The sequence below is a fragment of the Carex rostrata genome, chromosome 23, assembly GCF_964058835.1.
Source record: "Carex rostrata chromosome 23, lpCarRost1.2, whole genome shotgun sequence".
Classification (NCBI taxonomy): Eukaryota; Viridiplantae; Streptophyta; class Magnoliopsida; order Poales; family Cyperaceae; genus Carex; species Carex rostrata.
Window position 1 is genome coordinate 2,787,881 of NC_135940.1, and position 144,179 is coordinate 2,932,059.

The window sequence follows — 144,179 nt, forward strand, 5'->3', positions numbered from 1 at the left end:
GCTTTTTAAGGTGGGGGAATTTCACATATACCCCTCAAAAATATCAAAATTATATATTACCCCTCTAAACTTTCAAAACCCACAAATTTGTCCATTTTATTTCTTTCATATTAAAACTCATTTTATATTTATAAAATACACATTTTATCATTTATTAGAAACTTGTTTTAAAAAAATGTCACTCTTATAAGATACTCATTATATTCTTTACCCTTTATAAAATATCCATTTTACTCTTGAAAACCAGATACCTGTTTTACACTTTACCCTTTATAACATACTCATTTTGCTCTAAAAAACGATCAAATATAAGACAGACATTTCTTAAACAAACTACATTTTCTATGCATTTAATAAAAGATAAAATGGATATTTTATAAATTTAAATGAGCTTTAATATAAGAGATAATAAAATGGGTAAATTTATGAGTTTTAAAATTTTAGAGGAAAAGTAAGTAATTTTAAAGCTTAGAGAAGAAAATACGTAATTTTAAAGCTTTTGAGCGGTATATATAAATTTTCTCTCTTGAGGTAAAAGGTTGATGGCTACAATAAACTTTTATTGAATTAAGGATGAAGAATTTTATGGCTCATATTATATGAGAGAAAATATTAGTTATTTACAATTTAGTATTTGTATGTCTTTAAATAAGATTCAGATGAAGATCCGAATTTTTTTATGGAGCTTTAACATGCCAGATAACAATTGTTAATTTGTCTATAAATTATTGTATGATTAAGAACTCATGCACGAAAGAGGGGAAAAAAAAAGAGTTTGATGAAGAGGATAACAAGGATGATATTGCAATTTTCACTTTTAATTAATTACAGATAGAAATGGAAAATGATTTCATAATAATAAAGTAGAGAGGAGGGTTCAAATGGCTCATGTCTTTCATATCTCATCATGTATCCTATCTTATATATCTTGCAGTGTTCTAAATAGCGCGCTATAGCGCGGCTATAGCATTTTTAGACCCTAAACGCGCTATTTGAGCTATGAATGCTATAGCGGTAATAGCGGTCCGCTATAGCGCATAACGTGTAGCGCAAATAGCGCGCGCTATGCAATATGAGTTGTTTTTTTCTTTTTCTTTTCAATTTATATGGGCTTTAAATAAATGCTTAGATTGGATTTTAACCGTGATTTTTTTTTTGCAATTGACGTACTAAGCTTTATATTAAACTATTAATTATTAAATGAGAGATCCATCAAACAAAACCAAATAAGGAAGCTACAACGCGCTACGCAACATGAGTTTTTTTTTCTTTTCAATTTATATGGGCTTTAAATAAAGGTTCAGATTGAATTTTAACCGTGATTTTTTTTTTGCAATTGACATACTAAGCTTTATATTAAACTATTCATTATTAGATGAGATATCCATCAAACAAAATCAAATAAGGAAGCTACAGTGCGCTATGCAACATGAGCTGTTTTTTCTTTTATTTTCAATTTATATGGGTTTTAAATAAAGGCTCAGATTAAATATATTAAGATATTTCTTGAAGTAACAAAATGATACTTACTATATTTTGAATAGATTAAGATAGTTAATTATGCGACGATGTCTAGGTTATTTTGAAATTTAAATAGAAAAAAAGATATATTATGTCATAATGCTGAATATATTTTGAATAGAAAAAGATCGATAGTTTATGATATTAGTATTACTATGGATATTTTGAGTCGCAATTTGGACTTTATATTGGTTCAATATGAATATTATAATTTTTTAATCAATTTGATGTTATTTATTGTTCTATGAGACTTACATAATGTTGATATTTAGTACAAATATATGATATAATTTTTATAAAAATAAAAAAATACTATGTAGCATAGCTTTCGCTATAGCGACGCTATTAGTTATAGTTTTTTTTGTAGGCTTCCTGCTATGACGTGATAAACGCTATTTAGAACCTTGATATCTTTTTTTAAAATCTAAAGAGCTGATTGAAACTACTCAACATGATCTCCATATTAAAAATGAGATTGGAGACCAAATTCTATATTAAAAAAAACATTTCGATACTCGAATCACGAACTAAATTATTTTTTAGCAGCCCTAGTTATACCGGTAGTTTATACATTATTTTTTTCTTGCGGGACAAAATTCACATGGCTTCCTTTTACCGGTATGAAATAAGTGTTTTTAAGTTGAAAAATTGTTCATGAAAAAATACATCACAACAAATAATCATAAAAAGAGGATTAAGTACAAAAACTGAAATATGCAGTAAAAACAAGTAATCGTACCTCGAGTGCTCACTCGATCAAACCCTCAATCGGACCATCTAATGAAGTGAGAATCCGAAAGGTAGAGAAGGCGGAGGAGAGACGGCCGAAGAGAGAGGAGAGACAGCCGTTTAGGCTGGAGAGAGGAGTGACGGACGGAGAGACAGCTAGTCGCCGAGAGCGTCGGCTAGGTTTTAGAGCGAGAGAGAAAGTGAGTTAGGAAGAGGCGGAGAGAGAACTAGATTATTGAGATTTGAGAGCGAGAGAGCGTCGGCTAAGTTAAATTATGACTCTCTATCTTGGGTTTTAATTTCATCAGGTAAATGAACGGCCAATGTTATTATGAGATTCGAACCATAAAAGTTCGCGAACCAGGCTAAGTTTGAGTTTGGTTTGAATTAATTTTGAACCGAACCTGATTCGGTTCGTTTCAATTCGAACCCATTTCGAATTGAATTAAACTCGAATCAAACCCGAATCAAACCTGGATCGAATCACGAACTACGAATTTTTTTCCAATCCTACAACTCTATTATTTTTAATGAAATGGTAACCTAAAAAAAGCGATAATAAGGTATCAATAATTATTTGAAGAGATAATCAATATTTGATCCAGTAGTTAAAAGTAATGTTTTTCATGTGAGAATCACATGTTTCAAATTTCAATGAGAACTCATGTGGATATTAATAGTTGAATGACTTGACTCCTAATCTCTTAATAAAAATAATAATTAGAAAAACATATGAGGGTCACAATATTTCAATTAAATTTGATACTAATAGATTAAAAATATGTATTTGTAATCGGGATGTGATAACAGCCCCCATACTCAATCCCTTGTCATATTATCTCAACTAGCAACTTTTAACCGGGATCACCTTTTAGAAGATCGCTAGCATTTACACATGACGCTAGTTGGCATGTACAAGTCGTTATACCTAACATATCAAGTCATTATAAAGACTAGACAGCTAGCACCAATTGGGCTTTAATTTAAATTGGAATCTTCCATAAATGCTCAGTATCAAAAATCTTGAACACCTTTTTGAACCAGCTAAATGAAAAAATAATAATAAAGTAGGACTAGCTAGTATAAAATATTAAAAACAAAATCATTGATTTTAAACTTGTCACCATGTCCAGTCAAAATTCATTGATTTTAAACTATTATTAATAGTAATAAGATTTTATACCTAACATGTCAAGTCTTTAAAAGGTTTAAAATACAAGTCCTTGTATCTCAGTTAACAACACTAAAGAGTACTCGTCCCAAGTCCTTATACTTAGTATATCAAGTCTTTATAGCTAGTATATTAAGTTTTTAAAGACACAAAGTGCAAGTCCTCAAAGCATATGGTTTGAGATTGGAATTGGAATCGGGGATTTGACATTGGAATGAAAGGGAGGAAATAGAGTTGAGGAGACGAGAGGCGGATGAGAGATCAGAGAGAAGAGCAGAGATGTCTTTAATGATGAAGGAGGTGGAGGAGAGATAAAACAATAGTAGAAGAGATCACAGTGGAGGCAAATATAGAGGGTTGGAAATTATATTTTCATGACAACTTAAGATGTGTGAGAGAGAGAGAAAAGAAAGAGTTAAAAAAATAACGAGAGGAAGAAAAAAAATAAAAAAAATAGAGAAATTATCCATGAAATTGAGGTCACAAAACCAAATATTTTCTCTTTTTAACCATGACTTGGAAATAATAATATTTATATTATCAATTCCTAACAAACTCCTCTACTTATAATGATTAAATTAATTCTCATTTGGGCGGGTTGTGTTTGGAATTTTACGGCCCTGTCCGGTCTCCAATTGGGAATGGACATTGACACGGGAATTGAACTGAAAAGTACTGTTTCCGTGGGAAAAAAAAAAATTTCAGTTCAACTAAATTTTTTTTTCCAAGGGAACAGTACCAAACAGGGCCTACATGTGGAGTATAAACTTATCCAAGCATCCAATGATAAAATCATGAATTTGTGAGAATGAAGTGTGTGACTTTACATGTTGGTACAACAAATATAACGTGGAATTAAACGAAAATGGTTGCATTTAAAAATACACTGTTCATGACAAACCACATAGGCCAAGTGGGATTAGACAATATTACTTGAATAGTACTGTTTGTTTATTTGCAATAGGAAATTTTCTTCGAACCATCAAGTGTTGTCAAATAAATTAGCAAAATTAATCTCCAGTTATTTTATTACGTTTCTCTTTTGGAAAAAAAAAAAATCTACTTAACTCCCTACTTTTCTTAATAACAATAATCACTTGATCAATACAGAATTACAGAATTTCCAACAAATTTTAAAACAAACACACAAGGAGTGTATTAATCTTCACATAGTCAAAAAAAAAAAAAAAGGAAAAAAATTGTAGGAGGCGTATGAATCGTCCGAGTCGAAAGTACATAAATCTTGATGAATTTCAAGTTTTCAACAGCTGAGATGCAAACTGGGTCCGGTTCCCTAAAGTAACCCAATTTTTTTATTTTTTTATTTGAAACCGTAGACATATATTATAAAAACATACAAAGCGTTTGTTATAAACTGGTAGCAAATAGTAGAGGTTTTGGGAAAAAATGGATACAATGGATTCACGAATGGCTAACTAGTTCCTAATCGTGTATAAATATAAATGGTGACCTTACTAATTATTTCTTTTGCAAGCGGGGGGTTCGACAGGGTGATCCCCTGTCTCCCTACCTTTACATCCTTGCAGCTGATACTTTAAGTAAAATTTTCATGAAAGGGCACAATGCCAATACTATTATAGGATTAGGTCCTCTAGTTCTAGATAATCATACACATACCAATTGTCATTATGCGGACGATACTATCATTTTTCTTAAAGCTGATGAAGCTAACATAGAGAATGCTTGGTGGGCTCTCATAGCCTTTGAAGCAATTTCAGGCATCAAAGTCAATTATTCCAAGACTTTTATGTTTCCTATCAATATACCTGATGTCTCTACATATGCCTCCTATTTTAGATGTACACCTGCATCTTTTCCAATGCAGTACTTAGGATTACCGTTACATACTCACAAATTGTCCTCGATGGAATGGACTTTTCTTATTGATAAAATAGAAAAGAAATTACAGAATTAGAAGGGTAACTTATTATCAATAGGAGGACGTTTAACTGTACTTAATTCCGTACTATCTTCCGTTCCACTTTATTTCTTATCTGTCTATAAAATTCCTGATGGTGTGATAAACAAAATTGATCAAATTCGTCGTAGATTCTTATGGCAAGGAAGTAGTACCGGGAAAAAGAAATATGCACTAGTCAATTGGCAAAGAGCATGTATTGCCAAAGAGTTTGGGGGATTCAGAATTTTAGATCTTAAACAAATGAATATTGCGCTTCTCTTGAAATGGTGGTGGAAAACTAGAGATCCTTCCTATGTTAGCCCTTGGAAGGATCTGATACGGTTCAAATATACAACACCTTCTACACCTAAATCTGAATTTTGGAACAATATATTAAAGTTACAAGCTTTAGGAAGCATTAGTGTTTCATATGAACCGGGTCTCAACTCCAATGTCTTGTTTTGGACTGATATCTGGTACCAAAATTGCCCTCTGGCTTCTAGGTTCTCTTTTATATTTAATATATGCTCTAACCCAACCATCTCCTTGCAATCTGTCATTAATTCTCAAGGAGAGGCCCTTCAATTTCGTAGATCTTTCAATGAGGTCCAATATACAGAATGGTTGAACATGCTAGATATTATTAGTCATTTTTCTTATACTCATTTACAGGATAAGCTCAGCTGGAGATGGGAGACCAATGGACAATTTTCTGTTCGATCCCTTTATAAGATTCTCAATTTTAGAGGAGTAATCCCCAAAAATGCCATGTTATGGTGGCACATCCCAATTCCACTTAAGATTAAGATCTTCATGTGGCTTACCCACAAAAACAAAATTTTGACAACAGAAAACCTCAAAAAGAAAGGATGGGTAGGAACTGATAGATGTCAGTTTTGCCAACAACCAGAATCTGTTGACCACTTATTTGTGTCATGTACATTTACCAAACAAATATGGTTCTACTTAGGGTCTTGCCAAAATATTAGTATTGTTTGGCATAGATTTTCAGATGTCGTTAAATATGCTAATCAACTCCCTAAAAAACACAAAATAGCTTTCTTACTAGTTATAAGTGCATTTTGTTGGACTATGTGGAAATATCGAAATGATCTTTGTTTTGCTCAAGGGCATAAAAAAACAGTTCGACAAGTAATTTTACTTATTATCTCTCTTGTCCATTATTGGTTAGGTAAGGTGAAACCCCACATTGCTGAAGCAACTGCACTGTGGCTTCCAGAGGATTTGAATGTGCTACCCCTTGCGGTTTTGTCACACCCCAGATTTTTACCATCCGGAGCGTGATTATATAAGCATCTTCACACCTTTCCTTGGCCCGTCAACCTACGTCGCCAACAGAAATGAAAATAAAACAACAAAATGGAGTCAGCTACAAAGCTCAGTAACCGGTTATTTAACGACGCGCTTCTCTATAATTGGCTTAATTTAACAACCATTCAAATAGACCGGATTAATCTACACAAATTCACATCAAATTATGCACGCATATTTAACTAGCAATAGTACGTCGGTCTAGGTTATCCATAAAACCAGTCACATCATATTCACACATGTGTAATCCCTATCACAGGCGATTCCCACATTCTCATAACACAATTCATTTAAACCGCCAATCCAATGGGAAATCCATCCAACATTGGAAGGCCGCCAACCCACTGGGAAATCCATCCAACAGTGAGAGGCTACAATCACATATCAAATTCCAACATCGGACCCGCTATCCCATTAAATATGCCATCATAATTCAATATGCAATACCAATATTCAAATCAACCATACAAAACGAAAACACAGTTATAGAGAAGTCCGGTTACCTGATAGCGAGATGTTCATAATTTCAAATGGAATTGCAACAACAGTCTTGAACCACTGCGACGTAGTCGGAATTTGAACCGAGCATACAACCAAAAGATAATCGATATCGTAATGCTTATTATAATATCCCTCTTTTTATTCTCATGTTTTTCTTTACTTTCTCGGAAGAGATTACGAGAGAGACAGAGACGGAATTAATTAAGAGAGAGAGAGAGACGGTTTTTGTTTGAGTAAAACAGAAGGACGGTTAAAACAGGTTATAAGGGTGAGGCCGCGCCTCTTGATTTTATTTATTTATTTTTATTTATTTATTTTTATTTAAATTCAAATTAAACTAGATGCGGATCAAATGCTTATTTTACGATTTCTGTGATATTCTAATTTAACATGATGTGATATTTCGTATATTTATATATTTTTATTTGACAATAATACAAAAATGGAAATACAGTTATCTAAATTTATGGAACATGGAATAAAATAAGAAAAGTAATTTTACAATTATATATATTATATAAAATTATATTATTCAGAATAATAATAATTCAATTTTTCGAGATGTTACAGGTTTGGAGTCTCGATGATGAAGCAACTGCGACTCAAGGAGCTGATGGAGGAGGGCTACAAATGGTGATTTATGAAGAATGAAGCAAGCAGCAGGTCCTGGGCTTTTCAGCCATCTTTTGTGTTTACTTTTGATTCACTCAGCCCCATTGTGAGGCTTAGTTATACTCTTGGTTGGTTTTGTGTTTAGTTTCTATGGTTGTTTTATGTGACTATCGTTTGGATTTTATTTTTTGTGGTATGCATCTTTATGGGAGTTTTCAGCTTGCACGCTGAATTTTTGGTTTACAGTATCTGTCTCATGGGCTTTTCGGTTTTAGATGGGTTATCTTTGCAAAAGGTGATATAGACTATTGACAGTTTTGGTGTAAGTTAACGTTTTTCTTTTCTTCAATGAAGATGGGTCTTTTTGACCTTTTTAATCAAAAATAAACTAGTAGCAAAGATAAAATACTGAGAAAAAATTCGGATCATCAGATAAAAATCCCGATCAATCCGGTTAGAATAAAATACACCAACTTCTTTAATATTTTTTGCGAAAATAGATCCAACTGTTCGGAGAATCCAAATCCTCTGCATTAACGTACCGATTTGAGTTAATTTATGAACCGTACAATTAGAATTCGGATCAATACGACCACACCTATAATGCACGGGCCCTCTAATATCAGTGTGAATATTAATCGAACGGTTCAGATCTTAATTCAAAATTTGAGTTAATGCAATACAAATTCCCGTCCGGATCCCAACTCAAAATTGAATCTATATCTTTCCCGGTACCGTAAAAAGGAATCTTTTACAATTACTATAACACGGTCCAGATTACCCCTCAGCCAGTGCTTATTCGGATGGCACAGGAAAAGATAAAAGAACGGTCCGGATCAAATAATTGTAAAAGATTCCTTTGCGGTACCGGGGAGGATCTGAATTCCTCAAAATTTGGGTTAGTTCTATCTGGGGATTCGAATTCCGGAGACTCGAGCTTGCTATTTTTATAGAGTATATAATAAAAAAATCAATCAAATTTTGCTGTACTCGGGGTTAATTCGCAACCTTTCATCTTCTCCCACAAGTGCTCGCTAAAACCCTAATCCTCCATTTCTGAACCCTGAACGAAAGCGAGAGAGCGAAAGAGCGACAATGGAGGAAGAGAACACAGGCCCGTTCCGACGAACCTCGTCCCGTACGAAAAAGATGGCCACAAAGATGTCGGCTGCTCTCGCCAGCACTGACAATCGCACTCAGGTCCAAATCTTTTCTTTGGTTTTTCAATTAATTTTTCTCTTCCCTTTTTGCTTGTGAAAGGTTAGAGCATTAAATTGAGATAATTTGTTTGGTTCATTATTTGCTCCATATTATAAAAAGTGTTTATTACTTCTACAAGAACTAGTCAATTAATCTCAGATTTTGGTACTTTTCGGTACCTTCAGTATTACATTTTGCTTTGTCATTATTTTGTTTACCTGAATTTGAGTGATTGAGCTGGAACTTAATTTAAGTTCAACACTGAGGTTAATTTAATATTTCCGTTATAAAGGACCAACATTTAATTCAATGAGAAGATTTTTCATCAAATTGATCACACAAGTTAAGCAAAGATTGGTTCAATTATTTTTTCTAAGCTTGATTGAAGCTCAACACTAAGGTTCGTTTAGCATTTCACTATATTTAATTCAATTCTGTGCTTAATTTAGAATAAAGGTCTAGTTATCAATTCTAGTCATAGTCATAAAAAACATGAAGATTTTTTATCTGTGACATTCATGGTTTCTTTCAATAATGGCATAATTTATTGTAACATTCATAATTTTGTTTGTGAAAAGGAGGGAGATTGAATTGAACCAATTTGTATGGTTCATTATTTGATCAATATTATAAAGCGTGTTTATTACTTCTACAAAGAACAAGTCGATTAATCTTGAATTTTGGTACTTTTGGTACCTTTAGTATTATATTTTGTTTGAGTGAGTCTATGGTACTATGCATATTACGATTTGTTACCGTGCTACGGCTCTATATTCGAGTTTTCAAATCCTAACGGTCGATCCGAACCGTTCATATTGTTCTCCATATTAATATGTATTTGGAGACCAAATTTTACATTTTTTGAAATTTTATTACTATTTTTTTAGATTTATTGAAAATCACTGTTTTTGGATGGTCCAGAATTTTCAGATCAAGTGATTTTCTAAATATCTAAAAAAATAGTAAAAAAATTTCAAAAAATGTAAAATTTGGTCTCCAAACACATATTAATATGGAGAACAAGATGAACGGTTCGGATCGACCGTTAGGATTTGAAAACTCGAATATAGAGCCGTAGCACGGTAACAACCCGTGATATGCATAGTACCATAGACTCACTCATTTTGTTTTGTCATTCTTTGGTTCACCAGAATTTGAGAGACCAAGCTGGGACTTAATTCAAGCTCAACACTGAGGATAATTTTAATATTTCCGTTATAAGAAAAACCAGCATTTAATTCAATCATATCTTATATGATTAAATGAGAAGATTTTTCATCTAATGGATCACACAAGTTAAGCAAATATTTGTTCAATATATTTAGTTCAATTCAGTGCTTAGTTCTGAAAAGGGTCTAGCTATCAATTCTAGTCATAGTTATCAAAAACATTAAACTTTTTTTAGGGACGGTCATAGTTTCTTATTCTCTTTAATATATGCAACTCTGTCCATTTTCACATTCACGTCATTGTAGTACTTTTGGATGTTTATTATTATTATTTCCCTTTTCTATATTGACATGAAATACAGGCTGCACTGGCACGACTGGAGGCATTAGAGAGTGACAATGCGGGACCTGAGATCGTAGAGGTTAATGACGATGAGTATGATTCTTTGGATGATGATGATCAAGGTACTCAAATTAATATTTTCATTTATTAATAGTATGTTTCAATACTAAGCAACTTGTACTAGGACCAGCTGATATACTATGCAATTATTATGGCACTGAGATGAAAATTGGATTTTTTTTGTGATAGTTTTAATTTGTAGACATATGAGATATAGTTTGCATGTTGGTGGTTAGGGGTGTCAATGGTGCCCTTTTTTTTGTTTATCTGACCCGTATCTTATTCCACAAGATGGGTACGGGTAAGTTTTGTTTTTCGTTAGCTTGTCAGGTACAGGTAATGGTGAGGTAAATTTTTTTTTTTCGTTAACATAACAGTGAATGGTACGGGTAAGGACTATTTTGTATCTGTTACCCTATACGTTAATTATTAAAAATAAAATTATATATATATAAATATATATTTATATGGAGATGATGCATGATATGATCTAGTTTTATTCATGGCCCATATATATCTATTCAATGACACCCTTTTAACTATTTACCCGACCCGTACCATATTTGATGAGATGGGTATGAGTAATATATTTTTTCATTAGCTTATTGGGTATGGGTATGGGTAAAGTTTTTTCCATTATCTTAATGGGTAACGGTATGAAAATGCTTCCACCTGACCCTTTTCGTACCCGTTGATGCCCCTATCAGTGGTTCTGACAGTAAGATCCGACATAAAGCTAAATTTCTGCTTACTTTATATGCTTGGTATGAGCCTTGTTGTACTGGTATCATCCTGTATAGTACTTTCGCCTTGCATAAAACCTAAGTCTTTAATCCTATTCCTTCATTGTAGTGCATGTAGTAGTTTTTCTATTTGTATTGCGGTTGATGTACTGATATCATCCTGTACTGTAGTTGTCTGTGTTTTTATTTTCATCTCTTTTTTTATTTTTTTTTCTGTGAAACAGTGTATGCTCAAAGGAAGCAAGCAAAGGGTACAAAAAGAAAAACTCGACAAGCTAAAGCATTGGAAAATGCAAAAAGGGCTCCTAGATCTTTCATAGAAGTATTACATGAGGTAAATCATTTTCATGTTTTGGTTCGAATAACAAAATATCATTTTTCGGTTGATTCAGGAATCAGACACAGTATAGTCCTAAGTTGGTGCTGACTTGGCTTAACTCCCCAGATTTCTTAATTTTTCTCATGTTTTATATTTTACCAGGCATAGTTCTTAAACACTTAAATTTCAATTTTTGCAATCTTTTTGTAAACCACAATAGGCGAATTTAGAGTCATTACCACCACACGTCCCCACATATTTGCGAGCTGCAGTGGGCCCACCTAGCACTGCATCTCGCCGTTACTTTTGCACTGTATGCGGAAATGCTGCAAACTACACTTGTGCGAGGTGCGGTGTTAGATTTTGTTCATGTAGGTGTCAGGTGATACATAATGATACTCGTTGTCTGAAGTTTGTAGCTTGACTAGGTATATTAGAACCTGTTGTTCTTTGTTGCCGCTTGTAAATTTTAACATGGTATTGAGTATAAAAGATTCATCTTTTGTGCTCGTAGTATCTGTTTTCTCTTGTTGCCTTTTCTTTTATATATTTGCACGTATATTTGAATTTCTTTTGGGTGGTTGGTTTTGAAAATGGCATGGTGGTATTCAATTCATTTAAAAAGGCATGGGGATACATTATATTGTTTTAGTATTGTTTTTTCCTCTCGTTAACTAAATAAGTGCTGACTAAACTATAACCAAGATCCCAGATTTTGGTTGTTTATTTCCTTTATATAATGGAAAGCAATGCGGTTTAAATCCGATTTGTCGAAATCCTTTTACCTTTTTCACACTGGAAAGATTGCAATTTCATGGAATTATGATTTAACCAAGGCTATTTGTTCGGAAATTCTAAGCAATTGTATAGATAATATTTTCACCTTATCACACTGGTAAAAATGCGGTTTAAATACAATGCTTGTACAAATCTTTTTACCTTTTTTCACACTGGAAAGATTGCAATTTCATAGAATTGCAGTTTAACTCGTGCAGAAATTACACATGTATTAGATAACCCCTTTTGCAATAACAAAATGATTTAAAATCTTATTACATCAAAACCAATATCCAATGAAAAATAATGTATCAATCGCCAACCTCTACACTTGTCTATGTATCCAAAACCAAATGCAAAATGTATCAAGAAAATCCAATATTTTAACTGGCACATTTCAAGTACAAGACTCTCTATGTACCTTCTTAATAATATTCTACATCATGATTAATTATCATGTATAAATCAACAAATGGGGAGATCATTCGGTGGCTGTTCCAAAGTTTCAAGCCAACCGATTCCATCTGGCACTAAGAATGCCATGGCAAGGCCCCAGTTGATGTGCACATCCAAATGGCAATGCATAAGCCACACACCCGGGTTATCCGCCACGAATCGAATAACCGCCCAACCGCTTACCGGCACACTAACCGTATTCCTCAAAGGAGGATCAACTAGGTTAAATTTCGACGTGTCATTTTTTGGGTTGAAGTTACCAAACCCTTGTGCCAAGATGTAAAAATCATTTCCGTGTAAGTGTACTGGATGGCTTTCGCCGGCGAATACGTTAGTCCCTTGCAACACCACTTGCACTACCGACCCGTATTTCAACTTGTAGACTTTTGTACCAGGAACCGGCTGCCATAGTCTTTGGGACACATTTTGTGCAGTATAATCAAACTGCACCGGTGGAACGGCAGGAAAGTCTGTGGTAAAGACACCTGGCACACCATGGTAGTGTGCTTGGAGTATAGAGAAATTGGAAGGTAGAACAAAGGAAACATTGTTCATGCTTGCTGTGAAACGGGTTCCATTGGGTCCACCACACTTCTTGCCAGGTTGACAGTTGAGCAGCCCCAGGTTCATAGTGAAAAAGAGATTTTCATTAACTGGCTGCGGCAACTTGACAGTTTCTAGACTCCTAAAATTCTCAGCAAATTTTGTGGCAGTGTTGGTATCATTATAAGCTGGCAGCGTCGGAAATGCTGGCTTAGAGTTTTTGCCTTGTTTAGTGGTTTTACCATAATCTATGACAGCGGTGGTGGTAGTGTTGTCGAAAGGGACGCCTTGGGCGCTGACGTAGGCCCGTGCTGCCAGATAATAGCGGCCTGGTGCCTGGTCAAGGGTGACCAACACGTCAGTGGTCTGGCCGGGTCCCACCATGAGAACAGAAGTGTCGAAAGGTCTATCATAGGATGCATCCGACCCCACCACCGTCATTTTGTGACCGGCAATAGCAATGAATAGTTCGTTGTTTAAGGCCGCATTGATAAATCGAAAGAGGTTGGTTTCACCTGCCTTCACGGAAAATATTGTTGTGCCTGTCAAAATGCACAGACAACCAAAGTATAAATTGGATTAATAAATTAATTATATGAAAATTAGGTTTGTTCAAATAGTTATGATGCTAGAATGAACTTGAAAGCGACTAGCGGTTAAGTAAATAACATGTCTTTCTTTGTATTGCAGTTTACATTTCATATTAAAGCCTATATCTAGTATATTTCGTTGTGTGAAAATTATCTAATATTCTATCATGGATTACCTTGCTTGAAACAAAACTACCATATTTCTTTCTTTTTCTTTACAAAATTAGAATTTCAAGCAATATTTTTAATTTATAGAAATAATATTGAAATAAAATAGAATTCTAGACTGATTATATGAGTATCTTGATTATAGAACGAAGATAAAATTTTCAGTAAATTTTTTTTATACTAAAAAAATTAATAAAAGATTGCTTCGTCATGAACAAATCTCTAAAAAGTACTTTAAAAGAAGTCGTTTCTTCTAGGGACTGAAAAAGAATTTGGTTCTTTCTCCGAATCAAAATACATATATAATCTATCTAGAACCCTATATTATTTTAATATTATTTCTATAAATACTGGTAACAAGACAGTCTACATAAATTACCTTTGCTAGAGCATTTATAAAGATCCCCAGGTTGTCCATTAATCGTGTATGCATCAGAAATATCTGGAGCTGATCCGTACCGGGTTGCATTTCTGACTATATCAATAGGATTACGGTCCCACCACTCTCCTGCAATAATTAATGGTGAAAGAATATAGTGTTATATGAGTCATCACTTCACTTCACATAATTGAACTCCTGTTTTACATTAAATGTTTTCTTGATAGAACATAATTTACTACTAGCAAATTTATTTGTAGTATGAAAGTTGGTTGTAAATAAGATATAATGGGCATGTCATGGAAATTGTATCTATGTAAATAAATGAATGCAACAATTAGAAATGATACTATATTTTTAATTTAGGTGTAGATGAGTGGTCTGATTGTACAGGCAACTTTTAGAATATGGTGTTAATTATATTAAAGCTCTTACTTTAGTAATTGTTACCGTTTATCATGTTAGTATATAATCAAAACCTAATAAGAGCAATTGACTTTTTTGTGCTTAATTAGTACGTACATTATCATGATTCCCCACATTCATGCATCAGGAGGGTATTTTAGTAATTCAATTTAACTGGTGTAAGTTGAAAAACAGGAAATTACTCTTTTACTCATACATTCAAATTATCTGGTGGTTAGGTCTCATATTGTTTTCTCATTTTTTCCTGTTCACTTTTTCTCTTTTCTTTTAGTACAAAGGACATCTTTCTTTTGGTCCATTAACAAAATAAAATTGTCCTTTTCTTTCTTTCTTTCTTTCATAGCTCTGTCTTTTTACAAAATAGTATGTACCCCCAAAAATCTAAAAACGAGCAACCCCTTTGACGCCCCAACAAATTTTGCTAGAAATAAGACAGACACTAAATAATTCTTTCAAAATATCATGGATTCCCTAAGCTAACATAGTGACCGACATATTTTCATTTGTTTTCCTGTCATTGTCATTTAACTACTTAAGACCCGCATTAATGACGCATGCACTCATTTGCTTCATCTAATCATTTAGAGTATATATATCTAAGTCAAGAGTAAAACTAGGTGCTCTTAAGCTCATCAAAATTTTGGTGAACTTAACTCTAAAACTCATCAAATTGATTCCAAATGACGAATCCGAACCGTTGAAACCCGTCTACCTTACGTGTGATGCATCTACATGTGAAATTTTTAAACATTCGAATTAATTTAGTATAAAGTCAAGCGGTCAAAAACGTTCAAAAAAATGAATGCACTAAAATTAATTTATTAACCTTCTAATTTTGACCACTTGACTTTATACTAAATTAATTCGAATATTTAAAAATTTCACATGTAGATGCATCACACGTAAGGTAGGCGGGTTTCAACGGTTCGGATTCGTCATTTGAAATTGATTTGATAAGTTTTAGAGTTAAGCTCACCAAAACTTTGGTGAGCTTAAGAGCACCCTAGTTCAACTCCTAAGTCAATCTTATATATATATTCTTTGACAGAAAATGCATGAACTTTATAAATATTTGAAGTTTATTTTTCATAAATCAAAAGGTTTAAAGATGGACCACATCAACTTCGTTGTACTGAAACTATATATTAATGGTCTCTTATTGGTCTTGTATATATCAATCAAACTCTTTAACATTTGTATATGCATGGAGAAAGGGGAGGTAGTACAGTTGGTTAGGAAAAAGTTCTAAAATTGTTGTATCTAAAAGTCGAGAGTTCAATTCTCCCTCACGACTTCGCAGCTTCTGCGAAGATTTTAAAAAAAAAAAATTTGTATATGTATGCTTAAATGCATTAATTGCTTGAGTTGTTGGCATGCATGCCTTATTTGACATTTGAAATTATGATTGTGATCAAATAAGCAACAAAGGTGGGTTCACAGAATCTCTTAGAACATGCATGATTTAGTAACCAAGCTTATTATTAATGTACATGAAATTATATTCCTTTGAAAACTCAGAGAGTTAAATAATTTTCAAAATCATGCATGTGCGAATAAAATTAAATTACACGAGATCTATATGATAAAGAAGTACGCACTAATTTGGAAGTAGGGCCAGAAAGAAAGAATCTAATTAAGAAATTAAGTATTTTTCTAGGATCAATTTCTTGCATTTTGGGCAAAAATTTCAAGAAACAATGTGAAGAAAAAAATATATATTACTTTCTTCCATTTTTCTTTATTTCCGAACAAATCAAACAACATTAATCCTATAAAGTTTGTTATTTTCTCAAGTATTCTTTGTTTTCTACCATATCAAATAACCCTAAATAGAACTCTATATTGTTTTTCAATTTTTCTTTATTTTCTAACAAATCAAACAATATTGATACTAGAAAATTAGCTACTTCCTCAATTTTTCTTTATTTCTACCATATCAAATGGTCCCAAATATATAACTCTATATATATGTTTTTCATTGTCGTAGTTGAACAAACCTTTTTGTGCTAATTCAGTCATTAGCTTTAATTTGAAAAGAGTTTAGGTTTGAACAGACAAAATCATGAAAAAACAGTCATGTGATGCTTCCATGTTATTCAGCTTAATTATTTGTAAAGAAAAAAAGTTGTTGCAAGAAAGAAAGGCAGATTTGAAATAGTCAACATATATAATCACCTTTTATCATTTTGTTGCATGAATTTTCTTTTGCTTGAATATTGTGAAAATAGTATTAACTAACAATTCATGAATACTTTTAGGAAAAGTAAATTGATATCTACTTTATCAAGCCATGCTCCAAAAGTATTTCAGATTGTATAATCATTTTGCAACCCATGCACACACTAGTGGTAAATTATTCAAAGTTCCAAACTTCATTAAATAAATATGGAACTAAAAGAATATATCATATTGTAATTCATATATGTCATATGTGGATAAGCATTGATTCGCCTCAAGCTTTAACTTAATACAGTAATTGAAAAGCTAATGATGTTTACGAGATTAATTAATAACAAGACTTAGGTACATAGATGGTTAAGTAATTGAGCTTAATTAATTACTAGCTTGATTTGTGTGGATATATTTTCAAGTGGTGCAATCCAACTTGTGTGCTATGATATATGGGTCCAATCTAACCACTAATAAACTAATCAAATAATTGCGGGGTCACAGATGCCTAGCTTAGCATGATACCTGTGTCAATGCGCTAATCGAACCTATATACCTTATAATATATAGATTAGATAGATAAATTAAAACAAAAAGTGCCCCAGATAAAGTTTACTAACAAATATTATATTATGTCCTTTAAATGTAGAGCTAATCATTGATAAGGCATCTTCACATGCTTGCTACCACCAGTCCATTACCATTGGTCGATCACGTACTAAGTAATAATGATTTCATGTTCTCTTTTTCAAATAATATAACCTTGTTAATCAACCCACAAATCAAATTTGAGTTGCATCATGTTTTTTGTTATTTTTTCTGGAAACATTATACCAAAGAGAAATATCATTTTGAAAAAAAATGAAGTGACAGAGAGAGATGTATACCTAGAATAACTGGGATTTCTCTATCTGGTTTTTTGAAAGGATAATCTCCATTAGGATGTATTATTAGTGCACCATACACGGTTGCGCGAAGCCATGAGCTATGTGCATGCCACCAGAGAGTACCCATCTGACCAAGTATCGTGAACCGATATGTGTAGCTCTCACCTGGCCGGATCGGACACTGTGTCACAAACTCTGGTCCATCTGCCCATGCAGTTCTAAACTGCCTAACGCCATGCCTGTAAAGTGAAATGATTATATAAATATTTTTTAAACTTTTCTGAAAGGAAATTCAAAACTATGAATTAATAGGTTGGCCATGAGTACATAATAATAGGTTGTTTTTATGTGTCATATATTTACATGCATACATACCAAGGTACATTTCAGTATTTCACTAAATGAAATGAGCAAGAACCTTATTAGTATGCTTTTGTTCTATATCTAACTCTAATTGACCAAGTAGATTTTAAAGTCCAGTGTCCTATACATACACATTCCTAAATTTATGTTTGTAGTCAACAGTTATTGTTTTGCATATGCATGTAAGATGAAACATTAAACAAGTATTACTTGCCAATGCATGTATATAGAATATGGCAATGTATATATACGAGTTAGGTAAAAGATTTGGCTTTACAAATGATATTGGCACTAATGCTATATCATTGACTTGTGTTCTCCATTACCCCCATAATTATTATTAACACCTATATCAAACAAATTTGGTATATGCTTTCACATTTGAGGAGAATTTTACTTGCATTTATAAATACATGAAGAAGGATGACTAATCATAAAGTATGTTGTACCAGTGCATTGTAACATTGTATATTGCTTTGTTGATAACCGTGACCTCTAGGGTATCTCCATCAGTGACCTCTAATGTGGGCCCAGGAAATTGACCATTCACAAATATTCTATTGTGTGCCTTGCACAGCCTCTTCACTGGCGATTCTTGCACCTGGTCCATTTGAAAAATACAAAATCGGTTACTAATGTATACATTTTATGTAAACATGAATAAACAATCAAAGCTAACTAAGTACTAAACGGTTTGAGACATTCTCATAATTAAAAAGACAAGTTTTCTTGGTTAATGCAAATGCTTGTTAGCTCTCAACATAGAAAGATAAGAAACTTAACATGTCATTCCATGAAAACTAATTAACAAGAAATAATAAATGTTTTGAAAAATATGCTTTGCTAGCAAGGAGAGAAACACATACAACAAACTCATGGTAATGGTACTCTGCATGGCTGCGTGCAAAGAGGTGCGCCAACCAAAGGATGAAAAAGAGGCAAGAAGGTTTCATGACGATGCTTGAGTAAGCCTCCATTATATCCTAATTTGGAGTGTGTATAATATATTATGTTGTGCAATGGGTAGACTGATTCATGGCCCCTGGCCCCCTTTATATATGTGTTTGGGAGGATTGGGTTTTGGTTTGTGGTGAATGGTTCAATATTATTTAATTGTTTCTTTACCAAAATAATATGGCCAAGTCAATGTGGTCTCACATGTACGATTAAAAAATTGATTGGTGCAACTACTAGCTAGGCATCTAACTTATTAGAGACTAGTGATAGCTAGTGTCACTTTTCATAATGCGTTTTAAACAAGGCTTGTTATGAAACGAAGCTACAAAGGATACCAGAACTTTATTAACTTTTGTGGATCTCAGCTCATGCCAAGCTTTCATTCAAAAAGACTATGATTTTATGTTACAAATTAAATCTTTTTGTACTAATTGTGAGGAATATTAGGAGACATGCTCTACACTTTAACAAAAACAGTGCCTTGCTTTTCATTTTAGTTATTTATTTATTTATTAGGGAACAAAGCACCAATTGTTTTATCAAGTTAACAATAGATTATGCACAATGTATTCCTCAGAAAGTGAGAGTTAATTGAGAAAAAAATAGTAGTATTAATATTACTCTTAAGTAGATGCAAACTATATATTTATATATAGTACTAGTCATGTAAAGTTCAGGGAGAAAGAGACCTCATGGGAAATTTGATTTCAACCTTTTAATTGGTATTAGGAAATAACCTAATTATACAAATATTCTAAAATGTTTTTAGCATGAGATGAGGATTAAAAATCTCAAATTATCTCCATTGACGTACAAGCACTGATTTTCGATCCGCAACCTTTTTACATTGAAGACAATACCTAGCCAAACAACAACAAAGTATACACTATTCGCGAGAAAAAAAACGCATTTATGACGGTACTCTCTCGTGAAAAATATCATTGTGAATAAAAAAAAAAACATATTTATGACAATACTCCATCGCAAAAAGTCACTTTTTACCCTCACGACTAGCTGCAATTATATAAATACTCTGATACATAATTGAAAGTAAGTGGCAAATTTTGGTAATACAAGAAAATAAATATTACCATTCATCATTTATAATCTTGCCCTTTTTTTTTGTAATGAGAAGCCAGCTTTCTATTTCATTCAAAATTATTTTTGTCAAATTGAAATAATTGCACTACAAATAAATTAAATTGTTTGTTGTTCCTGCGATTATAAATTAATAAAATAGGCCATACAAAGAATTATATTTTTTTTTTGAAGGTCACGAAACTGATATTTTCATTGATTAAGAAAAAAAATATTTACAAAAGTTTTAGCTAATTATTTACAAGGTATATGTAATAAAGATTTTCTCATCTATTCTAGTGTCATATATACCCTTTTTAGTCAGGTTCGCCTATATGTTTACGTGGTAATTTAAAATATCTAATGCGGTGTGATTGACAAGATCCATCACCGTCTTGCTCTGTCACGTAAATAGTCTCCTGTTATGCTCTCGGCCTCTTGCTATACAAAGAATTATATTAAAATTAAATACACCAAATAATTAACACTTCCATAAACATATGTCAAGTATTTTCACTGAAATTTTTTGGATCACAAGATGTCTTTAAGAGAAGATATATTAGAGAGTTAAAAATAAAAAGGTACAAGAATGGGAGAGTATCTGCAAGGGATACTATCGATATACCCTCGTGAATGCTATCACCGCTAATATAAAAAATACCTTTATGTCGGTATACTCTCGCGGATAGTCACTTTTATCCCCACAGATACTCGAATAGTGTCTGTATTATTCTTTTTTTAACATCTTTTAGAATTATTTCTGAATTCGATAAATTGTACAAACAACATGTTATTAATTAGCTCATATTATTCATAAAAATCACAAACATTTTTTTTTATCTATCAATATTATTTTAGTTTATTATTATTATAAGATAATTCTTTTAAAATTATACTTGTATTATTTCAAATATAATATTTCGAATTAGTTTCGAATTACAAACTTATTACTAAGTAAACATATTTCGAATTTCCTTCATAATGGTTAACTTAGTTAATGGTCAGAAAAGATCAGGAAATACTTTAGTGTAAAGTTCTGTGCAGAATAGATTATATGGAGTCCATATTGCATGAAATGTTTTAAAATCCATGGGCCCATAAGAAAATAAATGGGGAAAAAGATTTTTGCTACATGCCTTTTTTGACTATTTTGAAACCCTACAGGTCAATAACCTTTTTAGCACCAATCAATTTCCCTCTACCAATGCTAGCTAGCTTATTCTACCATTTTAATTAGAGTTGTTGGATTTTGGTGCAAAACTTTTATCTATATTTTACATTTCCTACAGTAAAATATACACATATATAGTCAACTTTAGCCGAAAAAAGTATAATTGCTCCACCTACTGTTTGTTGTTCATGCATGGTTTCTAGAGAAATTAAGAAAACTAAGTATACAAAGAAAGCAATAACCCAATTTATATACTTTTCACATATATAGTAAACTTATATAAATACATAGTCAACAGTAATTAAAAAAGTCAAGTGTACCTTTTACAATATATATATACTTTTAGTTAAGAGTTGTTGGATTAATTTTGGTGTAAAACAATTTTCTATGTTTTACTTTTCCAGCAGTAAAATATATATAAATAGATATAGTAAAGTGTATATTTGTTGCAAATTAGACTATTAGAAAGTCAAGTGTAGGAAAAAAATACAGTCGAATGCATGGTTTCTAAGAGAAAGAAAAGTAAGTATAAAGAAGCAACCCAAATTATATACTTTTTATATATCTTAATATATAGTTATAACTTAATTATAAGCTTATGTTCTTTTGAAGTACTTTGCTTAACATGATCAGTATTTCCTGCAAAGGATAAATGTTATATATATATATATATTTTTTTTTTCACTGTTTTTCACTGTTCACATCAAAGTAGCAATTTTCAAAATTGCTTAATAAATAGTAAAAAAATTCCAAAAAAATTAAAATTTAGTTTCCAAGCACATTTCAATATAGAGAACATGCTGGAAGGTTTGAATTGGTTGTTTGCATTTTCAAAATGAAAATATGGTGTGGAGTACAAATGTGTTTTACTCCATAGCTCACCGTAGTCAACCCCTCTCTCTCTCTATATATATACACATACATATATCAGTTATTTTCAAAATCTGTGTGTGATTCCTTCAATTGCAAACCAATCTATATACATCAAGTACAGCCCACATCATCATTGCAAATTTGCAATTAACGTAAATATGTTCAGTTACTTGATTAGGAGAAAGTTGTAATTTGTTCCTATCCTTTTGAGAAGTTTTCTTGCATATAAAGAAATTGGGTAGCCTTGAATTTACTAATTAGTCAATGCTTGTAGCAAGTAAGATGTCACCTCAATTATAACCTATGAAAAGATCTTACATGCATGGAGTAAGATGAGAAAATCATATTGAAGGCCCAAAATTTCATATACTTCCATTTTCATCCCTAATTAAACCTTATTGTTTTAATAGGTGTACACATTAAGTTGTTGATCTTATCCTTTCAATAAACAAATTTTGTGAAGGTGGCGCATGCAATCCCATGCATAACTAATGTATCTCAGATACTTCCAAGATATATATTTTTTTTCTCTTACACTTTAATTAATAATTATTTATTTCTACCATACAAATTGGAAAGTTGATCAGTTTTTTCTGTTCATTTTCATTGACTCTCATCTATATATATCTTGTTTAGGGTGTCAATGGCACTCTTTTATCTGTTTATCCGATTGATCCGTACCGTATTCAATAAGATGGGTACGGATAAGATATTTTTTCATAAATTTTTCGGATACATGTATAGATAATTTTCTTTTGTTATCAAAACGGAGAAGGGTATGAGTAAAATTTATTCTATACTCGTTACTCGATCGAGTAATTATATATGTGTGTGTGTGAGGAGGGATCCAATTAATTACACCTTTTTTGGTGACACCGAATTACACTCTCGATTTTGAAAGTTTTCAAAGTTCAAATAGTCAATTCAGACCGTTCAATATAATGGATATATGAAAATGTGTTTGGAGATCAAATTATACATTTTTTTGGAATTTTTTTACTATTTATTAAGTATTTAACAAAATTGCTATATTTAGACCATTGAATTTTTGTACCCATCTTAATAAATAGTAAAAAAAAATTAAAAAAAATGTAAAATTTAATCTGCAAGCACATTTTAACATATCCATCATGTTGAATAGTTTGGATCGATTGTTTGAACTATGAAAATATAGAGTGTAATTCGGTATCACCAAAAAGGGTGTAATTGGATCCCTCCTCTCTCTCTCTCTCTCTCTATATATATATATAAATAAATATATATATATATATATATATTAATGAACAATGAATATTAATTCTCCAACTATTTTGGATAATTGTGTTACGCTTAATAAACTATTAAAACACGTAAATAAATTTCAGAAAATTCCAATAAAGTTTAGACCTTTAAAACACACACATTATACAAAACTACTCTTTTTAGATAATTCTGGACCACTAGAAAACAACAGTTTTGTAAAATACTTAATAAATAGTAAAAAAAAATTCAAAAAAAATATAAAATTTGATCTCCAAGCGCATTTTAATACAAAAATATCATGTTGAACAGTTTGGATCAACTATTTGCACTTTGAAAATGGCAAAACCGAATTATTGTAAGATGTTGTAACTTTCAAGTGTTCTAAGTGATCCCTTCTCATATATAGATACATACATATATATACATGTTTATCTCTCTCTCTCTCTCTCTCTATATATATATATAGAGAGAGAGAGAGAGAGAAAGAGAGTGACTAATGTGCATTCGAATGTATATGGGCCGAAATACATACGGTCCAAATTTGACTTTTCAAAATCTAAACGGTCAATCCGAACCGTCCATCTTGTTCTCCATATTAATATGTGCTTGGAGACCAAATTTTATATTTTTCTGAATTTTTTTTACTATTTATTAAGTATTTTACAAAATTATTGATCCAATGGTGGCTTAAAAAAACAGTAAAATCAGCAGCCACCGTTGGATCAATAATTTTGTAAAATACTTAATAAATAGTAAAAAAATTCATAAAAATGTAAAATTTGGTCTCCAAGCACATATTAATATGGAGAACAAGATGAATGGTTTGGATCAACCGTTTGGATTTCGAAAAGTCGAATTTGGACCGTATGTATTTTGGCCCATATACAAAAATGCTTATGCCTATGCATTGTAATGTATGGTGGACTTTATCTATCTATCTATCTATCTATCTATCTATCTATCTATCTATCTATCTATCTATATATATATATATATATATATATATATAGAGGAGGGTTCAAATGCACCCAAATGCACCCTATCCTTTTTCTCCGTTTTCAAAGTCCAAATAGTCAATCCGAACCGTTAGATGCAATCTATATATTAAGATGTGCTTGGAGACCAAATTTTTCATTTTTTGGAATTTCTTTACTATTCATTAAGCCACTTTGAAAAATCGCTGATCCAATGGTCTAGAAAATGTAAAATCAACGATTTTCAAAGTGGCTTAATAAATAATGAAAAAATTCTAAAAAATGTAAAATTTGGTCTCCAAGCACATCTTAATATATAGATCGCATCTAACGGTTTCGATTGACTATTCAGACTTTGGAAACAGAGAAAAATGATTTGAAAGATAGGGTGCATTTAGGTGCACACAAATTTGGGTGCATTTGAACCCTCCTCTCTCTCTCTCTCTCTCTCTCTATATATATATATATATAGAGAGAGAGAGAGAGAGAGATGGGCTATGGTGCATTGCAATGCATAGGTCATGGTGTGCATTGGACCATAAATCACCGATTCAAAGTCCAAATGACCGATCCAAACCGTTCATCTTGTTCTCCATATTAATATGTGCTTGGAGACCAAATTTTATATTTTTTGGAATTTTTTTACTATTTATTAAGCCACTTTGAAAATCGCTGATCCAACGGTGACTGTTTGGAACAGTAAAATCAGAAGCCACCGTTGGATCAGCGATTTTCAAAGTGGCTTAATAAATAGTAAAAAAATTCCAAAAAATATAAAATTTGGTCTCCAAGCACATATTAATATGGAGAACAAGATGAACGGTTTGGATCGGTCATTTGGACTTTGAATCGGTGATTTATGGTCCAATGCACACCATAGCCCATCTCTCTCTCTCTCTCTCTCTCTCTATATATATATATAGGCTAATGTGCTTTCGGTAGCATATGGGCCAAAATACACACGGTCCAAATTTAAAATTTCAAAATTCAGGAAGTCAATCTAAACCGTTCATCTTGTTCTCCATATTAATATGTGCTTGGAGACCAAATTTTACATTTTTCTAATTTTTTTTACTATTTATTAAGCCACTTTGAAAATCATTGATCCAACGGTTTTACTGTTTTGTTAAGCCACCGTTGGATCAGCAATTTTCAAAGTGACTTAATAAATAGTAAAAAAATTCAGAAAAATGTAAAATTTGGTCTCCAAGCACATATTAATATGGACAACAAGATGAACGGTTCAGATTGACTTTTTGAATTTTAAAATTTCAAATTTGGACTGTGTGTATTTCGGCCCATATGTTACCAAAAGCATATTAGCCTCTCTCTCTCTCTCTCTCTCTCTATATATATATATATATATAGAGAGAGAGAGAGAGAGAGATGGGCTATGGTGCATTGCAATGCATGGGCACCCTTGTGCATTGGACTATAAATCACTGATTCAAAGTCCAAATGACCGATCCAAACCGTTCATCTTGTTCTCCATATTAATATGTGCTTGGAGACCAAATTTTATATTTTTTGAATTTTTTTACTATTTATTAAGTCACTTTGAAAATCTGGGTGAACAGTAAAACAGTAAAAATTTCTGGACCATCGGATTGGCGATTTTCAAAGTGGCTTAATAAATAGTAAAACAATTCCAAAAAATGTAAAATTTGGTCTCCAAGCACATATTAATATGAAGAACAAGATGAACGGTTTGGATCGGTCATTTGGACTTTGAATAGGTGATTTATAGTCCAATGCACAAGGGTGTCCATGCATTGCAATGCACCATAGCCCATCTCTCTCTCTCTCTCTCTCTCTCTCTCTCTCTCTATATATATATATATAGAGTAAAGCTAGGGTGTGATGTGCTCACTAAGAAAGTTTGGTGAACATAACTCCAAAAGTATATCGGATCGATGTCAAATACTGAATCCAAACCGTTGAAATCCATGTACTTCATGAGTGATGCTTATACATGCAAAATTTTGAAAGTTTCGAGTTTATTTGCTACACGATCAAGTGGTCAAAGAAATAATAAAAATTAAATATATAAAATAACTTATACATTAACTTATAAAATGTTCATTTCTTTGACCACTTGACCGTGTAGTAAATAAACTAGAAACTTTCAAAATTTTGCATGTATATGCATCACTCATGAAGTACATGGATTTCAACGGTTTGGATTCGGCATTTGACGTCGATCCGATATACTTTTGGAGTTATGCTCACCAAATTTTCTTGGTGAGCACGTCACACCTTAGCTTTACTATATATATATAGTAAGGCTACGCTACTTTGCGAATTAAACGAGCTGTTTTAATTCGCGCTCATATCTCTAGTTTCGAAGTCCAAATAGCCGATCCAAACCGTTAGATGTTTAATCTAACTTAAAATGTGCTTGGAGATCAAATTTTATATATTTTGTAATTTTTTTACTATTTATTAAGATGGTTTGAAAATTGCTGTTTTTTAATGGTGCAGAATTTTAATAAAAACAACGATTTTCAAACCATCGTAATAAATAGTAAAAAAATTCCAAAAAATGTAAAATTTGGTCTCCAAGCACATTTTAATATAGATTAAACATTTAATAGTTTAGATCGGCTATTTGGAGTTCGAAACTAGAGATATGAGCGCGAATTAAAACAACATGTTTAATTCACGAAGTAGCGCAGCCTTACTCTCTCTATATATATACATACTTCCACCCGACTCTTACCGTATCCGTTGACACCTCTAATCTTGTACAAAAAAAATTTAACAGTAATATTATGACTGCTATATAAACTATGATTTACACTAAGGCTTACAAATTATGTTAATGGAGATCCAGCTAAGTTCAGCAAATTGAATATTAAGTCACACAAAATCTAGGTTAAACCATCAAATAAATAGTGGAATGAATAACTTAAATGTGAATATTAATTAAACTACATAAAATAATTAGATAGTCTAACACAAAAGGTCTGTTAAGCCACAAATGTGGCTTACAAGCCATAAAAAGCCGATTTTTTTATTTATATCCAAAAAATAAATTAAATTTAAAAAAATAACCGAACCGGTTGTGGAATTTGAAATCTACCCAAACCGGTTAACCGTTAACCGGACCAAATTTCCGGTTAATGGTTAACCGGACCCTTTAAAAGAGTCCGGTTAACCATTAACCGGAAATTTGGTTTGGGTCCGGTTAATGGTAAACCGGTTCCTAGGTCCGGTTAGCCGTGTACCGGAAAGTTTGTTTTTTTTTTTTTTTTTTTTTATAAACTCATTTTTTTAATAATATATGTATATGTAATATATAATATAATATAATGTATGGAGAGTGTCCGGTTATTCCCATGGACGGTCCGCTTTTTTTTTTTTTTTAGAGATCTTAGTATTTTAATTTTAATTGCAAAACATGTCATGAATTATTAAGACTATCATTTGATATCAGAGCAATTGTAAATTCATATAATATGCAATAATTTTTTTTACGAAATTGATTTTGAGTGGTTAGTATAAATATTTTCTTACAATTAATTTTTTTTTACGAAATTGATTTTGAGTGGTTAGTATAAATATTTTCTTATAATTAATTTTTTTTTACGAAATTGATTTTGAGTGTACAAAAGGCTTTGTATATATATATGTTGCATGAATTGTAATCTTCTACTTTTTCTTGTAAATATGTATATGTATATGTATATGTAATATATGTATATGTATATGTAATATGTATATGTAGATGTATATGTATATGTAATATATAATATATGTATATATAATACAATATATGTATATGTATATATAATATAATATAATACATGTATAATATATGATAACTGATTTTTTTTATTTTTTTATAAACTAATATAACTAATATATGTATATGTATATGTATATATAATATATCTATATGTACAAATATTGTACATATACATATATATACATATAAATATACATATACATATATATACATATACATACATATACATACATATACATACATATACATATCTATACATACATTTACATATCTATACATATATATACATATATATACATATACATATACATATACATATACATATACATATATATACATATACATATACATATACATATACATATACATATACATATACATATACATATATTACATATACATATACATATACATATATTATATAAAAAAAAAAGTTTATAAAAAAAAAAAAATAAACTTTCCGGTACACGGCTAACCGGACCTAGGAACCGGTTAACCATTAACCAGACCCAAACCAAATTTCCGGTTAATGGTTAACCGGATTATTTCAAAGGGTCCGGTTAACCGTTAACCGGAAATTTGGTTTGGGTCCGGTTAACGGTTAACCGGTTTGGGTAGTTTTCAAATTTAGTGACCGGCTCGGTTATTTTTTAAAATTTAATTTATTTTTTGGATATAAATAAAAAAATCGGCATAAAAAGTGAACTGTGAGATTTACAAGGTGAGTTATGCATAAAAGAGATATGACAAATAACCAAATATATACTGACCAGGCCAGGTGATCGATCGAAACCTAAAATTGACAAGTTGAATACTAGAGAGCACAAAAATACAAAAGAAACAAAAAGAGCCAACCTCAACCCCTTTACTTTTTATCCAAGTCTTCACCCAATTATGTGTTAACAATATTTAATTATTTGTTAATGGAAATCATTTTATATAATTGTTAAACAACTACTTATTTATATATAATATTCTGATTTTATAACATCCTTATCGTTAATAATAATTATGTATTTATGAATAAGGCTTAGGTGCTACGAATAATATAAAGCCTTCTGTGTTACGGCATAAAAAACTTATCGTATAAATTTCAAATTTCAATCTAAGAAACTCAGTAAATTTGTTATATAATGAACTTGTAAAATACCAATTTTTACTAGTTTTTGAAACTTTTTAATATTTTCTATGATTTATGAAAGATGAAAAAAATAGCCTAAAATATTGACAATTTTCTTTTATTTTTAAACCAATTTTTTTTTGCCATCTTTCATAAATCATAAAAATTAAAAAAAAAATAGTAAAAATTAGTATTCTACAAGTTCATTATATAATCAATTTACTTAGCTACTAAGATCGAAGTTTGAAATTTATACAATAGATTTTTGAGGTTGTAGCACGGAAGACCTTATTCTATCCATAGCACCTAAGCCTTATTCTTTACTATAAATCACCAGATTCAAAGTCCAAATGACTGATCCAAACCGTTCATCTTGTTCTCCATATTAATATGTGTTTGGAGACGAAATTTTATATTTTTTGGAATTTTTTACTATTTATTAAGCCACATTGGAAATCGCTAATCCAACGGTAACAATAAAATTTGGTCTCCAAGCACATTTTAATATAGATTGAACATATAACGGTTTGTATTTGTTGTTTGAACATCAAATACTAAGATATGATCCCGTAAGCACTTAGGTCAAAGTGCTACAGGTAGCAATTTAGCCATACTATATATATATATATATATATATATATATAGGTAAATGTTATTAATTAATTAATTAATTAACTGAGTGCATATAAGGATGTGGAATTGTGGACACAAGCAATTTTCCAATACTATAATTACTAACACACCCAAGTAAACTATGAGGAAGACATCAATTATTACCTAATTAATTAACTAAACAATGACCAGTCATTTAATATTTTATTTGTGTGGCTTAAGTTCACTTTGTGTGAATTACTTTTCAGTACTTTATGTGCCTTGTATTCAATTTATATGGCTTATTATTTTTACTGGCTTCATTAAACCTAAATTTGAAATCTTCAAACTTAATATCAATTGGTGGCTTAAAATTCACTTTGAGTGTCTTAAATATTTTCTTTCTGTCACTTTATATTTGTCTTAAAAATCACTTTCTTTGGCCCAGCATGCACTTTATATGACATAATATTCAACTGATCATAAGTGCTCCTTCAACTGAATGCAATCAGTAACTTTTAAATTCGCTTTCTGTAGCCTGATTTTTAATTTGCAAGAACCCTTATAACTTAATTCTAACCAATGACTTAAAATTATCTTTATGTGTCTCCTAAATAATAATAATAATAATAACAACAACAAATAATGATGATGATGATGATATTGATAATTAAGGAGGGTTCCAATGTCTTCATTTTTTGTGCATCCATCATGCCTCCATTTTTTAAATATTAGTAATTAAGATTTAAAACTCAAATGTCAAAATAAAACTGTTAGATTTGATCTATATTATTTTCTCTATCTATGTATCAAAGATCACGACATTTCAACTTTGTTTGATTGGTAACAAGAACCTGCAAAAATTAATACATCGTTCTGGACGTTGATTTTTCAACTTATTAATCCCCCAAAAAAAGTGATAAAACGTTTATGTATACGTAGAAAAATAATATAAATCACATTTATTGGATTTATTTTGACATAAAATTTTTACAAATTTTGTTATTAGAAAATTAAAAAGTGGAGACATGATGGAGGCACAAAAAAATGAAGTTATTTGATCCTTCCACTCTATAATTATTATTATGATAATAATAAAAGTTGATATTATTATTACTTTTATACTATTATATTATCTTTATTATGGTTATATTATTATTACTACTACTTTTACTATAACTTTAATTGTTGTTATCATCTTTATTTACTGTTGTTATTATTTAAATTTTATTATTGTTGACAATAGTTTTATTATTATTTATTACTAATTACTATTGTTACTACTTTTATAATAATTATAATTATTTTATTTATTATTGATAATATTACCATTTTATAATTTGATTAGCATGATCATGTGATCATCATTACCACTATAATAATAATAAAAACAACAACAATAGTAAATTATTGCTGTTGTTATTGTTATTGCTTTATGCCTTGTTTAGTAGGTTTCAATTTAAAGATTGGTCTTTTTTAATTCTAAACAGGTGGTTACGTGGCCAAGAAACTGGCCCCAAAAACATTGTCTATGACTCAAGGAACAGCACCCTTGATTATTGCTAGAATTTGATCAATCAAAATTAACTGGAACCCATTTGATGCTGAATGCTGATCCAATAAATATCTTTTTCATTATTTATGTAACAAAGCAGATTTGTCTTTTTTTCTACATTGACATTCTCCCACTACCCATTCTCGTTTAATATTTAACAAAAAAGAAAAAAAAATTATGGGTCAATTTTTTTTTAATAAAGGCTGGAAGAAAAGTACGAGATACCATATATCGTCTATAATTTAAATTATTAAATTAATATTTTCTGTTTGAGAGGTCTAATGTTTTAAATTTGATTAAATAGTTTTAGAAGAGTCCAATTTATTCCACCGAAAAAATAAATTATTGGTCATTTTATAACTACCTATATTGATTATATTGAGAATTTGTCTTTAATTTATTGATTAAAATAATATTTTCTGTGTGAAAAGCCGTATGTTTGAAACTCAATTAGAATACTTCAAAAAAAAAACATACTTTAAAATTAACTTGATCTATCTAAGAAAAATATATGGTTATCTTATTATTTGGATGATCGTTTCAAACATCAAATGAGTTAATGGTTTTGCAGAAGCATATATATACATATAGAGAGAGAGATGGGCTATGGTGCATTGCAATGTATGGAGGGGTTTGTGCATTGGATCAAAAATCTAAAATTTAAAATTCAAATGACCGATCCAAACCGTTCATTTTGTTCTCCATATTAATATGTGCTTGGAGACCAAATTTTACATTTTTATGAATTTGTTTACTATTTATTATGTATTTTACAAAATTGTTGATCCAACGGTGGCTTAACAAAACAGTAAAATCAGCAGCCACCGTTGGATCAACAATTTTGTAAAATACTTAATAAATAGTAAAAAAATTCATAAAAATGTAAAATTTGGTCTCCAAGCACATATTAATATAGAGAACAAGATGAACGGTTTGGATCGACCATTTGGATTTTAAATTTTAGATTTATGGTCCAATGCACAAACCCCTCCATGCATTGCAATGCACCATAGCCCATCTCTCTCTCTATATATTCAAATCGATTTCCTGTTTTTCAGCAGTCTCTTTAATTTTGGCATGTAAAGTTATGAACCAATCATATAACCTCAGGTCTCATGGGGAATCAGATTTCCTGCTCCCTGGGATGCAGGAAATTCTTGCCTCCAAAGTCACTGCGGAGTGGGCCCGGTTATTGTTAAAGGATTTTAGATTAAAATGATTTTGGGTTTAGGGTTAAATGGGGACCCACTCTGCAGTGACTCTGGAGGCAGGAATTTCCTACCCCCAGAGGAGCAGACGATTCGGTTCCGTCTCATGGGATGATAAATTTGAGTACAATTGCATGTTCGAGATCTTTGGAGCACACAATATATTGTTTATTAATTAGCTTTTCGTTTTCAATAGCCTTTTGATTTAATTAATTAATGGAGGGCCCAATTAAATCATGCTTCGTCATGACCAAATCAAATTCAATCTTCCTAGCTATATCTTTCACCTTTTGGTTTTTGTACATTCTCTTAAACTTTAAATTGCATAACAGTCATTAATTAGGTTTGAATAAACTTTTTTTTGGTCCTTAGAATTAATTAAGAAATTAATTTGAAAATAGATATGCCATTTGAAGGACTTAATTAACACAAAAATTCTTAAAAATAGATATGCCATTTGAGAATTTTTCAAAATAGACTCTGTTTTGAAAAATTCTGAAAAAATAGTAAAAAAAAATTCTAAAAAATATAAAATTTGGTCTCCAAGCACATTCTAGTATGGAGAACATATTAAGTTCTTCAGATCAACTATTTGGACATCAAAAATGCAAAAATGACTTATAAGCATATGCTTTCATATGTTTATCGAAGTAGAATAACCAACCTCTACACACATATATATATTAAAATACTTAAAAAAATATTCATTCAGAGTTCAAATATGCACTCTTTTAAAGCACGACTTTCATTATTTGTAACAATTCTATATATTTTTCTTTTATTCTATATATGTATAATTTTTGTGTATCTCAAATTTTGAGTGGTCACTTTCCCATATCTGCTTCTCAATTGTGTTGTTTAGATGCTTGATGCAGTACATTCATTGATGGAATTTATTGAAAATTGTTGTTTTTCAGACAAATTTGGACCATAAAAAACAGGGATATTCAATAAATCTAAAAATATAGTAAAAAATTCCAAAAAATGTAAAATTTGGTCTCCAAACACATATTAATATGGAGAATAAGATGAACGGTTCGGATCGACCGTTAGGATTATATATATATATATATAGAGAGAGAGAGAGAGAGATGGGCTATGGTGCATTGCAATGCATGAACCCCCTTATGCATTGCACTATAATCACGGATTTAAAGTCCAAACGACCGATCTGAACCGTTAGATGTTTAATTCATATTGAAATGTGCTTGGAGACCAAATTTTATATTTTTTGGAATTGTTTTACTATTTATTAAGCATTTTTGAAAATTGCTGTTTTGCTGTGAACAGTAAAAAAAACAGTAAAATTTTCTGGACCATCAGATCAGCGACTTTAAAAATTGCTTAATAAATAGTAAAAAAATTCCAAAAAATGTAAAATTTGGTCCCCAAGCACATATTAATATGAAGAACAAGATGAACGGTTCGGATTGGTCGTTTGGACTTTAAATCCATAATTTATAGTGCAATGCACAAAAGGGTTCATGCATTGCAATGCACCATAGCCCATCTCTCTCTCTCTCTCTCTCTCTATATATATATATATATATATATATATAGAGTACGGCTAATGCGCTTCCTCTAGCATATGGGCCGAAATACTTCCGGTGGAAATTTGAAATTTCAAAATCTAAAAAGTCGATCTGAACCGTTCATCTCCTTCTCCATATTAATATCTGCTTGGAGACCAAATTTTACATTTTTCTGAAATTTTTTACTATTTATTAAGGCACTTTGAAAATTGCTGATCCAACGGTGGCTTAACAAAACAGTAAAACCATTGGATCAGCGATTTTCAAAGTGGCTTAATAAATAGTAAAAAATTTCAGAAAAATGTAAAATTTGGTCTCCAAGCAGATATTAATATGGAGAAGAAGATGAACGGTTCATATCAACTTTTTGGATTTTGAAATTTCAAATTTCCACCGGAAGTATTTCGGCCCATATGCTAGAGGAAGCGCGTTAGCCGTACTCTATATATATATATATATATATATATATATATATATATATACATAGAGATAGGCTAATATGCTTTCGGTAGCATATGGGCCGAAATACTTCCGGTGGAAATTTGAAATTTCAAAATCCAAAAAGTTGATATGAACCGTTCATCTTCTTCTCCATATTAATATGTGCTTGGAGACCAAATTTTATATTTTTCTGAATTTTTTTACTATTTATTAAGTCACTTTGAAAATTGCTGATCCAATGGTGGCTTAATAAAACAATAAAATCGTTGGATCACCGATTTTCAAAGTTACTTAATAAATAGTAAAAAAAAATCAGAAAAATGTAAAATTTGGTCTCCAAGCACATATTAATATGGGGAACAAGATGAACGGTTCAGATCGACTTTTTAGATTTTGAAATTTCAAATTTTGACCGTGTGTATTTCGGCCCATATGCTTCCGAAAGCACATTAGCCTATCTCTTTCTCTCTCTGTATATATATATATATATATATATATATATAGAGTACGGCTAACGCGCTTCCTCTAGCATATGGGCCGAAATGCTTCCGGTGGAAAGTTGAAATTTCAAAATCCAAAAAGTCGATCTGAACCGTTCATCTTCTTCTCCATATTAATATCTGCTTGGAGACCAAATTTTACATTTTTCTGAAATTTTTTACTATTTATTAAGCCATTTTGAAAATCGCTGATCCAACGGTAGCTTCTGATTTTTATTGTTTGGTAAGCCACTGTTGGATCAGCAATTTTCAAAGTGGCTTAATAAATAGTAAAAAATTTCAGAAAAATGTAAAATTTGGTCTCCAAGCAGATATTAATATGGAGAAGAAGATGAACGGTTCAGATCGACTTTTTGGATTTTGAAATTTCAACTTTCCATCGGAAGCATTTCGGCCCATATGCTAGAGGAAGCGCGTTAGCCGTACTCTATATATATATATATATATATAGGGTCTGTCTAAATTGCTGCTGGCAGCATTTCGGCAGAGGTGCTGCCGGGGCTATATTTAGCCGTGTGATGTCCAAACAACAAATCCAAACCATTAGATGTTTAATCTATATTATAATCTACTTGGAGACCAAATTTTACATTTTTTTGAATTTTTTTACTATATATTAAGCTGGTTTGAAAACCGCTGATTTCAGTAAATTTCTGCAGCATTGAAATCAGCGGTTTTCAAACCAGCTTAATATATAGTAAAAAAATTCCAAAAAATGTAAAATTTGGTCTCCAAGTAGATTATAATATAGATTAAACATCTAACGGTTTAGATTTGTCGTTTGAACATCAAAAAATAGAAAAAACAGTGGCAGCACCGCCGGCAGAAATGCTGCCGGCAGCAAATTAGCCACAGCCTATATATATATATATATATAGAGTAAGGCTTGGGTGCTATGGATAGCATAGAGGCCTCTATGCTACGGCTCAATATTCGAGTTTTCAAAATCCAAACGGTCGATCCGAACCGCTCATCTTATTCTCCATATTAATATCTGCTTGGAGACCAAATTTTATAATTTTCTGAATTTTTTTACTATTTATTAAGCCACTTTGAAAATCGCTGATCCAACGGTTTTACTGTTTTGTTAAGCCACCGTTGGATCAGCGATTTTCAAAGTGGCTTAATAAATAGTAAAAAAATTCAGAAAAATGTAAAATTTGGTCTCCAAGCACATATTAATATGTAGAACAAGATGAACGGTTCAGATCGACTTTTTGGATTTTGAAATTTCAAATTTGAACCGGTAGCACTTCGGCCCATATGCTATCAGAAGCACATTAGCCTATCTATATATATATATATATATTTTTTTTTCCTTATCAGATGTAGCATAGAAATGAACTTTGCTTGCTATGTATGCATGGATATTTTAAAATAATGTTTAGAGGTTTATGGTTTTTTTTTTATTTGTTTGGATTATGATGAATAGTATTGCTTTTTCCCTTATCAGATGTAGCATAGGAATGAACTTTGCTTGCTATGTATCAATGTATGCATGGGTTTTTTTTTTTTTTAAATAATGTTTAGAGGTTGATGTTGCTTTCATTTAAGTGTTTTTTAGTTGGTGAATGTTTTGTCGTTAAATCATGCCAATTGTTCACGCCAATTGTTTGTTATACCTTCACATCAATCAGTTCCATTTTGCACAGTGGTGGGTGGTTGCATAAATGTCTGTTGGCTTATAGACTATAGTAGTGGTACATTAGTACTAACTTAATACTATAATAATTAAAAAGGTAAAATATATTTATATGTACTTCTTCAAAAGTAAATACTATCATGCATTACCCTACCAAACATAAAAGAAATATGTGGTGGATCCCTACAATAATTTTTTTGTGGACCATGTCATGAATTTAATGTTTGAAAGCCTGATATATAACATGAGGAGCGATCAAGTTATAACAATTTTTGAGTTACAACAAGTTACAATAACTATTTTTTACATTTTTAAAGTTCAAATCATCAATTCAAACCGTTAGATGTGATCTCCATAATAAAATGTGTTTCCAGATCAAATTTTACATTTTTTGAAATTTTTTTACTATTTATTAAGATGGGTACAAAATTCAATGGTCTGAATTTGACTAGTTTTTGTACCAATCTTAATAAATAGTAAAAAAATTCCAAAAAATGTAAAATTTGATCTGGAAGCACATTTTATTATGGAGATCACATCTAACGGTTTGAATCGACGATTTAAACTTTGAAAATATAAAAAATAGTTGTTGTAACTTGTTATAACTCAAAAATTATTGTAACTTAATCCCTCATGTAACATATCAGTTTGCAATACAGCACCAAGCCACCAACCATGTTTTTAGGGGGAATAAGATTTGTGTACCCAATATGTAAACAATAAGACACAGCACTTTGTCAATCGAATTGAAGCCTACGGGCATGTTTCCTTAAAAAAAAAATAATAATACAACATAATTATCAAACAAAATAACTTAATTGTGCAGGTTTTGTATTCTTGTATGCTGCCCCTCCACGGTCACCTTTTCTAAAAGAGAAAATAAAGGAATCATCCTTTTGATTTTTTATGTACGGATACATTAACAATTCTACAGAAAATATATAGCAAATGCTCATAGAGACACCTTGCTAAAATAAGCATTTGTATCAGCATGGTTTAATTGGTACGTAGGTGATAATATATAGGGATAAATTAATATTTGGACCCAAACCTGGAATAGCGTTCGATTCATATTAAACGAGTTTGATCTAGGACCTCGCTCGCTCACCAGCTCACGAACTAGCATGATTAGGTATGAATTTGTATGCATTTTATGCTATATAGCTCAGTTTAGTTCTCAAAAGGTCCGTAAAATTTATTTTCTTATTAAAACAAAGTCTAGTCAGACCTAACTCGATCGCCAGCTCAATCTAGATCGTGAGCTAGCTCATGAGGATTATGATCTGAGATTTTAGTTCGATCTAGCTTACTCGGTTACCAAATGAGTCAATTACGGGCTAAATCCAGCTCGTTGTCACCGGACCCCTAACTGTAAGAGATTCGTTATACAAAAAAGTGTGTTGCTACACTAATTATACCGCATGGTAATAAAAAAGGTAGTGGATGAAGGCAATGGATGACATCCGTTACGGCAACAAATGTATCTGCATAATTATTATCTGTTAATTAAACTAATTTTTAATTTATATTTATACATATACAGAGTAAATATTAATAAATAAGGTAAAATAATATGAATATGGATATAATTAATTAGTAGGATGGGAATCAAATTTTTAAGACAAGATCACATGATTTTATAATTAAATATTAAATTACTTTTACGATTGTCTCTGTCTAGCACTACGTTAACGTTGCTCTGTCACTGAAAAGAATACAATTAACATGAAATTAAATAAGAGAAGAAAGACGTACACTAATTAATTAAGAATGTATATATAGTGCACAATTAATCAAGGTGATCATCAGGTCGTTGATAATTACTAGTACGTGATGAGTCTGTCGGTATTAATCGACAAAAGTACTATTAAGACAGTGGACATGCATGTCATGCCAATGATCCATCTAATTAATAATAGAAATTAATCCTGACACTACGTTACAACTTACAACTAGTGATCAGACGTACATATATACTACTGAACTATCAAGAGATCACATATAGAAGTTTCTGCGTGCATGGAAAGTTGCATGTTTAATTTTATATGAATATTAAATAGTTGAATGAATATTTGATGTTCAACCTCTTCAAAATATATGCTTAATTAACTTACTATACTAACACACTTTATCATTATTTTTTATGTTTATATCACTTTATAATTTTTTTTATAAAATTTGTTTTTTATCACTTATTAGCTATTCCAACATTTATCATTTTGAATTTTTGATGGTTTTATTCTTAACAGAAACTCAAACCTTGTTTTTTTTTTCTCACTTCATCATTTTGATATTTAATTTTCTTCTTCACAGAAAATCAAATCTTTCTTTTTATCACCTTAATCATTTTGATGTTTTCTTCTTAACAGAAACTCAAATCTTGCTTTTTATCACTTAATCATTTTGATGTTTCATTTTCTTCTTAACAGTGACTCAAATCTTGCTTTTTTATCACTTCATCATTTTGATGTTATTCTTTTTAACAGAAACTCAAATCTTGTTTTTTATCACTTCATAATTTTGATGTTTTTCTTCTTAACAGAGACTCGAATATTTTTTTTTTATCACTTCATAACTTTGGTGTTTTTCTTCTTAACAGAGACTTAAATCTTGCTTTTTATTACTTCATCATTTTGATGTTTTTCTTTTTTAAAGAGACTCAAATCTTGTTTTTTTTTTATCACCTATCATTTTGATGTTTTTCTTATTAACAGAGACTCAAAAAAATTGATTTTTCTGTGAAGGTTTTGGTTTGATATCCTATCTGTAAGAAACATTTCTTATAATATTTATATATATATATATATATATATATATATATAGGAGATAGGCTAATGTGCTTCCATAAGCACTTGGCCCGAAGTGCTGCCACCCCGTTTTCGATTTTTCAAAATCCAAACAGTCGATCCGAACCGTTCATCTTGTTCTCCATATTAATATCTGCTTGGAGACCAAATTTTACATTTTTTGGAATTTTTTTGCTATTTATTAAGCCACTTTGAAAATCGCTGATCCAACGGTGAACCCCTGATTTTACTGTTTGGCAAGCCACCGTTGGATCAGTGATTTTCAAAGTGGCTTAATAAATAGCAAAAAAATTCCAAAAAATATAAAATTTGGTCTCCAAGCAGATATTAATATGGAGAACAAGATGAACGGTTCGGATCGACTGTTTGGATTTTGAAAAATCAAAAACGGGGTGGCAGCACTTCGAGCCAAGTGCTTATGGAAGCACATTAGCCTATCTCTATATATAGTATGACTAATATGCTTTCAGTAGCACTTCGACCAAAGTGCTACCGGTTCAAATTTCAAATTTCAAAATCCAAATAGCTGATCCAAACCGTTTATCTTGTTCTCCATATTAATATGTGCTTGGAGACCAATTTTTACATTTTTCTGAATTTTTTTACTATTTATTAAGCCACTTTGAAAATTGCTGATCCAACGGTGGCTTAACAAAACAGTAAAATCAGAAGCCACCGTTGGATCAGCGATTTTCAAAGTGGCTTAATAAATAGTAAACAAATTCAGAAAAATATAAAATTTTGTCTCCAAGCACATATTAATACGGAGAACAAGATGAACGGTTTGGATCGGCTATTTAGATTTTGAAATTTAAAATTTGGACCGGTAGCACTTCGGCCGAAGTGCTACCAAAAGCATATTAGTCACACTCTATCTCTCTCTCTCTCTCTGTATAGGGTGGTTAATATCAAAACATTTGTTCCGGAGTCATGGAACAAACACTTCAGTTTTACATTTTCAAAATTCAAACAGTCGATCTAAACCGTTGAACATTCAATCTATAATAAAATGTGCTTGGAGTTCAAATTTTACATTTTTTTAAAACTTTTTTATGATTTATTAAGCTAGTTTTAAAATAGCTATTTTCAATGATCCATAAATTTTTCACTGTTAGTAATATCAATGATTTTAAAATTGCCTTAGTAAATAGTAAAAAGATTTCAAAAAATGAAAATTTTGTTCTCCAAGCACATTTTAATATAGGGATCACATCTAACGGTTTGGATCGCCTGTTTGAACTTTAAAAATAAAAATAAAAACCAATTGGTTGCACATGACTTGGGAACAAACGTTTTGATATTGGCCAACCTCTGTATATATTTGAGTAAGGCTACGGTGCTATGGGTTGCATAGAGGACTATGGTGCTACGGCTCAATATTTGAGTTTTCAAAATCCTAACGGTCGATCCAAACTGTTCATCTTGTTCTCCATATTAATATGTGTTTGGAGACCAAAATTTATATTTTTTGGAAATTTTTTACTATTTTTTATATAGGTAGAAAATCAAATATCTGAATGGTGCAGAATTTTTTAGATCAAGTGATTTTCTACCTAACTAAAAAAATAGTAAAAAATTTTCAAAAAATGTAAAATCTGGTCTCCAAACACATATTAATATGGAGAACAACAACAACAAGGTAGACACTTTTTGCTAGAGAAAGAACGCATTTATGACGGTACTCCATCGAGAATAAAAAAAACACGTTTATGACGGTACTCCGTCGCGAAAAGTCACTTTTTACTCTCGCGAAAAGTGTCAGTCTTTTGTAGCAAGATGAACTGTTCGGATCGACCATTAGAATTTTGAAAACTCGAATATTGAGCCGTAGCACCGTAGCCCTCTATGCAACCCATAGCACCATAGCCTTACTCTCTCTACACACACACACACACACACATAGAGAGAGAGAGTTGAGCATGTTTATAAAACACATAGACACACCAAGTTCACCAAGTTCACTCATTAGATGTGATCCATATATTATAAAATGTGCTTGGAGACCAAATTTTACACTTTTTTGTTTGTTATTTTTTTAGAATTTTTAAAAATCACTATTTTTCTATAGTCCAAAAATTTCTGAAAAACAACACTTTTCAAAAATTCTAAAAAAGTAGTAAAAAAATTTCAAAAAAAATATAAAATTTGGTCTTCAAGTATATTTTAATATAGAGAACATGTTAAGCCCTTTAGATCGACTGTTTAAATTTAGAATCTAACGATTTATAGTCCAATGTACAAAAAGATATATACGTTACAATGCACCATAGCCCAACACTATCTATCTATCGATATATCTATCTATACATAGTTGATAGTACCTTTGGATTTGGATTTGATTATCAATATATAATAGAGTTGGACCTAATTAAGATTCAATGGGTTAAGAGTTCAAATTACATTAGAACGGACTTGTGTAATTTCGTTCATGATTTGATTAGAGTTTGTTTGGTTGAATTTAATTTAAGGTACATTTAAGACAACAACAGATTGTTAGAATTTATTTTATCAACAATCACAGATCTTGGGCTTGATTTTCACTGTAAGTGATAGTTGGGCCTAATTAAGATTCAATAAAATATACAGTTACACCTCAATTTTTTTACTTAACAAGAATTAGACCATCAAAAGTTACCCTAAAATTTGTCAAAAAGGAAAAAGTAACCAATGTCGATCACATTTTGAAATATTCTGAAAATATCATTACTAAAAAGAATATTTCATAAATAATAAAAGAATGGAAAGATAAAGCCATTCACATCTCTGTAATAGAACTAACATATACATAATTATTAATATTAAAAAAATATGCTATCATATTTTAAAAGAATAATAAAATAGGAAAAAATAATATAATCCTACATTCTCTCACTGGACTTCTCCATTTCTCCCCCAATTCAGCCTCTCTTGTCACTGGACATCACCATTCAACACCACCTCACTTTACACATTACTAGTAGAAGCTTCACCGGCCTCGCCGGCCTCTCCGACCCCACCGCCACCCCCTTCCGGTCTTATTTCCTCCAGTTGCCTCAACACATCCTGCGCCTCTGGCCTAGCCACCGGTGCGGGGTCCACACAATGCAAAGCCAACTTCAGAGTATTCAACAACTCGTCTCCTGTCAAGTCGGCATCGGCCTCCCTCATGAGCTCTGAATCAAACACCTCATTCGTCCACTCTTCTTTCACTATGGAAGCAACCCATTTCGGCAAATCAACACCATTGTTTGTAACTGAGTCGGCTGGTGACTTGCCAGTAAGGAGCTCTAGTATAACGACCCCAAGGCTATACACATCAGACTTCGTGTTGGCTTTCTTGTGCTTGGAGAGCTCAGGTGCCCGGTAGCCCAAAGCACCCACTGCAGCAAGGGCCGCAGAATTGGCAGCTGCAGACATGAGACGAGGGAGGCCGAAATCAGCGATTTTGGGGGAGAGGGACTCATCAAGGAGGATGTTGGTGCTTGTCAGGTTGCCATGGACGGAGTTCACGGAGTCGTGGAGGTAAACCAGCCCGCGTGCTGTTCCCTTCGCTATGTTCATGCGTGTCGGCCAATCGATTGATGTTTCGGGTGTTCGTGCTGAGATATAAAAATAAATAAAAATAAATAACAAGTTCATAAACCCTATATAACTTCACATGCTTGAATCAAACTTTGTATAATAAAATCAATCAAAGGATTACAAAATTTTAGGTGACCATGTTCTAAATCAAATATAAACAATCAGATTTTGGAAATTTCAATTGCAAATATGGTACCATTTTACCTATATAAATTTCAATTGCAAATATGGTTCTAAATCAAATATAAACAATCAGATTTTGGAAATTTCAATTGCAAATATGGTACCATTTACCTATATAAACTTATCAATAATCGTGCTAAACTAAATTGGGTATTATTAACCAAATCATAGTAACCAATTAATAAACTATGTTAAAGAAAAGATGTTCCCATCAGACATTTGATTTGATTTAGAAAAGGCACATTTTGTAATCAAAGGATTACAAACAAAGGGTATTTTGGAAATTCAATTAAAAACATGGTACCATTTTACCTATCTAAACTTATCAGTAATCCAGGTAAACTCAATTGCATATTATTAACCAAATCATAGTAACCAACAACCAATAAACTATGTTAAAAGAAAGATATGTATATCAAAATCAGATCAAGAAATTAAGAGAAAAAATTAACAAAACTAACCATGTAGAAAAGCAGCCAGGCTCCCCTTAGGCAAATAATCAAAGACCAACAATTTCTCGCCTTTCGGCCCGAGATAATACGCCCTCAAGGCCAACAAATTCTCATGCCGTATTTTCCCGAGTGCAGCAACCTCTGCCTCGAATTCCTTCGGCCCCTTTGTTATCTTTTCCCGCAACCGTTTTACTGCAACCTGAGTTCCATCCTCTAGAGTTGCTCTGTATACTGTGCCATAAGTGCTCTTCCCCATAATCTCAGCAGTTGCACACAACAAGTCATCGGCTGTAAATGCTAATGGCCCGTCAAAATGCACCAATTTACCGCCCAAATCGCCCCCACCAGACTCGGTTTCGGGCACTGGGCTGGGTTTCTCCCCCCGACCCAACCCGGTTGCCGCCGCCTGTTTACTCTTGGGACTCACACTGTTGCTACTTCTCTTCCTTATTAAACAACAAAGAAGAATGCAACAAAAGAGAAGTAACAATCCGATAGCGCAACCCGTTATGATTAGAATTAAGTCTCTTGTGCTTAGCTTTTTCTTATTGGTTTGAGAGGGAACTGGAGAAAATGGAGACGGAACTGGAGAAGGGGAGAGAGCAGGGCAAGGAACCGAAGGCGTGTAACCGCAAAGTTGTATGTTGCCTCTAAAAGAACTCGAATTGAATTTCTGGGCTAGTAAAACCGGCACTTGACCCGATAAATTGTTGTTTGATACATTGAAGGAAACGAGATTTGTTAGGTTAACAAGAGAAATTGGAATCGACCCATTGAGGCTATTCTCTGATAAATCCAGCCGGGTCAAGGTGGGTATGTTACCAATAGAATCTGGTATACCACCGTAAAATTTGTTTCCTTTTAGTGAGAGAATGGAGAGATTTTTTAGGCCATCTATGGATTCAGGGATTTGGGTTTCAATTTTGTTTCTTTCGAAGTTAAGTACTACCAAAGAGGAGAGATTTGATAAAGAAGAGGGAAGATCTCCTGTTAAGGAGTTACCAGAAAAATCAAGGGTTTCAATTACATGAAGTGATCCGATTGCTGTCGGTATATTTCCATTTAACCGATTATTTGCAAGAGTTACTTCTTTAAGGCTACTAGAAGCTGCTACACTATCAGGTATGGAACCAGAGAGGCTGTTATTTGGTAGAAAGAGGAAAACAATTGATCGGGACATGAACACCGAACCGGGTATCTCATCTGACAAGTTATTAAACCCGAGATTGAGCCGATATAATCGGGTAGAATTAGCAATTGAAGAGGGAATAGAACCAATTAGAGAATTATTACTCAAATCAAGAGCTTGGAGATTGACACAGTTACCGATTGATGGCGGGATGGAACCCGAGAACCGGTTGTTGAACAGGTACAGGCCTCGCAAGTCGGGGAGAAACCCGATAGAGGAAGGAATGGCACCCGTTATGAAGTTGTCGTGCAGACTAAGCCGGCGCAAGTTGGTAAGCTGACCGATCTTCTCTGTGAGACTGCCACCTAGGCCTCGCCACGGCAGGCTGATGGAAATGACCTTCCCTTTCACGCATTTAATGCCGTACCATTCACCAGAACATGCACCGAGACCGGTACCATTCCAGCTACGGAGCACGCCGTGTGTGTCGGTAAGTTCATGCTTGAGTGCTTCCAGGCCTTGGTAGTCGGCTTGAGAGATTATTACACCATCCGGCGGCTGCGCTAGCGCTGACGTGGCGAGGTAGAGAAAAACAATGAATGTGTACAAGAAAGGCTGGATGCATTGGGTTCGTTTGGGTTTTTGGGGTTCATTCATGCTGAAGAAATACAAGCAGAGGGGGGGTTTTAGAAACCTATATAAGCAAGAGAGAAACAGATGTTTTTAGAGGTAGAAAAGGGGAAAGGAAAGGTGAGCTGAGAGAAATAAAGTGCTTCGAGGGAGAAAGAGATGATGATGTGTGTTTTGAGAAAGGACAGAAAGAGCTTTGAAAGGGTTTATGTTGGGTTTAGAGAGAGAGAGAGAGAACAGAGAGTATAGTAACGGCTAGTGACTAGCTAGAGCAGAGAAGCAGGTAGTACTGGGTGAGAGACACGAGGGACGGAGCGCAGCGCAGTGTTGCTTAACGGCTACTTTTGAACGGGAAGATGTATTTGTTATTCCTTTACACCCTATTTTTATACGACTATCTACGGAGTATTCAGTGGTGGCTGTGGCGCTCAGTTATAGACTTATAGTGAATGGTCAATTTGTACAAGGCCGTTTGGTATAGTGAGTTGGTAATAAGTAGGAAGTTGTGGATAAAATAATGTAGATGTGAAGAAATGGTCTGTATTCGTCTTTTAGCCGAGGGTTCATTGACCACTGATTCTCTCCAGTTCTGAAAGAAAAAAAAAGAGAACAATAGTACCTCTGTCTTGTCCAGTATTGACATTCCAGTACAGATCCTCTGCGGCACCTCGCCAAGCTGTGCTGTACAGATCACGGAATAAAAGCAGTTGATGGTACAGATCAGCTGCACACAGCCATACAGGGGCGGATTTAATTGGCAATGGTAATTTGATAAAAGCAGTGTTGTAAAAAAGGGTTTTAACGGCCGTTTAATTGTTAATGATGGCCAAATCGTTATGAATACACTTAACGGATGCCTATTTGCTGATGAAAACGATTAATTGGCATTTTTTTTCCGATTAATCAGTCATTTTACCGTTTAATCATCTGTTTATTTTCGTTTATTCGGATTATTTCAGTGAATACTTATTTTCACATTGATTTTTTTTTTCTGTGATAGTATGTGATAATAACTTTTATAAATCATATATTGTAATTTTATTTGTGCTTGGACGTACATCCAATATTTTTTATATATGTTTTTTCTTCTTAATTATTCTGAACTAAGTTTGATATAGTGTGTGATAATAACTTTGAAATTGATTAATTATTCTGTTATTTATATACTATATATTTTTCTTACTACTGATATAGTTTTTTTTTCAATTAGTACGACAAATTCATTATGAAACTAAGTTGTTATCATAAACTAAATTTAGTAATTTTATGTTAGAATGTTTCATTTCTCTCAAATAATATGTTTTTAGTATTTTAAAAAGCTTAATTCTTAAATTTATTTTTTCATAAAATAAATGTATTACTTATACATATAAAGTGCTTATGCGTAAAAAATAAGTATAGTGTCATGTTATAATAATAAAATTAAGTTAAATTAAGTTTATTTCATTAATCTAATGAGTTAAATAAATTATTTTTAATAAATCATGATATACATACATAAAGTTAATAAAAACGTCAAATTGTCCGCATAATTCTGATTAATCGTCTGCATACCGATTAATTGCTTGACGGTACTCTGTCCGTCCGACGACCGCATACTATTATTTACAACACTAGATAAAAGTTGGATGATTTGCATTCATTTTTTACTGTAATTTGATACAAATTTCTATAAATAACTAACTAATTTGATCCCTATATTTCATCAAAGTTCTCCATTTTGATCTCCATGCTTATAAATTGATAAACCGTATTATATTGATTACCATATATTTTTTTTATTATTAAATACTTGACTCCTATTAAAAAAAAAATACTACATCTACCCCTAATTGCAAATAAAGCATTATTATGACTATTGCAACCAGTGACGTTAATCTAACGGTGTCAATTAAAAAATAGTAAAAATATTTCTGAAAGGAGTTTAATTTTTTTTTTTTTAATTCAATGGCACTACTTTAAATAGTTTTGCCACTGATTGTAAAAAGTAGGATTTATTCGCAAAATATAATAAGAATATTTAAACCTGTTACACTTAATGCACCTCTAAATGAACAAAAACTGAAAATAAATTGCAATTGAAAGTAAAAGAGATGAGTTTAGAGAAATTGACACGCGGGATGATAACGGAGTTCGGCAAAACAATGGCCTACGTCTCCGGGGCGTCGCAACCTTTTTCTAGGTGCGCCTTTCTATTACCCAATATGAAAGGATTACAATTGTGAACCGTGAGCCCTTACAAAACGGGAAGTCACGGCCAACGAGAGATGAGCGCCGGCGAGCACTTACAACCAAGGGAAGTCACACGAGCAACTCGAGAACAAGAGAAACACTCAATAGATCACTCTAACCTAATCTAACTAGAGATTAGTGAAGTGGATTTGAGGTTGTTTGAGATTGATTGAGAGATATTGAAGTTTTAAACTCAATCAACAATGGTGGAACCAAGCTCTCAGAAAATCGCCTCTTTTGAAGTTTAGGGACGGCTAGGTTAGATTTGAAAGTGATCCCTTCGGTCTATTTATAGTGGCAGCTCAAAAATGAGCTGATTGAGCTAAAACGTTACAACGTTTTCCAGAAACGTTGGTAACGTTTTATGAGCCTTCAAAAGTCCGAGAGCTGCACCAAAACGTTACACAAACGTTTCAAAAACGTTACAACGTTTATAAAACGTTACAACGTTTATAAAACGTTACAACGTTTATAAAACGTTACAACGTTTATAAAACGTTACATAACGTTTTGCACTGTAAAAAACTTGATCAAAATCAGGAATTTCTGAAGTTTGGAAATTAATTAAAACGTTACCAACGTTTTAAAACGCTCAGAAAACGTTACCAACGTTTTAAAACGTTCAGAAAACGTTACAGCACCGTTTTTTGACTTTTTTTGACTTTGATCGAGTTGTTTCACAGCGTTTTCTTAAGGTATAATCGTTATAACGTTTTACAAACGTTACCAACGTTTTTATCCTGTTGAAACAACATCAAAAACACTTTACCAAGTTTAGATTTTACAATTTACATTCTTGATAAGTCTTCATGATTTCTTCAGTTCAAGTATTTCATATTGCAATTCCATTTGACTTGAACCTGCATAATTCTAAAATAGAAGAAATCGTAAAATTCAATAATTGTATGTTTTTGCAAATTAGTCAAATAGACTAAAAGGATTATTGCTAGAACAACAAAACCAACTAAGGAAGAAATAATTCTTTAGTAGAATGTTGGATTGAACAATTGTAAATTTGTAATTAAGAACATAATTTGGGAGATTAACTCAAACATTTGTATTGAAAATGTCTCTCTCTATAGAGAGAAAGAATGACTAAGCTCAAAACGTTTTTTTTCTAGCCCCTGGAATAAACAGCCAATCCAAACCGTTAGATGTTCAATCTATATTAAAATATTTTTGGAGACCAGATTTTATATTTTTTTGAAATTTTTTTACCATTTATTAAAATAGTTTTAAAATCGTTGTTTTTCAATGCCGTATAATTTTAATAAAAACAGCGATTATCAAACCATCTTAATAAATAGTAAACAAATTCCAATAAATATAAAATTTGGTCTCCAAGCACATTTTCATATAGATTGAATATCTAACGGTTTGGATCAAGTGTTTAGACTTTGAAAATCGAAAAACTAAGTCGTTTGTTCCGAGAGCTAGAAAAAAAACGTTTTGAACTTAGTCATTCTCTCTCTGTATATAATGACTTAATCAACTAATTTGAATTTAGAAATGCTAAATCACAACTTTTCTTATTTATTATACTAGATTAGGCGAAAGTTCCAATAAAATAACCCAATCTTTAAACTTGTGATATTGGATTCTAAAAAAAAAAGAAAAAAAAAGAAAGAAAGAAAGAACCATCTTACTTTTGATTACAAATTATGTAGCACTTTTAACAAGTTAAAAGTTAAAACAAAATGTTTTATGTCTCATATTGAATTCTCGTGTAGTAGTTAAATGCTGTTATTTCAAATGAATAACAAAAAAAATATTATTTCATTAAGATTCGCACATGAAAAACTCTTTTGCTTGAGATTCACGCATGGAAAAAGTTGAAAGGTTGTGATCGGAATGAATCTCTTATTCATTTCTGTTTTTTATTGTCCGCACGAATCTTAAAGCGGTCCCGTAGTTTTAAACGGGTCTGTTTCTCTTTACGGATCAAAAGCTGCAGAGGATACGAACGCTTGATTGTTCTGTTGTTTTTAATCCTAGAATCATACTTTATTTACCTCTCATGTGATTGCTATAAAGAATCATCAGTTATTGCTTATTGGAGATAAGTTTGATTGACACGAACAGGAGTTGTGCAGAAAATAACCGAACTGGACTTGATTTATTATTAGCATTGTTTCAGTTTTTTTATGACAATTTTTTATAACTTCTTTATGACATCTTTAATGTGTGCACATGTTCCAACATGTAACAGGACCTTACATTGGATGCTGCTAAAAGTCTAAAATAGCCTTTTGTCGATTAGATGATCTCATACAATAAACTGTTTTGAATTCATTTTTTTTTAATAATTAGAATATTAAATTATAAATAAAGAATGAAATTACTGTATTAAAATTAATTTGTAAATAAATTAATTCGAATATTAATTTAGAATAATTATTGAATATTGATATGGTTATTTTTTTTCACAAATCTCCAAAGAAAATATAGCGGCTACGATTCTTTAATTTTCATTCATTGTTATAAACTTGTATCTACCCGACATTTTTATTTTTATCTAATTTTAAAAATATTTTAATAAAAATAATCAGGGTCTGATCAAAATTTTAAAAATGTGAAAAATGTGAAAAAAAAATCCACGGTACCGAATTTTAATTCGAAACCGTGAAATAAATACACGGCCCCGAATAAAAATTTGAAACGGCGAAAAAAATCCAAGGCCCGAATAAAAATTCGGAACTGCGTCGGTGACGTAGAATATGAGATATCTCAGGGGATACATAGTTAGGCCCTGTTCGGCGCACCAATGGAAATGGATGTGGGCATAGAAAAAGTGAAAATTTGAACTGCTTTTTACTGTTGCCATGAGAAAAAAAAAATTCAGTTTACTGGATTTTTTTTTCCTCACGAAACAGTAACGCGGACGAACAGGGCCTTACACACTCCTCCAGTCCGGGATGCTGACACGTGGACGCATGCTCAGGGACTGTTCTTTGTGAAAAACTCTGTTACATTTTCTGTGTAGCCTTCGGTGAAGCATGCAGTGTCTGCCATGATATTTTAAATTAATTGGCCCCACTGTATTTTGTAGTAACAGCGATTGTCTCCATGTTAGAAACTAGGGATGAACCTAAGCACAGACAAGTTTAGGTGCAAGATTTAAATTTCAGCAAGTATTATAATTCGTTTTAACTTTTAATTATAGATCTAACAAATATTATTAATAATTTTTTAATTAATAAATGTCTAGCTTACATCAATCACGACTTAATATATTTAGCATTATAGGCTTTTTTTTAAGGAAGCAGCTAACAGTCCCCCAACTCCAGTCCCCCAAAAATCCCCGGACTAATTCTGTAAACATCAATACTAAATCCTGTAAACATCAATACTAAATCCTGTAAACTAATTCAACAAATCATGTCAACATAAAACTTTTAATTCTGTGTGGTCCCTAATAACTTCCACTTTAACTTCCACTTTAACTACCACTTTAACCACCACTTTAACCACTTTAACTACTTTGATTGGGACCAATTTTAGACCTTTAACCATGACCACATTTAGAAGATCTCTAAGAGCTTTTCAAAACTAAAAACTAACCATGACTACATTAAAACTTTGTAAACAAAAATATGTAAAAAATATTCGAGTTTTTTTTTTCAAAACTTTATTTTCGAACTTTTTATTCATAATTTTTATTTTCCAAAATTTTTATTTGGAATTGTTTTTTCATTCAAAATTTTTTTTCAAATTTTTTTTTCAAATTTTTTTTTTCAAATTTTTTTTTTCAAACTTTTTTTTTCAAACTTTTTTTTCAAAATTTTTTTTAAAACTTTTTTCAAAATTCTTTTTTCAAATTTTTCTTCAAATTTTTTTTGTCTCCTTCTAGATACTACTTTTAATTATTTTGAATTATGTAAACCTTACTACATAACTCTGTAAATAGTTTCGTTTAATCCTATAAACCGGTAAAAAAAATTCAATTTTTAAATTTTTTCAACATTTTTTTTTAAAATGTAAAAAAGAATTCGAATTTTTTTTTCAAATCTCCTTCTAGATACACATATTATCCTGTGAACATACACATAATATCCTGTAAACATACACATATTATCATGTAAACATACACATATTATCCTGTAAACATACACATATTATCATGTAAACATAAACATAATATCCTGTAAACATATACATATTATCCTGTGAACATACACATAATATTTTGTAAACATTCACTTATAATCCTGTGAACATTCACATATAATCCTGTGAACATTCACATATAATGATGTGAAAATGAACAAATAATACTATGAACATTCACATATAATTATGTGAACATTCACATATTGTCCTGTGAACATTCACTTATAATCCTGTAAACATTCACATATAATCCTGTGAACATTCACATATAATCCTGTGAACATACATACTGTAATTGAAATTATATTTTTTTTTATTTGGTTCATTCTTGTTGAAAAGTACTAATTTTATAAAAAATTTCTTTACATAGAATTTCACATATAATCCAGATATAGATGGTCATAGGATCTACATCGTCAATTTGGAATAGTTGAAATTCACATATAAAAAACTATAATAACATGTGTTAAATTCTATAAACATATTGTTACTACATCTGGATGCTGCTTTCAATTGTTTTGAATTCTTTAAAATTTTCAAATTTTGTAAACAGATATATGTAAAAAAAATTCAATTTTTTTTGTAAACTTTTTTTGCAATTTTTTTTTTCAAATCTCTTTCTAAGTGCTACTTCCAATTATTTTGAATTTTGTAAACCTTATCACATAACTCTATAGATAGTTTCGTTTAATCTTGTAAACCTATAAAAAAAATTCAAATTTTATTTTATTTTTCAAATTTTATTTTTTTTAAAATTTGCATCTCAATACTACTTTCAATTGTTTTGAATTTTGTAAACTTGATCACATTACTCTGTAGACAATTTCGTTGAATACTGTAAAAACAAAGTTTCAAATTTTATTTTATTTTAAGTTTGCATCTAGATGCTACTTTCAATTATTTTGAATAATGTAAACCTTATCACATGACTGATCTGTAGACAGTTTCATAGATCTAAATACTCAAACAGAAACAAGTACATTCACTGAAACTAGAAAAGACATATGAAATACAACACTATATGGAAAGTCAATTAAAGATGAAAGGCACAATTGGACTTCAGGCCGTCTTCACCGGTTCCAGTGCTTCAATCATGACCACACTGTTTCCTCTGATCACCTGGTGAAGAATTAAGTTATATAGATTTATATCAAATCAGTGCAGTAACTTGCGATAATGATTGAAATCTAGATACTACTTTACTACTTTACTACTTTACTACTAATTGTTTTGAATTCTATAATGTGATACTCTATATACGGTAAACATAACAGCTAACCTCATAACAATATAAACAAAATGAATTGCAAATAAAAAATATACATATTTTCCACCAAACATAACATTTATTACAAATCAAAGCAAACATAAAAAAGTCTAACATAACACTACTTATCATTTAGCATTGCTTCCACTAACAACCGGCAATCCGAAAACACCGTATACTTTTTCTCTTGCCCCGTTGATTTTATAAAATCCCATGATTCCCATAATGCATCTCATTTCAGCACTCTAAAAAAGGAGAAGAGAAAAATATAGTACATGAAAACCTGAATCTCTAAACCTAAATTTCAATGCATCTCATTTCAGCACTCTAAAAAGGAGAAAAGAAAAATATAGTACATGAAAACCTAAATCTCTAAACCTAAATTTCTATGGAACCATGATGCGCACACACTAAAAATTAAAGGAAAACTAGTTATGTGAAACAAATAATTGAAAACCTGAATCTCTAAACCTAATACAAGAATTTTATAAATCTATTGCATGAATTCAAGTACAAATACAAATTTGGATGGAACCATACCAAGAATCCAAAACCATGTGGTGAATTGAAAGAAAAGAAACATGGTTTAATGGATACTAAAAAAGTTTACCAATTGCTATGCCAGTAACATTTTGAAAAAAAAATTCGAAAAAAATGTGTGTGTGTGTGTGTGTTAGTTTTGGGCTGATTGAATGGTCAGAATCCAAACTCAAAATGTGTGTGTGTGTGTGTTATGGGCTCAAGTCAGGATATCCTTCCACACTCTTTTCTTGAAAAATCAAGATTCGAAGTTTCGTTTCTTTCAAAATTAATTGTTAAGTTCAAATTACCAGAAACCAAAACCGAAAACTGTAGGGTGCAAAGTGTAATCTCATAACTAATAGTAACTAGCTAGTGGGTGACAATAGTTTCAACCGCCAAGCTAAGAATGTTACTGGCATAGAAAATATACTTTTTGAGTATCAATTTCAAGATAATTATCAGTCTTGCAAAATACCATAATCTTGGCAGTCAACTGGCATCAATGGAAACAATCAAATGTAAAAATCAGTACATGTAAAATCTTGGAATAGTGCATGGCAAAATTACATCACTCAAAGCAATTTGGTATTAAGAATGCAGTAGTTTTAGCACCTGAGAAATGTAAGACTCATTTATTAATGTAGGAAATGCCCATCCCCTGCCGACCTTCACTAACATGTCTTGACAAGTAACCAATGCCAGTAAGTGCCTTACTAAAAAGAAATTTACCACAATACCCCTGTGCTTTTAAAGGCAGCTACAACACAACCCATCATACTACGTACTCCTACAGCACCTAACTTATAAGTTCCCATTTACCAGTAGAAAAACACAATAACAGTAATTTACCAACATAATACAAAATAACAGTAAAAAACCACCTAGCTTATATGCTCCAATTGATCAACATAATTTCCTCCATAACTTTGCTTCTCTGATGGATTGGTGTGCAATCCAGTGTGGACTTGTTTCAATGCCATCAAAGATCTTCTTGTTTCTGCCTCGCCAGATAAACCAACAAACAACATAGAACACAGACCCCCATTGCATTCTCGAAATTATTCGTCAACAAAGCCTACTCGAGTTGAATGCCACTCCTTGAACTGTGTCTCCATTTGCTAGAATGTTGAATCCTAGCAATGTGTTAACTCTTGCCCAGATTCTCCTCGCATGGTTGCACTGAAAAAATAAGTGCTTTGCTGTTTCAAAAGTACACTGCTGGTATACCTCACACTGTGTATTACATTGGATACCCCTGTGCATCAAAACATCATGTGTAAGAAGCCTCCTTTGCAAAAGCAGGTATGCAAACACCTGGACTGTGGGTGGAATCTTGAGGCGCCATATGAATTTGAAATCCCATTTTGTTTTTCCTTCAGCTATGACTAGCTTATAAAACGAATTAGCAGTGTACTCATTATCCTTAGTCCATAACCATTGTACCCGGTCCTCAGTTTGATCTGATAAGTGATTTATCTGACAAATACCCCTAGTAATTGCCATTTGAAGGGAAATTTTTCTGGTTGAGCTGTCAGGTGTGATTTGAGATGCTTGTATTGGGTAAGACCATGAATCAAACCAATAGGAAATCAAAGCACCATTCACTATATTCCATTTTACCGACCTATCAAAATATGTTCTGATTTTTAGAAGCTGTGTCCAAAAAAAGGACCCTTGCCGCATCCATAAATGATACCAATTTCATTTTCAAAATTGAAATGGGAAGATCGCGCTTACCTGAATTACTAAATGGCAACAAGCGAGGCGTGATTGGGCGGAGGAGAAGAGGTGCTGGACGGAGAGAGCAAGGCGTGATCGGAAGCGGCAACGGAGGGGAGAAAGGCAGCGGCAGCATCCTCTCGTTTCACTGGCGATGAAATCGTCTTTAGCCATTCGATCTCCGATGAAATTGTAATGCTTCACTAGTGAGACGAGATCGGCCGTTGGAGGTTCAAAGACTTGTCGGAGCGGTGGCCGTCGGAGGCGAGGCCATGGGAGGGGAGGTCAGGTCGGAGCTCTCTGATCAGAAATTTTGAAGAGATAGCAAAGAGAACGGGAAGTAGATCAGAGAGATCGGATTTAAGATAAAAGTAATTTGGAGTTTGAAGTTGGACCGTTAAAAATCAGTTAAAATCTTATCCAAAACAGGTCCGGGGATTATCGGGGGATTTGATATGGGGGGACGTTACCTTTTCTCTTTTTTTAAAAAGAAACTACAAAATAAAATAGAGTATGACAAAATTTTCAGAACAGAGCAGAATTCTATAGTTATTTTAAACACAGACATATATTTTTAATTTGTTTTGACTTTTGAATAAAAGTATAATAATAGAACTATCTGATGAGGATAGACTTTCAAATTATAAAAATTGAATACACATTGAGATCAATTATTTTGAGAAATATTTTCAATGTTTTTATACTTCAGCCCCCGTAAAGTTTTCTTATTGGCATTGTAAGACTTACGTGCTATAAATAGCATAAATCCTTCCGTGCTATGGTCTCAAAAATCTATTGTATATATTTTAAATTTCAATCTAATTAGCTCATTAAATTAGTTATATAATGAAATTCCGGATCAATCTCGTCCCCCCCCCCCTTTCCGAAAAGTGGTCATACGTGCAAATCCGACTTTCCGAGCCAAAGTTATAGTTGTTTAAAGTTTTTCGAAAGCTGAATTTTGAAAATTCATAACTAATTGTAGAAAAATCCAAATAAATTGAAATTTGTGTCAATTATGTGTATTTTTGAATGCTCTACATGCTGATGTAATCATTTTTTTTTCAATTTGGCCCTTGTATCAGTCCAAACTTGTTGATTTACCAGAAGAGGTCAAATTTGATGTTTTTAGTGCATTGCACTATACCAGTGGCCTTTGGTTACTGCTTGGCTGCTGAGTTTGGACTTGGTACCATACCAGAGGTCAGTCTATGGTGCTTTGTGCATAGACAGAGATCTAATTTGAGGTTTGTTCATATTTTAGTAGCTCTAAACTATTGTTTTAATACCAGAAATAAAGAAAAGAAGATCAACAAACTGTCAGAGCTTGGAAATTTTTGAATTAAGGCCAAGTCCTTAATTAGTGTTATCTTTAAACTTGTGATATCCAACTAACAAACCAAATCAAAGTTATAAAGAGTTACGACATCACTGCATAAATATATCAAATGTCTTATTTTTTTTGACATACACTCTAAACAAGAAAAAATTTTCTACATAAAATTATTTAAATTAAAATATTAAGATCTCTCTAAAAAAAAATTAGAGGACCACCCGGCCCCTAGGCGGTCTGGTCCCTAGTGGACCGCTCCTGGCCTGGCCCGGGCGGTCTGCTAGAGAGGGTGAGCCGCCCGTAGGCCCAGCGGTCGGAGCAGTTTTAAAAGAAAACCAATGCTGGAGCAGATTTAAAATTTTCTTCTTTTTTTTAGAGTATTAATAAAAATGGTTTCTTAGATATTCTATCATTCCACGTGTAAACCCAAATATCCGTTTTACCAATAGCCCCTACAAAGTGAAGTAATTATCAAACTCATCCAATATGTGTTTTAAACAAATGTGCTTCATTAGGAATAATTATCAGACATACCTGGAATAATTGTCAATGTTTTAGGCTATTTTTTGTTATCTTTCATCAACATAAATTGGTTAAAATTTTGATCAGATCCTGGTTATTTTTATTAAAATATTTTAAAAATTGGATAAAAATAAAAATGTCGGTGTATCTACGGTTCTTTTTAAAATAAAAGTGACTTAATGAAGGGGACTGCAATGCTATGGTTTTTTAAAAAAAATTTCAATTTAATGTGAAATTAAAAAGAACAAATGAATATTAAAGAAACCATACCATTGTCGCAATTTCTTCTATACAGTACTACAGTTCGTCCTAGTGCATTCAGTTAACTTAAAACATACATTCACATACATCTTATAAATTTTTTTTTTAAATTACCAAAAATGAAAATAATAATGTTCAAATGACTCGTGTGTTTTGTGCCTTATTCGTACCTCGCATCCTTATTTGCATTTTGAAAGTTCAAGTCAATTCAAACTGCCACTGTTATCAAAACCGGACAGGACCGGCCGGTTCAGCCGGAATAAACCAGAACCGGATAGGTTTACGGTTTGATTCGCTATTTGGACCGGACATGCAATAGAACTGGATATATTTAATTAAACCGGCCAGTTTTATATAAAAACCCAGAGTAAAAACAAACAAAAAACAAAAAAAAAAACGGTTTTGTATTGGTTTTGTGTCCACTGTCATCTATTTCCAATTTTGAAAAGAAATGAGCAACTTTTGAGGAAAAAATGTAGCAATTTTTTAAGAGAAAAAGTGGAATATAATATGTATTATTATGTGGCTAACTCTGTGTAGTTATTTATGTTTTGTAACCAAGGTTCTAAATAGCGTTTATCGCGTCATAGCGGGGAGCCTCCAAAAAAAGCTATAGCGAATAGCGACGCTATAGCGAAAGCTATGCCACATAGCGTTTTTTTATTTTTATAAAAATTATATTATATATTTGTACTAAATATCAACATTATTTAGTCTCATAGAACAATAAATAATACCAAAATGATTAAAAAATTATAATATTCATATTGAACCAATACAAAGTCCAAATTGCGACTCAAAATATCCATAGTAATACTAATATCATAAACTATCGATCTTTTTCTATTCAAAATATCTTCAACATCATAATATAATTTATCTTTTTTTCTATTTAAATTTCAAAATAACCTAGAAATTGAAAAGAAAAAAAAATTTCATACTTCTAGTAAAATAAACAGATGATACTTGAAGAAATTCTTGTTAGTCCCTAAAATTTCCATAATTTAGCAATTATTTATTTGATTTATCATCAGTTAAAAAAAACCCAAGAACAAAATGAAAAAAATATTATAGCGGACCTGAATTTAATATAATGTAATATTCATCAAAATTAAACAATATCTTCACCATTTATTTATTTTAAAGCCCATATAAATTGAAAAAAAAAAAAGCTCATGTTGCATAGCGCACGCTATTTGCGCTATACGCTATGCGCTATAGCGGACCGCTATTACCGCTATAGCGTCCGTAGCTCAAATAGCGTGTGTTAATGCTATAGCTTAGCGTTTATAATCCAAAAACACTATAGCGCGCTATTTAGAACACTGTTTGTAACATACTTTTGTAAACAATTATGTGTTTGAGAATAATTCAACATTTATTGCAATATTATTTTTTTAAAAACAAAATATTAATTCTAATATGGATCACTAGAGGTTCACTTGATCACAAAAATTAAAGAATTTCTATGTAGTTATTCAATTTTAATATGAAGTATAAAACGTGGTTGGAGATCAAATTTTATATTTTTTGACAATGTTTTACTATTTTTAGATAGGAAGAATTTTTTTATTTTGGAATGATTTAGAATCTTTTGATAAATATATTTTAATATGAAGATCATATTGTTGTCCTGGCCGATCTAGTTGGAGAAAAAATTGAAGAAGATGCAAAGAAACTAGTCGAGTTGCTAATCACAGTTGCAGCTGAAGAGCACAGAAATATCCCAGTTGTTGCATGCGGTTGTGGGAATGGGAGGTATAGGGAAGACCACTTTGGCAAAAATGGTCTATAATGATCCGAAAATAAAAGCGGAGTTCGAGCTATTGATTTGGGTTTGCGTTTCAAAAGAAATTAAGCCAGTAGATTTGCTTAAAAACGTGATTAGGGAGGTAATTGATGAAGGTAATAATTGTGGTGCGGCAGAAGAAATATCAGAGTTAATGCCCAAGCTTGAGAAATTGATCCAGCTGGGAAAGAAGTTTTTAATTGCTTGTCCTAGATGATATATTTGGTATGACCTGCTGCGTGACCCAATGATAAAAGGAGCCTCGGGAGCAGAGTTCTAATTACTACACGAGATCGCAGGGTTGCTAAGCAGATGAGTGCAATTCAACACAAGGTCAAGAAGTTATCAGATGAGGATGGCTGGTCCTTGCTCATAAAAAAGGTTAGCTTTATTATAACTAGGTGTGTACAACGGGCGGGTCGATAATATTTTATTAAAATTTGAATTCAACTCGGTTACATCGGGTTGGAAAAATTCTTTATTTGACCTACTCATAACCCAACCCAACCCATCTATTTTTTTATATACGGGTTATTACTGATTAAGCGGGTTAGACGGGTTATTAATTCAAGCTATCATTATGGTATGTTCTCTAGGGGTGTCAATGGGTACGATACGGGGAGGGTGGAACCATTTTCATACCCATACCCACTAAGAATTGACATTACCCATACCCGTTAAGAATTTGTCTTACCCTATCCTACCCATACCCGTTATGATTAACGGGTAACGAAACGGTAGTGAGCGAATAACGAAAATACTAATATAATGGTTCGGACAGCATAGGGTCAATTTTGTCACTTGTTACATTCTTTCTTCTAACATTTCATTCTATCTCATTCAATTATTAAATATATATATTCATAGTATAACCTTGAGAAAGCTGACATGTGATACAAAATTCAGACGCTAACACCTGAGCTGACATTAATGGATTACTTATTTGGACCAAACAATACATTATTGCCAGAAAATAAGGTGAAGATATATTTTCTTTGAAACATGGAATATTTTCATTTGTAGAATTGAGAAAAAAACAATAACGATGAATAAGAAAGAAAACAAGGAAATAAATTCGTTGATATATATGTCTCTAGTGTTGATACATGCATACAACAATATGAAAAAAAGAAAAATAAATAAATTGGATATAATATATTGATATATTTATATATAATATATTTCATATAATTACCCATTACCCAATGGGTACGAAATAACCTTTACCCGTATCCATATCCGTTTATCTAACGAAAAAAAATCTTTACCCATACCCATACCCAATAAACTAACGAAAAAAAACCTTACCCATACCCGTCTTATCGAATACGAAACGGATAGGGTAAACGGGTAAACGGGTGTCATTGACACCCCTAATGTTCTCTCTTGCACAAGTCCCTTTAATACCACTTATTGCTATTAGAATAGAGTGAACAAAGTTATTCCAAAAATTATTCTTCTACTTTATTCTAAAATTTTGACCCAATTTAGTTTACAAAAAAGCAAGAATGTGTAAATTACAAAGAACACAATTTCATTCTTTTGAAATTTCAAATTTGACCAATCGAAGTCAGCTCTAATTTCAGGGTCCTGACATATACTGGTACGACTCTTCAGTTAAATACCTTAAAAATGTACCAAAATGACAACATTAAGCAAACCATAATCAGCTCTACTTTAATAAATACCACATTTTTTAAAATGCAAGAATGTGTTAATTACAAATAACACGAATTTATCTCTAAATATTTCAATTTTCTTTCTTATTCAAGTGATAAATTGACAGATACTGGTATGGCCTTTCCTGAAAAAAAGATCCATTCCAGCAATCAAAGTCAATAGTACTCAAATATTGAAACAATCAAACAAACCATACCTAGCTCACCTTCTTTGGATGCCAAATATTCACATCAAAATGATCTAAATTCTCAACTCTAACAAATCAGAAAAAAAAAATTGAAAGATCGATAACAGAAAAAATTAGGAGGAAAGGGTAATTACGGTAACCAGCTTTTCTCTTTTTCCGACCAAAGTAACCTGTTTGGAATCTGAGTAGAAATAAAGAGGGCTTGCCGCTGGTATGTTTGGATGCAGCGAGAATAGCGAGAACAGCGAGAACAGCGTTATTCTCATCCATCCAAACGTACTCAGGAACAGCAAGAATAGCGCTGTTCTCGCTATTCCTACAAAAACATGGAATAGCAAATGAACTCTCTCAAAGCCTCAATCTCTACAGTAGCTATTCTAATTGTTCAATCCAAACAACTTCCGAATAGCTTTGAGTTAGCGCTATTCTTAAATAGTAGCTGTTCTCGCTATTTTTAATTTACTATTCTCAACAGTAGCTATTCTTGCTATTCTCTAGTGCATCCAAACGCACCAAAATGTTTCCGGAGGCACATCGGGTAAATTTGAGAATATACGGCTGGGTCCGGATATAAACGGATTATTAAGAGCAAATTCATGACCCGATCCAGAGTAATGGGTTTGTCAAAATCTAACCCGTACCCGACCCAGTAACATCTCAACTCGGTAAAATACGGGTCAGGTCGGACGGGTCAGACGGATCGGGTGGGTTGACAATATTTTTGTACACCCCTAATTATAACCACTTAAAAGAAAGAATTAAATCAAAATTAATGGTTATTAGACATATACGTTGTTTTTCCCGTTTAATATACAGTCGATAACAATTTCACTTTTGTCGTTTCTGCTTTACTATTTTAAACTCTTTTTAGTTTATCACTAAAAGTTTACGAGTCATGTGCACTCTGCATTAGGGGTGATTAATGAGCGAGCATGAGCGAGTTAGGGTATGCTCATGCTCGCTCATTAAGTAAATGAGCGAGTTTAAATGAGCGGATAAATGAGCGAGTTGTAAATGAGCGAGCTTTTAATGAGCGAGTTATGAGCGGCTCACGAGTTATGACTTATGACTCAAAACAAAATTATATAGTATGCCCACGCATAACAAAATGTGTTAAAAGTCATCATAACAAAATCCAACAAATTGTCATAATTCATTTAAATGAGTTGTTATGACTATTACTTGTTTTGGGCTTTAGGTGGAGGTTTTGGTTCTGCTGATTTACAAAAAAAAATGAATATGAAACTATGAATATTAGTATATTACACAGGATTAAATATGAAACTATGCTCACTATCTATCAATCTTAATGAGACAAGGTTGATGTTACACATAATTACATAGGATTAAATGTGGCAGGGATTAGATGTGGCAAATTCTTAATGAGCGAGTTATGAGCGAGTTGGGTCATGCTCATGCTCGCTCATTAAGTAAATGAGCGAGTTGTTAATGAGCGAGTTTAAATGAGCGGATAAATGAGCGAGTTTAGGCGAGCTTTTAATGAGCGAGTTATGAGCGGCTCACGAGTTATGAGCGATTTACTCACCCCTACTCTGCATTAATGTACCGTTTGGATTTAGCTGCGGACCGTTTAATCAGAATACGAGCTAATTGGGACCACGCCTGTAATGCACAGCACGGGCCCTTAAATAATATTCGTGCGGATTTACATTGGATGGTTCAAATCTGAACTTAAAATTTCAGTTAACTCAGAGGATACGAATTCTCAGTTTCACTAAATCACATGTTTGAATTTCATGAACCAAACCTTCCCATTTTATTTCTTGAAGTATCTAAAGTATTTATTTATTTTTGTTTCCACAAAGATCTCATCAGAAACAAGAACTACTATACATAGTAGTACAGGTGAGACAGTATGGATAATATCCGATCCGTATTTGAAAATTTTGATGTGGATATTCGATATCCGAATATCTGTGTGGATATAAATACTGATATTATTTAATAGAGAGATAATGAGAATCACTAATCAGGGAGTTGGAAATGTTTGGGTGTAATTTTTTTTTTTTAAATAAAAGGCAATTTTAATTGTCCATCTTCATTGAAGAAAATAAAGTTACATCACAGTCATACCAAAAGAGAGTGTCTCAAAAGTAAACTTAAATCACCCAAATAAACATGAGCAACCATGCAACTGACATCAAATTAAATCCCAACAGTAAAAGCAAATGCTAGAAACTAAGGTAGACATAAGCCACACTCTGGGGCTGAGGTAATAGCTAGCTAAATCAAAATTTGGCTGAAAAGCCAATAGTGCATCAGTTCGATCTCTTGTGCAGCATATGAAACTAGCTGATTCCCTATGTTGACATTCTCATCTTCAAGCTCATCTTTTGGAGGTCAGGGAGATGACATCCAAATCAGCAGGAAGCCACAGTGCTGTAGAGATTTTGATATCCTGTTTCACCAAACCTATCCAATAATGTACAAGGGAGATGATTAGCATAATGATTTGTCTAGGTGATTTTTTTCTTACCATTATTGAAGCATAGTTCATTCCTGTGCTTCCACAACGTCCAACAAATTGCACTATACACAATCAGTAAAGCATTTTTGGGTCCATATGGTAGCTGTTTTTGCAAAATGGAGTATATCTATCTGATCATTTGTGCCATTGAGGGCTAACCTCCTGACATGCTCCCATATAGAACCAAATGCACCTTGCATAGGAGCATGTTAGGAATAGATGGTGTATGGTTTCAGATTGACCACAAAATTGACATTTGTCTACTCTCTGCCAACCTCTTTTGAGAAGGTTATCAGTAGTTTGGATTCTAGTTTTGTAAGTCATTCATATGAAAATTCGAATTTTTATACGAATAGAAAGTTTATGGGCCGTCTACTCCCACCACAGAAATGTATTTATGGGCCGGGCCTAATATTTTAAAAAGAGAGAAACTAGGCCACCTTCTAGGAGAGCAAGAACAAGGATATATATATTGACAGAGTTAAATTGGCTTAATACAACGCACCATTAACGGATACAAAATGAAAAAATATATAAACAATGCGCTGCATGAAGTTAAATCAGCTTTGTCAATATATTTATCCAGAGATAGATGGTGTATGGTTTCATATTTGTTCCTGGTTGCGGTTTCAAGTTCAAGTTCAAAAACCACCGCTCCAAATGTTTGGGTGTAATAATAAAAGCTGGTAAAGTATGGGCTACAGTGAAAGTACGTACGAGTCAAGGTCCGTTATTGTATGTTGAATATAAACAATTTTTCATATAGAAACATAAACTAAGTACTTGCAAGATTAAATGTATTAAAATGCAATGACAAATAATATCAAATTTGAGCTCCTTGTTACTCTGTTTTCATTATTAAGCAACAATAGACGAATATGAGACGAAAGTAGAAAATTTAGATTGGGGGAGGGGGCTAAAAAATGAAATGCATAATATGTAATAGTTGAAATTTGAACTCAAACTTTTATAAGTAAAAAGTTAAATTCTAACTACTAAGCTACATACATGCATATATACATATAGCATTTTATGAGGAATCGACCATGTAAATTCTTTTTATAAAAAATTAATTAAGTTTCAATGTACATGATTAAAAATTTTAAAATAATGAGGCGGCTAACCACCCCTTGAATTTTAGGTTTGTGTTTTTAATTTTTTTATTAAAAAATATTTTTTAAAATCCTAAAAAATAGTAAAAGATTTCTAGAAAATGTAAAATTTGTTCTCCAAGGACATTTAATATGGAGAAACACTTCAAATCGACTACTTGAACTTTGAGAACTGCCAAAACTGAATTGCCTTGGTACTACCAAGTCAATTTTGCATTTTTTTTTTTTTATGGTTGGCGGCGAAATGCCACCAACAGATATATTGATACTAAAAGAAGAGTTTATTTATATAAATTTTAAAGTAAAAAATATAAAACCATAGGAAGGGAAAGAAAGAAAGAAAAAGTCTGTTTTACATTTTTAAAGTTTAAAAAGTTAATCTGAAGTGATCAACGTGTTCTCCATATTAAATGTGATTGGAGACCAAATTTTATATTTTTTGGAAATCTTTTACTATTTTTAAGAATTGTTTAAAACTATTTTTTTAACAATAAAAAGTAATTAAAATAAAAATCTGAAAAAAATATTTTTCAAGAATCCTAAAAGAAAAGTAAAATAAAAAATATATAAAATTTGGTCTCCAAATACATTTTAATATGGAGAATATTTGAGCATTTGACTATTTAAAGTTTTGAAATCGCAAAAAATCTGTACAAAAGCTGAATACACTGTCAAATGGTTGATTCTCAACCACACGGTCATGCATTTAATCTATCTTTTTGTAGAAGTCCAAAAATATCATACTCTCATACCAAAGGCTTATTTTAGGTGCTCAAATCATATTAGGTTTTCGTCTTGGTAGGTTAGAAAGTTTTAAACAATGTTACCAGAAGTAACACTCTAATTCACTTGAAATAAAAAGATTATACGTTATTTGATTAAATTTGGACACGTACAAAAATTTGGTTAATACATTTGGCAGCATTAATTGTTTAGTTCCTCAGCTTTTTTTTTTCTTTCTAATATTTTTAAAACAATAGATTGAACAATTGTCCTTTTGTCCCAGCCATATGGGCCAAATAATTTTAAAAGTAAATTTTGGCCAAAATTATAATGTCTATTATGATACAATCTTTAAAAAGTAAATTTACTAAACACTAGGTATTAATTTTGGAAGAATTGAATTAAACATTGAAGTTCCTAACTTCATGTGTATAATTATTTGATAGGTAGCCCCAAATAGGGTCGAGAGTGAGTTTGAAGATCTCAAGGATATTGGGATGCAAATTGTTAAAAAATGCGATGGTTTGCCTCTTGCTATTAAAAGCATAGGTGGTGTGCTTTGCACGAGGGGTCAAACGAGAGTCGAATGGCAAGCAATATTAGAAAGTAGTAATTTCAATTAGGCTTTGCATGATGGTTTGCCTCTTGCTATGGATGGACTGTCTGGAGATGTCAATTAGGCCTTCTACTTGAGCTACGAGGACCTTCCATTCCCTCTAAAGCAGTGCTTTATCTTTTGCTCTCTCTTTTATGAAGATTATTTGTTTCTTAAATCCAAACTAATCTATCTCTGGCGAGCAGAAGGGTTTTTGCAAAATAAGAGAAATTTCAGGGAGTTAGGGAATGAGTACTATAGGAAATTACTGATGTGAAATTTTTTGGAAGTTACTGGCAACAACTATGAGCAAGAAAAATGCAAAATGCATGACATTTTGTGGGTTTTTGCCTATCAATTAGGAAAAGATGAAAATTATATAATACAGGGGGGACAAACTTTATCCAGGAGTAAGGATTTACCAAAATTACGAAGATTAGTGATAGAAGGAAATGCGATGAATACTGAAGTAATTAAAAAACAAAAAGGGTTGAGAACATTGTTGCTACATTTTAAACCTGAAATTTCACTTGATAATCTATGCAAAACCTTTTCGATCCTCCGCATCTTAGACCTCAGTTGCTTCAATTTCTCAAACCTACCAGATTCACTGTGTGACCTCGTGCATCTGAGATACTTAGATGTCCGTACATCAAAGATAACAAATCTTCCGAATTTCATTGAAAATCTCAAATATCTTGTATATTTGAATCTTGAAAATTGCAAAGATTTGTCATATGTCCCTCGTAGTATCATGAATCTACAAGAATTGAACTATCTCAATACTTACAACTCAGAAGTTGATGGACTCCCAACAGGCTTGAATAAACTAGAGCAGCTCGTTGAACTATACGGATTGAAGCCATACCATAACAATTTGGAGGGATTTAGTAGTCTAGATGAATTAGAAACTCTATCAAAGCTACTTATTCTTAATTTATGCAACTTAGAGAGAGTATCTGATGGGAACATAGCAAAAAGAGTAAACCTTCAAATTAAACAAAGATCGCTTACAAAAATTAAAATTATTATACACATCATTAAGCTATAATGATCAAGTTTTGCAAACAACTGAGAAGAAGAGAACAACTGAGAGTGTTTTAAATGAGCATCATCCTCCACATTCCCTAGAATTTCTTCATATTGTAAACCTAGTTATCTTCCTAATTTTATTCTTTACGTTTTACAAATTAATCCCCTTAAAATTTATCATAAATTATTGCTTGAGCTCATTCTTCATTATGCCAACTTCTTCTATTGTTGGGGAAGTTCTTGGGCTTGGTACATCCCACATATTCCACGTACTTTAAATTCTTAAATGAGCTCCTGAGCTCTTCGTGGCTACTATCATATTCCTTAAGGCTGTGCTCCACAACCTTAGTATGGAGAGGAAGGGGAAAGAAGAGAAAGGGAAGGAGTACCGCGCCGCTACCCTCGCTATAGTGAAATATACACTCCAATTTGGAGGGTACAAATTTCGTAACTTTACAAAGCTTATTCCCCCGCGTTCCCCTCGGTACAGTGCTCGCGTTCCTTCCTTTCTCTCTCCGATTACGCTCTTCTAGAGCAGGTGAAGACCATGGGCTGACCGTGATTGTGCAGATTTCCTCTTCCTTCCCTTTAATGAATGACTTGTCCCTCTCCATGGAGCATGGCCTAAAAGTATGCGTTGTTTTGTCTCAATCTAAAAGCATGCTCTGTGAACATGGGTATTTGTAATTAAACTTGATGATTTCATACAAATGGAATGGGCATATACTAGCTTTTATAAAATAATAATAATAATAATAATTTGACACTTGAAATTGTAAACATATATTATTGGAAAATGATAAAATATACAAAATAGTGATATATCAAGACGAAATTGGTAATGATTGAGATAATTGACAATTGATTAAGTTCATACAAAAAATCGTAAGAAAAAAATTTATAATTTCGTATGATCCATAAATCTTATTATCCTCTAATTTATATATTTGATATATATTTTTATTAATATTATTAAATTAAATTGTGTCAGTAAATCTCAACCAATATAAATTATAAAAAAAATATTACAAGATGAAAACATAGAAATGGAGAGTACAAGTGTACCACGTTTAAAACTGTACTTCCAGTACTTTTGGGTCGGAGAAATAAATATCTTTTAATGAAGCCGCAACACACCACACAAAAAACCAATGGCAAACCTTCGCTTTACAAACGACCATCTCCATGTTTCACAAAATCACTTAATTCATCTATAACGAGTCAATGATGCTGGACAATTAACCCGTTATGGATATTGTTACATTAAATATAATACAATGAATTTAAAAACCTCCCGGAAAGTTGGACGAGTTCGCATCGTCTGCATTAACTCAAAAAGAGCATCTTTCGAGTCAATACATATCGACCGTCCGATTGTAAACGGAGCCCATCCGGCTCCAGCCTAAAACATAGGAGTCTTTAATATTAGTGTAGATTTAATTCACACGAATCTTAAAGTTAATTGGACGGTAAATATTCTATAACTCAGAAGATTCCTTTTTGAGTTATTGCAGAGGATACGCATTCAGGTCGGACCGGGTCTATTTCACCTCTTGTATCTTGTACGCTCAATGGAATGTGGACCCCACAAATTTCTAATCAAATTTAACTCCGCTAGACTGTCTATCAACGGATCGGAATCGGATTATACTATAATTCAAATGTGAATCTATTAAAATTGGGAGAATTTCATATATATATACCTCTCAAAAATAGTAAAATTACGTATTTATCATCTAAAAATTTAATAACTCTCATATTTACCCAATATAACTTTAGTATATATAAAATATATTCAAAACTAAAATTAATTATGTTTAATATTTTTAAAACAATAATTAATCAATGATTAACTTAGCTCCATCTCTTTCTCTTCTTACACCCTTTGAGTTCTCATCAGCTAAAAGACCCACACTATTTTTAACTGAGCTAGTAACAAAACGCATATTCTCAAACTGCTTTGATAACAGGTTGCAATATCAACGTCGACTTCAGTACAAGTTGTTTTGTTGGAAAAAGTGAAGTGTTTAAAACAAATTTTTAGACAATCAAGCTGGAGGTGGAATTCTAATCTCCGAATTTGCTATCCTTCTCTCCGAATTTCAGCTGGAGATATGAGATGACAGTATGAAGGAGAAAGTTACATAAAAAAAGCGAGAAGAAAAATATGAGACCTCCTCATATGTAGATCATATCTAACGGTTTTATTTTAACTTTTAAGTTTTAAATTTTGAATTATTAAAGTTTTTAAAAATGGAGACATGGTGGAGACATAAAAAATGGAGGCATTTGAACCCTCCTCTTATTATATATTATCAATGTATAAACTAAGAATAATAGTTTTAATTAAATTAATTTATATGACTAGTTACGATTTAATTTTCTTAAACATATCTGATAAATATAGCTTTAAAATGTCTCAAATGATATTTAAATTTAAATATCATTATTTATCGGACTCTCAACAAACATTTAATCGGATCGTGTAAAACATAAATATGGACCTAATAATTCAGGTGAGTCTTTTTTCAAAATTTATATGTTTATCTAATGAACTATTGGATAATTTTTTTATTTATATGAATTTATCCATACAGTATCGGATCTGGTTATCGGATTCGATTCGGTTTTACCGATATGGATTGACAGCCCCAAACCCGCAGCTCAGAGCAGAGGTCTTCTACGAGGGAAAAGATTTTTTTTTTTCCTAGAGAAATATCGACAAGGATTTCCCTCTCTCATTCCCAGAATCCCAGCCAGCCATGGCGGGAACCTCACTCTCTTCTCTTTCCTCACCGATCCAAACCTACGCATTTTCACGACGACCAATTAGGAGATACCATCGCCATCGCAATCGAAATCGACGACCAATTAGAACCAAAACCTTTCCCTGTTACACCGCTCCTCCGAGGTCAGAACAACCAATCGGAGAAACACAGAAGGAGAAACCTGAGAAAGACAAATCGGGGAAACCATTGAGGGTTCTTGATTGGTTAAAGTTAGATGAGATTGGATTGGAGATAGTTAGCATAGCGTTGCCTGCTGTGCTGGCGCTCGCAGCTGATCCACTTGCTTCTCTTGTTGATACCGCATTTGTCGGACATCTCGGTGTGTAAATTTGTTTCAATTGTAGAAAATTATAATTGTTAGGTGTAAAATTAGAAATTTGTACCAGTAAGATATCTAACTGTAACTTGATGAAGCAGGTTCTGCTGATCTGGCAGCCGTTGGTGTGTCAGTGTCGGTTTTCAATTTGGTTTCAAAGTTACTTAATGTTCCATTGCTGAATGTCACCACATCTTTTGTAGCAGAGCAACAAGCATTGGATGCTAGCCAAGGTATCCATGAAACTAATCTTGGTTGAATTTACATAAATGCGAGGGACTAATATGAAAAAAAGTCACTTCATTAGTGTTTGCAGAAAAATCTGTACTCCAGCATTAACTGTATATTTGGACCTTGGAAATAAATAAAATTAATCAAATGATTGCAGTCTCAGTCTGTAATACCTACAAACTTTATTTTTAAGTATTTTAACACGAAAATGACCTCATATTGGAGGAATATAATCCCAGTAGATCAGATTGCACTCACTCCAATTATTTCTTTCTTACTTATTCTGCCTTCTTCTCTGAAAATCATATGCTGTATTGCAATGAGTAGAAGACTAGAATATATAATTGTTTATGAATTAGTAGGAATGGGTTTAAAAAATCAGAAATCACAAATAGGAGTCTTTGTCATGTAATGAAAAGAAGTTACTGATACAATATGAAGAACATTTTTCTTGGATTACTCACTTCCCATTTGCAATTGCCAATAGTCATTGGATTTATTTTGCATAAAAATACAGATAATGGGTGCAATTTGCCAAAAAATCCTTAATTTACATTGTTGCTTTCACTGAATATATAATTTTTGCTTTATTAGAAGAAGTTTCCGAGGCTAAAAAGAGAAGGAAGTATCTGCCAGCTGTATCAACATCCCTTGCTTTAGCAGCCGGTATCGGGTTATTGGAGGCAGTTGCATTGTTGTTTGGATCTGGATTTTTGATGAATGCAATGGGCATACCTATAGTACGTCCTAATTGTAAATCAACCTAATTATTTATACTTATATTTTTCTCATTTTTTTTTTCTTTTTCTTCTGCTTCTCTTTATGAATTTTAGTTTACATTTCTGCACAGGATTCACCGATGCGAGCACCGGCCGAGCAATTTCTTACATTAAGGGCTTATGGGGCCCCACCAATTGTAATTGCACTTGCAGCACAAGGCACATTTCGTGGGTTTAAAGATACCAAAACACCATTATTTGCTGTTGGTATGTTCAATTTTACAGGCTAATGTTTAAAGTGTGGTACACAAAAATATTTTCATGGTTTATGTTTTTCCTAGTACTTATCTTCAAATACAATAAGTATATGTATATATGCACCATCTTGTAGGTTTGGGGAACCTTGTAAATGCAATTTTGGATGTGATTCTGATACTTGTAGTGGGCCTAGGTGTCAGGGGTGCAGCGATAGCCACAGTGACCTCTGAGTATGTTAAAGACACCACCATAAAATGCAATGTATAATATATCCTTCCATTTCAAGTACAACTGTGTCTACTTGTTTCTCTCTGATTATTATCTTTTAAATTTTGCCTCTGATTTTATTTAAATTTAATTAATAGGTATCTGATTGCCTTTATCTTGCTATCGAAATTGAATGAACAAGTTGTTCTTGTTTCCCCAAGTGTTATTGGTGATGGCGTAACAAGATACTTAAAATCAGGTTTGTTTTCTTTTTATTCTATGGTAATATGATCTACCTTTTTTTTCCCCTTGGATCTTTAAAAGATGTATGGTATTTGGACATTATTAGAAATTTAGTACTTTATTTTATTTTGAGGGACATGCTTCTATTTTCTCATTTTTCAGGATACTTATTCATACTTGGGGGAATTTCATGTATACCCCTCAAAAACCTCAAAATTACGTATTCCCCTTCTAGAATTCAAAATATCATATTTATCCTTCTAAATATAAAAGGGGTACTTTATAAATTTATTTTTAATTTTTAATAAAGGGTAAAATGGGCACTTTATAAATTTAAAATGAGTTATAATAGAAAAGTCAATAAATTGGGTAAATTTGTGAGTACTAGAAATATAGAAGGGTAAATATGAATATGATATTATGAATTTTAGAGGGCGAAGTACGTAATTTCAAGTTTTTTGAGGGGTATACATGAACTTTACCCTTCATACTTAATTTAAGGAACCAAATGTAAACTTTAACTTAAGTCTTAAGCCCAACCAAGGAAACCAGTTGAGCAAATAGTCTAACTGCTTCTGAAGGAATTAGCAACAATAAATAAATGATATTTCTCTTGTCCATTGCTCTTGTATTTCATGGCATGCACAAGTAATTAAATTCGCATCCCCTAAGATATCTCAAATTTTGAGTTGATTCTGTGCAAAATCTGAACCATTTAGCACGATTCTTAAACCAACCCAGATTATATTAATACTGCCCAGTGCATCTAAATAGGCACTGAAAAATCTTTTGGCCCGGTTTTAAGATAAAGTGAAAAGTTTAGATAACTCAGAGGATACAAACGCCAAGTAATTGAGGTTTTTTTAGGGGTCGATGATAGCGGAAAATATTTCAGACATGAAAACTGAAAACTGAAAAAACTAAAAAAAAAAAAAAAAAAAAAAAAAAAAAAAAAGAAGAAGAAGAAGAAGAAGAAGAAATTGTAACGATACAAAATTTTTGTTGGGGCTTATCAACCAAAAGAGGACTCACTCAATCCTTAAGGGACTCACTCACCCAATAGGGATCCAATGGGGGACTCGCTCACCCACAGGAGACCCGAAGGGGACTCACTCACCCTAAACTTAGCATCACTAGCATCACACTAAGACAAAAATAAATAACTCTAATCTAATCTTCCCTCTCCTCTAACATATGAGCTTATTTATAATAAAAGGAAAACAAAAATGAGCTGTTACAAAATCTTGCAATATATGCTTTTAAAGCAGTAGGATTTTCTCTTTAATGAGCCACGATATTATACTTTTAATGAGCCGTTAATTGGTAGCACCATATTTCCTTTTGTTTCTCGCATTAATTGGCTGCATCAGTAGATATGAATTGTTCTTCTCTTCTGCATTTATTATAACTCCCAAGGGCTAACGATCACAACATCTGTTATAGGTGGGTTACTAATAGGAAGAACAATAGCAGTTTTATTAACTACAACTCTTGCAACTTCACTTGCTGCAAGAGAAGGGCCAGTTCCCATGGCCGGGTACCAGATTTGCTTGCAAGTCTGGTTGGCTGTATCACTACTCAATGACGCTCTTGCCCTTGCTGGTCAGGTTTGTAAATTATTCCAAAAGCACCCTGTTAATTCAAAAATACCCTCTTTTGAATTCATTACAGTGGAACTAATCTTAGTAGTGATGAAATCCTTGGTAGGCCCTGCTTGCAGGTGAATACACAAAAGGGAATTACAAACAAGCCCGGGTTATTATTTACAGAGTGCTACAGGTACAAGGTTTTAACTCTTTTAGCCTATGTTATGTTTAGTTTATTAATGAGTGAGGCCATGGTATTATGCATAGCGCAAATTGGTCCATGGATCAATATTTTTGCTTTCAAAGTTCAAATAGTCAATCTGGAACTGTTCAACATGATGTCCATATGAAAATGCACTTGCGGACAAACTCTTGAATGGTCTAGAATTTTTAGATCAAGTGACTTTCTACCTATCTAAAAAGATAGTAAAAAAATTGTAAAAAATGTAATATTTGATCTACAAGTACATTTTCATATGAAGGTCATGTTGAACGGTTCAGATTGACTGTTTGGACCTTGAAATCGAAGATTCTGATTACATAGTACAGACCAATTCCCGTTATGCATAGTACTATAGCCTCACTCCTAATTATTTATATTTCTAATGTCATTTAATGCAGTGAATTTTTTGAAATTTAGTAGATTGGTGGAATAACCGGAGCTGGATTGGCGGTTGTGCTCTTCTTTGGATTTGGGACATTCTCATTAGTCTTTACTTCTGATTCTCAAGTTTTAGAAATTGCAAGATCCGGACTTTGGGTAAAATTACTTTTCTCGATTAGCTTTTCATGTTGATGCAATGAGATTTCTCCATTCATTCAAAATGTCGTTTATTATTCAATGCAGTTTGTTACCGTTTCTCAACCGATCAATGCTATAGCTTTTGTGATAGATGGGCTCTACTATGGTGTCTCTGATTTTGCCTATGCTGCATACTCGATGGTTTGTAATTTCATTCTATTTGTAGCCTTGATTCATTCATGATTTTTTTTTGTCCTTTTTCATAACTTTTATAAATTTTGTAAGCCTGAAGAAGTCAATTGACTAATTAATGTTTTCTAAATAAAAAGGTGATGGCCAATTACACAGTTATGAATATTTTCAGAAATAGACTTCTAACTGATGTGTTTTCCTTGACAAGAATGAGCTAATTAATTTTTATATTGTCTTTATATGTGCAGTTTTTTGTAGGATTGGTATCATGTGGATATCTTTTACTGGTAACTCCAGGATTGGGTCTTACTGGTGTCTGGACCGGCCTAGTTCTTTTCATGACCTTAAGAGTACTAGCTGGATTTCTCAGGTAAAATATTATTGTTATTATGAGTGAGGTTGTGGTGCTATGCATAGCACATATTGGTCTGTACTATGGATCAATTTCTCTATTTTTAAAACCAAACAATCGACCTGACCGTTCAATATGATCTCCATATGAAATTCTACTTCTAGATCAAAATTTATACTGATAATTTAGAAAAAAATTTACAATTTTTTTAGATTAGGTAGAAAATAACTTGATCTAAAGATTCTAGACCATTCAAAAGTAGTGATTTTCTAACTATCTAAAAAAAATAGTAAAATATTCTGAAAAGTGTAAAATTTAGTCTTCAATTACGTATTCATATGGAAATCATGTTGAACAGTTCAACATTATTATAATCTCTTCTAAATGGGGCATAATCAGAAGCAAACACTGTTGTCAAATTTCAGGCTAAGAACCAGAAGCGGACCCTGGAAGATGATTTTGTCCAATTTAGATTCAGATGAGGAATTCCGAAATGATAAATTTTAATTTAAGCATCGAAATTGGGAAGAGAAACAAAGTAGGCCATGAATATTGAAGAAAGAGTCAGCACATTATATCTCAATGCCAAATTCGGATGCTTACCCAAGTAATGAAGCTAACACAATAAGAGTTTGCTGGAGCTTAGAACATGTTGTATAGTTCATAGGAGTATTAACTTTTAGTACATGCATAGTTTTGTACATTCATGCTAACATATTTTATTAGATAAAATCAATCGTTTGATACGAGATCAAGAACTGGAATTGTGCCTCATTATGTTATGCAAATTAGTTCAGTTACACCACTTCGCGTGACATGTTATGAGATCAAATTTTTTAACATTATTTCTTAATTATAATTTATTTTGTAAAGTTTTTATTTTTTTATATATTTTGTTACTATTATATATTTTGAACTAATTATTTAAAACTTGAAAACAATAATTAAATATCGATTACGTAAAAGTAAATTTTAATCATGTATTATTATGTTACATGATTAAATTACAATGCATTAATTACATCACGTTACGTTTTTTCTTCAATAGATTCTGTTGCAAATTCTCTAGGACAATCCTGTTACCCCTTATAATCAACTCGTGATGCACGTGTCAGTGGCTTGCGACAAAGGAAGGATATATCACAGAGTTTGTTAAAGTGAATTTTGACGACATATTTGTTATCGTACAAAATTATTTTTCTAATTATAGTTTGTACTTTTTATTGTATAAAAAGAATATTTTTTTTTATGAGATAACAGCTTTATGACATGGTCTCAAATTATAAAATAAAAAAATATTTAATGCACGATATTTTTCTACTATTTTTTTCTGAGTCAACTGTCCGATTTAATACATTTTATTTTGAACAACAGGAAATAAATAAAAAAATAGGGACAAAAGTTAAATCCTCAAACCGTAAAAAAAAAATCCGGTTTTCTAGGGCCTGGTCCACTGGCTTTATAGCAAAACGGCCGGATTTTTTTTTCACAAGTCATATATGCAGATTTGGTCTTCGGCTGGACCAAACGGGTTTGTTAACCCGTTTCTACGGTTCCAATTCCGTCCAACCCGGTTTAGTACTAATGGGTTATACCATTGTCAGGGTTTAGGCAAGAGGGTTTTTCACTTCACCTCTCAGTCTCTGTCTCTGACACACCAAACAGCACACACACATCCCCGCACAATTTGAGAGGGAAGAAAGGACTGGAGAGATGCCGTGTCTGAACCTATCCACCAACGTCAGTCTGGAGGGGGTGGACACGTCACCACTTCTGGCGGAGGCATGTAGGGTCGTCGCTGACGTTATCCAGAAACCTTTGAACGTCTGTTCCCTTCTCCCTCTTTTTTAACGATTGATTTCCTTTTATTTTTTTAAATTATATGTCTATGATAGTATATAGTTTCGGTAACTGGAATTTCATCAAACCTTATTCTCAATTTTTGTTGTAATTACATTTATGTAGAACAGTACAAGTTGTGCTCAAATCATCTCGACCTTGTTGATTGGATCAATTGATTTCATCCTTTAACTATTAATTGCCGCAATTTTGCAACTGTGTACTGGTATGGTCTAATTTTTGTTTCCAGCAAGTGTTTTAGTTTGGGGGGGGAAGGGGTTCTGGAGGAGGGAGGTGGTAGTGAGTTCCCTGAGATTTAGTTGATTCAACTTCAATTATGACAACAACAAAAGAAAAGTTATAATCACAATCAGGCCTCAGTTACCCCTGTTGTGCAAAAGTAGGCTAATCCTTCTCTTATAAGCAGAATGTGCTCAACTGGTACATGGTGGTACTGAGTTTCTGGGATGGTCAAATTGACCCCAACTTTAGCTGACTCAACCTCAATTATACTCTGAAGATTTTCAATTAAGCTCCAATTAATCCTCTTATTGATCATTTCTCCAATCAGTGTTTAAAATGCATCCAAATTGACTACATATGTGGCCGCCTATACATATGCAGTACAAGGAGCACGTGCAAGAGCATGCACCTTATAGTTAATAACAGACTTTTTTTTTATTATACTTTAATAACAGACCATGGTCAACAGGCTGCATTTTATGAAATTATCCCAATTTATGTGCCTTAACACCTCTCTCTGTCTATCTCTCTATGTGTGTGCACAGTATGTGATGGTTGTCTTAAAGGGGTCAGTGCCGATTTGCTTTGGTGGCACCCAGCAGCCAGCGGCTTATGGTGAGCTGATCTCAGTTGGAGGTATTGATCCAGTTACAAACAACAAAATTAGTGCAGCAGTAGCAACTATTCTTTCTGAAAAGCTATCCATTCCCAAATCGCGCTTCTTTCTCTTGTTTTACGACTCCAAGGCAAGTTCTTCTTTTATACATTTTTTATCTCGTTACTGTGGAATAAAATACATTTGGCTTAGTTTTTAAGTATTTAGGTTTTAGTGTCATCTACCTTGTGTGCCCAATGAGTAAAAATGAAAAGGGGCAAAATACATACACTGATACACTAGTAAATATACAATTGATATCAATAGTGTCTTATTTTTTGTGATACCTATTATCATATACCACTGAACATTTTGTTCCATTTCTTAATTTCTTGATTTGTTTGCTAATTCAAAATTTCATTTGGTAGGCAAATCCTGCACAAGAACTTGCTCACTGTTTGCATGCTTTACATCAGGAGTAGATTCAATGTAATTATGTACGTTTTTACCTTTCGAATCCTTGTTTTATTAATGACCAGTTTATTATCACTTCTCTATTGTTTCCAGATACATTTTTGCCCATTCTTTTGTAGCAGCTTAAATTTTCCATTCCTATCTTTCTGGTTATTTGTATAATTTATTAATTTTTAATATTCTTTGAAATATATGTAGCCTCAGAACTTTGGATGTTATGGGAATTCGTTCTAAGCCGACACTTTGTAAAGGCTTAGATTCAATTCCCTAAAGGAGAAGAATGATTACCTGATAGCCTCTATCGGGATTTCAAAAAAATAAAAAATAAAGGAGAAGAATGATTTGGTTTGCTTTTCTTTTTTGTTCGTCTTTTGTGTTGTTGCTATCACAGCTTTCATGTTTAAACTTTTAAGTAAAGAAAGAAAAAATTGCTCGAGTGTGCTGGTTTTGATTAATTGCTGAGTGTTATACATTGTAAATGAATCATTTTGATCCGCAAAGACATTTTATGTCATTTTGTAGTTGAAATTGTTAAGAGCAGAAGTTCATAGATTGCTTCAATACTTTTGGTGATTTTGGGAGCACTGGTTTTTAAATATCATGTCCTATGAAGCATAGAAATAATGAAAATAACAAATTCCAGTATTCCCTGGTAATGTACAGGCTTTACATCTGGCTTACGGTCAAATTGGTTTTGGATTGCTCGCGTTTGAATAAGATCAGGGATGAAAATCTGGATTGTTGTTTAGTCGCTTTGCATTAGTCAAGTACTGGTGAAGAGGAAAAATAACAAATCAGATCGTTCGGATTCAGGTTTAATATTGAACAAATATGTGGATTTCTGGTTTGGATCAGATTTAATTTTTACCAGCATGTATCGTATTTGATAGATCAACATCTAGAACTTACACACTGGGTTTTTTAGCACAATCGGCATCTAGATTCATTCCAGGTATTGATCAGGTCAACACATAATCTACAGAAGAAGGAAAACGCAAAAAAAAAATGAAAATTACTCTGACAGACCAATAAGTACCTTCATTTCAATATTTCATAAACACGTCACCTACGACCCTGATATACAGTACCAGTAGCCTACAAGAATTGATATCAAACTGGTACCTGTTTAAGTTACTATCTCTAATAAGTTCTTAACATTTTAAGAGAATAATTCAATTGTATACCTTTTATTTAGCCATATCTTCTGAATTTTTATCTTAAAAATTTCCTTGTTATATTGGGACAGTCATATTTATCAATTTATGCAACCACTTAACTATTGTTATCTAAACATTCTCCCTGTATAATATATGTTGAATGTCGATCTCACCATCCAGCGTGGATAAAAAATTCCCGGGTAACTATTCATGATACTCTTGTTTAATTTATAATTACCTTATTGGAATATTCAGTCATATTATTATATTTAGGATAAAACTCGTTCATTTTACTAAGATTTTGGTGCTACCAAATTATAAAGAACTTTAACACATTATGAGCAGAGGTTAAACAACATGTTGTATATATGTTCAAAAAATATACAATGGTTGGCATGCAAATAATTATATACACAAACAATAACATAATAGAAATTACTGTCACATACAACATATTGATAAATCACCGCCGATACAACATTTGAAGGTCATAATTTAGATATATAAAACATAAATAAGTACCTACTAACTATAAATTTTGGGGGCATTTCATGCATGTATACCCTTCAAAACTTTGAAATTATGTATTTCCTCCTATAAAATTAAAAATATCATATTTACCTTTGTAAACTTCAAAAACTTCAAAAACTCCAAAATTTACCAATTTTATTGTCTGTTCTATAAACAACAGAAAATAAATTGCTTATTACACTCATTGCGGATAACAGAAAAATAGTTTATATTCCAAAAGTTAATTCATAATATCTGAAATTAATTTATAAAATATTAATTATTTTCTTACTCAAGAGAGAATAAAGTGGAAAAATATATCGATAAAAATCAGAAACTCAGGTGGGTTAAGTTTAATCCGCCTCTAGACCTAACTTAACGGCCTATCGTTAACCTTATGCCTGGATTGTGGTGAAGCTAGTCACTCAGAGCCACCTTCTTGGTCTGTGAGTAGATTTGCACTGTGGGTATGTGATTGCATTTGTGCCACTCAGAGCCACCTTCTTGGTCTGTTATCTCCAACAGTAACTTATCACTACAATGGATTATTAGCTTCTGTGGTATTGTTGTCATCAAGTATTCTGGGAGAGTTTCCATTTTATAATCAATTAATGTCATCTTCTGCAAAGTTTGAAGGTTCTCCACAACTTCTAGATTTGGGCAGTTGTTGATTTCAATATACAAGGTGCTTGGTAGATTAGAAATCCTCTTCAAGTTTGGGTTTTCATAAACACAAATATTTTTTATTGATGGGAGGTTCTCTATGGTGATCAGCCTATCATCAGCACGGCCAACTTTTAGGTACTCCAAAGAAGTAGCATAGTGTGAAAGCCCGTCTGGAAGTGACATCAACTGGGGACAATCTCTAACAGATAATTGCTTCAGCTTGGGCATGGCTGGCTCCCTGTTGTTCCACTGCCACTCTTTCCAATTGGACATCCCATCAAATTGTAGTCGACTCAATTTGGGAAATGCCAGTATGGCAGGACCGCTTGTTACATAATGTTCTGATGAAACTATCCTCGTATCTCCCTGCATGAATTCGTTTCCCACGATTACAAGTGAATATGCACCATTTATTCAAAGAGTATCCAAATTGCGCAGTTGGCCTAACGGGGCAAGCTTCTCAAAACACGCACAATCAGAAATTTCAACAAATCTCAAGTTTGGAAGGTCTGCTGCCCAATTTAACCAATTAGGAAGGTGATTACCAAAATAATTTACAATTTGAATAAATTCTAGGGAACATGGAGGACAAAGCTCATTTAATATGCCCAGAGCTGTTATCTTCTTCTCATCCGTTAGTAAAAGTTGATCTTCCCAGATCAGTGACGTGTATTCAAGGTATAGATTATGCAACCGAGACTTGCTCCTAAGGTGTGCTCTTTTTGCAATATTGATATTAGAAATTTTCTCCAAACACACTAAATGAAGAGTAACAAGTTGAGAAAGATCTTCTAATGCTTCTAGGCTACTGAATCCCTCAACACAGTTCTGGTATGGTTTGAATCCTATAGTTCAACGAGCTTGTCTAGTTTATACAAGCCTGATGGAATTGCCTTGACTCCTGAATAGTAAGTATTGAGCAATTTAAGTTCCCGTAGATTGATAATACTACAGGGGACATGTGACAAATCATAGCAAAATTCAATATTCAAATATACTAGATATTTGAGATTTCTGATGGAATTCGGAAGATTTGTTATATTTGAACCACTAACATCTAAATATCTCAAATGCACAAGGTCACAAAAAGAATCAGGTAAACTTGAGAAATTGGACCAATTGAGATCTAAGATGCGAAGGTTGGAAAAGACTTTACACAAATCACCAAGTGCAACTTCAACTTTATCACGAAGCAATATTGTTCTCAACTCTTTTTCATTTTTAATTACTTTAGTGTTAACCTTACTTCCTTCTATTGATAACCGTCGCACTTTTAGTGAGCCTTCATACCTGGATAAAACATGTCCTTCCCATAATACACAGTTCTCATCTTTTCCCAAATGACGGGCAAATGACCACAAAAGGTCATGCATTTTGCATTGTACCTGATCAACAGTTGAACCAGTTACTTCTAGAAGATTTCGCCAAAGTAACTCTGTGTAGTACTCATTTCCCAACTCCCAAAAATTATCCTTATCTTGTAAAAATCCTTCTGCTAGCCACATAAAGATTAAATCTTTTTTCGAAAGCTCAAAATCTTCAGGAAAGAGGAAACAAAAGATGAAGCATTGCTTCAAAGGTGGAGAAAGGTCCTCGTAGCTCAAATAAAATACATGATGGACATCTCCTGGTAGCCCATCCATTGACCACACATTGCTTCTAAGAACTGTTAGCCAATCGCCTTTTGTGCAAAGTACACCGCCAATGCTTTTAATGGCAAGAGGCAAACCATTGCATTTTTTAACAATTTGCATCCCAATATCCTTGAGATCTTGAAACTCATTCTCAACTCCGTTTGAAGCCACCTGTCAAATAATTATATACACGTGAAGTGATGAACTTCAATGTTTCAATTTATGTCTAATGTTTTAGTAAATTTAGTTTGGTAAAGATTATATCATACTAGACATTATAACTTTACCTAGGGCTATGACAAAAGAGCAATTGTACTCCATAATTGTTGTTAAAAATTAAAGAAAAAGCCAAGGAAAAAAATGCCACCAATGTATTAACCAAATTTATGTACATGTCACAATTAGAAGAAAGTACGTGTAATCTTTATTTATGGTGACTTGGAGTGTTACTTTTTTGAGAAAAGAATTAGAGTGTTACTTTGGATAATCAAATCCTAAATTGATTTGAATACCTGAGAAAAACTTGTTTTTCAGCCGTCTCACCAGCTTATGCTGATGGAAGAGGCATGAAAGGTGGTCGTCAGGGTATAAGTCAGAAACCATACATCCCAACTCTTGCAGTTCCATCTAACCAAATGGTCTAGGTTTGAATCAGGCTCATAGAAGTTAAAGATGTATGAATTGATCTGAACCAATTGTTGAAACTGATGATTATGTTTTGCCACATTCGAAGCAGAGCAAACCAGTTAAAAAATGGTTTAAGCCCAGTCCTTTGAAGTATTCTGACATAGTTCATGTTGGTTTTTAAATTGCTGGTTTGGGTCTTGAATGAGATTGACAAAACACGTTGGAAGTTCTTATGTGAAGGGTTTGCAAATGAAGATTGTAGATACTTATTCACTGATTGTTAGATGATGATGAGACTGAAATGGTGAGTATCAAGTTCTCTTTACGGATCCAGGATTGGGGCGCGCGCTACTTTGCAAGAGGAAGGAGCTCACAGGTGGGTAGCAGGAAAGGAAGGATATAAGAGATGCAAAGAAATTCTATTAATCACAATGTTTATTTGTTGAAAAGAAAGGTGTGCAATTATTTGTGGACAGTCTTCATCAATTAGAAGAAGTATACTCTCAATGGAAATACCTAAATTGATCCCCCATTAACTGACTCGGAAGAGTGTTATTTTAGCAGTTTCCTTTTATTTTATTTTTGCTTTGTTTTATTTCAAGGTTCAATTATCTTGAATTAATTTTTCTTTGTTTTCTGTAAAACAACGTTTCATTTTGAAACTTCCAAATGTAGCATATCTCCAATCAATAAAACAAATTAATTTAATCCTAATTGTTACTCAATATAACATGTAAATATGTGAAATTAAGGACCATATGTGTAATTCGAAGAATTAATCAAGTAGTTTACAAGTGCAACTGAATGGACAGCAAATCGAGTGGTTATTATGGCTAACCTGTTTGATCAGCAAAGACCAGCCATCCTCGTCTGTTAACCCGTTGACCTTGTGAGTATGAATAGCTCTCATCCGCATAGCAACCTCGCCATCTCGTCTAGTAATAAGCACTCTGCTCCCGGGGGCACCACTACTCATCGGGACTCGCAAATGATCATGCCACACTTGCTCACTCTCCGCCCAAATATCGTCTAGAACAAGGAAAAACTTCTTTCCCTGGATAAGTTGCTGAAGCATGGGCACCAACTCCGATTTTTTCTCTGCCGCGCCACAATCACCTCCAACCACCCTAATCACATTTTTCACCAAATCTACTTGCTTAATTTCTTTTGAAACACAAACCCAAATCAGATGCTCAAAATTCTGTTGAATTGTCGGATCATTGTACACCTTTTTTGCTAGAGTGGTCTTTCCTATTCCTCCCATCCCCTCAATCGCAACAATTGGAATATTCGCGTGCCCTTCAGTTACATCAAGGGTTAATAGCTTGACAAGTTGCTCTGTATCTTCTTCAATTTTTTCTCCAACTAAATCGGACAAAGCAATAAGTGGATCGGTTTCACGGCTTATATTGGAGGCCATTTGTCGAGCTTCACTGGAGGCACCTCTATTTTCAATAAGACCCAAGAAGCCTATTTGTACTACAATTCAATTCATTCTTGAATTGAGCTCTTTGATTTTGCCAGCAATTTCACGAGCAAAAATCGGATTCCGGAAACAAGATAGGAAATGGATGCCGCAACTAGTCTTTGAAGATGAGGATGAACCAGACTGGGCACGTCCTTCATCAGTCTTGATGCAGCAGAGATCAATTACATCATCAGCATCATACATGACATCCTTGAGTTTCTTGACCCAGCGGTTGATGGCTTCGCTTTCATTCTCTGCCTCCTCTCAGCATCAACGAGGACGCCTTGAATCTGGTGAACCATGCGGGTGAGTTTGACAACCTCACCAGGAACGCCCAACAGCTGCCCCACTTCATCCTGTGCCATCTGGGAGAGAATGCGTGTCAAGCTAGACACAAAGGGACCAAGTATCCTTGAGTTGCTCGTTTGCTCGTTCTGGTTCGGTCCGAAAATGAGTGAGTTTGAACTTGGTCCGGCTCGCTCGATCTGGCTCAATCTAGTAACCAGCTGATCTAGTCTGAATCCATCCCGCATGTACTGGTGTACAACCCTCTTTTCTCTCTCCTGATCCCTCCATTTTTTTTTCTTCTTTCATAATTCCTATTTCTTCCCCTCTCCCTTCGCCTTCCCTTCCGCTCTTGACCTTGTCTCTTCCTATTCACGTCCGCTTCCTCAATCTCTCTCATCGTAGTCTTCTCTCTCTCTCTCTCTCACCCGTGAGTTCGGGATCAAGAAAAGTAACAAGTTTCACGAGCCAGATCGGTCCAGCTTAGCGAGCTAATTAATTAGCACATCACGTGCCACTTTTTTTTTTTAAACTCAAACCTAATGCTAGCTCACTTTTTTTTAAAACAAGCAAGACAAGCCACGTCCAACTCAGTTTGTTGCAGCTCGATGCACACTTAAAATTATGCTGATCCAGCACCTCACAGACCTTGGAGTGAATCCTTTTACTTCATATAGTAAATGATTATTATATATAATAAGAGGAGTTCAAATGGAGGCATGATAAAGGCACAAAAAATGAAAGCATTTGAATCCTCCTCATATAATAATAGGGGAGTGCTATATTGAGGGCATTTATTCTAATTTTGAGAGCTAAGAGAATTTTTTTCACTCTAATACCTAATTTGTCCTTGTTCTTTAAATTCTATATATGCCTAAGAATCATTAATACCTGCACACTTTAACATAAAAGGAAATAACTAAATGAGTAAATCTAGCTAGCGTGTTGATTTGCGGATCTATGATTGAAATTGTGGCTGAAATTAGACGGAAACGAAAAACAATCAAACTGCACCTCCATTATTTCTCCTTTGTCCCCTAAAATTCTCTGAACGTCCCTTGTTTGGATATACTCTCTGGTTTTGTATTAGAGAGCTTAGTACGCGCTCTTCTGCTTATAAGAATATCTATCTATCTTTATGTGTAATTGCTGGGAATGACACATGTTCGAACAATTATCATTTATATCCAAGTGAATTGTGAATTATCTTGGAAGTACCCCTATAAGTTATGACCATGTGAATTATCTTTTCTCATACATTATATTCATCATATTGGGAAAATCACACAGATTTTGTTCTTCAATTATTATTTTTTTAGATATAATTAATACTTCTCATGTCCTTCTAATAACATCTGTTTTAGAGAGAAATATTACCAATATATACTTTTGTTTCATCAATCCGACATATACCGAAATAATATTGACCCATTTACCACTTCTATCTGTGTAAAATAAGAGACGACCAATAGAATTCTGAAAGGCTGACCTAGGCGCATTGCTAAAACCAAAAAAATATTATAGATACCTTCCAACAAATGCATGCAGAGATTTTAGAAAATGCATCTCCATTGATACAATTTCACCTAAATAGGCAAATCAACCTTCTCAGTTCCAACACTGGCACTAGTTTTTTCCTCATACCTTTTGCATAGTTTAAATTCAACTTGAGTAGGTACAAATTTGATTCAACTAGACGGAACATGCCATCATGTGACGCCCATAACAAAACAGGTACGGGGGTACTGTGCTACAATCAGACAGGAAGGCTAATGCATGCACTTTACCACTCAACTACAACCTCAACATTGGTACAAACTGAAGCAATGGCCTTGCTCGAGGCACTAAATATATGCACTCACCGACCATAGTTCACACTGCTCTCAGATTGCCAAGTACTGGTACGAGCGGTGATACAAGATAGCATTGATGGCAGCAAACACAGTGGCGGAGTGCATTGCATTGTTCTCAACCTCACGACAACGACTAATAAAACACGTAAGGAAGGGAGCACTACAAGGCGCACAGAAACTTGCCAACTGGGCAAGGACAACAAGACAGAACTTTAAAGGCCAATTCTTTGACAGCTTCATCACTGAACTGGATATTGCACCAACTACCAAGCATACTGCCAGCATATTATCGCACCTCAGCCATTGCTTGAACGGATTACACAATGAATAGCCAAAGTACACAACAACAACAGAGCGCGCACAACTTGATTTTTTATTTTTTTTTTCCTTTACTGCATTATGGAACTTTTTTAGGGCATATTTCTTTTATTTTTCTCTCATTTCGGTAAGTAATATAGGAGGTTTGTAGGCACTATGGTACTGACTGGGACAGAGGCTACGTTATTTTCAGTTGTTTTATGGTTTGGTAGGAGATTTTTTTCTCTTGATAGGAAGTAATTGATGTATGTTACTCATTCAATGAAATATATCTATGGCGATAAAAAAAGAAAATAAAACTTGAGCTGTAGCACCTTTTTTTTATTTGAGTGAAAGCCCGTAGGCAGAGCAGCAACACCTACAGGGCATCTATCTCAGAAAAAGAGAAGAAAAAAAAATGAACTGTTGAGCAGCAACACATGTCTCAGCACTCACCAGTCACCATCCATCTTTGGCGGTTTACCACGGGAAACTTTCCTTTTATTTGGGTTAGAGAGAAAAGTGGGTCAGAAGGAACTTTCCTTTATTTGTGAGAGAACCTTCCTTTAGTTCTTGTATTAAATGGGTTAGAGAGGAAAGTGGAAGGATAAAATTGGTATTTAGAGAAAAAAATTCTCTTAGCTCTCAAAATTAGAATATATGCCCTCAATATAGCACTCCCCTAATAATATTGATTATTAATTATAATGGTAATGATATTGTTAATAACATTAATGGTGATGGTTATAATAACACAGTAATGACAGTAAGTTATATATGGTCATTTAAATAATGATGATAGTGATGATGTAATAGAAATAATAAAAATAACAATAGTAATAAATTGTTATGAATCTTTCTCTTATATTAAGCACATGAGTGTCCTGATCCACCAATGGTTGTGATTTAAATCGTTGTGATTTATGAATGTTGTCATAAAAACAATTAATTGATAATATTTCTTTCTTTTTATGTTATTGATGACATAAAATAAGAAAGTAATTACCATATTTGCTCACTAAAATATTGATTACCTTTTATTACTTTCCTATTTAACGGAGAGGTAAAGACAAAATAGTTTATTTTATTGCACAGAAACAAAAAATATAAAAAGATAATAAATATTGTTAAAGATGCAAATATTTGACCTAATTTGCTTCTATTTGTTGTATTTTTTGTTTGAATTTTGAACTCGTAGCAAATCACGAGACAAGATACTAGTAAATAGTAATGAATATTCAATTTGAGCAGAGTCACCAATCATCTGGAAACAAGATCTTATTATTGATCGGGTGTGGCATTAGTTATGCACTGCTTCAGTGAGCTATGCATTTTACAATTCCAGAGAAAATTGGCACTACAAATTATAAAATGTAAAAGTAACCTTAATGTTTAGTGATGACTAATTTAATCATAGGAAACCTTTTTGCTTTTTCTAAATTTCTTGTGCAATTAATGGCTCACTGATAAGCATTTATTTGAGAAGAGATTTTTTTCATAATGCAAGGTCTGTGTTGAAAACTAGATATGGTTAGGCTCAATATATAATTAGGTAATACCATAAATTAGAGCTGGTCAAGGTCATGCCATAAATTAGGCTCAATAATTAGCTCAATGTGATTGAACCTGTCCCCTGATGTCACCCGTCCCGCAATTATGGAGGAGACCACCAGCACCAGGGTCGTTGCTTAATGTAATTAACCAACACTTTACTCTTCATTGGTAGGCAAGAAGTACTGTTTGCGTGACAAAGGTGTTCTATTTATAAACTTCAAAAAACAAACAAGAGTTCACAACTAAACACCATTTGCATTGACATCCAAATACGCAAAAGGAAAGGAGAAACAAAGAAAATGACAAAATGGAAAAGAAGGCACAGCCCAGACCAAAGAACCATAAAACGAGAATAACAAAGCAGAGTAAACATTTGTATAAAAAACCCTTCAAACAGAAGATAATTCAGCATTTCAGTTCTGAATCTTTTGTATATTGTGCATTAATTCCACAGTTATTCAATTTTGGCAAATTTCGAAAATTACAGTCTTTTCTGTTTCTTACATCATTATTATTTCTTTGCTGGAACTTTATATTTACACTACGCAGCTTTAGATAATCCTAATTTCATAACACAAGACAATGGTGAAAATATATTATAGAATAATTAAATGGTTTCCTTGGAATAATACATGCATCCAGAATATGGCATGAATTTACATCTACTAGTTAATCTCTAAATTTACCTGTTAAGGGTGTTGAAATTTGAAACTACGTACTATATATGAGCCGGGTTGATTAGTTATGGTAGCAAACATATATGGCACCTGAAATCTGTAAAACCCGAGCAGTACAATAATGTAATACACAATGCTTACTAATAATTTCATATAATTACAATAATGTAATACACAATGCTTACTAATAATTTCATATAATTGATATATTCCCTCAATCTGCTTGCACTAATTTGAGTTCAGAAAATAGTCAAAATAGTCTACAAACAATGTTTTTATTAACATTTTTAGTAATCTATCTCTAAGTTTGTTATTCCTCAAAAATACTAAATTAATCTTGATAAAAATCATTCTTGGCAAGTTATAATTTTTCTGATTACGGTTCCGTATCAGAACCAGGTTCTGGTCACAAGCCCTTGAAGAATTCTTTAGGCCTTCGAGTCACCTTTTAATCAGTCGAGGTCACACTCAAATATCTGAAGTTGGCCTTGAAGATAAGTTATAAACATGTCAGTAAAAAACTTACATATGTTCGAGTTTTTTGTTTTTTTGGAGATAGCAGGTCTTATTCAGCTGCTTAATTACTTCTTTGAATAATTAAGTAATGGTTCTGTTCAGTGTCCAAAGCCCGCAAATGAACCATCCGCATCCATAATTTCTTTGATAAATCACACTAGTTTTGTAATTCTTTGAAAATATATTCTTCAAAGTTTTTTTTGTTATAAATAGAGTATAATTTGTCAATTCTGAAACAGGGCAAAATCTTTAGCTGACACGGCTGCACATTGTCAATCTTTAGCTGCCCATTGTGAATTGTTGTGACTCACCAACACCAACTGGATTGATTTGTTCAATCATAGCTCAAACCCAATTTATAGAGCGCTCGACCTATAATCGCCAACTTTTCCCCAGCTCATTGACATGTCCTTCTAATTTCATGGTTTTCAATTCATTGTTTTCTCATGCATACTTGGTTTCGAGTTTTGACAGACCTCAGCTTGGAGGGGGTTGGACACGTCAGCACCGAGGCCACCAAGGTCCTCGCTTACGTCATCCAAAACCCTGTTTTGGAAGAACTCCATTGTTTGAAGGATATTTTATTTGAGTTCAAAGCAAGATTCAATTTTCTAAGCATGAGTGTCAGTTTAACGATCTTGTTTGGAATTTCTAAGCATCATGAGCTTGATAAAATACCAATTGCAATTAAATTCTCCATACAAGTGCATCTCATGTGCCAACAATGAGAGAAAAAAAGAAATTCCATTTGCTTGTATCCATTGTTGAGAAAGAAATTAAATTCATCAATTACCAAAACAAAAAATAACTACCAGGTGCTATAGATAGCCACCCTTGCTATATAAAAAATATGAAAATACAAGCAGGAGTTCATAACTATCTGCTTTTTTACCATACAAAAAAAGGAAAAAAAAAATGAAAAACAATTGGAAGGTATACAATCAAGGACAAAAAACCACAAATAAACAAGCATAACCAAAGTAGGTAGAAAATAGAAAATATAAAACACCCATCTCAGAAATTCTCTTCCCAATGTTTTATTTTGTCCTCAACACTGCTCTTTTGCACATCCCAACCTTGACTAGTTGCTAAATCTACAAAGCACAAACAGGAAAAGATAAATCAGCTTTATAGTACCAAAACTTGTTATATAGTATGCATTAAATCCATGAACTTCTTAATCTCTTCTGTTTTTTCTTCGTCGAATATATCTATTTGTTTATTGGAACTTTATACATACATTAAAACATCTAGATAATCCCAATTTAAGTGATATATATAGCTTAAAAAGAACGAAAGCATGGTAATAATTAAACAATACCAATAACATGTTTTGGTCACAAATCAGAATCCATGCATCCCAACTATTGTTCAATCCTACAACCTATTTTGGATAATAGCTTAACATACACCCTTGGGTCACAAAGTCAGGTTAGGTTTTGGTTTGATGTATGGTTTGGTAACTGCTCCTTGGCTACTTTCTACCCATATTTATACAAAGTGTACTGCTGTCTATATTGGGTTACAAGAGGTTGTGGAATCAAATGGGACAGCTTTAACTTTCAGAAGGACATTGACAGGCATAGACTTACAAGAATGGCAGCAATTACAGCAAGTGATATCCAATTTTGTCCCCTCTGACCAAAATGATAAATATTACAATATTGGAACAGGGAATCTCATGGCAATTTTACAGTCAAATCCCTCTATCTTTTTTTTGAACTTTAGAGGAGTTAATCAAGACCATAGTTTGATATGGTGGGAGTCTAAATTACCACCAAAAATCATAATTTTTATGTGGCTCTTGAGTCTTGACACATGATAGAATACTTACCAAAACTAAACTAATCAGAAAAGGATGGACTGGATCCCCTAAATGTCACTTTTGTAATAATCATGAAACTACTAATCACTTGTTTGTATAATGCAGATTAGTCAGACATATATGGTTCTGGGTTATAGAGAATATCAAAACCACATTAGTTCTTGGAATAGCTAGTGTGGATGATATTATGCAATTTGATTTTACTTTGACATGGAAAAAACAACAATGTTTCCTTATAGGGGTGTCAATGGTACATTTTTAGCTGTTTACCCCACCCGTATTGTATTCGATAAGACAGGTATGGGTATGGGTAAGAACTTTTTTTCGTTAACTAAATGGGTAAGGGTATGGGTAATGACTATTTCATACCCATTACCTTATAGGGTAATTATAAAATCTAAATATATATATTCAATTCAATTTCCAAACCACTTGAATATATATTCGTGTTTTTGAATTTTTTTCTCTATAAGAAACAATTTAGTTTGAATTGATTGCACATTTATTTATTTTTTTTATTAGAAATGCAATTATATATATATGAAATGAATGAGTTTTTTATGTTTAATTTGTAAAATATAATAAAACTAATTATTATATTAATATTATATGTTATTTACCCACTACTGTTTCGTTACCCGATAATATTAACGGGTAAGGCTAGGATAGAGTAAGATCAATTTTTAATGGGTATGAGTAGAGTATGAGTAAAGTCAATTTTAATGGGTATGAGTATGAAAATGTCTTCACCCGACCCGTATCGTACCCATTGACACCCTATTTCCTTACTACCTTTAGTGCACTAGCCTGAACTATTTGGAAACAAAGGAACATAATTTGTTTTTATCACCACAATTGTGATAGCCAGAAATCTATTATTCTCTCAATTTTAAGTACAATGTTATATTGATCAGGTCTTGGAGTTGATACTACTGAACTGGCTAACTGGATGCCACCTGACACATCTCTCATTCGCCTCCAAACATGGGATCCAGCTGAGAAAGGTCAGATGATCATCATTTCTGATGATGATGAAGATGAAGATTAAGCATCCTCACCATGAAGCTTTTGTTTACATCTCTTCCAGTGTTATCTTTAGTTTCCTATAAGATTACAAAAGTAATATTTTGCACCACCTGCGAGTGGTTTTGATGCCTAGTTGTACTGACTTTATTTCTTAGACTTAGAAAACTATGAGGTTGTTAGGAGAAGATTTCATTTCAGGCTTTTATGTAGGCCTGCGAACTCTGTGGTTTTTGTAACTTAACTCGGTTTTGAAATGAAATGGTTCTGGCGCCTTTTTAATAAAAAAAAAAACTATTGTTCAATGCCTAAATTGACTATTAGGTGTTGAAATTTAAAACTAACATCCTGGGCTTGCTTCATTACGGATGAAAACACGTCTAGATCATAAATCTGTAAAATCCATAAATTATATGAATGCAATATATGATGCCTACCAACAATATCATGCAAGTTCATATCAATCTGTTTTGACTTGCATATTGAAAATAAATATTCTGTGCCATATTTGTTTTACATTGATACAGATTGTTATCAAGTAAGGTGCTTAGAAAGACGAAACTCTCAGTTAAGTATTGAACAGTATCATTTTTGTTACTTTGTTAATTAAAAAACAAGAATGCACAAACACAAAACCCTTTGGATGAAGTCTGGCAGAAATTTCTATTGCATGTTATTATGTTTTGAAATCAGTTAAATCAGGAATCATAAGAAAGCGAAAGGGGCCAAAAACAGAGAAGAACAAACTTCTAAAAAACCTCACTCTGGACCGTACTTGTATGCTACTATTTCGGTTGCACATATGAATTTTGTACTTATAAAGTAATTAAATATCTTACTGACCTTGTGCTTATATTAGTGGAGAACAAACTGTATGGTGCCTTCTGATAAGTAGCATAGAATGATTCGCCTTGTGAGTAGATGTCACCTTTGGAATGTGCTTGAATTTGTTCCACTGAAAACCACTTTGTCCTTGACTTGCAATCTGCAGTAGTAAGTCCTCACTACACCTGATTGTTAGCCTCTGTGGCATTATCATCCTCAAGTAATCTGGTAGCTTTTCCATTTTATAATCAGTTAATGCCACCGTCTGTATAGCATTAAGGTTCTCCAAAGTTTTTAGATTTGGGCATTCTTTAATTACAATATATGAGATTCTAGGTAAATTTGAAATAATTTTCAAGATTGGATTTCTAATAACACGAATACGGTTGATGGATGGAAAGTTCTCTATGGTATTCAACTTATCAGCACCCATTATTTCTAGGTACTCCAAAGAAGTTGCATGGAGCAAAAGACCCTCCGGAAGAGATATCAACTGGGGACAAGCTCTAATACATAATTTCTTCAGCTTGGGCATGGCTGGTTGTTCCTTATTCCACTGCCAATTTTTCCAGTTGAGCATCCCATCAAATTCTAGTATATTTAGTTTGGGAAATGCCGGTATGGCATGAACTATTCTATTTCTGCTTTTGATATTTCCGTGCATGAACTCTTTTCCCACAGTCACTACTGAATATGCACCTTTTATTTGAAGCAAGTCCAATTTGGGGAGCTGGCCTAGGGGTGCAAGCTCCTGAAAGCATGCACAATTTTTTAGTTGAAGATGTCTCAAGTTTGGAAGGGTTGCCCCCAAATTTAGCCAATTAGGAAGATAACTACCAAAGTAATTTACAATATGAAGAAATTCTATGGAACGTGGAGGACAAAGCTCATTTAAAACTCCCTCTGTTTTTCTCTTCTTATCATATGTTTGTGAAACTTGATCTTTCCAACTCAATGATGTGTATAATAATTTTAATTTTTGTAAGCGATCTTTGTTTTGAAGGTTTGCCATTTTTGCCATGTTCCCAATAGATACTCTCTCTAAGCTGCATAAATTAAGAATAAGCAGCTTTGATAGAGTTTTTAACTCATTTAGGGTACTAAATCCCTTCAAACTGTTTTGGTATGGCTTAAATCCGTATAATTCAATGAGTTGTTCAAGTTTATTCAAACCTGTTGGGAGTCCATCAACTCCTGAATTGTAAGTATTAAGGTAACTTAGTTCTTGTAGATTCATGATACTATCAGGGACATGTGACAAATCTTTACAATTTTCAAGATTCAAATATACTAGATATTTGAGATTTCCAATGGAATTCGGAAGATTTGTTATTTTTGACATACGGACATCCAAGTATCTCAGATGCACGAGGTCACACAAAGAATCTGGTAGGTTTGAGAAATTGAAGCAACTGAGGTCTAAGATGCGAAGGATCGAAAAGGCTTTGCATAGATTATCAAGTGCAATTTCAGGTTTAAAATGTAGCAACAATGTTCTCAACCCTTTTTGTTTTTTAATTACTTCAGTATTCATCGCATTTCCTTCTATTGTTAATCTACGTACTTTCAGTGAACTCTCGCACCTGGATAGAGCTTGTCCCTCCAAAAATGCATAGTTCTCGTCTTTTCCTAATTGGCGGGCAAAAGACCACAAAATGTCATGCATTTTGCACTTTCCTTGCTCATAGTTGTTGCCGGTAACTTCCAAAAGATTTCGCAATAGTAATTCAGTGTAGTACTTATTACCCAACTCCCTAAAATCTCTCTTATCAGCTTCTAAAAATCCTTCTGCTAGCCAGAGATAGATTAATTTTGATTTAAGAAACAAATAATCTTCAGGAAAAAGGGAGCAAAAGATGAAGCACTGCTTCAGAGGCGATGAAAGGTCATCGTAGCTCAAGTAGAATGCCCGATGGACATCTCCTGGCAGTCCATCGATGGACCACATATTGCTTTCTAGAACTGCTTGCCATTCGATTCTTGTTTGGCCCTTCATGCAAAGCACACCACCTATGCTTTTAATGGCAAGAGGCAAACCATTGCATTTCTTAACAATTTGCATCCCAATATCCTTGAGATCGTGAATCTCTTTCCTATCCCCATTTGGGACTACCTGTCAAAAAATTATACACATGAAGTTAGGAACTTCCATGTTTCAATTCAAGTCTTCCAAAATTTGCGCGATGTGTTGTAGTATATTTACTCTATGTAAATATTGTATCACAATAAAACATTATATTTTGGCCTAGGCCTGCAACAAAAGAGCAATTGTTCTCTCAAATGTAGTTCAAAATTAGAAAAGAAAAAAAAAAAAAAGCTAATGAAACAATGCCATGAATGTACGTATTAACCAAATTTATGTACGTGTCGAAATAAGATGAAAATATGGATAATCTTGATTTTCAATGAATCAGAGTGTGTTACTTTGGATAACATTGTTTAAAACCTTCTAACCTAAGGAGATGAAAACCTGAGGTGATTTGAGCACTTGAAATAAATGCTTGTTTCATAGCCGTCTCAGTAGCCGAGGAAAAAAAAAGGTAATTGTCAAGGTTACCGTAAGTCAGAAACCATACATCCCAGCATTTACAGTTTCATTAGAACAAATGGTATAAGTTTGAATCAGATTTGAATCACTTTTCACCCCTGTACCAAACTTTGTTGCTCTCTTTAAGTTCTCCAATATTTATTACTTTAGTATTCAGTAAGCAAATATCTAAAAAAAAATAAACAGCCTACCAATCTCAACAAAGCACACACATTGGACAATTCTTGCCTAATAATGTATACAGAGAGTAACAAGGAATTCAAATTGATATAGTTTTATCAATTTCTTTGTAATACAATCAATCTCTAAGTTATTTGTTTATGTTTCTGTGCTAAAATTGTCCCTAACATTGGTGTTAAACTTAATGTTATCTTTGACTTCAATTAATATTTATGTCAAATTTGATGGATTATTGGACAGGCACAGGCTGTTTGAAGGAAGAGAGTGGCATAACACATGACCAATAACATGATTCCCATTCGGTGTGCTTCTCCTTTGAGAAAATTGACCTTAGAGGAAAGAGTTGAAGAGAGTGTTCTCGTGGTACCTCTATAATGGCATGAATGAATCTTGTGGTGAAAGAGTACTTAGACTTACAAACCTAGTTGCTATGTTGATGAGTATAATTGTAATAAATGAGCATGAGTGAGGCTATGGTACTATGCATAGCGTGGATTGGTCCTTATTACGGATCAATATTTTTGTTTTCAAAGTACTATAGGTCATCCAAACTGTTCAACATTGTCTCAAAATGAATATATACTTCTAAACTAAACTTTACATTTTTTTAAAAAAATTACTATTTTTTTAGATGGGTAGAAAATCACTGTATTTGGATGGTCTACAATATTCAGATCAAGTAATTTTCAACCCATCTAAAAAATAGTATAAAATTCTAAGAAAATGTAAAATTTAGTTTACAATTGTATATTCATATGGAGATCATGTTAAATGGTTCAGATCAACCGTTAAGACTTTCAAACTGAAAATTTAAGTCCATAGCGCGAACCAATATGCGTTATGCATACTACCATAGCCTCACTCAATGAGCACTTAGGGTTTTCATGTTACTGCAATTGAGGAGGGTTTGAACTTAGCTCCAGACGCTGGTTTTGTTAGGTTTATAGGATTTTGAGTTTGTGAAACCCCTCTAATGATGTGTATATATATGGTGTGTTGAAATATTGCTATTGCCTATCTAATGTCAGTTAGCTAGATTGAGTAGCTAGTTAATGATGTCGGGTGTGACTAACTGAGGCACTACAGGTTATGACATAAGATTTATTATATGGAGAGAACGTTGTAACAAAATTTTCAGAAAAACATAACCTGCTTGAGCTCATGACACAGATTGAAACCCAATAGAGGTACAGCTCATCATCACGCGATTGAGAAAAATGTTGAGATGTTACTATATTAGGATAATATTTTTATTATTTATTTATTTATTTTCTATTTTTGCCTCTCTATTTTTGTTATTTCTTTTTTCTTTTTTTTACTATGCTTAATAGTCTTGAGCAACATTTTTTTTAAGACCAGGGAGCAAAATGCTATCTGACAATTTCATTGATATAAGAAAATTATTTACAAAGTCTTGAGCATTAACATTGATTTATCCTTTACAGTTACAACCCCTTTATAACTACAAAATGATCAATGGAATGAGGGCTAGACCCTCTTTTCTTTTTCAAAAAATTAGTGGTATATACAAATAGTAGCTATGAGTAATATGAATTTCTTGGCTGATTCCCAGCTCTCTTCAAGTGTAGATACTAATTCGGCTCTGACCAAAAATTGTGAATATTGGTGGGAATAATCTACACTTAAATTGTGACCAAAAATATTGGTGGGAATAATCTACACTTAATTCGGCTCTGACCAAAAATTGTGACAAAAAAAAAACAGTTAAATTACTTCAGGAAATAAAATGGGAAGTTTTAATTGTATCATAAAATTTAAACATGTAACCAAGTGAAACTGAGTTTTCAAGTGGTTAATTATAAGGCCTAACCTGTTTGATAAGCAAGGACCAGCCGTCATCATCTGATAATCTGTTAACCTTGTGAGTATGAATTGCTCTCATGCCCATAGCAACCCCGCCATCTCGTGTAGTGATGAGAATTCTGCTCCCGCGGGCTCCTTTTGTCATTGGGTCACGCAGCAGACCATACCAATCTCCCTCGCTCTCACGCCATATATCGTCTAGAACCATGAAAAACTTCTTTCCACGGATAAATTCAACAAGCCTGGGTATTAACTCCGATATTTCCTCCGCCGCACCACAATCACCTCCAATCTCCCTAATCACATTTTTCAGCACATCTACTTGTTTAATTTCTTTTGAAACACAAACCCAAATTAGATGATCAAAATCCTCTTGAATTCTCGGATCATTGAACACCTTTTTAGCTAGAGTGGTCTTTCCGATCCCTCCCATCCCCTCAATCGCAACAATTGCAATATTCCCTTGCTCTTCAGTTGCATCTTTGGTTAGCAACTTGACTAGTTCATCTGCATCTTCTTCAATTGTTTCTCCAACTAAATCGGACAGAACAACAACTGGATGGGTTTTACGGCTTAAATTGGAGGCGACCTGTCGAGCTTCACTAGAGGCACCTCTATTTTCAACAAGACCCAAGAGGGGCAAGTCCTTCATAATATCATCCATTCTGCAACGGAGTGCTTTTATTTTGCTGGCAATGTGGTGATCAGATAGAATATTGTTTACACCAGCAATAATACCAGACCACCAATTGGCATCTGAAGAGGAGGAAGAGGATCTCGACCCGACACGACCCTTCTTGGCCTTCATCTGGTAAAGGTCAACAATATCTTCAGCGTCGTACATGACATCTTTCAGCTCCATGACCCAGCGCTTGATGGCAACCTTTTCCATCTGCCTCTGCTCAGCATCAACAAGGACACTTTGAATCCGGCCAACCATGCCGGAGAGCCTTTTAATCTCATTGGGAACACCAAACAGCTGGCCCACTTCTTCGATCCCCATCTCTAAGAGAATGCCGCCAAATTTAGGCAGAAAGTCAACCAAGATCATTGTTACTTTAATTTGGTAGTTGATGGACAAATAGTGCGAGAAAAGAGACAGAAGGAGATAGAGATAGATTAAGAGAGATGTAGAAGGGAGAGATTGTATTAAGTTTTCTTTGGTGGTTGTATAAACGGGGAAATTGATTAAGAGAGATTGATGATATAGCGAGATTGACTTTTGGGAGAGATGGAAATGGGAAGCACGTAATATTGGCAGGTTCTAAACAGAAAAGAACTTCCAATATGTTTCTGAAGAAAAAATCAATGATCAGAGTGCATTGACTTTCATTTTTTATTTTGGCATAAGCAATAAAACATTGACTTTGTCTCGTCATCGTTTCTTCAGTTGTGGAAGCACGATACGAATTGGCACGCACGGTTAATAAAGAATCTCCAAAATGGATTAGTTGCATTACAGCTGAGGCCCATTCACAGATTTGGGCCATATTTAGTTACCAACCAATACACATCAGCATCAGCCCATAAGCTTGGTGGGCAATTATGATCCTATTATGGTCCATCTAGAGTGGAAAAAAACGTGTCGTACCGTGCCGTGACTTTGGTCTCGAGCCGTATCGTGCCGTGATTAAGTTAACTTTTCACGTGCCGTGACCAAAATATCAAGGGTAGTCATGCCACGCGAATGGTCACACTACGTGAGTCACACCGTACCAAACGTGCCGTAACCAAACGTGATTCGCGTGACTTACGTGACCATTTGATCATAATTTATGTTACTTTATTCAAGATTCACTATTTAGTCAAGATCTAACATACCTAATTATACGTGACTCGTGTGACCACGTGCCATGTCGTGCTTTGATTAGATTTTTTGCGTGTTGTATCCTGATATGTTTAATTTTCTAAAGATGATCATGGCACGCAAATGACACGGCACGGGAGATACAAACAGTGGCAAAGTCAGAATTTTCATCAGCAGTAGGCAAAATTTAAAGAAAAGAAATAAAAAATTAACTACTAAAAATGTGCTAGTTAAGGGCTAATACATAATTAAAAGTTAATTATGCAACAAGAATAATTTGATGTTTTGAGATATGTTTTGGACCAAATTGAAACTTAAATGAGGCAAAATTTCATTTACAATTTCTAAGACATGTTTCTAATTATAGAATGTTTTTCAAATTCAAAACCTTAGCAATTATAGAATGATTTTGAAAAATAGAATAAGGATGGTTATGAATTTATGATATAGATTAGCGTTGATCAATTTCACAAGTTGACATCATTCTTTGTTGTAAATGAATTGTAAAATTTGTTAATTACAAACTTATTTTATAAAAAGTGAAAAGTTATATTTCAAAAGTGACGGAAATTTAGTGAAAAATATATGTGAGACACTTGTCGGTCATTCTTTTATTAACTATTTACAACTTTACCAATCATCAAACCCCACAACTTTATCAATTATCATTCTTTTATTATCGATTTAAAAGTTTACTATAGATCACAGCTACGTATTCAAAATTCAGAAGTAGGCAATTGCCCACCCCTGCTTCAAGATAGCTTCGCCACTACATACAAATCATCACACGTAACCAACACACGTATCATACCATTTTTCCATATCACTCATTGTAAGTGAATATGCCAGCTGCAATTAGGCCCGGCCCTGACCCAGGGCTGCCATGGCAATGGCCCTGGGCCCCAACAACCAAAAGGGCCTCCAAAAAAATTAAATATGTTAAAAACCAACAGGGCCCAAACAATTGTTGTTCATGTCGCTGGCCCATGAAGATTGGTCCTTCATTAAACCTGATACAAAGATTCCACGTCCAGCGATTGAGGGAATTGAGAATCAAATAACATTCAACAGGGTCCAGCGGTTCACATTCAACAGGGTCCAAACAAAAAAAAGCCATTTTTCTCTGTAAAACGACAAACGAGAAGGAAGAAAAAATATTCAAAAACCTAGTTTGTCGTTTCTAAGAAAGAAATTAGGAGAGATTGAGAGAAATTAGAAATCTAGTCTGTTGTTTCTAAGAAATAAATTAAAAAACGGTTTCTTCTATGTAAATCGACAAACGATAGATTGAGGAAGAAAGAAATTAAAAAACTTAGATCTTCTAATGAGTCATAATCTTGTTCTGTGACAGTGAGTGCAAGGCGGAGGCGGAGGTGGCATCTGGTTAGAGTGAGGCCGACATAGTGACACATCAACACAGCATCTGGACTAGGTGAGACGAGGTGTCGATCGCAGCCTCTGGATTTGACTATCGGCAGCTCAGCAATGCATCTGGTCGTCTGTTTCAGGTTTTATCCTTCTATTACTTTATTTTATTTTTAATTTAAAACAATGTTTCCTTAAAATATGCATTAGATAGCAAAAAAATAAACAAAAAAAGAGAGGAAGAAAAAAAACCCTCAAAAAAGTTATATTCAAAAGCTTTGGAAGAAAATTGAAACACAAAATGAGTATTTGGAAAACCAAGTTAAAAGTGAAATGCACGAAGAAATAAGAAATGTATTTGAAAACTAAAATGAGAAAAATGAAGATGAGATAAATAAATAAACAACAAATATGTCTGAAAATAAAAGAACTTTGAGGGGTATTGGTTTTATGTCCCTCTATTTTGTATGATCTATTGACATATTAAAAAAAAATGTACATAAAAGATGCAAATTTTTTCCCGCCCCAGGCCCCAAAATCTTCAGGACCAGCCCTGGCTGCAATACTGCAGCAGATATAATACTTTGAGCTGAGTCAAAATTAATATTTAGTCTAATTAAAATGTAGAGGTTTCCGTTTCGACGGGGGGCCCACACACTCATAGAGAATTTTCTGCGGCTTGTACAGTTGTACGGTGATAATTTGTCTTAATTACACATCTTTCTTTATCTTAAAATTTGTACTTATCATATTTGTGCATGCATGTGTCAATCGTTATTAGATCATCATTCTTCATCAAAGAACAGTATGGAGAATTCCCTCTACTCAGAAATGCAATTCTCATGCATGTGATCAGGAACAACTAATTAAAAACTATAAAATGATCATATTGTGTGACAAAGTTCCACACAAATTATGCATTCTCTCTACTCAGAAAGCAGTTAAAACTTAACGACATTTTTAGACATATAACTATATATATAAGAATGCTTACATTGAGGTATGAGAATTTGCTAAATTAAAAGAAGGATTTCCACTGACACGTTGTGAGATCGAACTCATGAAAGTACAAAAAATGTACATTCAGATTGATAAATTGTACGATTTTAAGATATGGGAGGATATATAACTATTGATATAAGGTGCTCTAATCATGCTCATTCGCAGCAATTTGTAATTAATACTTATTAATTTCGTAGCACTAGTACCTTTAAATAATTCAAAACGCATCGTGTATATTACCAATTGTGGCAATAATTCATTTGGAAAATTATTTTTGGATGAACTGATGCTGAGATATTCTATCCAATTTTTTCTGATGTAATTCACTCGTTCTCTCTTCACTTGTTTATGGCAATCAAAACAGATCATGATGCAAAAGCAAAACTCGATCGAGAAACTTGTTCTCTCGTCTTCTTTATTGCATGCAATATATCAAAGACGAATTAGAAAGCAAAACTCTATAATTGTGACTTTTTTTTTCATATCAAACGAACTAACATGAAAGATATACAACCCTGCACTAAGTTTTTTCATATTTACCATGTCATCTAAATTACAATTTTTTAAATTTCCACGTTTAACAAGGTCAGGACCTATAAAAAAAATTAACTTCTGATTTATCTTGTTTCGATAAAAAAAAAAAATGATTTCCTTGTATTTGTCTATTTGTGAGAAGTCCAAAAGTTAGTTTAAATATATATATATTTATATATATTATATATATGATCAAGACCAAAACAACAACATCTGTTTTAATTTGATTTTAGAAATCATCCACATAGATGTGTGAAAATATATGTCCACTTTACATTATGAACACAAATGTTGTCACCATAAATTAATGATTCTGATATGAACAGTACAGCATGTATCATAGGCATAGCATTAGCAGCCAGATCAGATCTGTACAGGCTACAGCAATGGTGTCTCCTGTTTCTCCCTGGTACCAATACTAGAAAAGACTAATTTATAAATTAAGGCCTACTTGAAAACCCATCAAACTTGGGCCTAGGCCCAATATACAATGACTCATATTCTCATAATTTGGGCCTAGCTTTTCCTTCAATGTAAATATATAGGTAACCACATTTTTCTAAAAAAAATTTCTAGTTACATTGATGCAATAAAAGATTTTTGGAATCTGTTTCAACATGAGTCTCAGACTGGATCGTCTGGTTAATATCAAATAACCCAAAATACGTGTAAAATATTTAGAGCTTGAAAATCAAATAATGCAGTACGTTTTAATTTTTTTTATTGCATTGCCTCTTTCAAAGCATTCAATTAAAATAAACTTCTTAAAAAAGAGTCATCAATAATATGTTTTTTAAACATTGTGGTAAACAGGTAAAGGTACTTTTACATTAGCCTAGATGGGCCTAAAAAAAATTTTACCGATTAAAATTTGTCTAGTTACTGAATTGAAAGTAGTAAGTCTAAACATTGTATTTCTGCATCATGCGTAATTAATAAATTTATAAATCGCTGTTGACTTTTTTTTTTTTAAATTGCAAAATGGAGTTTGGAATTGAAGTGGATTTAATGCTGTGTAAAGATGTTCTCCCTTCTATCATTTAAAATATAGTTGGAAGAATAAAACAAAGAAAATTAATCAGGAAAATATAAAAATGAAACAAATTATCTGGAAAAACTAGGATGGATTATTCTGCACAAAAAAAAAAATCAAAATTGAGAACAGAGCACTACAAGTCAGTTATTATTTAACAATTTTTGTGAGTTGATTTAAGAGCTGTTAGAGGAGACGTAATTTAATACAAACAATTTGAGCATCTTATGAGAAAAACTTAGCCAATGAAAAAGAAAGGTGCTCTGTTTTTATGAAAATTCACAAATCACATCACAGGTTCTCAGAGAATAAGCAAGACTTATAATGTTCTGTTTAGAATTTAAACCATTTCACATAACAGATAAAGAAACCAGGGCGGACTGATGCGTATTGTACCAAATTCAGTCTGATTAGAAATTATTTGATCCGCATTAAGATTCGTGCGGACAATTTATAGAAAAAAAATCACCCCATGAATCTAAATGAGCGCACGAATCATGACATCTGACCACCCCCTTTCCCATAGATTATTTGTAGCAATGGTATATGAACTAGTCTTAAAACAAAGAGGGTATATCACTTAATAAAGAACAAGAGAAACAAATATATAACAGAGGCATATATATATATACATTCACCTGGCAAAATTTTACTGATGTAAGGCTCTGTACCAGTAAGGAGGAGCCATGAAACTCAGGATAGATAGCGCTTCAGACCAAATAATGTACCAAAATCAGTCATATTTTGGTTAGTTTACATGAACAAATTAAGTCTAAGGCGCTATCCCTCCTGAGCTTTACAGATCCTCCCATACCACTTTCTTTCCAACCCAATAATCTTCACACAGAGAAGTGTATCAGTAGAATGTTTGGAATATAATAGAGAGAGGAGGTGAAAGAATAGAGAGATGAAATGAAATGAGTCCATGGAAGGGTATTTATAGGAAGAATGGTGCTAAAAATTGTGTGCATCTGAGAGAGAGAGAGAGAGAGGTTGTTCTGGCATTTTTATTTATTACTTGGTTTTGTTAGCTAGTAGCTACTCTACTTACAAGGAGAAAAAGTTGGAGAGATAGAAACAATATTTATTTAGTTTGTATAAATTATGAAAATACCCTTGTACGTAATGCCTTGATGGGGGTCAGAGGATTGGTAGAGAGATTAAATTCCACCAATCATTTCTACAGAGATTGTTGACTGATACCGGTTTCTGATCCCATTTCTGAACTATTATGTGGCATTGGTTCTATTAGCTTCTGTGCTTGACCAGTGCAGTCTTCATTAAAGCAAAAATATATTAACTCGGCAAGGTCTAAAATTTATAACTTGTATGTAGTACAAGTATAAATTAGGGATATGCATTTCGGTTTTAAAATATATTAAATTATTGATATTTATAAAAAAAAAAAAGACCGTTTTATAATTTTATTGAACAATTCAGGGATAAATCTTACGTTATTATAATACAAATATATTTAATTCATAAATTTATTCGAGAAGGTTCAGAAAAATTTAATATATATTCTTAAGCACAAATTTATACTTGTGTTGATCAGGGGTTACACCGTTGGCTACTTAATAATCTCTTACATATTTGCTTACTTAGTATTATTGTTGTTATTTAAATTAAGATAACATTCAAATTTTAAGCATGAGAAAGAAGTCCATTTTTTTTTAACTTAGAGTTTTGTTAGATGTTTGGTTTTGATGGAGCATTGGTTCTTAGAATTGCATAAAAATGTTACAGCATGCATGTTGTCTTTTATTAAAAAAAATATGTGAAAAAAAGTTCTATGATAAATAAGAATCAGTCTTTAGTTTATTGGAAAAAGCCAACACTCTTATAGAAGATTTTTATAAACATTAAATAGAAGTTGAAAGGCTAGATATCTATCTTTCTATTTAAAAAAGAAAGAAAGAGTTTCTAGATAAATATTCCAAAGTTTGATTTATTCATATCAAAATAATTTTTTAATTTATCTCGCAATATTGCCTAAGGTTTGATTATAAAAATCAAAGATCATGTACATATATCACTATAAATTGTGTACAATTAATAGCCCAAAATGCTAGATAATTAAGATTGTAAATATAAATTTCTGTATGTTTATATTTTGTACATATGTATATGTGTATACATTTCTATTATATTTAATAGAGAAAATAATAGTCTGATAGAAACATTGCATTATCTCTTGTTATAGCACAATATGATAATGAATAATAAATTGGGGATAGTTCTAAGAATCATCTGCGTTTGATAATGTAAATTTCAAGTAAGCTCATTAATCAACTCCAGAATCAAATTTAACACTATATTTTTAATTAAGAAAACAACCGGTTCTACACATAAATAAAGAGATATTATATTATCCCTTGATAATTGAAAGTGATGCGTACCCAGAAAGCCATAAATGCTTTGGCCACAAAAACATAGTGACCTAAAAAGCTGGTAAGCCGCTGTCAGTATATTTTTTCTGGGGACTGTTACGACTGTACTCCATAGACCTGAAGAGAGAGAGAAAAGGAGAGTTTTAAGTGTATGTAATGGATTCATTCATGCAGCAGCAGTACAAGAGAGAGGCATATGATCAGCCACAGCTGGAGCTTGTCAGACAAATTTGATGGGGAATTAAGTCCATTTACAAACAATTTTATTTTCTAGACAATCAGAAAAATGAAACATTCTTTTCCATGTCACAGAAAAACTCAAACTATTGATTCGATCTCTTAAAATTTATATGCAAATAAGACATTTTTGTGATTAAAATTTGAAATTTACGTACCAATTCTAAGGAATGAAAAATTCAATGATTTGTAACTATGGATTGAAATCTGTGGACAAACTTTAACTGAATTATTCGTGAACAAGCTCCTTAAAAAATGTCTAAATAATCAAATTATTGTTTTTTAGTAAAGTACAATGATTTATTTTTTCTATTTTTCCCTTTCCAATAAAATATTTAATATATTTCTAAAAATAAAAATATTGAAGTATATTGCTAATAGCAGAGGAAATAGAAAAGAGAGAAGGCTATAGACTATAGTTGGGATTGATGAGAAGCACATGGCTGCACTTACACAGTAGTCAATGCATGTAACTCTTGCTTTAGCCTATTACCATTTATTGCTCTGTCTTCTACAATATGTGATATGTACCACATACCCATACCCATACCATCATTTATTCTATTCCCCCTCTTCTCTACTGTTCTACGTGTGTATTCTTTTTATTCACATCACTATTCTTTATTGAGAAAAGGTAACGTCTCCGGACTACAGTCCTCCGAAAATCCCTGCATATAAAAGCCTTTTTTTTTAGCGTAAAATGGACTTGTTTATAATATTGTTTTCATATTATTACAGGATCTAATGAACTTGTTTATAGGATTAGTGTAAAAAATCTAGAGATTTTCGGAAGACTAAGGGCCGGAGACTGTTAGCTGCTTCCTTCTTTATTTATTCTATTGGTATTGTTATTACTGTAATCTACGAGTCATACATTCACTGTTATTGTTACTGTTAGCATCTACAGAGTTTAGTTTGATAGAATTATAGTTGAATTAAATGAATTAAAACTTCACCAAATTTAAATAGTTCTGGATCTACTGTTGAATTGAAAATATTAATAGTAAAGGGATAAAAAAAAAAGTTTAATAGTTAAGAAATCATAAATCAGTACTGACCGAACTAAATAATATGCATATTTAAGTTCACCTTTGATAGATTTTTTTTTTTTAATTAAAGGTTGGAACTTGGAAATTAAGTCATCCAATTATTTAATATCTACAAAGGATTGTCTTTTCAGATTTTGAACCTGCAACTATTCGCACAGATAAAACTGTCTTTGCCACTAGATTAAAAGATGATTCTCTTGATAGAATTATGATTCAGTCAAATAACTCAAGTACTTAGACTAATCGAAATGATATATCATACATAGATTGGTTTTTCTCCTCAAAAATAATATATAGATTGGTTCAGTTCAATGATAAGGATCATAATATCGATGAAGATAGCATCTGTAAAATTCCCAATTAATTACAATTGATAAAGGATTTAGGATAAAAGACCAACTAAAGCAAATGAATTGTTATCACTAAAATATATCTGCTCTCTCTTTCTCCTTCATTGTTCTTCAGTGATATATAGTGCCTCTTTCAAAACATCTTAGTGTTAATTTGTTGATGTTGTACTGCCTAAAAAATATTTGCACAACTTGGTGAAGCATTTATCGTGAAGAATTAATCACAATAATTATTTTCACAATTCTACAACTCATGTGACAAAATGTTAGCTGCCTTATGCAAGAACATTATTATTTTTTTCCTTCCAAATTGATTAGAGTTGATCATATTTCTTTCTCTAGAAATGGAGACATTTTTCTAAATCTGCCTAACATGCTAATGGATGAAGAACAAAGAAAATAAGATAAAAAAACCGACAGTTTGGAATTTGGAAACAAGCTGATGGTTGACAATAGTTTGGAATCATGTTAAGTGGTTCGGACCGACAGTTTGGAATTTTAAAACGAAGATATGAAATATGAGTTATGAAAAACATGATGTATTGAAAAATATATCTAAAAATTTTATATTTTATTAAGTATGAATTAGCAAATTAACACCATTTGACACCAATAATGATGAATATTGGATCCCTGATATGCAAACAAAATATTACAATATAGATTAAACTTCTTTACTATTTTCAATTGTACTGACGTACTGTCACAGGAACAACGCGATGCACATGCATTTTTTTTTTTGGGGAAAACCAACGAAGTACATTTATTTTTTATCATTTACTCGAGATACCCATTGATAAAATGTGTAATGTACGCATTTTATCTGGTAAATGAAGTTACCGCATTATTTATTTTGGCCAACTTGTATTATGATAATAGTTTACTTGCAACATAATGGATTTAAAATATAATATGATAGAATGTAGTTAGGTACCAGAAGTTTGCAGTGATTTTTTTTTTTCTATTTTAGTAGTTTGTAATGAATAACCTTTGTATTTTATGATTATAATTTCTAAAGGTAATCAATATTATAGGAAAATTTTATATTTAGCTATTGTGGCAACTTACAAAAACTATTATCAAAATAAAATAATATTAAGTAGTCAATATTACTCGAACATGTTAAATATATTTTAAAAGAGATTGATATAATATGAAAATCAAATTGTCATTCATCGAACGATTTAAAAAAATAACAATTCAATCTTTGTAGTTTGGCTACCAAATAATATGCATTTCCATATAAATAACTTAGCAAGTATTGAATTAAATTTTTACTCCATTAATAACAATAACAGATTGAGGAGGTTAAAATGCCTCCATTTTTTGTGTCTCCATCATGCCTCCATTTTCAAAAACTTTAATAACTCAAAATTTAAATCTTAAAATTCAAAATAATACCGTTGGATATGAACTACATCATTTTATCTATGCACGTGTAAAAAATATGACATTTCAATTTTGTTTTGGTTGTCATCTTGAGCTTGTAAAAATGTATACTAATGTGGATAATTTATAGACGTTGATTTTTCAACTTATTGATTCATATAAAAGAAAAATCAAATTGTGATATTTTTTTATGGACACATAGAGAAAATAACATAGATCACATCTAACGGTTTTATTTTGATGTTTAAGTTTTAAAATTTGAGTTATTTAAGTTTTTAAAAATGAAGGCATTTGAACCCTCCTCTAACGGATTACATGCTTTTGTGTTCTTTTTCAAAAAGCACTGCATTGAATTATTGCGGTCATTTTTATTAAAACCCTAAAAAAATGTTTTTACAGATCTATCCCCGCATTCGGATTTTTTTTTAAATTGCCCCGACCGCCTGACCCACGGGCGGCCCACCCCTCCTAGCAGACCTCCCGGGCCAGGGGCGGTCCTCTTTTTTTTTTTCTTTTTTTTTAGAGAGATCCTAATATTTTAATTTAAATAATTTTGTGAAGAAAAAATTTTCTTGTTTAGAGTGTATGCCAAAAAATAAAACATTTGATATATTTATGAAGTGGTGTTGTAACTCTTTATAACTTTGATTTGATTTGTTAGTTGTATATCACAAGTCTAAAGATAACACTAAGGACTTGGCCTTGATTCTTGTCAACATATATCATTTGCTTATTGTCAAAATATACCATTTTTTTAGAGAATAATTGGATTATTTGATTATTGTCAACATATATCATTTGCTCATAAATAGGCAAACGAACACAATAAATAATAAATGCATTTAAAATAATTATATAAATAATTCTTGAATAATCTTTTAGGCTTTTGACTAAACAAAATATCGACCGTTGTACGTCTACCGTTGAACGAAAACTTAAACTGAATTTTTAAGTCACTAAATGACGTTTTTTTTTAATTCTGATGCTTTGGATGTCTGAGAATGACCCCCAAGGTGATATTCAAATCCGTCTCGTCCCCCTTTTCTGAAAAGTGGTCATACGGGCAAATCCGACTTTCCTAGCCAAAGTTATGGCTGTTTAAAGTTTTTTCAAAAGCTGAACTTTGGAAATTCATAACTAATTGTAGAAAAATCCAAATAAATTGAAATTTTTATCAATTATGTGGTATTTTTTAATGCTCTACATGCTGGTGTAATCACTTTTGCAGTTTGGTCCCTGTATTAGTCCAGACTTGCTGATTTACCAAAAGAGGTCAAATTTGATGTTTTTAGTGCATTGCACTATACCAGTGGCCTTTGCTTAGTGCTTGGCTGCTAAGTTTGGACTTGGTACCATACCAGATGTCAGTCTAGGGTGCATTGTGCATGGACAGAGATCTAATTTGAGATTTTAATGTATTTTAGTAGCTCTAAACTTCTGTTTTAGTACCATAAATAAAAAGAAGAAGATCAACGAGCTGTCAGAGGTCAAGTCCTTAATTAGTATTATCTTTAAACTTGTGATATCCAACTGACAAACCAAATCAAAGTTATAAAGAGTTACGACATCACTTCATAAATATATCAAATATCTTATTTTTTGGCATATACTCTAAATAAGAAAGCTTTTTTTTCACAAAATTATTTAAATCAAAATATTAGGATCTCTCTAAAAAAAATAAAAAATAAAAGGGACCGCCCGGACCCCAGGCGGTCTGGTCCTTAGTGGACCGCCCCTGGCCCGGGCGGTCTGCTAGGAGGGGTGGGCCGCCCATGGGCCATGCGGTCGGGGCAATTTTAAAATAAAAACCCGAATGTGGGGACAGATATGTAAAAAACTTTTTTTTAGGATTTTAATAAAAATAGCCGGAATTATTGTGCATTAGTGGGTGCATTAAGTAAAGAGCACACGTATTTTACCAACATAACACCATACAATATAGATAAATTATTTATAAATTTTGGTTTAAATTCAAAATGGACTGGCTATTTATCAGCTGATTTAAAAAACTAACAATTCAATTTTTGAGTGACGAATTAATTCCAAAATTACGTCAAATAAGTTTGGCTGTCAAATAATATGAAATTAGCAAATTTAGAATTAAACTTTTACTCCACCATTAATGACAATAACAGTTTACACGCTTTTGTGTTCTTTTTCAGAGAGCACCACTGCATTGAATTATTGTGCACTAGTGGATGCATCAAGTAAAAAGCGCACACACACACACTTGACACTTTACTGTCATCTCTTTATGAGAATCCACTGGCAATGAACCACCATTGAGAGGTACCATCAGAGTGCATTCAATTTTGCATGTATTATTGATTGATTTTTAAAGGCCGTTTGAAATCAACTTCTTGATTGCTAAATGGGGAACCCTGAAATTGTTTGATTGTTCACCAGCTTTTTGGGTTCACAAATTGTACTGTTTTTTGGTTGCATATGCGCTTTCTTTGCTGAGATTTTATAAACAGTGTTCCAAAACATTCATTAAAAATTTGTTGGTTGGTTTCAAGTAGCAACTTCAATAGGATAAAAAAAAAAAGTACTTACAATTTGTAAATACAGTAATTCTATTCTCACAAATTCTACAGTTTCTTGGTTTCTTCGCCAAGAATTTTTTTTTTGTTGTTGCTAGTTGCAGCTTCAAAAGGTTAAAAAAAATTACTGCTTACAATTTGTAAATACAGTAACCCTATTTTCAATAAATTGCGTCTTGTGCTGTTTGTCAAGGTATCTATATTTTTACAGTAAAAAATTAATTAAGTTATAAACAACATACTGTATGGTTTACTTTTTTTTGGTTAAAAAAAAAAAGAGTTTATGTGACTGAAATGTGTAGAGTAATTAAGTACAAGTTCAGAGAATTCCAAATTATCAGGATATAATTACAATTGAGTGGCTTGGGTGGATCCTTATAACCTCAAAATTAAGATTTAGAATCGTAGCACTAGTTCATTGGTGCGTAACCTCACTCTATAAATATTTTTATAAATCAATTATATGCATAATATATTCAAACAATGAAAATCACTAAAATGTATTTGGCCTCATAAAAATATTGGTCCAGTCAATTACCTCAGCCGATAGTAATATTTAATCCGTAATAAAATATTAAGGAAAATTAATTTCATTGCATCGGAAAGGATTTGGTTTGAAAGATATAACCAAGTGATGCAACCACTGAATCTTAATTTATAAGAATTTTTTTTAATTTGGGTGTCACAAAAGCAAAATCTCAACTTTTTATTGGGATGGATGTGAATTAGTATGCAATGGTAATTAGAATTGCTATGAAGAGCAAACGATAATTGAATCGCTCAATTTTTAACATCTTTTGTTTCCTTTTTCCAACATGAAATATAAACGTTTGTTTTAGAATTACTATCTGTAACTGTGTTTTGTTTTTCTTCTTAATTTGCTACTGGTATGTACAACTTGGACTGTAATCTTTTTTCTCTGAGTAATTGAATCGTTCAATTTTTAACATTTTTTTTTTCTTTTTCCGACATGAAGTATGAACGTTTGTTTTAGAATTACTATCTGTAACTGTGTTTTATTTTTCTTCTTAATTTGCTACTGGTATGTATAACTTCGGCTGTAACCTTTTTATATAATAACATAATGTTCTACAGGCTTTTAGCCAAAAAAAAACATGAAGTATGATGAATTTCAGCATCCAGCACTTTAGCATATACGCTATTAATATTTTTTTTAATAATTAGTTACATTAACATATTTTATGCATGTTAGTTACCTCTATGCATGTGTGATTTTGTATTTTTTTAAACATTAAATTAGTTATAGGTAATAAAAAATCAGTATAATAAAATTTGAACAATTTCTTTCAATATTTATTTGTTCTTATAATACTTATATGGTTACCTTTCTCAACTGCTCATTTTGAAGGATGCATTTAAAAAAAAAATGTTAAAAAAAAACTATTTTAATATTTTAAAACACAAAATTACAAAGATTTCTTATAAATATATGTAAAAATCAACTACCATATCATTAAAGATAATTAACTAAGTAATTAGTGTAACAATATATCACTCTTGAAAAGCATATGTTACTAAAAACTTTCAGAAGATAAAATGGACATTTAACCAGTGAAGTCAATATTCTTTTCTCAAAATAATGTGTCGTTTTGCATGTTGTATGAGATGTTCATTTCCGAGATTTTTATTTTTACCCACAAAACTAAATATTTTATTATAAATAACCATAGTTTAGCAAATTTATAAAAATGTCCAAACTGCCTAGAAAATTTGCGGTCCCGGGATCATATAGAATATTTGCGGTCCGGACCTATAAATAGGCATTCCCTCCTTCTCTTTCCTCCCATTTCATTTTCTCAAATTTACACTCTCTCTCCTCAAATTTGAAATTTCTCCTCTCTTCTCTACCATATTTGTAAGTAAGCCCCTGTATTTTTTTAAAATTTTATTCGTAGTGTAAATTTAGTTATATATTAGTCTAATTAACTTAGTAAGGTACCAAATTAGTATAATGTAGTTTTAATTAGTGTTAATTATATTTAGTTAGTTGAGTTATTGTTAATTAGTGTTAATTAGTTCTAATTAGAGTTAATTAATTACGGTACCAATTTAGTATTAATTAGTGTTAATGTAGGTACCAACATTATTGGTCATTAGTGATAATTATGGTACCAAAGTTAGTTTTAATTTTATTTTGAATTTTTTAGTCCAAAATTTAACCGTAATTAGCCTATTTTAAAGTTTTTAAGCCAATTGGAATATATTTTTGCTTTTGTAGCATATTTTAACTAAATAACGTATTTTTTTTCATATTTTTACCGCAATTAGCGTATTTTGATATATTTTATTGTAATTAGCATATTTTAGAATATTTGAATATATTTTTGCTTGTTGTAGCACATTTTAGCTGAATAACATATTTTTTTTATATTAGCGTAATTTAGCATATTTTTACCACAATTAGCGTATTTTAGTCAATTTGAGTATATTTTTGCTTGTTTTAGCATATTTTATCCGAATAACAATTTTTTTTCATATTAGCGTATTTTAGCATATTTTTACTGCAATTAGCGTATTTTAGCATATTTGAGTATATTTTTGCTTTTTTTAGTATATTTTACCCAATTAACAAATTTATTTCATATTAGCGTATTTTAGCATATTTTTACTGTAATTAGCGTATTTTAGCATATTTGAGTATGTTTTTACTTGTTTTAGCATATTTTTACCGCAATTAGTGTATTTTAGCCAATTGTAGCATGTTTAATTTTTTTTAACGTAGGATGGCAAGGGGACGGCCTATGAAACCATCCGTAGCCGACCCGATTGATGAGCCTATTCTCAATAACAGCAAGAACCATTTCAGTCCTTTATTATGGATGCCTCACGATGAGCACTGAGTCTCACTAGCATCTAAAGAGGTACTTGATTACTTTTTTTTGTTTTTTTTTTAAGTTTAAATTTTGTTGAGTTTTCGTATTTTTAGGTTTTCATGTTGTTTACTTTTTCAATGCAGAGTGAGACAATTATAACTGTCAAGAGTCGGCATTATGACATGCAGTACTACTCGCAGATGGAGCCGTATCTGTGAAATTTGGGGGTGCAACATTTGGTCGATATTCTAGAGTTGGAGAGTAAGTGCATTAATGCGTCCCTCATTGCAAGACTAGTGGAGCGATGGCACCCCGAGACGCACACGTTCCACTTACCTTTTGGAGATATGATAGTGACTCTCTAGGACGTCAGTGCCCTATGGGGTTTTCCCATCTCGGGCGTGCCCGTTGGTGGCATATCTGACCCCACCGATGACAACACGATTAATTACAATGCTCAAAGAGTTGTTGGGAGCGGAGCCAGATATACGTGGGAATGGGGGGAGGTCCAAGTACTGTCTGGAGAAGACGAAGCTGCGAACTATGTTTACGAGAGGTCTGGGTAGGCATTCCACTGCGCTTGATATTCAGAGGTACTCATACAAACTATTCGTATTATATTAATTTGGTTTTATATTCCATGCCTAAAATGAGTTGCTTTGTAATTTTGATATTATAGATACACACGAGGCTTCGTGATGGATCTATTTGGTTCTGTCATGTTCGCTGATTCAAATGGTGGTACCATCCCGATGATGTATCTAGAGCTGCTGCGAGACCTTGAGCCGTCAAGCAGGTACAACTTGGGTGGGGCTGTCCTAGCACATCTTTACTCCAACTTGTGCCACGGTTGCAAGGTCAGTATGCTCTTTCTGTCTTATTTTAATTATTTAACTTGTCATGCACTTGCTGTCTTATTTTAATTATTTAATTTATCCCTAACGGCTAATATTCTTCAAATTATAGCGAAAAAGGCTATCTACGGGTCGGTACTTCTACTGCAATATTGGTCATGGTCACGGCTACCGGTAGGGGTACTTGAGCCGAACGAGGATCCATGGGGAGAGCCCGATAGTGCAAACTGCTCATGCTAATTACGCCAATAAAGATTGGAGGTCGCATTACGAGGAGCACTACAACAGGGCAGCGAATATTAGTGCCAACTTATGGCAGATGCCAGGGGATGGGGTGCAGTTCCAGGGACATCCCCTATTGAGATATCAGGCTTGTTACCTGCAGGTCTGCATGGCATTGGTGTATATAAAGGGAGATTATGGCAATTTTCTTCGCTCGAAGATCTTCGACGATGATGGTTATACCCCCACTGGCCGAAAAGGTGCTCGCCAGGTAATGCACCTAGAAGAACACATTTTTTTATCTAATATAACTTTTTCCATAACTTGTATTTATCTAACTTTGTTTGTTTTTTTAGTTGCTAGTAGCGCTTAAAAGTGTCAGGCATTCAATTGTTTGTCTTGAAAAATGTGGCTATAGAGCGTTTGGGCATTATGTGTTGAACTTGGTTGCCCCCTGCATTAAGGACCATGGCCAGTCCGCTAAGCTAGTCACCATACTGCGAGACGCCGGAGAGAAAATTGATTGGCGTAAAGTACAAAAGGACGAGCCTGACGCGCCACCTGTTATGGCTTGTGAGATGCCAGAACCCCCTCCCCGGAGCAGCCAGAGTGAGACTACCATCGTTGGGTACTGAGTATGTCTGATTGGCATGGCTATATTGATGACAATGGACGTGCAGTTCTTCCCCCGGTATGTCATTATTTATTTTATTTTAGATCTAGATAGTTAAAATTTTCTACTTCAGTAAATTTCTTCCTTTCTTTTAAGTCAAGATAGTTAAAGTTTATTAAATTATTGGTATCCTTGCAGGGTCCTGCCTACATGCCGCCACCGCCTGAGCCACATGAACAGCATGAGTCTCCGGAGATCCAGCATATGCACGAGTCTTCGGATATCGACCCTAATTTCGGGATCGACATTGATTTTTTTGATCTTCTTTCGCCTACAGCCGCCTCTCCGCATTAGCTGTATCTAGCGAGGGCTCACGATTGGGAGGCCTCTGGTAGCGGGACTCAGCCTGACTATGCATCCCAACTTACGGATCCCATGTTCCATACCCCCCCGCCACCGCCAGCTATCCACGCGGCCGAGCCCGAGGATCCATGGAATAGAGCACTCACGATGAGCATAGCGGCCGAGCCCGAGGATCATATTACACCAGCTTGCAGAGCGCAGGACAGTGAACTACATTGGAATGACTGGCATGAGTGCATATTCAGTAGAGAGAACATGGATAGAGCACCTAACCGATTCACCTCTTTGACGTACCAATGATAGGGGATTTTTTTATAGTTTTAGTTCAATTTAGCTATGTTATGTTTTATTATGTTTGAGTTTAGTTTTATAGTTTTTGTTGTAGTGTAGTTTAGTTTCGTTATGTTTTATTATTTTTTTTGAGCTATATTATATATTTTTATCGTTTTATGGTAGTATTTATACAACAAAAACACACTACACTAAAAAATAAAAAATAACCAAAAAAAAAAATAACAAGAATACGACAAGCTTTAAAAATAACAAAAATAAGAAAATTAATTAGAATAAGAAAACTAAATGCATTGCTATTAATATGGTTCAAAAATAACAAAAATAAATGTTTTATCCCTCTGTTTTGGCCAGGAACAGCCTGTTTTGGTTCTGGCCGAATCATAGGCTTTTCTGCACATTGGTTTCGGCCCCTGTTTTGGCCAGCAAATAGCCTGTTTTGGCTCTGGCTGAACCATATGCTTTTCTGCACATTAGTTTCTGTTAGTTTGTAATAATCTAGAAGTCAATAAAACGATAATTTATCATAAAGTTTTGTTCATGAATTGAATGTTTATTTATATATCATTTTGTTGCCTTGAGTATTATTGCATTTATGGATCATTTCGAGTTCATGACTGAAATTGTGAAACTCCATAATATAGATAATATATACTCTTAAAAGGTCACTGACCAAGGTAATTAGCAGGAACACTAATTACCGCTATAAGGTTAGTATGTGGATTAAAAGATGGTTAAGTTTTACAAACCACTTGACACGAGATGTCATTTTAATCACATAGATACATGTTCTAGGAACATGATATTTGACAGACCCCGAATGAAACATTAAATAGAATTGTGTTCGTGTCATTAATGTTTTCATTCAGTGTAAAGTTCTACAGTATGAGGTATTCATCGTTCTAGCTAAGAGATGTGTATGTGTGAGTGTTATCTAACGCTGTCCGTAAAAAACAGTCATAACGGTAGCACTTCCATATGTATAGCTTAGCTAAGGAAGTGATGGTTTACCAAAAGTAATATTGTCCCTCGTAATTTTGTACGAGCTATAGCATCACTGGGCCCCTTGGTAGAGTTAGATTATCTACATGCGGTATAATTACAAGAGTAATTATATTTGATAATCTGCTCAAGATCAAGAAAAGATTCAGTTAGCAAGGATGACACACATCTACCTTGAAACTAATCTGATAGCTGTGAGACAGAAGAACTGACACAAGTAAATTGTTTACTGGATTGTGATATTGTACAGTACAGCATCATCTGTGTAATTGGATGGTCATGATGTATACTGCCAGATGCCGCTCATGATTATAGAAGTTAAAACAGTTTTAACTCTATTTACCAACATAACACAGATCCTATTGGGTCACACCATATAGGAGCTATTCGGAGAATCTTACTGATTAATTATAAATTGATTGTAATTAATATTAAGATGGTTATAATTAATTATACGTGTTATAATTAAATTATATTTGTCATGTAAAAATGACAAAGCAAAAACTAATGGTTATAATTAGTTATACTTGATATAATCAATTATAATTAATTATACGTCATTTAGAATGACAAACAGAAACACTGGTTAGTTTATAAACGTGTTTGACATGTTGTATAAAAATTACCAAACGAAAACCGCAGACGAATATAATTGTACATGACAATCATACATATTTGATTTGGATATTTACTATTCATAATGGGTTTAGAATCCATTAAACTAATCTAACCAATATGAAGTTGCAAAATCAAATTTGAATGCCACATCTAAAAGGGCAAAATGGTAATTTTGGCAACTTCGGGGGTATTTCGGTCTTTTGCGAACCTCCTCAAATGCCTATAAATAGAGGGGCATAGGTGAAAGAGAAACTTCACTAATTCACGTGTTAATCTGATTACTTCGTTAATTGGAATTTCTCTCTTTCTTTGTTTACGGGTTTTCGATCGGTGAATAGTGTTTTACCGAATTTTTGCGGTATTTCAGATTTGGTTTATTAGTGAATCTGATTAAACGAAAAATTTCGGTGAATAGTGTTTTTGCAGTATACCGCGGTTTATAGTATTTCTGACAAAAGAAATAAACCGCTCTCTGGTTAGTCTTGGTGGATAACCAATAGAGGTATCACACGTGTGATACTCCGAGTCGATTTCTTCCCTGGTGTAGCTCTTCTCGCTCGGTCTGCATTTCAACTGTGATTTGGAAACAAGGTATAAATTGTTATATTAATCTATTTAATTGGTAAATAGATTTAAAGCTTTAGAAAATCAATTATGGAGTAGATCTGTAAATAGGATTAAACGGATCTTCTTGATTAATTTAATCCGTAGCTTAAGGTAGATGCGAAAAATTTTGTTTTACTCTTTCCGCACCTTAAGCAAATCAATGGGTTTGAACCGTCAAAACCCCAACATACTTAATCAATGGGTTTGAACCGTCAAAACCCAACAGTTTCGGCCCTTGTTTTGTCCAGGAACAACCGGGAACAGAAGCACCCCTTCAGCAGTTCGGACAATTTTTGAGAGTCGATATCTCACGATATGTTTGGAGATGTTTAGCAAAACTTCACAGCCTTGTTCTATGATGTCAGGACTGCTTGTCAGTCAATTTTTATGATTTTTGGAGTTGTTTTGCTATGTTTAACAAAGGTCCAAAGTTGGTTTCAGAAGCACTCCTTCAGCAGTGCGGGTAATTTTTGAGAGCCGATATCTCACGATTTGTTTGGAGATTTTTTGCAAAATTTCACAGTCTTGTTCTACAATGTCAATACTACATGTTGGCCAATTTTCACAATTTTTGGAGATGGTTTTCTATGTTTACCAGAGGTGCAAAGTTGGGCTCAGAAGCACTCCTTCAGCAGTTCGGGCAATTTTTGAGAGCCGATATCTCACGATCTGTTTGGAGATTTTTTGCGAAACTTCACAAACTTGTTCTACGATGTTAGAACTGCATGTTGGTCAATTTTCACGATTTTTGGAGATGTTTTGCTATGTTTACTCAGATCCCGTAGTTATAGTGCAAAAAACCGTAAAAAAAAAAAAAAAAATCCGGACCGCAAATTTTCTAGACGGTTTGGGCATTTTTATAAATTTTGCTAAACCGTGGTTATTTATAATAAAATATTTATTTTGTTTGGGTAAAAATAAAAATCTCGGTCTTCATTTGCACGATATAAGTACGATGGCATAAATTGCGTGAATATTTTTTTTGATAGAAAAAACTGCCAAACAACCATAGTTCATTATAATTGTGTGATGTACTTATTATTGTTATATATCAGGAAAGGTTTCATTTTATTTGATGCATGTAAAAAAGAGGCTCTCCAATAGTTTTATCAAATAAATTTAATCTATAATAAGATATTGGAGAAAACCATTATGATTACTTTATTATTTTAAATTGGAAGCATTTATTTTTCAAAAAATTTATTCTAGAACTATTCTAAAATAAACCAAAATTATATTTTGAATTCCAATTCAAAATAAAATAAGTATGAATATCTCAAATGTATTACAAATTAACACTAATGCATATCTAATTAAACACTAATTTTTTTTTCATTTGACAGTGAATGGATGCCCTGTTACATACAATACATCCACATTGAAACATTACATCCCGCAATACTCTGAAAGAAAATATCATACGGCCCATATATTATATTAAAAAAATATATTATCATTTTAATGTTCTAGATAAAATCAAATTGATTAGCACGCCTGTGAGCCATGTATAGCTCAAAGAATAAAAAAAAATATATTTTGATTTTTTTTAAAAATTAAGTTAGATATGAAAAAAATATTATTTTTGTAAATTTTAGTTTTATTATTCATTTCTTTGTCGCATATCATTATGTTAAACTGTATATTTGAATGTTGAAATTTTCATGTTTCACTATATAAAAAAATATTACTATACAATTGAAAAATCTATCATAATAGTAATAACGGACATGATATTAACAACTCAATATCATTATTACTACAATAATTTAAAATAATTTGTGACGCATATAAATAAGAAATATAATGTTGTGGTTTCAGTAAAAAAAAAAAACATTATGTTGTGCTATTTTATATTGTTTTTATTTGTGCAAAAAATGAATTCAAGAACTAAATTGATCATTTGATTTATAACATGAAGAAAGAAATGATATAAGATCAGAGGCGGAGGGAGTAAGAGTCAATTGGGGTCAATTGACTCCCATATTTTTTTTCAAAATTTTTGTATTAATACACAATTTTCTATATAATATAGAGTAAAATGTTACAGATACAGTAAATTGACTTTCATTCTCAGTATAAAAATTATATATGATTGACCCATATTCACAATTGACCCCCATAGTCAGAAAGTCTGGCTCCACCCCCTATATAAGATCTTTAGAATTTACCTGCTCAAACTTCGCTGACTAACAAATAGTAAAGAAAATTGGTTAACGGGTTTAATGAATAACGAACTTTTTGAATAAATATTACAAAACTAAATAATACTCTTACCTGTTAAGAGTAACGAATCATAAGTAAATGCTGAATAAATATCAAATATATTGGCACTAACAAGTTAGTGTAGTGTCACTCTATAAAGTTATCATATGTTTAATTTTTAAAAATAAGATGTCTGACAATACGGAAACCCTATAATAAAACAAAAAAAATCAAATAAATAGATAGCATATATATTTTAAGTATCTATTAAAAAAAATCCAAAACTAAATATATTATTTTAGACAAATTATGTACATAATATAGGAGTGAGAACGAAGCGGATACGGATTGTAAGTGGGAAAATCATATCTATATTTCTTTTTAATTTTTCAGATATTAGCCGAATATGGATCAAATCGGATATTTATTAAAATAATATAAAAATATTAAAAAGATACTAAAGTTCAATATTTATCTTATCTACTGCGGTACCCTACGTTGTAAAATGAGATATACATCTTTTTATTTTGCACGAATCTCAAAACGGATTCCTAATTCAAATAGGTACTATACTTATTTTGGCTTGGCTGAAAATTATTCTGCTAGTTCGTATTCTCTGAGATAACTAAAATCCATACCATATTTAATTTGGAGCCTATTCGGAATGCACGATTGTTGTAACTTTGAGATTCTTACAAAAAAAAAAAAAATACTTGAGCGGTCTGAATTTTTCAAAGATCAACACAAAATTTGTACTCCTGCCGAGTTGTACTTGTAAAAAAAAAAAAAAAAAAAAAAGGGAAAAAGACTGTAACAGGTTGGAAAATACTGTGAGCAGAGCAGAGCAGAGTTGGTGCAAGTGCCAGAAAAGCTAAACATGCACTGAGATTGTGGGGAATTGAAGTCTCTTGCATTGGATTCAGGGGGCAGATATCTGAGCAACTGCTCCATCTATAACTGATGCTTCAAATCCCCTTCCTTGACTGCTTCTCCTTTTTCTCTTTCTCTTTCTCTTCCCTTCTCTTCTCCGTATATCTATCTCTATCTGACCATCTCCTCTGGTAAATTCAAAAATATGCACAAAAAAGTAGTCTAGATTATATCATCTAGTGTGTGTATGTCTGATAGATGTCTATTCAGATCAGATCATGGAGAGATGTGCAGTGCAGCTTTGGGTCTGAGTTCTGACTCTACACAGACCTGATCAGCTGATCTGACTCTGACCAAGACTTCTTTTTTTCTTTCTTTTTTTATGTATTATTTTCAGAATTTCTAATTTAGAAATGTATTTAAAATTTTATTAAGAGTCAGAAATATGGACTTTTTTTTTTTCCATACCACAGAAGATTTTATAAGGAAGGTTACTTAGAATCTGTATTCATATCAGATAATGTTTTGTGAATAAGAATTGAGATCTACATGAAAATTTTAAGGAAACGAATAACCAAATTTGATGATTCGATTTTTTCAGAAAATTCTTAAAGGAGAGTTAATATTATCAACAAAGTTATTTTATTTTGATGTCATAGAAGGTTTTCTAAATAACAGATTCATCGATTCATTCCTGTAAATTCAGTATGCATATCAAACATTTTATATGAATTATTTTTTTTCAGTACTAGATGCAACTTGTTGGTTTTGGTGCGCTTGCAGTTGGAGACTTGCAGCTTTAGACCCCAATCCATATGTCTGTTTATGCACCTCTTCTTGGGCCCCACATCAAATCTCCATTCATTTTCGCTGTTCTCTTTCTCTCTCTCTCTGTTTTTTTTTTTGGAAAAAGCTGCTTAAGACACCAAAAAAGGTAAAATATCATTGGTTGTACTTTCAAATAAAGTGAACATAGAACTTGCGCACAGGCAGGGTCTCAATGGCACCCGTTTATCCTGTCTTCGTCGTATTCGATAAGACGAGTACGATAAGATTTTTTTTTTGTTAATTTATTAGATATGAGAATGAGTAAGAATTTTATTTCGTTAGATAAACGGATATAGATACGGATAAAGGTTATTTTGTATCCGTTGGGCAATGAATAATTATATCATAAGAATAATATTATGCTAAATATTTTACTTTTTTATTTTAATGTTTTATTATTTAGTTAAGGAATTGAATTTGTTAGAAGAGATATTTGTGATTTTGATTTATTTTTTTTAATAAAAAATTATTACTTAGAATTAATTGCATATTTATATTTTAATTTTATATTAGTAATTGTGATTGCATATGTATGACATGATAAGTTTCGATGATTTATTTGCAAAATATAATAAAATTATTACATTTGTATTATTCGTTATTCGCCCACCACCATTTTGTTATCCGCTAATCTTAACGGGTATGAGTAGAGTAGAGTAAGACAAATTCTTAATGGGTATGGGTATGGGTAGTGTATGGGTATGAAAATGGTTCCACCTTACCCGTATCATACCCATTGACACCCCTACGCACAGGAGTAAAATAAGCACACAATTGAACTGATTAAAATAGTTCTCCATGCTACATGGATTCACAGTTGCAAAAAACAGTTATTTAGTCCGACTAATCGAGACTGTAATCAAACTGTTACGAATAGATTTATCAAAGGACTGTTAACAGATAACACATTAATTAGCTTATTTGTCCGATTAATTATTCGTTTTTCGTTTGGAGGTTTGATTAATCGTTCATTTTCTATTTATACGTCTGATTAGCCAGTCATTTTTATTATTATTTTTTTTGTATTTATTTGTTATATGCATTATTTGTTTTATATGTATCTTTTCTGAATGACAATTTCATATTAATTTACTTATTATCAAAGAAATTAAGTTAAAATAAATTTATTTGATAAGTTTAATAAATTAAATTAATCATTTAAATTTTTTAATTATTTATGAGTATATCTATGTAACTTTAATAAAAATATAAATTGATTATAAATAGTTAATCGGTCATATACTGTTTAGTTGTTTGACATTATTTCGTCCATCTCACAAGCGCATACCATAATTTACATCATTATATGGACAAATAAAAAAAATAACTTGTTCAGCGATAATATGTTCGCAATAATGACAACCAGGGGCGGAGGCAGCATTTGAAGTAATGGGGGTCAAAAATACAGAGAATGGTTAGTTGCTCATCTTTTAGGATATATATATATATATATAGGACGTGGCTACGGTGCTACGGGTAGCTAAGAGGCCTCCGTGCTACGGCTCGGATTTCGAGTTTTCAAAATCCTAACGGTCGATCCGAACCGTTCATCTTGTTCTCCATATTAATATGTGCTTGGAGACCAAATTTTACATTTTTCTGAATTTTTTTACTATTTATTAAGCCACTTTGAAAACCCCTAATCCAACGGTGGCTTAACCCAACAGTAAAACCAGAAACTACCGTTGGATCAGCGGTTTTCAAAGTGGCTTAATAAATAGTAAAAAAATTCAGAAAAATGTAAAATTTGGTCTCCAAGCACATATTAATATGGAGAACAAGATGAACGGTTCGGATCGACCGTTAGGATTTTGAAAACTCGAAATCCGAGCCGTAGCACGGAAGCCTCTTAGCTACCCGTAGCATATTAGCCAAAACCTATATATATATATATATATATATATATATATATATATATATATATGGGGTGAGCTACGGTGAGTTGCGAAGTAAAGCGACTATCTTACTTCACGCTCATATTTTGCGATTTTAAAGTTCAAAACGTCGATCCGAACCGTTCATCTTGTTCTCCATATTGAAATGTGCTTGGAGACCAAATTTTACATTTTTTTGGAATTTTTTTACTATTTATTAAGCAATTTTGAAAGTCGCTGATCTGATGGTCCAGAAAATTTTACTGTTTTTTACTGTTCACAGCAAAACAGCAATTTTAAAAAATGCTTAATAAATAGTAAAAAAAATTCAAAAAATGTAAAATTTGATCTCCAAGCACATTTCAATATGGATTAAATTTCTAACGGTTCGGATCGGTCATTTGGACTTTCAGAATAAAAATACGGCGTGAAGTAGAAACGCGTTTTACTTCGCAACTCACTGTAGCCCATCTCTCTCTCTCTCTATATATATATATATAATACTACAATTTCCCAAATTATACACATTGTGTAATAGTTTATTTTTTTCTTTAAAAATGAATGGGGGTCAACTATACATAATTTTCACAAAATGAATGGGGGTCATTTTTGAGATACCCATAATATTTTACTATAACTATACAAAAAGAGCATATATAATAATTAATTTTTGAAAATAAATGGAGTCAATTGATCCCCATTTGGCCTCTGTAGATTCGCCTCTGATGACAACTGATATGAAAATTGACAAAATTATGTGATTTTATTAGAGTGTGCATTGAACTTGGTGCAATTTAAAAATAGAGGTATAGTGATACCTCGCATATTTAGCCTATATTTGACTTGATTTCGTACCAAATTTATGTTCTAAATTGTCAAAATCATGTGCATTTCATTGATATATCCTTAGAATTTGGTACTGCTGAGAGTTTGTTTGTTTTCTGCAGGATTGGAGCAAAATACACGAAGAAACGGCGTTTTTGGACACCTTGGTACAGCCCTTACCAGACTTGGTACGGCCCTTACTAGACTTAGCCGATCCAGCTCTTTCCCATCTTGTACGGCCTGGCCGTACCACCTTGGTACGGGCCGTACATAGATGCCGCCTGACAGAATTCAAATCTTGGCAGAGGCTATTTAAAGCGGGGGATCTCTCCATTTTCGGGGATCCACATTTCATTCCAGATTGAGAACTGAGAGAAAGAGAGAAAGAGAGCAAAGGAGCAAGGAGAGAAGAAGAAGGAAGAGGAAGAGGCGAAAATCGACGGATCAACCTCTTCTCCACTCCCGATCTTCGATCTAGTTCTATCATGCCTCTCTTTATCTCTTTATTTGTATTTCTGGACAGATCTATGACTTGTGAGTAGTTGATCATTGTTTCTAGGGTTTGTAGATGGATTTTCTTGATTTGTGTTGCTTTTCTTGATTTGGATCTTGTATGAACTCTTTTGATTGTATTGATTGTGTATTTGCTTGTCTTGATTGATTTGTCTTTCTGTGATTGCATATGGTGTGCCTATAGTGGTAGATCAACCCTAACAAGGTCATGTGACCATTGCCTTCTCTCAACCAAACCAATCCCTTTAGATAGACTTGTTCGAATTGAAGCCGAAAGGTTGAATTCTGCCCTAATTGATAGATTAGAGGATACCTTAGATCTCCAATCAATCAACTAGAGGATCTGGACCAAAACACGAGAGTTGAGGTTTAGAAACCCTAGAAGATGAAGAATTGACTCCAAAACCTAGATCTTGAACCAACAAACGAGAGTTGAGGTTTAGGAACCTTAGGTATGGTCAATTGAACCTTTCTCAAGAGTTTAATACGAGGTACCAGCAAGAAATGCATCAACTCGAACTTGTAAGCTCTGTTCTGGTAAATCAGTACGGGTCTTACAAGAGTGGTGCGGCCTACCCGTACCAAGCCCCACTCGGCTTGGTCGGACCAAGTTGGTGCGGCCTAGCCGTACCAACTTGGTAAGACCCGTACCACTAGAGGCAAATCAGAGATGAAGTCTGAAACCCTTGAAACATCTTTTATCCTAAATCAAAACACAGTTTATACCTTTCCTTGCACAGTTACTATTCTATTGCATTGTTTGATTGCTTGAGTTGATTCTTTAGGAAGATTAAGTACCAAAACTCCCTCTTTCTCACTTCTAGTCTTTAGTCGAGATAAGTAGATTCTAGATAAAGAAACCGTCCCTGTGGATCGACACCCGATTATACTCCTCGATAGGGTTGTGCACTTGCAACCCTAATCGGAAGGTGTAACCGCGGTTTTAAAAGGTACGCTCCCAAGCGTACCGAAACTTGCGTTGCGCTTTCACGCGAACAAATAGCTTTACCATAAGTGATACACATATGGATAATATAATGGTTATTTTAATAATTTTCACATTGAATTAAAAAATAACAAATAGAGAAGGTTCAAATTTATTTATTTTTGTGCCTATATCACTTTTACTTTTATATTTTTTAATAACAAAAAAAAGATTAAATTTATATCTTAAAATAAAATCAGTGATTTATATTACTTGCTTTACATGCACATAAGAAGTTATCACTTTCAATTTTGAATTTATATAAATCAATAAGTTAAAAAATTAACATTCACAATTTATCTACATCAGTGTTTTTTTTTTTTTTTTTGCAAGATCTTAGTTCTAATAAAACTGAATAGAAATATCATTTACATGTGCATAGATAAAATGATATAGATCATATCTAACGATTTTATTTTGACATTTAAGCTTTAAATTTTAAGGTATTGTAAAACTAAAAATAGAGGTATTTGATCATCCTTTTAATATTATTGAAAATAAAAAAAGTAAATTTATAGGATGTCATTAGACACATAGATTGCATAACAAATAAATTTCGTGCAATTTTATAGGCATATCATTGGAAAGCTTCAAGTTCAGATTATTGAAAATTCAAGTTACTCGATGATGTACGGTGAATCATATATAAAATATCATCAGTTTTTATAAGCATGATATGTAAATAGAGGAGGGATCTAGTTGCATCCTTTTTGGTGACACCGAATTACACTTTTAATTTTTAAAGTTTTCAAATTTCAAACAGTCGATTCAAACCGTTCAACGTAATGGATATGTTAAAATGTGCTTGTAGATCAAATTTTACATTTTTTGGAATTCTTTTACTATTTATTAAGTATTTAACAAAATCGTTATATTCAGACCGTTGAATTTTTGTATCCATCTTAATAAATAGTAAAAAAAATTCAGAAAAATGTAAAATTTGACCTGCAAGCACATTTTAACATATCCATCAAGTTGAATCGACTGTTTGGACTTTGTAAACATAGAGTGTAATTCGGTGTCACCGAAAAAAAGTGTAATTGGATCCCTCCTCATGTAAATATTATATATCAAACTTATGAGTGAGACCATGGTGACATAATACGGATCAATTCGTGCAATGAATTTATATCTTTGTTTCAAAATTTAAAATGTAATACATGTACTTAGAGATCAAATTTAACATTTAGAACTTTTTTACTACTTATTTAGATAGGTAAACAGTTACTTAATATGAAGTAGCAATTTTTTAATTATCTAAAAATAATAAAAAACTTCTGAAAAGTGTAAATTTGATTAAGCACATTTTGATATAGAGATCACATTTAACTGATCGGTTGTTTGAACTTTAAAATAGAGATATAGATCCATAACACGAGTCTATCCGTAATAACGTAATATGTATATTACCATACTCTCACGGTCTCACCGTGATATTAATATGAAGTGGTAATGTTTTATCTATCTAAAAAATAATAAAATTAGCGGATTAGATATATATTGAAAATAGAGTGAGTCTATGGTACTATGCATATTACGATTTGTTACTGTGCTACGGCTCTATATTCGAGTTTTCAAATCCTAACGGTCGATCCGAACCGTTCATCTTGTTCTCCATATTAATATGTGTTTGGAGACCAAATTTTATATTTTTTGAAATTTTTTTACTATTTTTTTAGATTTATTGAAAATCACTGTTTTTGGATGGTTCAGAATTTTCAGATCAAGTGAATTTCTAAATATCTAAAAAATAGTAAAAAAATTTCAAAAAATGTAAAATTTGGTCTCCAAACACATATTAATATGGAGAACAAGATGAACGGTTCGGATCGACCATTAGGATTTGAAAACTCGAATATAGAGCCGTAACACGGTAACAACCCGTGATATGCATAGTACCATAGACTCACTCTTGAAAATATCTTAAAAATTCTAAATTGAGATAGTAAAGTACTTGATAAATTTTAATAATTAGTATTTATTTGGAAAAGAATATGAAAATAAAGAAATATAGGCACCCTATGGCCTATGCCTATGGTGGTTTTGTCAATAAATGGGTGAATATATGGGTATAGCCTAGTAACTAGAGCTTGCCTTGTTTTAATATGAGAAATAGAAAATAATAAGAAGTTGTCTTTACTCTTTAGTAGGCTAAAATAAAGTCAAGAGAACCCAAAATTCTAGGTTGGGAGGTTGGGCTTGCTTGCCGCTTGGTCTTGGACCTGTAAATTTAGGTCTCCTCTAAACCAACATCTCATAAATGCACTGTTTTTTTAATTACCACAACACAACCATGTTTCTCTTCTATAATTTACCACTGTAAAGGATTCGTTGCCAACAATTTTGACTATTGTCAAGGTTGTTAAGTTAAGAATCCCAACCTATAATATTGAACAATTTTTAATTATTGAAAAAATAAAAATTAGAAGAATGTATTTTTTTTTTTAAACAAAATCCGGAATTGATAGAAAATAAAAATTTCAAAAAATTGGTATGATATATAATATAACTAATAGGGTTGATGTGTGGATCTAGCTTAGTCATAAATAGCAGTAGGTCAAGCTGGATTTAGAAGTAATATTGATATTGATGTGATATCACATGAATGTGAGGAGGTAAAAGGGGAAATTGAACTAGCATAGCATAGCATAGCCTTATCTTTATAGCATCTTGTGAATTAAATGGCCATTAAAAAAATTGACACATTTCTGTCCTTTCAAATTCCTCCCAAAATAACAAGCGAAAAAACCAAGAAAATTGGTACGAGATGTGCCGTCTACTCCATGCCGCCACTGATTTTGAATCTGAAATTTGTCAGAAAATGCTGTCCAAATCTGAAGACTATAAACAGTGACTAATTTGAGTAGTGGTTAATTAAATGAGACCGAATCTACTGCTTCCTGTGGGGCAGGAAATTCCTGCTTCCAGAATTTCTGTGGGTGGAATCCATTTAAAAACAGTAACAATAGTTAAACTCTTAAACAGTAATCAGTCCCACCCCGCAGATACTCTGGGGGTAGGAATTTCCTGCTCCCCGGAGGGCAGACGATTCGGTTTCTAATTAAATCTCATGGAGAATATTACTGAAATAATATAAGTTTATTCGAAATCGAGTTATTTTATTCAATTTGGTTTTATTTAAAATTTACGGAACAATGTTAATAAGAAAAGTTGACAGCTTTAAAATTCGTGCGGTGGAAATTCGAACAATTCGGAGAATATACCTTAGTTTCTTTATTCTCTATATACTCAAGGGAGAATATACTCGACTAATCATTTTAGTTTCTTTATTCTCTATATAATAGTTAAATTGGCATATGCAATTTACTATTTTTTATAATTAAAATGTGTTTGATCACTAGCATTAATGAATTATTTATCCACTTAAGGGAGAATATACCCCAGAAAATATTCTTAATTTTAGTTAAATATGGAAAAAATAAAGAAATAACCTAATAATCTCAAAATATCACGTTGTTATTTTAATTAATACTGTATTTATCAATTTGATAAAGATGCAAATAATTTACGAATTTTGTACAACTGTCTGCTCTGTATACAGAACTAAGATAAAAAAAAAAAGGCCTCATGTTCCTTTTTTTTATATATATTTTCTTACAGGATAATTTATTCAGTATTATTAATTAGTAACGGACTTCAAAGAGTAATCAGTTCAGAACAATTTAAATTACACCATTCGATCTGTTGAAATTTGTGAGAAAACTTAAAATTGTAAATCATGCGTAAATTTAAACTGAGTACGTAAATGTTGACGTGTATTGAATGGCTCGGATTGAATATCATACCTAGCTAGTTTGGTCTACCCATGAGATGAGATTCTTCTCCGATTATATTTGACTGTGTTGTAGAATCCGAATCACAAACTTGAAATTTGACGAAGGGAAGATCGAAAATGGGCCACGTCCACCTAAAATTGGAAACATTATGGACTTGGAGCAGGTGGACCAAAATCCGCTCCAATTCACAGGATACAGGCTCATAATAAATTTAATGGGCCGGGTTTGGGAGGAGGTTTTCTCTAGTCTCTAGTCTCTACCACGTAACAAAGTTGAGATCCTCTATGGCGAACGACCACTATAAGTGCCTGTAGTGTCTGTGGTCTCTATTTTCAATATTATGCTGTCAACATTTAAGGATATTATAACAATTTGTTACATAAAATTAAAAGTTTAAAAATCAACTTATCAGAAATAAAACTTTTGCTGACCTCCCATTACAGTGCACTTTAAATACAAGGTTTTTCTTCTTCGTCAGAAACTCGGTACAAGTTATAGAACACAGAACAGGACGCAACAGTGAAACACCTAAACATGACCTTTTTGTTACTCTCCGCTACTACGTAGTTTATTCGATCCGCGCAGAAGATAGGTACCGTCCATTACAAATGCGACACTAGATGTGTTAAAATGACTGTCCGATCCCAAATAAACGGGTCAGATCATCTAATACAAGCTCGAAAGAAATCTCCACAATTGGACAGGAGACAAGCTCGCAGATGTTAGTAAATCCAATATTCGCTAAAGTAACTCATATTTTACGCTTGGATCGAGTCCGTCCGATCAGAATCCGGGCCAATCGGGCCCGAGATGTAATGCGCCAGAAACTTTAATAGTCGTGCGTATTCTGATCGGACGGTTATGATCTAAATTCAAAATTTGAGTTAGTATAGGCGATATGTTCGAGGTTTAGTGGGACTGATAACAAACTGGTGGCTATCGTCAAAAAAAAAAAAAAAAAAAAAAAAAAAACTGGTGGCTGGGAAACTGAGAACCTGGCGCGAAACGCATATTTCATTCCTTTCCATGGACCCCAAAATCAGACCACGAGTTTTGTTTCCCTTACTATAGAGAGAAAAAAATAGGAGGGATCAGTTTTTCCAAAGGGGGAAATAAGCGCGACTGCGCAATCGCATGGCTGCCTGTTGTTCTCTCAATTTTGTGCATATTCACGCCGCCTCTAGGTCGAAGTCGAAGTTCGTCGTGCAGTGCTACTCTCCTCGAGTTCAAGTCAATGGAGGCGTCAAGCCGATCGTCGTAAATGGAGACCCTCCCACTTTTGTTTCCGCTCCAGAGCGACGTATTGTCGGAGGTTAGGTTAACTTTTTTAGTTTAGTCTATTGAACTCGTATGGTTTAATAAAGTTCTTTGTGCTATCTTTTCTAATTTGATGAAATAAAGTGATTTTCAGTGGGTGATTTGCACGGGGATTTATCTCAGACTAGATGTGCACTTCAAATGGCTGGGGTTCTGAGCTTAGATGGTTATCAATGGACTGGTGGAGACACAGTAATAATTTCTCAATTAACAATCTCTATGATTTTTTTTTCTTAAAAAGTTATAAAATTGCACTAGCAATGCTACCTTTGGTTGTTTGAAATTGAGAGCAGGTCTTGGTTCAAGTAGGAGATATTCTCGACCGAGGTGAGGATGAAATTGCAATTTTGTCTCTGCTCAAGTCACTCAGTGTGCAAGCAAAATCTGAAGGTGGTGCTGTTTTTCAGGTTTGTCTTGCTTATTTACTCATTCTTGTTTTTCACATTCTGTATTTTCTACTTAATAATTGTAATCTTATTGTTATGCTAAACTTAAGGTAAATGGGAATCATGAAACAATGAACATACAAGGCGATTTTAGGTATGTCGACCCTGGCGCATTTGATGAGTGTGCAAATTTTGTGGAATATTTGGAAGAATGTAAAGGAAATTGGGATGATGCTTTTCTTAGTTGGATTTATGTGTCTGAGATGTTGAAAGAAGAACGTGCCTCGGGAAACAAAAAATGGAGCCCTTGGAATCTTGTGAAGGTATCTACTATTGAAACACCCTATTAGGCATGGATCAAACAGAAGCAACTTTTTTTAGTTTGATATTAATTCAGTAGGGAGCATAAAGAATGCAACGAAATATTTGATAAAATTTTGAGTGAGGCTACGATACTATGCATAGGGCATATTGGTCTTGTGCTATGGATCGATGTCTCCTTTTCCAAGTCCAAACATCGATCTAAACTGTTCAACATGATCTCCATATGAAAATGTAAAAAAATTTACTATTTTTTTAGATAGGTAAAAAATCACTTGATATGAAGATTCTAGACCATTCAAAAGTAGTGATTTTCTACCTATCTAAAAAAAAATAGTAAAAAAATTCTGAAAAAGGTAAAATTTAGTCTGCAAGTGTATTTTCATATAAAAACCATGTTGAACAATTCAGATCGACAATTTGGACTTTGAGAATAAAAATATTGATCCGTAGTACGAACCAATCTGCGCTATGCATAGTACCATAGCCTCACTCTTAAATTTTTTCTTTTATGTGAACCTTTGCGAATTTGACACCTCTAGTTGAGTGATTTTTTTAATTGCTTTGTACCTAAAGCGTGGTTCGATATTTTTTTTTTTTGCTGACAGAATTATGAAAAATATTGGGACAGAGACAGAAGGGAGTTGTTGCCAGGTCAGCGCTCTTAAATCCTGGTGGTGCATTAGCATGTGAATTGTCACGCCATCCTGTCGTTCTAAAAATAAACGATTGGATATTTTGCCATGGTGGCCTACTCCCACATCATGGTAAAGTATTTTCTCTCACATTTCTTTTCTTAGCTTGGTGTTTAATTTGTGTTAAATGGTAACTTGCTTCGTAAAGTAACAACTGAGAGTGACATGGGTTAAGTTGAGTCTCACTTGCATTTAATTGCAGATTGGTTTTAATTTTGGGGACTAATTGCTTGATTGAGGGATAATTGATGCAAAACTAGTTAATTTGGGGTTTTATTGCACAGCTTGGTGTTTAAAGGGGTTGTTTGGCTTAAGTCAGCCATCAATTCATAATTGAGGGCTAATTTGGCACAAAGTTTGTTTGAGGCATTTTTTGAGGAAGTAAGAATTCACACATAATGTTGAATCATACCATGCATGTGTTGTCGTATAGTGACGTGATTCCTACTATTATAGTGGTTTCTTATACTTTACATGATAATTTTAAGTATAGTACAGTATGGGGTGGAGCGCGTAAAAACAATTCTAGGCTTAATTTGCATATAATGTGGAATCATATCATGCATGTGCACACTATATAGAGATTTGTTGGCATTTACATGATAATTTTATATAAAGTGCAATATGGGGTGGAGCGCATGAACAAAGAAGTGTCAGATTGGATGAGAGGCTTAAAACGAGACGGCTCCGAAATGCCTTTTATTGCATTAAAAGGATATGACAGTGTTGTATGGAGCCGCTTATACTCCCGCGAACCAGGTCCACTTGGGAAAAACCCGCATAAGGTGAGTCGAGTCTAATTGCAAAGTATTCTACGCAATTACCAAATGCCATCACTTGTAGGAAAACTTATCTTTCTTTTTTTTCTTCTTTTTTTGTTTGTTTAGATATCATCTATAGCAAAAAGGACACTTGAGGAAATCAAAGCTAATGGGATGGTTGTGGGCCATACTCCTCAGATTAACGGAGTAAACAGGTCTGTTGCAAAATAATGTTGGGATCTTTGACAGCGTAATTATTTGACGATATTGACAACAATTCTCAAATCAATTGAAAAAAGCTTAAAAAAAAATGAAAGTAAGTTTGTAGGTGCATTGTTCGACACATATTTGTACACTTATAAAATTTCACAGTTTGTTGCTGATGATAATGAAGCAAGGGTCATTAAATTCAGACCATTGAAAACTTTAATTGTTTGATGAAGGGTGAAAGAGTGCTCCAATTCTCACCATTTGTTTATTGGCATGATATATGTATCATATAGATCATGCATTAAATGTTGGATTTCCTAGGTGAATTTCAATTTTTTATAATTGGCAAGATTGTCAAGATAAAAAATTGCTAATTGATCCTAACCCTAAAAAAAATTGTAGCTTAAGTGTTAATTGTGAAGTATTCTGAATTGTACTCACACAAAATTGTTTTTATATCACCAGCAGCATGTACGACGACCGAGTTTGGTGCATTGATGTAGGCATGTCAAGTGGAGTTCTTAATTCAAGTCCTGAGGTAATTTTTTTCAGATATTCTATTTTTTTTTTCTTTTGAATTTCTACTTGTGAGATGCAAATTTTGATTGTTGTGTTGGTCTTTGGTTCTAGGTTTTAGAGATAGTAGATAACAAAGCAAGAGTTTTGAAGAGAGACACAGATTCTTTTGATGAACTGGAGGTTCTTGATTACATATGAAACAAGCCATCTTAATCACTTTTTAAGGTATATTATTTGCATTGTTTAGACTATAAATTTCCAACAATAAATTATAAACATCATGAATTGTGACTTCCATTTCATAGTACAAGGCACCTTACAGAGCATCTTTTCATTTCATTACAAATATGCAAGATCGGTGTCCCGTATATATTGGTTACAATTCTTCAAAAAAGCTCAAAATCCAACAAGCAAAAGATAAACTGTTAAATAAACTAGTTACATCTACAAACAAAAATCCAAACTGTCATATCATGATACCATATAAGCATACAAAAATTCGTTCCACACATCTGGTACACCAGGTAAGCACCAATGGTTACAGTCGGAATAACTTTTAGGGTTTGCAAGTTGTGCTTCGGTTAAATTAACATATTGCCTCTTATAAATTGATGGGTGGCCGTCCTTTCGGTACTCTGAAAGCTGAGTGATGTTGACTATTTGCACATTTACCCCTTTGGGTTTTAAATTTTCAATTACGCGCTCAGCTGTATGCATCATGCCATAGTCCGACCCATCACTTCTGTACCCCTCTTTGAATATAGGCTCAGTTTCACCATAGCACGTGTCATCTGGAGCTGCACCCCACTCTTGGCCCCTAAAATAGTTAGAATTTATCACGTAGTACGATGAATTTTTTGAATAAAACGTGAGAAATTCTTTTTTGTTTTTCCATTTGTTAGTTGAGGTGTTGGAGCTTTATTTGGACTCTAATATATGGAGTTGGTTGAGTGATGCTATGGTACTATGCATAGCGTGGATTGGTTTGCACTATGCATCAATATCTCCGTTTTCAAAGTTCAAATAGTCGATCTGAACTGTTCAACTTGATCTCCGTATGAAAATATACCTGAAGATTAAATTTTTACATTTTTTGCAATTTGTTTACTATTTTTGTAGATATTTAGATGTAATAAATTCTAGACTATTCAAAAGTAGTGATTTTCTACCAATCTAAAAAAATTCTAAAAAATGTAAAATTTAGTCTGCAAGTACATTTTCGTACAGAGATAATTTTTAACGATTCAGATTGACTATTTGAACCTAAAAATGAAGATATTTATCGACAGTGCAGACCAATACGTGATGTGCATAGTACCATAGACTCACTCAAGCTGGTTGTATATTACTGTACCTGTACCTATAGTGATATATACAACCTGTTCATGTACTGAAGGACCAAGATTGTAGCCCTGTTGCAATATTATTTGTACCTTATCTCTTTGTATGGTATGGAATTCAAGTACCAAACAAGGTCCCCATGAATCTCTACAAATTGATTATACTACCTTGAAGATTAAAATTCCAAATTATTTGATGACTTACCAGACATGAGTAGGCGAGAGGCTGACAAAGAACAAGCGTTTGTCTGTGTTGTTGAGATTTCTCTCTAACCATTGAGACCATGACTTCAAAGCAACCTCAAACCCTTCAAACATTTCAACCTCTTCTAATACTGCATCTCCATCTTCGAACGAACCGTACCTGTTTGGTGAAATTTCATTACTTGTAGACATTTTTAAGGAAAAAGGAATGTAAATACATACAGGACTAGCTGCTAGTGTTAATTGTAAAGCTAAGCCATTCTGATCTTTTTGGAGTTTTTTAATTTACAGTTCATTAAATCATCAGAAGTCAACAAATTTGAATTGTATTTTCTAATATAACAGGAGTAATGCACTCACTGAAACCAATATATTAACTCAAACTTAAACTAAACTGCATGGAAAATTCATAGATAACTACAAGTTATTACTTTGAAACATTCTACCTGTGCCCATTTACATGTAAATATGGTACTTTGCAAAACATGGATTGACATGTACTATGGATTCATATCTCTATTTTAGAAGTTAAAATAGTCAATCTGAAGTTTAACATGATCATCAGATGAAAAAGTAGTTGAAGACCTGATTTTTCTTTTTAGATTTTTTTAGATAGGTTCAAAATCAATACTTTTGGTTGGTCCAGAATTTTTAAATCCGGTGATTTTGTATGAATAGTATTTTTTTAAAATATATAAAATTTGATCTCCGAGTAATTTTGTATGAATATCATTGACTGTTTGGACTTTGAGATCGAAATATAGATCCATAGCATAGATTGATGTGCTATTGCAAAGTACCAGTCTCACTCGTAAATAAATGCTACACACAAGTTTGACATGTACTTGCGTAATGCACACAAATAAGAATTTACAAACACAAAATTTTCATCTTCTTGTTAGGCTTTCCTGAGACAGGATTGAGTTGTGTTGTGTCTCTGAGTTTAAATTCATAATTTTTAATTAGATTTTTCGGCTTTATTTTGAATTTTTTAGTACTAAATTATGATGCAGAATTACATTATTGTAACATAAATGGTGTAATTCTTGAAGAAAACTTACCAGACTTTCATTTTCATGTTGGGTTTTTTCCACCAGACATAGGCGTTGAATACAATAATATCTGCATCCTTCCAATATTTCGCGTGACTGTCGATGGTATAAGCGCGCATGATTCGATTCGATACACGGTGGATGATTGGATTATCGCAGTTCGATTCAACCAGGAGAGGCGACCAATAGAATTCTATCGATGCATTATGCGACTGAAATTGTAATTATGAAACCATTGCGATTAGTACTCTAATTAAACTTCTTACTTACTAGTTAAAGTTCTTAGAATTGTAAAATTAAATTGATCAACGTTTGAGGGCTTGTACATGGGCTTATTGGCATTTGAAAGAAGGAAAAGAATTTTGAATATCAAATAATGCAGCCATTAACATAGATTGATAAAAAAAAAAAAAAACCATTGAAACAAGTCCACATTAAAAAGCAAAAAGGAAAAGCAGATAGAATGAAAACCGTTCGATCATAATTCCGACCAATTAATTCGATCCAAGTTGAAATGCATGGGGTCTTTTCAATATTTATGCGAATTTTAATCGGATGAAGACTCAAAATTTGAGTTGCAGTGTATCCTAATTTAGGAAAACCTTGGTAAATAAGAGTCTGGCAATATTCATATTGTCTGATCAAAATCGGGATCAATCGGGCTCTCTAATATTTGTGTTGATTCTGATCGGACGGTCCGAATCTAAGCATAGATATGTTGTTACCTTAGGTGATATTAATTCGGTAAACAAAACATGTGAAGCCAAACAAATGCACATGTGAGTTGGGTTAATAGTGTACCAAATAATCAAGCTATTCCCCTTTTCCATGTAACCCCTAAAAATGGTGTACCTACCATGACTTTAAAGGACATGAGGGAACCGTTGAAGGTCTGGGTCTTGTGCTCCTCAGGAACAACGGATTCCACCAAACACACCATAGAGACCCATTGATTTCTATTTAGTGAATCTCCAACAAAAACCATTCTCTTGTTTCTTATCTTTTCCAAAAATGTATTTGCATCAAACCTACAAAAATTGACAAAGAAAAGCAGAAAGTTGGGAAAAGTAGGCTATAAATTAATTAATTTAGTGACCGACATATAGAAATAATGACAGAGAAAAAGAGAAGGAGAGTGAGCACCTAATTCAAAGAGACCCACATAATTGATAAAAAGCATTGTTATTCAAAATAATAGAGTACAAAAAGGTGCCTAAGACCAATGATGCCAAATGTCTTTAGGGTTGGTGGTTAGGTTTCCTCTATTAAGTTAAATTATTTTAATCTTCATTTAGGTTTTGACCACAGATATAGGTATTGTTTATTTTATAATTGAGGAAATCATACAAATAATAGTTTTATTTCCTTTTAGGTTCTTGGTAGTTATGAAATTATCATTTTGTTGGTCTTCTATGTTTCTTGTTTAACTAAATTGATCCATCCTACAAAATTAATTCCTTAAGAAAGCACATAGAATTTTAAATCCTCTTCATATATGAGTTAAGCATGTAATTAATTTGATGATATAGATAGAAATATTAAATTGATGCAATGGATTATAGTTGTACCTCTATATCAATTTCTGTAACTAATTGGAAATGATGTTGATGCATTATAACATCAGATTCAATTTCACTGGGTCGTTGATTGGAAATTAATGATGTTGATGCATTATAACATCAGATTCAATGTTCATGTCAACAAAGGTTCAATGCATTATAACATCAGATTCAATGTTGATGTTGATAAAAATAATGTTTACATGTTTATTTACATATCAAAATGAAATAGATGGTGATATGAATAATGAACTTAATTAAGTTGTTGTTTAAACAATGCTAATATAAGGGCCAAATTAATTACATATAAGATTTAAAATGGAAATTCTGATCATTCTGTGCGAACTAATTATCTATATAATTTATTACTGATGATTTTTTTTGGCCAATGCACTAATTAATTAAATCCAGCAAGAAGAAACATTATGTGCCAATTAATTAAATCCACATTTTATTAGTTTTGCATGGTAGAAAGGTAAGATATGAAAAGGATTTTTTGTGTCGGCAATTAGTCTCCTGCTCCTTGCTTCACCAACCACTTTAATTAATTTCTTTGTTTATTTTCATAATCCAAATGTTACTACCATGTATTACTCATAATGACAAACAAACTATGATATGAAGGAATACTGAAAAAAGTATTAAATTTGTGCTATATGAAATAGTGTAAATGCTGTTTTGGAATGCACAATTCAAATATTGTTAAATCTGAAAAGTATTACTCTACTATTTCTTTTATAAAATATTACGTTAGCACAAAAACACTTAACTCAATGATATCAAAGTGCATTTAAATTATACCAAAAAATGAAATTACATGCTAGCTAGCTTATTATATATTATGCACCCAATAATAAATGGTCTCCTGAATTTATTTGTACATAGTTATAATTAAAGAATGTCAATTTATTGGAATTTGGTTGACGGTGCTGTGTGGCAGTCAACCACTATATCTTACAAGGAAAGCAAAAGGGACAGCAATCCATCAGTCTTAATAATATGTTACGACTAAGATGTTGTACTATACATGCAAAAAGGGACAGCAATTTTTTTTTTTTTTTTTTCCCTTTTTGTGAGGGAAAGCAGGTCGAGATAGAGATTCTTGTACGTATTATCATTTAATTATTTCAATATAAAATGGAGGACAAATAGCTCATATTTAAATATGTCATAAAGGATTCCCATCTAATTAGTTTAAAAAATAGAGGGTATTATATATAGCAACGAGACTAAAGACTGATATTTCTCGAGCTTGGTGTTCATAATAGTTCTTATTAGTTTATTCAATGCTGTTCTGGAATTTGAATTAAGCAATCATGAAAGTAAAAAAGTAATGATTCCCATTGATCTAGCATCAGTGAAGAAAATGTTACTTAATTTTTTTTTGAGTAATTAAAAATGTTACTAATTAATTATTCAGAGCCAAAAACAATAAATCTATAGAAGATTTTAAAATAATCTACGAGGGGAAAAATAATAAATATATTATTGCTTTCTATTTTTATTCACTTTTCTAGTTTTTCGATATAATTAGTTTTGAGGTTTGATAACAACCCGTTTTCGATATAATTATATTATATTGAACATACTAGCTGTTTATTTATATATATATTCACAACTGTTTATATCTAGTGTGTACAAATTAAAGTATAAAACACTAGAACTTTTATGTGGACAATGAGTTGAATTGCATTTGTAATCACTATATATAGTTTATATAAGATTTAGTGCGTTAGTAATCATTACCCATGTACTATGGTGAGGCCTTTTTATATTTTGATTAAGTTAGCACTTCTAATTTATACAAGGGCCAGAGATTTAACAATATTTAATAAAAAAAAAGAAGTAAGAAAAGCTAGATATGAAATATGTGTCATATACAGTGAGGCAAGCATTTTAATTATTCATTGGATGTTACATGACATATCGGATAGGATGTCACATATTCATTAATTCAATTGTAATAAAACAGACTACTATAAACTGTCATGAGTAATTGTCTTAAAATTTAGTACCTTTTGAAATACAGACCAACTTTTAATTTGGAAGGAAATCATTAAATTGAAGAACACCAATTTAAAAAAACCAGAAAACCAACCAACCATCTCCATATATAAATAAAGGCGTAAATCAATTAATGCAGTTATATTCTTCCTAATTTACCTAGATACAACTATGTCCATAAATACTAAAAACACCTCAACATTTTAATCTCAATGTACAGATAGATTTCCTGTTGTTAGTACTCATGTAGTATCCACAAAATCAACACTTCACTGTTCTCTTTGAATAAAAAAAAAACGAAGTGTTAATTTCACAGTTTTTTTTTTTTAAATTCAAAATAACACTTTGCTGTGGAGTTATATATATACCCAATAATGATTAAAGTGTATCCATAGAATGCAAGCTCATTATCCTAGGATATTTGAAAATTTACTTTATCTAAGAACCAAAAATGGTAGTTTCAGAAACATTTTTATTTTTTTTACACAAATTTTAAAAAAGAATATCACTATTTAGTCTAGTGGTTCAGACATAGATCATAGTTTCTAAATTCGGATGATAAACTTTTTATTTGTGAATATATAAAGTTGAAAAGTTTGGCCTCTATTTTTATTAAAAAAAAAAAAATCTAAACATAGAATTAGAATGATTACCTTGGAAGATCACATCCCTTAGGTTGCCACCTCCAATGCTGGTACCTGGTATCATTCCTACCATATTTATCACATGCCACCTCATCATGCATGAACTTGCACTTGGGCCCACTGTACAGTGGCCTGGTGACATTGTCGTACACCCACCGGCCTACCGAAAAGTCGCATTTGTCCTTCTCTTCATCATCACGATTTACACTGCCATTGTCACGGCCACCGCCACCCCGGCCGATACTAATAATTCGCTCTTCCGGTTCATTCCTTCTGTTGGTTGTATCGACATCTACCAAAAAAAGAGATTGATCTTGGCTATCTACAAATGGTGCTTGATTGGGGCTTTCATCTTGGGTATCTACAAATAATGTATAATTTTGGTTTTCTTGGGCATTATCTATGGATGATTCTACTTGGTTTTGGGTTTGGTTTTGGATATGATTTAGTAAGATAGAGAAAGAGAAACAAATTAAGAAGAAAACAATGAATGAGCTAAAGTAGGATCTAAGCCCCAATGGTGCCTGGTGCACAGTCATCTCTCTCTGTCTCTCCTCTCTCCTCTCTCTCTTGCTGCTTGGTGAAGCTAAAATAGAGATTGCTTCTTTGTAGGATACTGGGTTTGGTACGGGTACCATGGTTTGTCATTTTATTATAGCTGACTATTTTAACATATTGCTCCCTCAAAAAAATTTTGTATGACAATAAGGACCTTGGTTTGAACTTTTTTTTTCCCCACTTTTTCAGAGTGCATTTCATATTCTTTTGGTGGTTCTCTACCGGATGATTTGTGTCAATTAATTCAATAAATGGTACACGCTTTATCATTATTAATTTGCATAAATGTATTTACTTAATAATGATGCTATAAATGAATCTTGAGGCAGATTTGCTACATACCAAAATGCAATAGCGACCAATATGTTGTCAGATATATATATTTTATTATAAGGAAAGCTCCGTGCATGGTCCTGTGCAAATAAATGTGGCATGAAATAATACAATATTCTATTCTTGGTGCATATATAAGAAAGAAAAAAAAGTTGTTTGATTATGTGTTTTGAATTTGGAAGTCAACTACAAATTTGCTAAATCTTGATTTTACTAGTGCTCTATAAAAGTTTCTTTTTCTTTTCATGATATACTGACCATTGCTGATATATAAAAATTAATTAATAACATCACCAATACATTTTGATGTTATGTAGTGTAAATTTGACTACGGAGACCAGGGGGGGCCTACATTAGTCTAAACAAATTAATTATGTAAACCTACTCCTACCTAAAAAAGGTGATTTTCACTGACCTTGTGCGCCAAGGGAATTTAAAGTGTGCTTAATCTTTTTAATTAAAAAAGCTATGATTAAAGGAACAAAAAGAAAGTTGCGCAAGGTGCTTGGGAACTACCATTATTTAGACGATTTTATATTTGATTGGTGCATTGTGCACATCATATATATCCATGTTTGTGTGTTTAAGATAAAAAAAGAATTCAGATTGAGTGCAGGTTGAGGTGGTTAATTAATATGATATCTCTATAATTATATTTATTTTGGTAAACTCAAGCTAATTTCCCCAATTAGTAACTGCTAGTTTGATAATATTCCCTTAACCAAAGGTCGAGAGTTTGATTCCCCCTCACGACTTCGCAGTTTCTGTAAAGATTTTCAAAAAAAAAAAGAGAAGAAGATAATATTCCCTTTAACTATAACTATAAGATAAGGACAAAATTATACTTGATTGTATTATAAGGTTCTGTTAATGAAAGCTAATTTACAGTTGCAAAGGACATGCTAATTTAAGGGATAATTTGACTAATGTGCTAAGTTGATTCCTAAAGAAGATAGGTTCAAGACTTCATAAAACATTAAATAAGGACGTGCTAAGTTGATTCCTAAAGCTAATTAACAATTTTTTTTTTCTCTGAAAGAAATATGTTGGAGGGTATATATTTTGATGATAAATAAGGACTTATTTTGCTCGGTCGCTTTTGCTTGCAACATACATTTATCAACCTTCTTTTAACTTCTTTTTGTTAAATATTTGGTCTTTCTTAAATAATTACTAGGGGCTTGTTCACTAAAGAGCACATGTACTTTGATAATATACAAGGATTAAGAATGTAGTTAGGAGGCGTGAATAATTATTATGTTTTAATATGAAAATAAACATAAAGACCAAATTACCCACAATATTAGTAATAACCTTATTGAAGTGATATAACCTCTTTATTGAAGTTTATTATATTACAATTTTGATTAAATGTAATAAGTTAAGAAACTATAATTAAATACAATACTTTGTTCTAGTGACAAAGATACATGCTTTCCATGTGAGATGTCATGATTTTGAAATTCACAAAATGGAGAAATCCTCTGTAATATATATAGGGGTTTGAAAGGGTGTTGGATATCTTGACCTCTAATTCATGATTTCCAAAAAAAAAAAAAAATACAATGCTTAAAATATAATTTGATTCAGCCAACTCTTTTTATTTTTTGCCAAATTATTAGTCAAATAATATGGACAATAAAGTGGATAACTTTTTTGCAAACTGTAGCTCCATTCCATT

General features: G+C 32.6%; 9 protein-coding genes and 3 long non-coding RNA genes across 19 annotated transcripts; 5 read left to right on the top strand and 7 right to left on the bottom strand.

Annotated features, from left to right (window-relative positions):
• The first annotated feature begins 8,777 nt into the window (after positions 1–8,777).
• SEF (HIT-type Zinc finger family protein) lies at positions 8,778–12,137 on the top strand. Its single transcript, XM_078325333.1, has 4 exons — positions 8,778–8,987; positions 10,519–10,621; positions 11,527–11,636; positions 11,842–12,137. Exons 1-4 carry the CDS (start codon positions 8,883–8,885, stop codon positions 12,043–12,045), a joined length of 522 nt encoding a protein of 173 aa, XP_078181459.1. The 5' UTR covers positions 8,778–8,882; the 3' UTR covers positions 12,046–12,137.
• A 503-nt stretch (positions 12,138–12,640) lies between these two features.
• On the bottom strand, positions 12,641–19,423 carry LOC144575082 (laccase-3-like). The gene is made up of 5 exons (XM_078325203.1): positions 19,246–19,423; positions 18,829–18,980; positions 18,017–18,255; positions 14,535–14,663; positions 12,641–13,939 (listed from the first exon to the last, which is right to left on the bottom strand). Exons 1-5 carry the CDS (start codon positions 19,354–19,356, stop codon positions 12,864–12,866), a joined length of 1,707 nt encoding a protein of 568 aa, XP_078181329.1. The 5' UTR covers positions 19,357–19,423; the 3' UTR covers positions 12,641–12,863.
• Positions 19,424–42,496: 23,073 nt separating this feature from the next.
• On the bottom strand, positions 42,497–46,083 carry LOC144574870 (putative leucine-rich repeat receptor-like protein kinase IMK3). The gene is made up of 2 exons (XM_078324957.1): positions 44,023–46,083; positions 42,497–43,395 (listed from the first exon to the last, which is right to left on the bottom strand). Exons 1-2 carry the CDS (start codon positions 45,797–45,799, stop codon positions 42,761–42,763), a joined length of 2,412 nt encoding a protein of 803 aa, XP_078181083.1. The 5' UTR covers positions 45,800–46,083; the 3' UTR covers positions 42,497–42,760.
• A 6,988-nt stretch (positions 46,084–53,071) lies between these two features.
• Positions 53,072–56,096, bottom strand: LOC144574900 (uncharacterized). Of its 2 annotated transcripts, none has more exons than XR_013518308.1 (2): positions 55,641–56,096; positions 53,072–55,158 (listed from the first exon to the last, which is right to left on the bottom strand). It is a non-coding gene; the product is annotated as an uncharacterized LOC144574900 (long non-coding RNA). The 2 variants fall into 2 exon arrangements; XR_013518307.1 differs by having other exon boundaries at positions 53,072–55,527.
• Positions 56,097–70,026: 13,930 nt separating this feature from the next.
• LOC144574528 (MATE efflux family protein) lies at positions 70,027–75,734 on the top strand. Of its 2 annotated transcripts, none has more exons than XM_078324487.1 (12): positions 70,027–70,452; positions 70,551–70,682; positions 71,275–71,420; positions 71,531–71,666; positions 71,791–71,887; positions 72,023–72,123; positions 73,551–73,714; positions 73,815–73,886; positions 74,337–74,453; positions 74,541–74,636; positions 74,876–74,997; positions 75,405–75,734. In XM_078324487.1, exons 1-12 carry the CDS (start codon positions 70,107–70,109, stop codon positions 75,484–75,486), a joined length of 1,611 nt encoding a protein of 536 aa, XP_078180613.1. In that variant the 5' UTR covers positions 70,027–70,106; the 3' UTR covers positions 75,487–75,734. The 2 variants fall into 2 exon arrangements, with proteins under 2 accessions (XP_078180613.1, XP_078180614.1); XM_078324488.1 differs by having other exon boundaries at positions 70,053–70,452; positions 71,278–71,420.
• Positions 75,735–76,596: 862 nt separating this feature from the next.
• LOC144574803 (uncharacterized) lies at positions 76,597–78,408 on the top strand. Its single transcript, XM_078324870.1, has 3 exons — positions 76,597–76,803; positions 77,607–77,807; positions 78,085–78,408. The coding sequence occupies exons 1-3, from the start codon at positions 76,693–76,695 to the stop codon at positions 78,136–78,138; spliced, it is 366 nt and encodes a 121-aa protein (XP_078180996.1). The 5' UTR covers positions 76,597–76,692; the 3' UTR covers positions 78,139–78,408.
• Positions 77,879–78,145, bottom strand: LOC144574804 (uncharacterized). Its single transcript, XR_013518293.1, has 2 exons — positions 78,026–78,145; positions 77,879–77,947 (listed from the first exon to the last, which is right to left on the bottom strand). It is a non-coding gene; the product is annotated as an uncharacterized LOC144574804 (long non-coding RNA).
• A 1,834-nt stretch (positions 78,409–80,242) lies between the features above and the next one.
• LOC144574489 (putative disease resistance protein RGA3) lies at positions 80,243–84,601 on the bottom strand. The gene is made up of 2 exons (XM_078324442.1): positions 83,563–84,601; positions 80,243–82,268 (listed from the first exon to the last, which is right to left on the bottom strand). The coding sequence occupies exons 1-2, from the start codon at positions 84,142–84,144 to the stop codon at positions 81,309–81,311; spliced, it is 1,542 nt and encodes a 513-aa protein (XP_078180568.1). The 5' UTR covers positions 84,145–84,601; the 3' UTR covers positions 80,243–81,308.
• An 8,471-nt stretch (positions 84,602–93,072) lies between these two features.
• Positions 93,073–98,650, bottom strand: LOC144575184 (putative disease resistance protein RGA3). Its single transcript, XM_078325302.1, has 2 exons — positions 97,607–98,650; positions 93,073–95,160 (listed from the first exon to the last, which is right to left on the bottom strand). Exons 1-2 carry the CDS (start codon positions 98,648–98,650, stop codon positions 93,073–93,075), a joined length of 3,132 nt encoding a protein of 1,043 aa, XP_078181428.1.
• A 15,970-nt stretch (positions 98,651–114,620) lies between these two features.
• LOC144574563 (uncharacterized) lies at positions 114,621–115,191 on the top strand. The gene is made up of 3 exons (XR_013518260.1): positions 114,621–114,725; positions 114,812–114,993; positions 115,099–115,191. It is a non-coding gene; the product is annotated as an uncharacterized LOC144574563 (long non-coding RNA).
• A 16,401-nt stretch (positions 115,192–131,592) lies between these two features.
• On the top strand, positions 131,593–137,713 carry SLP1 (Calcineurin-like metallo-phosphoesterase superfamily protein). Of its 6 annotated transcripts, none has more exons than XM_078324604.1 (10): positions 131,593–131,907; positions 132,007–132,104; positions 132,206–132,319; positions 132,409–132,621; positions 133,251–133,386; positions 133,933–134,099; positions 134,202–134,290; positions 134,751–134,823; positions 134,916–135,029; positions 137,446–137,713. In XM_078324604.1, the coding sequence occupies exons 1-9, from the start codon at positions 131,730–131,732 to the stop codon at positions 135,000–135,002; spliced, it is 1,155 nt and encodes a 384-aa protein (XP_078180730.1). In that variant the 5' UTR covers positions 131,593–131,729; the 3' UTR covers positions 135,003–135,029; positions 137,446–137,713. The 6 variants fall into 6 exon arrangements, with proteins under 6 accessions (XP_078180730.1, XP_078180729.1, XP_078180733.1 ...); XM_078324603.1 differs by lacking the exon at positions 137,446–137,713 and adding an exon at positions 136,353–136,615; XM_078324607.1 differs by lacking the exon at positions 137,446–137,713 and adding an exon at positions 136,353–136,615 and having other exon boundaries at positions 134,754–134,823.
• On the bottom strand, positions 135,077–142,251 carry LOC144574605 (xylan O-acetyltransferase 12-like). The gene is made up of 5 exons (XM_078324602.1): positions 141,617–142,251; positions 138,257–138,428; positions 137,410–137,612; positions 136,350–136,508; positions 135,077–135,621 (listed from the first exon to the last, which is right to left on the bottom strand). Exons 1-5 carry the CDS (start codon positions 142,243–142,245, stop codon positions 135,276–135,278), a joined length of 1,509 nt encoding a protein of 502 aa, XP_078180728.1. The 5' UTR covers positions 142,246–142,251; the 3' UTR covers positions 135,077–135,275.
• Between the last annotated feature and the right edge of the window lie 1,928 nt (positions 142,252–144,179).

Coding starts and splice junctions, on each gene's coding strand:
- SEF (XM_078325333.1), top strand. CDS start 8,883: ATGGAGGAAGAGAACACAGGCCCGTTCCGACGAACCTCGTCCCGTACG. Junction 10,622..11,526: donor TTTGGATGATGATGATCAAG/GTACTCAAATTA, acceptor TCTGTGAAACAG/TGTATGCTCAAAGGAAGCAA. Junction 11,637..11,841: donor TCATAGAAGTATTACATGAG/GTAAATCATTTT, acceptor AAACCACAATAG/GCGAATTTAGAGTCATTACC.
- LOC144575082 (XM_078325203.1), bottom strand. CDS start 19,356: ATGGAGGCTTACTCAAGCATCGTCATGAAACCTTCTTGCCTCTTTTTC. Junction 14,664..18,016: donor AGAAATCCCAGTTATTCTAG/GTATACATCTCT, acceptor TAATTATTGCAG/GAGAGTGGTGGGACCGTAAT. Junction 13,940..14,534: donor TTATAAATGCTCTAGCAAAG/GTAATTTATGTA, acceptor GCATTTTGACAG/GCACAACAATATTTTCCGTG.
- LOC144574870 (XM_078324957.1), bottom strand. CDS start 45,799: ATGAATGAACCCCAAAAACCCAAACGAACCCAATGCATCCAGCCTTTC. Junction 43,396..44,022: donor CCTGGCTGCTTTTCTACATG/GTTAGTTTTGTT, acceptor TTTATATCTCAG/CACGAACACCCGAAACATCA.
- LOC144574528 (XM_078324487.1), top strand. CDS start 70,107: ATGGCGGGAACCTCACTCTCTTCTCTTTCCTCACCGATCCAAACCTAC. Junction 70,453..70,550: donor CGCATTTGTCGGACATCTCG/GTGTGTAAATTT, acceptor TTGATGAAGCAG/GTTCTGCTGATCTGGCAGCC. Junction 71,421..71,530: donor ATGCAATGGGCATACCTATA/GTACGTCCTAAT, acceptor ATTTCTGCACAG/GATTCACCGATGCGAGCACC.
- LOC144574803 (XM_078324870.1), top strand. CDS start 76,693: ATGCCGTGTCTGAACCTATCCACCAACGTCAGTCTGGAGGGGGTGGAC. Junction 76,804..77,606: donor TTATCCAGAAACCTTTGAAC/GTCTGTTCCCTT, acceptor GTGTGTGCACAG/TATGTGATGGTTGTCTTAAA. Junction 77,808..78,084: donor TCTTGTTTTACGACTCCAAG/GCAAGTTCTTCT, acceptor TTCATTTGGTAG/GCAAATCCTGCACAAGAACT.
- LOC144574489 (XM_078324442.1), bottom strand. CDS start 84,144: ATGGCCTCCAATATAAGCCGTGAAACCGATCCACTTATTGCTTTGTCC. Junction 82,269..83,562: donor GGTCTTTGCTGATCAAACAG/GTTAGCCATAAT, acceptor ATTATTTGACAG/GTGGCTTCAAACGGAGTTGA.
- LOC144575184 (XM_078325302.1), bottom strand. CDS start 98,650: ATGATCTTGGTTGACTTTCTGCCTAAATTTGGCGGCATTCTCTTAGAG. Junction 95,161..97,606: donor GGTCCTTGCTTATCAAACAG/GTTAGGCCTTAT, acceptor ATTTTTTGACAG/GTAGTCCCAAATGGGGATAG.
- SLP1 (XM_078324604.1), top strand. CDS start 131,730: ATGGCTGCCTGTTGTTCTCTCAATTTTGTGCATATTCACGCCGCCTCT. Junction 133,387..133,932: donor TGGCCTACTCCCACATCATG/GTAAAGTATTTT, acceptor TTTTATATAAAG/TGCAATATGGGGTGGAGCGC. Junction 134,824..134,915: donor TTCTTAATTCAAGTCCTGAG/GTAATTTTTTTC, acceptor CTTTGGTTCTAG/GTTTTAGAGATAGTAGATAA.
- LOC144574605 (XM_078324602.1), bottom strand. CDS start 142,245: ATGGTACCCGTACCAAACCCAGTATCCTACAAAGAAGCAATCTCTATT. Junction 137,613..138,256: donor TCATGTCCTTTAAAGTCATG/GTAGGTACACCA, acceptor TTACAATTTCAG/TCGCATAATGCATCGATAGA. Junction 135,622..136,349: donor CTCTCGCCTACTCATGTCTG/GTAAGTCATCAA, acceptor TAACTATTTTAG/GGGCCAAGAGTGGGGTGCAG.